This window comes from Tamandua tetradactyla, chromosome 16 (genome assembly GCF_023851605.1).
Source record: "Tamandua tetradactyla isolate mTamTet1 chromosome 16, mTamTet1.pri, whole genome shotgun sequence".
Classification (NCBI taxonomy): Eukaryota; Metazoa; Chordata; class Mammalia; order Pilosa; family Myrmecophagidae; genus Tamandua; species Tamandua tetradactyla.
Window position 1 is genome coordinate 51,842,858 of NC_135342.1, and position 144,179 is coordinate 51,987,036.

At 41.2% G+C, this 144,179-nt stretch overlaps 2 protein-coding genes and 1 long non-coding RNA gene across 6 annotated transcripts; 2 read left to right on the plus strand and 1 right to left on the minus strand.

Annotated features, from left to right (window-relative positions):
- The first annotated feature begins 17,878 nt into the window (after positions 1-17,878).
- Positions 17,879-62,625, plus strand: CFAP263 (cilia and flagella associated protein 263). Of its 2 annotated transcripts, XM_077132585.1 has the most exons (9): positions 17,879-18,072; positions 19,921-20,047; positions 21,218-21,370; positions 35,864-36,019; positions 38,413-38,493; positions 40,196-40,351; positions 45,535-45,642; positions 61,331-61,486; positions 62,493-62,625. In XM_077132585.1, the coding sequence occupies exons 1-9, from the start codon at positions 17,972-17,974 to the stop codon at positions 62,577-62,579; spliced, it is 1,125 nt and encodes a 374-aa protein (XP_076988700.1). In that variant the 5' UTR covers positions 17,879-17,971; the 3' UTR covers positions 62,580-62,625. The 2 variants fall into 2 exon arrangements, with proteins under 2 accessions (XP_076988700.1, XP_076988701.1); XM_077132586.1 differs by lacking the exon at positions 45,535-45,642.
- On the minus strand, positions 62,290-95,134 carry PRSS54 (serine protease 54). Of its 2 annotated transcripts, none has more exons than XM_077132584.1 (7): positions 94,922-95,134; positions 94,319-94,556; positions 94,081-94,172; positions 91,012-91,137; positions 67,558-67,816; positions 66,871-67,002; positions 62,290-63,568 (listed from the first exon to the last, which is right to left on the minus strand). In XM_077132584.1, the coding sequence occupies exons 3-7, from the start codon at positions 94,164-94,166 to the stop codon at positions 63,014-63,016; spliced, it is 1,158 nt and encodes a 385-aa protein (XP_076988699.1). In that variant the 5' UTR covers positions 94,167-94,172; positions 94,319-94,556; positions 94,922-95,134; the 3' UTR covers positions 62,290-63,013. The 2 variants fall into 2 exon arrangements, with proteins under 2 accessions (XP_076988699.1, XP_076988698.1); XM_077132583.1 differs by having other exon boundaries at positions 62,291-63,568; positions 90,969-91,137; positions 94,922-95,131.
- A 10-nt stretch (positions 95,135-95,144) lies between these two features.
- LOC143659524 (uncharacterized) lies at positions 95,145-97,187 on the plus strand. Of its 2 annotated transcripts, XR_013163594.1 has the most exons (3): positions 95,145-95,619; positions 95,882-96,406; positions 97,088-97,187. It is a non-coding gene; the product is annotated as an uncharacterized LOC143659524 (long non-coding RNA). The 2 variants fall into 2 exon arrangements; XR_013163593.1 differs by lacking the exon at positions 95,882-96,406.
- The last annotated feature ends 46,992 nt before the right edge of the window (positions 97,188-144,179 follow it).

Here is a 144,179-nt window from a genome sequence, read left to right on the forward strand (position 1 = left end):
TGGAGACCCGAGATGCTGGTTCTGGGTCCTCCAGATCTGGGGTCCGGCCAGCTCCGTTGTCCTCAAGAACACAGAGTATAACAGAAGGGCAGGCAGATGCTCTGCCAACCCCAGGAATCACAATCCAAGGCCAAGAAGAAAATAAAATCCTCTCATTCCAGATGCAGTGGCTAATCCCTCCATTGAGAAGGTGGAGGAGGAGATACGGACCACATTGGAGAGGGATGGGGAACGTGACTGCAGCCTTGTCAGATACCCGTGTGGTGTCATTGCTGGAACCATCATTAAGCCAAGCAGGTACTCACCCTCATTAGTGGAAGACTTGCATCATCCTGCCAGCACTTTAGCACCATCTAATTGTCAGACCCCATTCTAACAGCAGTGATGGCAAAGGCCCTGAGGCAGAAACACAAGATCCTCTGAGGAACAGCAGGAGTCCTATGGCCACAGCTGAGTGGGAAGACGATGTCAGCCAGATAAGAGAGGGGACAGTTCGGGCAGCACCTTGTAGACCACTGTAAGGACTTTAGCTCTTATGGTGAGCGAGGTGGAAAGTCAGGGGAGCATTTTGAGCACAGGAGAGACACTGTTTTATAAAGAGTGCCTCTGTCTGCCAATGGGGAAGCAGGAAGACTAGCCAAATTTCCCCAGAAAAGCCGGTGAGAGAGGAAGAGGGTGGGAAGTGGCCTGGCTCGGAAGTCAACTTTAGGGGAAGCCAACAGGAGTCGTGATGGGTTAGGTGTGGCCTGCAGACAGGTGTCTGGCACTTGGTGCTATATAAGGGTTTGTTAAAGAAACAAATACACAAATAAATAAAAATGATAGTATGCAAAACACTTAGCACAATGCATGCCACGTCATAAACATTATTACCACTGCTTGATTTGTTCGCTTGACAATTGATGAATGAAGGTGAGGCTTTCCCAGCACTTTCTCATCTACTCAGTTCTGGCCCCATCCTGGAATGTGTCCATGTTCTCACAGTACCCCTTCAGCAGAGCTACCCCCTTCCAACCAGAGCTCCCACATAGCCCTACCCCACCCTTCCCAATGAGTCAAAACTCCTACTTTCTCGGAGCTCTGTCCCCACAGGGTGTGGGCTGGCATCTGATAAGCTGATTCACAGCAAGGTATTGACGTATTGCAAGATACCTACCCCTCCCCTCCCAGGAGTATTGGCATTTGAAAAGAGGCGGCAGCGACTCATTCACCCTACCCCTGGGAAGGTGGCGGAAACTCCGGCAATGTGGGAGGGTGGTGAAGGAGGTCATTTTGTTCTGGGCCACCATCAAGTCACACCTTACAGAGTGCAGGGCCTGCCTTGGAGCGGAGGGGCCCAGCCCTGGGCCAGGCTGCTTTCCCCCTCTCCCCTGCCATACACAACAATCTGGGGCATTTCCCTCCAGTGTGTATCACAAGAATGTGAGCCTTATGTCACCCAAAAGTCATGCATTTTAGAGGCTTTCCTCAAGGTGGGTGAGACCTGGCATAGCTGCCCCATCTCTTTGGGACCCCTGCCCCCTCCCCCATTGGGACAGTGTTTCCTCATCAGTCACACTGGACCCATGGACAGAGGCTCCCAGGGGTAGAGGGCAAAAAAAAAAAGACTGAAAGGCTATAAGAATAAGCAATAAAATTATGTTTAGCAGTAGTCATCTGCAGGGGATTTTAAGGAAGAACTTTAAATTTTCTTCCCTGTGTTTTTTTCTATTTTCTGATCTTCAACAATTAATATGTATGATATCTGAAAAAAAGAACTTTAAAAATTCTTTAAAAGAAGGCCAGCAAATTAACTTGGCAGAAAAACAACTGGGAGTAAGTTAAGGGGAATTATGCCTCTTTGTGGGCATGCAGGGAATGAAGTGCTGGGAGTTAGGTCTTCTCCTAGAAAGACATAACTAGCTGTAACAGAAAAAGGAAAAAAAAAAGGAAGTGAAAAAGCTAAGTTGGCCACTATGAGGTCTTCCACAACTGAAGAGGACACTACTATGGGCATCTAATGGATAGAGGCCAGGGATGCTGCTAAACATCCTAGCATGCGCAGGACATTACCCTACAACAAGGCATCATCCCATCTAAAATGTCAATCATACTGAAGTTGAGAAATCCCGGCTCAGAGGAATAAGGGCAAGGACACAAAATGCAGAATCTGTATTGTCCACGCAGTGAATGTAATTATGTGAACGCAGAGTCAAGGGTATGGCGAAAGCTATGTGCACCCCACCTCCTTCCATCAAACCTTTCGCCCTCGAGGCACTCCCTTGCTGTCTCCACCTCCCCCTGGGGGATAAGAGACAAAGAACAGGCACTTTTTTCCCCCTCTCTATTTCTATTCCTCTGGATTAGAATTCCTGTCCCTATCACAGAACACCGTGCAGCTGTCATCAAGAATGAGGACGTCTATAGGCAGTGCTGTGCAAAAATGCCCAGAATATCTGAAGTGAAAAAAAGCAGTGCTCCAACCATTGCAGGGTCCCATTTTTGTAAAAGTGAACAATGCAAATGGGGCATTAACACTTACTTATGTGCAGAACAGGGCATGATTGTATTGGGGGAAAATTGGAAACGCTGCACTTTCAATTAAAATAATAGGTCGAGGATATACGTTTTCCTCTGCCTCCTCCCAAAACCCCGCCTAAGTCAGAGCAAAGAAACAACAAAGGTGTAAACCTACAATGGAACAAAAACACAACAGGGAAGGGACGATAGCAGATGAGAGATATTAAACATTTTAGGGAGACAGAAAGCAGATGAGTCAGTAGAGCTGAAAAGGCTTGCAGAAGGAAAGTGCCAGCAAGCAGTCAGCCACCTGCTAGCCAGCGCAGCGTCTTCGTACAAAGGGGAGATGCCTTCCCCTTAATCAAGATGGCAGAGTGAGATGCTTCAGCACTCCATCCTCCCCCAAATGCTGCTGGGACAAAGACCACCCAGTCAGTTGGTTTAAATAACAGGAATTTATTGGCTCATGGTTTCAGAGACTAGTAGGTTTGCTTCCTCCTGTGTCAGTAGCATTCTCACTGGGGCAATCCCTGGATTCCTTGGCTTCCTGTCACATGGTATGTCTTCTCCTCTCTCTCTCTTCTGGGTTGTGTTGACTTCCAGCTTCTGGCTCCTCTCCAGGGCTGTCTCTCTATTTCTGAATTTCTTCTGTTTCTAAAGGACTTCAGCAATCTGGTCAAGACCCACCCTCATTCAGCTGGACCACACCATAACTAAAATAACCCCTTCAAGACGTCCTGTTCACAATGGGCTCACACCCACAGGAATGCAGATGAAGACCAAGGACACGTCTAAGTTTGGGGTACATAACTCGAACCACCACATACCAGAAGGGACAGCTGAAAGATTTGCAAGTCATCTTCTCAAAGGAACAGGACTCAGGGGTGGGATATGTGTAGGTTGGGTCATTACTGATTCCTTGCTATAAGCCTTGTTATGTTATTTAACTTATTGATACCACAAGCAGGCATTCATTTGATCAAAACTGAAAAAATAATTTTTATAAAGGATGAAAGGAAAAAATGGAAACTATTTAAATATCCATCAATGAGGGAAGGCTAAATAAATTGTGATATATTCATTTGCTAGAACACAATGTTGAGCGTAGAACAAAGTAACTTTATGTATCCTAATATGGAGAGATTGTCGAGACTCTCTGTGACAGTAACTGGCAAATAACAGGTATGATATGTCCGCGTGTATATAAAACACACACACACACACATGACTCAGCTATATATTTCCCATGAAAATAGAGTATGTACAAATAAAACAGAAAGTTCGGGAAGAATACACAGGGAAGAAAGAACAGGCCTAACCCCAGGGTCAGATCAGGGGTAAAAGTTACAGAATGTTTTGTTCTGCTTCATTTTTTCCCAAAAAAGATAGATTCCTGTATTGCCTATACAACTGCATTTAAATTAAACGCATTGAATATGTACTAAACTTGAAAAGCTTTATGTGAAGTGAAAGAAGCCAGACACAAAAGGCCGCATATGTTTGATTCCATTTATAGGAAACATACAGAATAGGCAAATCCATAGAGACAGAAAGTGGAACAGTGGTTGCCAGGGGCTGAGAGCAGCAGGGAGTGGGGAGTGACCGTTTAATGGATATGTCGTTTCCCTTCGGGGTGATGAAAAGATTCTGGAACCCAATATGGGTGATACAGCATTGCAAATGTACTTAATGCTACTAATTTGTACTGTTTAAAATGACCACAATGGTAAATTTGTGATATGCATTTTACCATGTTACAAAAAGGTACACAAGCAAAACAATAATAATAGTAAAATAAAAATCCGGAAGATTATATGTCAAACTGTTAATAATGGTTTCCTTTGAGGCATGGACTTATGGAGGGCAAGGTGGGAAAATGTCCTCCTTTTACTCTATGTAACTCACTAGCATTTGTTTTTGTTTTACAGAGACTGTGATATTTGAAAGACTTTTGAGGAGAATGGGGTCTTGTCTGGCATATGTCTCCTGTTTTTGATTCAGGAGGAGGGGGATTCTGGGCTGTCAAGAGTGGCCCCCAGCTCCGGGGGGATCTGGCAGAACCAGCTGTGATGTCAGAGGAGCACTTGGGAGGGTAACGCTTCTCAGGAGGGGTGACATTGACTCCCTCGTCCAGCCTCAAGGCTGGACCCTACTGAGCCCCCCATTTCAGCAGTCCCAAAGGGAGACCCCTTTCCAAATCAACAGAAACAAGCCGGGATTTCCACCTGGGCCTGGGCACAAGGCTGTCTTGGAGTCAGCCACGGGAGTTGGGCACGGTTCATTGATTAGACAAAGGGTGAAGACAAGAGGGAAGGTTGGAGGGGAGCTGGGGAAGAGTCTTGAAAATGGGAATCTGGAGGCCCGGGCCTGTGGGGAGGATAAAAAAGTATTAATCATCCCTTGAGCTTCATTAGTGACCTTTGATTTTCCAAGAACTTCTAAGTAGAGCTGTTTTCTTATTGACACTCAGGACCACCTGCGAGGGAGATAGAACTGGTATAAATATTCCCGTTTTTTAGATGAGGAGACTGAGGCCCACAAGGCAAGTTATCCCAGTCCAGTGTCCTCCTAGTGCAGCTCACAGCCTCTCTTTGCCTTTTTTTATCTGTCACAGGGTCCCTCCTTGAGAGGGAAACAGAGACACCACAGCCGCTGAGACAATGGTCTCTCTCCTTGGAATCCAATGTTAACTCAGCCACTGGTACTCGACTGGCAAGAGCAGAGGACCTCAAGCCCATGACCCTGGCCTCTCCCAGCTGACACTGGCCTTCATCAGGGCATCACACTGAGCACTTTACCTACAAGCCTCTAATCTAGGTGAGTTATTATCCCTAGACTGGCCATCCAGTCAGATTTTGTAACCATGCTTTTATATTTCTTCATTTCGTTTTTAACAAATAAGAGTAAAACAAACAAATCAAAAGTGACCCAGGTCTTTCTTGCTTCCTCTATGGCTCTGTTCATTTAATACCATCTTACTGAGTACTTGCTCTGGGCTGGCCTCTCCTAGGCATGGGGATGTAACAGTGGACAGAATAGATGCATCCCTGCCTTCAAGGAGCTTACAGTCTGCCGGGGATGGATGGTGGCAGTGAGACCATAAACAAATGGAATCACTCTTGATCTTGATAACATGCTGGCAAGGGGCTCACAGCAGGATACCAGTGGTAACCTGAAGGTCATGCAGTAAGTGGCTGGCAGAGAACTTGGACCTTCTGAGGCCAAAGTAGAAACAAATGGAACCACAAGTGAGAAGGAAGATCCCATAATTCACAGCAGGTAGAGAATTCCAGACATCAGGCTGTGGGGAATCCACAGCCATCGTTTTATCTAATTTTGTTAGCAACCCTTTGGGATAGAGCAGACAATGTTGACTCATTTAAGGGAGGTTCAGAGAGGCTGAGTAACTAACCCAGGTCACACAGCTAGTGGGAGATATAAGGTGGAAGAGAGTTCATTGGCTCTGGATTCAAAATTCAGTTCCCTTTTTTACCCTGTCACTCAACAGAATCAGACAAAGATGGGTGACACCAACAGTTAGTGGGATTCCGACTTTCCAAACTAATACCCCCCAGCGTGTCAGTGCTTCGAGGTTTATGGAGCACTTTGAGGCTCACATCTTGGTAGCAACATTCTGTCTCTTCTTCTGTGGTTGATCGGGTTGGACCTCACCTCTGCTGCAGAGCATGCACAACAGCAGGACACAGGTGACTCAACTGGGTCACTGAGGACCCACTTAGGGTCTGTTTACAAAGGCACAGGCATGGTCTAGGGAGACCAACAAGTGCAGGTGCAGTTATGAGGGGCCTGCAATGACAGGCAGCCCCACCCCCCTGGTCTGAAGGAACATGGGAAGGAGTAATTACTGGATCCCAGAAGAACGGTGTTGCGTGCAGAAGGGCAGGAGCTAGGAGCTAGGGCCTTTATTGAAGGCACACAGCCAGCCCATGGTAACTTGGAAGGGAATTGGAAAATACACACCCTGACCTTATCCTCTTCCTGCCCTCCAGTCTCCTGCCTATGCCTCCCACTGGTTGGACCCAACCTGAACCTAGAAGTCAGGGAGCCCATTTTTATAGTCCATACAGGTCCACCTCTCAAGGCGCAGAGCAGGGTGAAAAGGGTGGAGAGTGGCCAGGTATGGGTAAATGGAAGAGGTCAGCACAGCCTGTGGCCTGGGAATTGTTCAGAGCTGGCATGTGACCCAAGCAGGCCAATGAGCGTCAGCCCTAGGACCTTGGCTGAAACTATTGGGAAAGACTCACTCTCTTCTTGCTGGGGCTGCACGGGAAGGGCAGGTGAGTCTGGGACCACTGGCCATTGCTGCTACATAAGAAGAGCCTGCCTCAGAGTGAAACCAATACAGAAGGCAACTGACTCCAGAAGTGATGGAGGGAGTTGGCACCCTGGAGACATAATTGTGTCCCTAGATCCAGCTATGCCTGAAGGTGAAGAAAGCACCTTTGGAGTCAACAGATCCCTGTTTTAATTAACCTGGTAGAAGTTGGGATTCTGTCACTTGCACCTGGAAGGGTCCTGCCTGATCCTTTGGTGCCTGCAGGTGCCCAGGGCTGAAGTCAGGTCAGAGCGGAGGCCTTTTGGTCCAGGGTCATGGGAGATGGTTCATGAGCACCGATCCTTGGGGGCAGGGGTGTTCTGAGGGCCCAGACTAAGCAATGAATCTAAGAACGGGGAGAATTTGCCTCCGTGCAAAGTCATGACAACCATCACCAAATACAAAATTCTCACCACATGCCAGCTCCTACTCCCAGTGGCTGGCAGGCATCAAATACTGTCACCCTCTCCAAAGTCCTCTGGGGCCAATACATCCCCATTCTACAGATGAAGACATCAAGGCACAGAGAACATAAGTGACTTGCCGGAGCCAGGATTTGAACTCAGGTAGTCTGGCTCTTCTTAACAACCTTTCCCCTCCCCCTGCCTCAAAAACCTTTCCAAATAAAGTTGGATAAAATCCCAATATATAAAACAAGTATTAACCAAGCTGCTCTGGGGGTGAGGGCCGAGGGCAGGGTTTAGAGAACCCATAGCTGAGCTCCCGGGGCCTCACCATTGCATTGTGAACTTCCTTTCTCTGCCCAGTTGAGCACTGCTAAAACAGGGTTTATATGGAGTATGGTAGGAGGTAGGGACCTTCTTGGACCCAAATTCAGAGTCTCAAATGCAGACTTTGTGTGCAATTATCTTATGGGTATAATGATTATATTTGCATCACATGTTTTTTTTTAAGTTAAGAAAACATTAATTTGTTAAATGTAAATGTTTAAAACATACTACAATACTGGGACCCTGTTATGGCAGTTTTTCTCCTTCTGCTCTTTGTTCTCTCCTTCTTCCTCTTTTCCTCCTCTTCCTCCTTTTTCCATTTCTAAAATTGAGGTATAAATTCTCCACTAAAAGTAACCCAAAGGGCTCTTTGGGAGAAATGGCTGGTCCAGACTGGGGCAAGGGAAATACAGATGAACTTCTAGTTTGCCAGAAAGAAAGCAAGTACTCAGAAAATGAGGAGGACATGTCCAAAAGACACAAGAGCCAGTTTGAAGGGGCTCCCACTTGCCAAATTTGAGATGATTTGAGCATCAAATGAAATAATAATAGTAAAGGATTACAGCTCACAGAATAGCAAAATAGTCCATGAATCTACAATGATATAAGTAAATTAAGTAGAATTCTGACTAATACAGAGGCATGATAGATTTCAAAAAAAAATCACCATTTGGCAGCTGTCAGTAACAATTTAGTCAAGCAAGATTCAACAGTACAGGCTAAAGCTGGTGGATGAAAGCATGTTGGGAAACGGGATATTTACATAGTTGCAAAGTATCTCCCCAGAAGATACTAATAAGTTACAAAGGGAAAAATAGTAACTTCACAGAGAAGAAACCTGGCAGACAGGCCTTAAGTGATGAAAGCTGAATTCACCAAATAGATGTCCTATGTCTCTTCACACACTTCCTGGGTGTTCCTGGCAAAGACGCAGGAGGAAACATCAGACGAGTCCAAATTCAGTAGCATTGCCTGGCCTTTGCTCCTCAAAAATGTCAAGGCCATAAAAGACAAAGATGAAGGGGCTGCTCCAGATCCAAGGAAACTAAAGAGACATTTATACTAAATGAAATTCTGGATATATATAATTTTACTATAAAAGACATTGGTAGGGCAATTGATAGAATTTGAGTGAGTTTTCTAGATTAGATGGCCATATTGTATCCGTGTTAATTCCCTGATTTTTATAATCTTACTGTGGTTATATAAGGAAATGCCTTGTTTTTAGGAAAATACAAACTGAAGTATTCAGGGATAAAGGGGAAAGGGGCATCAGGTCTGCAACTTACTCTCAGGTGTTTAAAAAACTGATGTCTCTCTCTGGGTTTATTTATATATGTGTGTATGCACACACATATATAGAGAGAGACTGGGGGTGGGAGGAGAGAATGATAAAGCAAATATAAATAAAACAGGGTAAAGGATATTTGGTGAGTCTTTATTCTATTTTGCAACTGAAATTATTTCCAAATGAGAAGTTTAAAATAATGCAGTGTTAAAGAAATATGCCTGCTATACTTGGATTGTCCATATAACCCCCAAAGGGGAAATGTCTGATCTGAGAAAGGGTTGAGAAATAACACAGGCAAATTCATCCTATATCTTATTTGACCAGATAAAGTAAGCTAGTTATTGATTTATGAGCCCTGAAGATTCTGACTTGTTTCAGGCTGTTATTAATAAAAAATAAATGAGTATATGATTTTTAAAAATTGAGTTGTAACAAACCTACAGACAGTAAAGAACAGTTCTCTGTTAAATACATCATATAGAATATAACAGATATTACATTATATATTCTGTAGAACACAAGTGTTATGTCATATACTACTTTTATCCTAGCCTATTCCTATATATATATGTAACAGAAGTAGCCCAGCCTCTCTCCCCCTCTCTAGCAGGCACTACTGCATTACTTACTCATTCTCTTATTTGATCCTCCTGGGAACCTGGTCAGGTGGGCATGATTATCTTCATTTTATGGAGATAGAAACTAAAGAAGGCCACCCACTAGTAAGGGACAGAATCCAGATTCAAGCCATTGTGTTTTGAATTCTCAAACTTATATTTTTAAGTACTCCATCATACTAACCATCATTGCTATTGTCAGCAGCGCTGAAGGAGGACCTTTTGCCTTGTTCCCTCATTGGTAAAATGGGGGTCATAATCACATATGCTAATCAGGGCTCAGAACAGCACCTGCAAGTAGTAGGTGCTCAGCACCTGTGTGCACAAGACCCCGGGAACACCGGGAACACCACGAGGTCGAAGATGCCACTCCCTCTCCAGGGACACAAGCAAAGGGAAGACAGAACTCTGTCCACGAGGGGAAACGGCGACTGCAGGCAGCTCAGGCTGAGGACGGTCTGTGACTCTGATTCGTAGAGATTGAATCTGAGAGGAAGAGAGATGACTGGGGGCAGCAACCTTGCCTGGCAGAACGCCCAGGCGGGCATGGATCATAAATAAATAAATAATGGGGGGGGGCGAAAGGGGTAAAATAAATTGGGTAGATTGAAATACTAGTGGTCAAGGAGAGGGAGGGGCAAGGGGTATGGAATATATGAGGTTTTTTTTAAATTTCTTTTTCTGGAGTGATGCAGATGTTCTAAAAATGATCATGGTGCTAAGTACACAGCTATGTGAAGATATGATGAGCCATCGATTATACACCATTTATGGACTGTATGTGTGTGAAGATTTGTCAATAAAAATATATTTTTTTAAAAAGGCTTTGTCCTGGCCTGGGAAATCAGGTTCAGCTGGGACCCCTGTAACTATGAGAAGGGAAGTGAGTTCAATGTAGACACCAAGGGAAAGCATCCAAACGATTCACATTAGAAAGGGGAGAGGGGTCAAAGGGAACCCCTAGAGTTGGGGAGGAAAATCTCCGGAAGGTACATGGTGGTAACGACCTTTTCTGCTTTGTTCTTCCACGAGTGAGGCACAGACAGACCTTTCTTCAATTTCCAGAAACCTGCTCTCTCTCTCCCCTCTCTGTGCACTGCACTCTCCCAATACCACTCTTCCCTGCGCCATCACTTGGGGGCTGCAGTTTGGTTGAGTTTGGGCTGAAGTGTCTGACTCACTAGATTTGAATCTACTCAGTTGCCACATCTCAGCATTAGACAGCACTTGCTCTGGGAAGCCCTGCCTGACTCCTTGAAATCTGGGGTACCTTGTACTTCCTGGTTATAGCACGTAGCAGACAGGATTGTAATTGTTTACATGAGACCGTAAGCTCCATGTGAGCAGGGAAACCGTCAGCCCTGCTCTTCACTCCTACATCCCCAGCGCAAAGCACATAGTAGGTGCTCATGAAATATTTGTAGAGGGAATGAACTGTGGTTCACCCACTTCACAGGGCACTTCCCTTTTCCATGGCTTGCAAATAGTTGCTTACCCATTAGCCTGAGTACCTCTATCTGACTTTTGAGCATCTTTTCTTTTGGAGAAAATGAAGCCAGGCATTTCTTACTTATTGTTCAAATTTAATACTTTGGGTGAGTGTGACCCCATCGTTCTTAAGTCAAAACATAAAGTGCTGGGTGGGCCACGGTGGCTCAGCAGGCAGAATTCTTGCTTACCATGCCAGAGACCCAGGTTCGTTTCCCAGTGCCTGTCCATGAAAACAAAACAAAATAAAACATAAAGTGTTGCATATGGGCCAGGCAAGGGGCTGCATTAGCATGGAGATACTGGAGGCTGAATCAGAAGAGGAGGTGTTCTCAGAAAAGTGGAAGGAATGTGTGGGTGGGAGAGGGTGGCCAATGGACAACAAGCTGCTCTGAGACCTTTTTCATTTGTAGTTTTCTGAATTAGCAGAGGCCCAGTCTCCCTGCTTCCCAGAGAAAAAATGCCTCCCTCTAAACCAGGGTTTCTCAACCTCAGGACCACTGATCTTTTGGGCCAGATAAGTCTTTGTTGTGGGGGCTTCCCCTGTGCACTGAGGAATGTTTAGCAGCATCCCTGGCCTCTATTCACTGTATGTTGCCCCCCACCCCCAGCTGTAATGAAAAGGTTTCTAGGCAATGTAAAATATCTTCTGGGGTAAAATTAGGTCCCTTCTGAGAACCACTGCTCTAACTTGCAATATGATGAGAGGACAGGGCAGAGTGAGGTGAACTTGGGTTTGAATTCCAGACCTACTCCAGATAGCTATGTGACCTTGGGCAGGTTGCTTAACTTTGGATCTTAGTCTTTTCCTGATTGAAACAGAGGATAATGAAGGGAACTGTATCTCACACAGTCATCAGGCTAATGAGATGAGATAAGGTGTAGAACGTGCTTAGCACAGTGTCGGGTACACAGCTGGTGCTCAATAAATAGTAACTGAAACAATAATTGTTATAAGTGTGTTTTATTAAGCAATAATAATTACTAGTAAGTATATTAGGAAATAACAACAGCAATTATCTTTATTATTTACAGCTTTGTAAGCTGACTCAGTTTTTTATGTAGTAATCTATTATGGACCACAGCAAACTAGGGCAGTAACCACTTCTTTCTCTTTCTCCATCCCCTCTGAGCCTAATAGTAACCCTGTAAGATGCACAGAGTAAGCACTTAAGATGTCTCGTCCTCATTTTAAAAAGGTGGAAACTGAGGGACAAAAACATTGAGTGAATGACTCAAGCTTAAGCAGCCAGTAACCGAGCCAGAGCTGAAACTCTTGGCCAAGCTCTTAACCACATGTGATCCTGCCTTCACACTCTTTGGTCACTCAACAAATAGCTGTTGAAAACTTCCGTATGTGGCAGACAGTGTTTTAGGTGCTAGGGATAAGGCTGCGTGGAAAACAAGCAAAATTCCCTGCCCTTGCGGATGGAGCTTATATTTGAGTCGGTTGGAGTGGTGTTGGGGAGCAAAGACAGATCATGAAACGAGTAATTAAAATCTATGGTGCTTCATGTTTGATAGGTATCATAGGAAAGACAATAAGGCAGAGGGAAAACCGTGCCAAGGGGGTTGAGTGGTGTGGGAAGAGGGATTCAATTTCACACAGGGTGGTTAAGGAAGGCCTCACTAGAGAAGTGCCCATTTAAGCAACACTGAGGGGAGTGACGGGGTAAGCCACGTGGACATCTGGGGGCAGCGTGCTCCAGGCAGAGGGAACTCCGGGGGTGAAAGGTCCAGAGGAAGCCTGGCTGGAGAGGCGGAAGTGAGACGGTCAGGGAGGGGGTGTGGAGACGAGGGCAGAGAGGAAACGCGGGGCGGTGGAGAGGGCAGGCCCAAGGAAGGGGCTTTGGCTCTTACTCAGGGTGCGATGGAAGTCAAGAGAGGGTGCTGTGCAGAGAAACCGTGACCCGACGCGTGTTTAACAGGATCTCTCTGGCTGCTGTGTAGAGAATACATTATCCACTACAGGGGGTGGGGGCGAGAAGAAAAGGGGGTAGGATTTTAGAATTGAGAGAGTTTTCTTTCCTTTCTGCATTTTATTGGGAGCATAACTGACATGCAACGAACCGCGCAGTGAGGAGACAACCGCAATCATTCACACGAAAGGTGATGGTGGTGAATCGAGGTGGTCGTGGTAATGAGAAACAAGTCAAGTTCTGGATTACTCTGAAGGTAGAACCAATGGGATCTGCTGACAGCTCGCGTGAGGAGGTGAGAGAAAGAGGGAGTCCAGGGTTTGACTTGAGTCCCTGGAAAGAAGAAGCTACCGGTTACTGAGGTGGGGAAGCGTGAGGAAGAGCCGGCCTGGAGAATGGGTACGGACCGGGCTTCGTTGGGGGTATGTGTTTGAAATGCGCATTATACATCCAAGGGCAGATGTTGGGTAGGCAGTTGGAGGTACAAGGCTGGAGGAGAGGAGACAGCATGTTTGTTTTACAGCTTATTAAGACATAATTGACAGCTGCACATATTTAAATATTGTACAGTATTCAATTGATAAGTTTTGACAAATATATACACCCATTAAATCATCACCCCCCCAAGTTTCCCACTCTTTCCCGAACCCTCAGATCCCAGACAACTACTGATCTGCTTTTCAACACTAGGGGTTAGTTTGCATTTTCTGGAATTTCATGCAAATGAAGCCATACAGCATGAAGTCTTTTTTTTTCCCTTTTGCTGGATCGTGTTCCATTACAAATGCCACAATTTGTTTATCGTTTCACTTATTGATGGACATTTGGATTGATTCCTGTGTAGGGTTATTAAAAATAAAGCTGCTATAGGGATTTTGTACAAGTCTTCATGTGGACATATGCTTTCATTTCTCTTGGATAAATACTTCAGAGTGGAATGGCTGGGTCGTATGGCAGATGTATCTCATTTCTAAAGAAACTGCTAACCTGTTTTCCAAAATGGTTGCGCCGTTTTACATTCCATCCAGCAGTGAGAACCTTCGCCTAACCCTTGGAGTGGTGTTGTTAATTTTATGTACTCTTAAGGTGCAGTTTTCATGTTCATTTCCATAACAACATTTATATAATGATGAGAATCCTTTCATGGACTTATTTGCCATCCAGAAATCTTCTTCGATGAAGTGTCTGTTCCAATCTTTTGTCCATGTTTAAAACTGGATTGCTTATTTTATAATTACTGAGTTTTGAGACTTCTTCATTCTGGATAAAAGTTATTTTTGTATGTGACACAACACAAATGTTCCAGTGGTCCAGGCCTACTCCCGCATCCTGACTGCGAACTGGGTCCCCTGGATGGATGCAAGGTTAGGTAGGACTCCGTGGCGGGATCAAACATGCTCTAATCTCCCGATTAGTGGTGCTGGCTGAGGCTCTGTAAGCAGGAAAGGCCAACCCATAATTGGAATACAAATCTATCTGCCGGCCCCTCCAGACACAGAGGCCCAAAGTAGCGAAGTCTCCTCCAAGAGGCTGGTTGGGCTCCTCAAGAAATATTGCTCTACTGGGACTCTGTATTGGAAGAGTTGGACGTTCAGAGGCAGCAGTAGCTAAATTGGCCTTGATAAGTGGTAGTCCATGCTCTCGGGCCTATATGAAGCCTCCCATTCCTGCCACCATTTATGTGTCCACCACGCCAGTTTCCAGATTATTAACGGCAAAGGCTGGTCATGCCATTTTCTCTTCTTGGTAGTTTAGCCCCTCTTCCATGATAGATGCCTTCTGAGGCACATTAATGAGTGATATAAAAATCTGAACACTTTGTGCTCACTCCCACCTACATCGCTCTACCCAAACCTCTTCTTCCTCCAATCTTTTTTCTTTCCATGTTTCTGGCCATTCACCACTTTCCAGAAGTCTATATATACTCTCACCTGGGGTCACTTCTCTTTCCACACAAAATAGATGAGCAGGGCACCGCTCGCAGATCCACCCACTGGGAGCTCTCCTTCTCCACCATCTTTCAGGGCCTCCCATGGGTGTGGCTGTGTGGTAGTTTAGAGGCTGTATGTACTCCCGAAAGGATCATATTCTTTTAATCCATTCCCGTGGGTGTAGACCTTTAATAGATGGGACCTTTTGATTAGGTTATTTCAATTGAGGTGTGACCCACGTCATTTTCAAGGTGGATTTTAATCTTCTTACTGGAGTCCTTTATAAGAGGAAAAAAGAGAAAAGCCCCAGAGAAGTTTAGAGAGAAACACCCAGAGAAGCTAAAAGAAGATGAAATTAAGAGAAACTCACAGAAAAAATCCTCAGAGAAACTGAGAGATGAGGACATGTAGAGGCTCAGAGAGGAGGCCACTGAAGCCAGAAGCTGGAAGCAATGAAACCTGGGAGAGAAGGGAGATCATCAGCTGTCACCGTGTGACTTCCCATGTGACGGAGGTGTCCTGGATTGCCAGCAGCCTTTCTTGGGGGAGAAAGGCTTGTCAGTGTCTTAACTTGGACATTTTCACAGCCTTAGAACTGTAAACGTGTAAGCTAATAAATCTCCACTGTTAAAAGCCAGTCCATTTCTGGTACATTGCATTTTGTCAGTTTTAGCAAACAAAGCAGGTTGTAATGCAGCCATCAATCTTTTCTGGATTGTACCCACATCTGAAGCTGACCCATGTATAAGCCAAGCTCAGACTTTTTCCTCCTCTTTCTGCTGGCTCTGCACCATCCCCTCCCCAAACATAGTCACATATACTGGTACAAGTATAGTGGGTGACCTATCAGTCTGGCCTACCTGCTCATGCAGCTCACTCATGGTCTCTGGTCCTGCTGGGGCTCCTTGTGGATAAACTATTTCCATTTTCCAATGGGCTGAAGCCAGGCCCATATGACTTAATGAGTTGGTGGGTCCAACAGATCCCAGTTCACAATGGACACATGCCAGAACTGTTTTTCAAACTGGGTTTTGTCTTAAGCACCTTGCTGCATCTTTTCCCACCCCCAACACACATAGCTCACTCTGCAGAGCAGTTTATACCATGGCCTGGACCTGCTTCAGAGCCCTTTCCTGCCTGGACCCTCTCAGGATGGGTAGCCATTTGTGTCACCTGGAATATGTGCTGGAGCAGAATTCCTAAGTATGATCTGCATTGCCCCTGGAGCCCGAAGAGGCTGGTGGTGGGGCTCAGCCTTCCTGCTATCATCTCCAGCAGTTCCACCGTGGTCCCAAACTTCTGCACCACACAGAGCAAAAGAAAAGCCCTCCTATGGAGCTTAGTGACTCCCTGCTGATGCTAAGTTGGGTGGAGGGTGGCAGGCGGTGAAGAAGGGAGGCAGCTGACAACCACGCCAAGCAGTTTATCATGGCTTGCTTTCTAATCACCACCAGACTCCTCACTGCCACCCAGGAGAAGTTTGCCAATGCTGCCCTCTGCCCTCTGCCCTCTTCCAACCCTATGTGGAGGAGACAGAAAGTAACTCTCATTGATCTTGGCCTCGATGCACATCAAGACAGATGTTAACTGCTCAAGCTCTGGGGTTGGGCAAAGTTTGATTCCATTCCTGGGTTGCCATGGGCAACCCTCTTAAGCTTCTCTATTCCTCAATTTCCTGATCTGTAAGATGAAGATACTAATACCAATTTCATAATATTGTTTTGAGGTTAAGATGATGTCTAAGAAGCATGGGACAACAATGTAATTACTATCTCACTCCAGATTGTAAAAGCTTAAGAGGCCATTTCTCTCATTAAATGAGCAGCTCCTTTACAGCCAGAATGGTCTTTTCCCTCTACCCCGCCTCACCTCCCACCACCAACCCACTACACAGGGGAGGTTCAGTGCCTGTCTAGATATGTTCTTCGAATTTTTATCTATTAATAATCAGGCAGGTTTTTTTCTTCCAGGAATGCAGGATACTTTTTTTATTTCTTTTTATTTATTAATTTAAAAAATTAACAACAAACAAAAACATTAACATATCATTCCATTCTACATATATAATCAGTAATTCTTAATATCATCACATAGTTGCATATTCATCATTTCTTAGAACATTTGCATCCATTTAGAAAAAGAAATAAAAAGGCAAGAGAAAAAGAAATAAAACGATAACAGAAAAAAAAAGATTATACATACTATACCCCTTACCCCTCGCTTTCATTTATCACTAGCATTTCAAACTAAATTTATTTTAACATTTGTTCCCCCTATTATTTATTTTTATTCCACATGTTCTACTCGTCTGTTGATATGGTAGATAAAAGGAGCATCAGACACAAGGTTTTCACAATCACAGAGTCACATTGTGAAAGCTATGTCATTGTTCAATCATCATCAAGAAACATGGCTACTGGAACACAGCTCTACATTTCCAGGCAGTTCCCTCCAGCCTCTCCACTACATCTTGAACAACAAGGTGATATCTACTTAATGCATAAGAATAATCTCCAGGATAACCTCTGGACTCTGGAATCTCTCAGCCATTGACACTTAGTCTCATTTCACTCTTTCCCCTTTTGGTTGAGAAGGTTCTCTCAATCCCTTGATGTTAAATTTCAGCTCATTCTAAGGTTTTTCTCAATCCCTTGACGCTGAGTCTCAGCTCGGAATTCAGGATATTGACATCTAAGAGAAACTGCAATTAGCATGTATAAAGCAACACGTGGCGAACAGAGCAGGTGCCCCACAGTGGGGTAGGGGAAACAAGACATTGGGCCCCAAGTTCCCATTTGGGGTATGAAGAGAATAGTAGATACTGTTACAGGGTTGTTGCAGGTCTTTACATTAAGTTATGCTTAACACTGTGCCAAGGACACAGTTAGTGCTCATCAAACAGTAGCTGCTTTATTATAATTTTAAAATTTACTGTTAAAGTGGTTGAAGTAGAAGACTGGTCAAAGCCAGCGCCTAGCTCTGGTCAGGGCGGGATTGGGCGTGGGACGAGCTGGGCGGGGCGCCGGAAGCCACGCCCCTCGCCGCACGCGTCCCGTCGCCCGGCAACGAGCCGCCAGGTCGCAGCTGGAATGACGCGCAGCCCCTAGCACCCCGCGCTCCCGCGCACTCGGCGCTGGCAAAGGTCGTCTCTGCAGCGTGATGACCGATGATGACTCCGACAGCGTCCTCACCGACTCCCAGGTCGGGGAAGAGAGTGAACTGCCGGTTATCCAGCTGTGTGGGCTGGTGGAGGAGCTCAGGTAGGGCCCGACGCCTCCAGGGCTCCCCCTCTTCCGGTGGGCTCGGATCTTGGGTTCAGCATAGAGACGATCTAAACTCACACTGACCATTCGAGAAACTGGGACGCCCCCAAAAGTAGGGAAGGCGCTTGGCTTTGCTTCTTTACCCCTGTGTCTTCACCGCTAGTGTATAGACCTTTGATGGAGCCAGACCGGCTGGACGTGGGAGGGGGTAGGGGACGTGGTGGGAAGCACAGAAGGTGGAATATGCAGCCAGAGCTTCAGTCTAGGAGGGGCTGTCCGGTGCCAGGTTGTGTGCTCAACCCTTCCCCTATTCTTCCTGAAGCGACGGGATGGACCAGGCGACCTCAAAGGCCCTTTCCAGTGCTAAGGTTGTATAATTAAATTAATATGGTAGCAGGTTAGAAAGGAGACTTTTGAGATGGTTTTAATATAAGGTCGTGTGTGCCTGAAACAGTCTCCAAGTACCGAGATGGACAGCAAAGAATGACTGGCTCAATAGTCTGTATTTTTAGCAGCATCCTTTATATCTACTATCACAAACTGGATAGCAAGCTTTCATGATGTAGTTGAAAGTGAATTGCACAATTTATTGGTCTCGCTCAGAACATCCTGACCCTGGAAGCTGAATAGATATTACTTCTATACATTAGAAATAATGAGGTATTATTACTAATTGCAACCATTTACTGGTGCTTATCATGTGCTGAATCTTTTGCATATATGACCTTGTTTAATGGCACAATAATCCTAGAAGGTGGGTGAGGGGACAAAAACACAGAGGTTAAGTCACTTTCCTAAGGTCACACAACTAGTCAATGGTTCTTCCAGGATTCACACTCGGGTGTGATTCCACAGGCTGTGCTGGGAACATGATATATGCTGAAAGAGAAAGGTCTGTCAATTGACTGAGATTTCCATTCTGCCTTTTTCACTAATCTTAAAATTCTACCAGCCAGGAATCTTGCCATTTTCAGGATAAACCAGACTGGTCATCTCTAGTTGTTTAAAAACCATCTGTTCACATGCGGGAGACCTGGGTTCGAAAATAAATAAATAAATAAATAAATAAATGAATGAATGAATGGATAGATAGATAGATAGATAGATAGATAGATAGATAGATTGATTGATTTCCGGTCTATGCACCCCCAAAATAAATAAATAAATAGATAGATAGATAGATAGATAGATTTCCGGTCTATGCACCCCCAAAATAAATAAATAAATAAATAAATAAATAAATAGATAGATAGATAGATAGATAGATAGATAGATTTCCGGTCTATGCACCCCCAAAATAAACAAACAAACAAACAAACAAGCCAACCATCTGTTCAAAGCTTTCCCACCACTTATAATAAAATTCCAGTGGATTATTTCATTTGTTGGGTTCTAGAAATAAAAGAGCTGAGAAATGAACTAAAGGAAACATCTGAAGATTGTATGTGTGTGTAACTTCAAAATTGTTATAATTCAGAAGGAATTTCACAGATGAATTAAATGATACATGAAGATGAAACCTGTAGCTTCATGTCAGCAATAATTTTCATTATCATCCCAGTGCTTTGTACTTTGTGGCTCATTAAATATACTAATAAAAATATCAAATCCTTAAATAGCACTTACTGTGTGCTGGGCACTGTACTAAAGGCTTTACAGTCTTTATTGCAACCCTGAAAGATAAATGCTATTACAACTCCCATCTTGCAGGTGAGGAAACTGAGGCACCAAAAGGTTAACTGTCTTGTGGAAGGTCATATACAGCTAGTAAGTGTCGGGTACTAGTTATTTGGCACTTAAACTGTTGCATCAATAGAACTTAATCAGGTACTCTCTGTCGTGCAGCTATGGAAACTCTGCTCTCAAAATTGAGACAGAGATGTTTGAGAAATATTACAATAAACTGGAGCCAAGGGATCAGCGCCATCCACGATTATCAGAAATAAAAGCATCGGCAGCAGAATTTTCACAGGTACACAGTGAAGCTTTAGGACTCTCTTTATTCTATTTGCTCCTTTAGATGCAATGGTATTTGTGTATCTGTCTTTAGTGTGCCTCTTTGGCCATGTGAATTTCTCCCTATTCTGCTTGTGTCTTCCTTCCCCTCCCACGTTATCTTTCAAGTGAGCGTGAAAGGAATCGAGTTTGATTAAGAGTGGGTTGACTCCCCTGGAATATCTTAGTTTGTTTCAAAGAATTCCCCTAAATGGGGAACTTGAACTTAAAATGTTTATAGAACATTTTATAAACCTAAATGAGTGAAATAGGGCCAATGTGGCCACTTGGAGCATGTTCCTGCCTAAAAGGATCAGCCAGGAGCCCTGGTGTTGTCAGAGCAACTGTTTTTTTTCAAGATAAATTGGAATATTTACCCCAGGACCTTAAGATGTGTCTTTGTTTCCTAGGGCTGCTGTAACAAATTAATACAAATTGGGTGTCTTAAAACAATAGAAATTAGGCGGGCCATGATGGCTCAGCAGGCAAGAATGCTTGCCTGCCATGCCCGAGGACCCGGGTTCGATTCCTGGTGTCTGCCCATGTAAAAAAAAAAAAAAAGAAAAACAACAGAAATCGATTGTATCACAATTCTAGAGGCTAAGTGCCTGAAATTGAGGTGTTGCAGGGCCATGCTCCTTCTGAAATCTGTCAGGAAGTATCTGTCTCAGGCCTGGCTCCTGGCTCCTGGCATCTCACAGTGACTTGCCAGCTATCCACAGCATTCTCTGCCTCAGTGTCACCAGGCATTCCCCTTTCTTTCTATTTCTCTCTATCCAAATTTCCTCTTCTTCTAAAGACACCAGTCATATTAGATTAAGAACCCCCAACTACAGAATGACCTCATTTTAACTTATCTAATTCCATCCATAATGACCCTGTTTCAGATAAGATCCCATTCTGAAATATTAGGGGTTAGAACATCAACATTTCTTTTGAGGAGACACAGTTCAATCCATCACAAGATGGCTGTGAAACAAGTGTTACCTCTGGCCTAATACCAGAATCCTTTTCCTGTGAGGTCATTCTTTCTGCTTGTTGGTCAGTATAATTTCCAGCAGGTCTTAGTGGTCATTTCGCGGCCCATCTTGGGCTGCTTTATTACCAATTCCTACTTGAAATGGCCTTGATTTTTCTTGAATTGCAGTTCCGAGGCCGGCGGAAATCCAAATCCCGCATAGGTGGGACAACACTCACTGTGGACCAAAAATGCGAGCTTGTACAGAAGGAGCTGGAAGACACAAAAGACGAGGTTAGACACATGCGAGCAAATGCTGAACGGGACCTGCAGCACCATGAGGTACATTTTCCTCTCACTTTCCTACCGGGGCTCCCCTCTTTGGCCTCACCAAGGAAATATCTGTAGTCTATTCATCTGAACATAGGTGCTTTGGATGAAACATGAATTGGATAAGGCAAATCGAGGGCCTACGTTTAAGGAATTTACCACTTGTCTAAAGAGAACACATTTTAAGCTTTCAGTTTATGAAAAATTTTAAAAAGAACACAAAAGTAAAGAGGCTAGCACCATGAACTCTATGTAGCCATCACCCAGAGGTAACAATCATCAAATGTCTAGCCATTTTTGTTCAGCAGTATCCCTACCAACTTTTCCCTTATCCCAGTGGGTTATTATGAGGCAAATCCTAGGCATGTTTCTTCTATAAACATTTTAGTATACATCGTTAAGTAAGAATTCTTTTAAAAAGTATAATCCCAATAACCATAAATGCCCTTACAAAATCATAATAATTCCTTAATAATACAAGGGGTTTCTAAGTCAGGGAGTTGGGTGAAAAACTCCTTAAATCACCCTTTGTTTACAGCCTATTCTACCATGTCCCCCAGCCTTGTTGGAGACTGACGTAGCATCTCTCAGTGAATTCAACACAGTTGGTTTTCTTTCAGAGAAGAAACATCACCATTACTTCAGTTGCTTATGGGATGAAGTTGTTGGCTTGCATTTGAGAATCATGTTGTATGAAAAATAGATATTTTCCAATAGTAGAATCACACTCATTGCCTTGAGGTGGACAGACCAGTATGGACTCAGGTCTCCCAGTGATGGAACCATCTGTACTAATCTAAACTGATCCCTCCTTCTCTCCTTCATGCTCCACTCCCTGCCCCCACCCCATCCCGACGCTGAACCCTCATTCCTTCTCTCTGTTCCTACACATGCATTGTTGAATCCTAGCAAGTTAAAGGAACTCAGGATGTGGTAGTACAGCTCTGACCTGGTATATTGTGTAATGTAAATGTCAAGTGCAGAGAGGAAGAGGTGTGGGATAGAGAAGGTGGGATTTCACTTGGAACCTGATGCAGCCTTGAAGACTGAAGGCATTTGTTTAAAGGAAACAGGTAAAGAAAGTTCATCCTAGGTAAGGTGAGTGACATGAGCAAAGCAGCAGAGGTAAGAATGAGCATGGCAAGTTCATGACATTGTGGAGGCTGGTGTGATTAGAGAAGCTGATACTTGGGGAGCCATACAGGGAAATCAAGTTGAGTAAGGCTGTGAGATCTTTTTTTTTTTACATGGGCAGGCAGCGGGAATCGAACCCAGGTCCTCTGGCATGGCAGGCGAGCATTCTTGCCTGCTGAGCCACCGTGACCCGCCCAGGCTGTGAGATCTTGAAAGACAGTCAGAGGAATGTATCTTTGACATCCTAGAAAGTGGGATCCCACTGAGGATAACTGACAAGGGAGTGATGTGTTGAAAGCAGCATTTAAGGCAGATTGATGTTTCAGCATGTGAAGAGGATGGGATGAAAAGAGCCTAGAGCCAGAGGCCAGGGAGCAAAGATACTTTTGCTTCTTAGTTCCCAGGGGAAAAGACCTGAACACAGAATAATTTGCTTTGTTCACCAGAAAAAAGGACAGGTTTAAGAGATTCCAAAGAAAGATTTGGCAGACCTTACTAACTGATTGGATGTTGGGGAAGGAGTAGGATGAACCATAAATCCATGTCAGGTGTTGAGAAAGATAGTAAAAGTGAAAGGAGAGGGGACATGGGATGGGGAGTTTTCTGAAAAAGAGTTCTTAGATGCCCTCCTTCCCTTTATTGTATGGATCCTACAGTAACCAGGAACAGCCCACCAGTAACTCCAGTGGCTTTAATTGAGCTGACTACCTGGAGGCAGATTTTGAGCTGTGAGTTTGCAGGGTTGATTAAAACCCCAAATTTGTACATACTGGTGCTGTAAGTGGGAAGACCTGAGTTTCAGTTGTAGGAGCAAGGTTCTGCCCTTTACTTTGTCCTTTATGAAATGGAGGGTTATTAGCTCTCTCACATCTTCAGAGCTGTTGTCAAAGTTTTTATGAAAGACCTACCTCAGAGGAAAAATATCTCATATTCATGTATCAAAAGACTTAATATTTTAAGATTAATTTAAGACTTAATATTTTAAGATATTTTAAGTACTGCCATTTTGGATATGATGTACATATCCAAAGCAATCTCAGTTGGGTTTTTCTTTTTTTAGAAATGGAAAAGCTGATCCTAAAATTCATATGGAAGTGCAAGGGATCCAGAGTAGTCAAAACAATCTTGAAAAAGAAACAAAGTTGGAAGTCTCACACTTCTCAAATTCAGAACTACAAAGCTACAACAATCAAGGCACTGTGGTATTGACATAAGAGAGACATATAGATCAATGAGATGAATTGAGAGTCCAGAAATAAACCCTTATATTTATGGCCAATTGATTTTATTTATTTATTTATTTATTTATTTATTTATTTATTGCCCAGTGATTTTAGACAAGCGTGCCAAGACCATTCAATGGAGAAAAAATAGTCTTTTCAACAAATGGTGGATATATGTAACTGTATATTCACAGGCAAAAGAATGACGTTGGACCCCTTCTTCACTCTATATAAATATTAACTCAAAATAGTTAGAAGATCTAAATGTAAGAGCTAGAATGATAAAACCGTTAGAAGAATAATACATAAGAATAAATCTTTAGCATCTGTTCTAGTTTGCTAGCTCCCGGAATGCAACACACCAGAGACGGATTGGCTTTTAATAAAAGGGGATTTATTTTGTTGGTTCTTCAGAGGAAAGGCAGCTAACTTTCCACTGAGGTTCTTTCTTACGTGGAAGGCACAGGATGGTCTCTGCTGGTCTTCTCTCCAGGCCCCTGGGTTCCAACAACTTTCCCCGGGGTGATTTCTTTCTCCATCTCCAAGGGCCCGGGCTGAGCTGCAAGTGCTGAGATGAGGAATGCCAAGCTGCTAGACTGTGCTACATTGCGTTCTCTCATTTAAGCACAAGCCAATTAAGTTAAACGTCACTCATTGCAGCAGACACACCTCCTAGCCGACTGCGGATGTAATTAGCAACAGATGAGATTCACCTACCATTGGCTCATGGCCACAGCAACAGAACTAGGTGCTTTCACCTGGCCAAGTTGACAACTGAATCTAACTACCACAGCATCACCTGGGAACCTTGGATTAGGCAAAAGCACAGTGACAAAAGAAAAAATAAATACATTGAACTTCATAAAAATTAAAAACTTTGATACTTCAACGGACACCATTAAGGAAAGTGAAAAGACAACCCACAAAATGGGAGAAAATATTTGCAAGTCATTTGTCTGATAAGGGAGTTGTATCCAGATATATAAAGAACTCTTAAAACTCAATAATAAAATGACAAGTAACCCAGAAAACTATGGGCAAAGAATGTGAATAGAAATTTCTCCAAAGAAGATATGCAAGTGGCCAATAAGTATATTAGATAAGATACGCAACATAATTAGCTTTTAGAGAAATATAAATCAAAGAGAGGTGGTTGGCTTAAAAAAACCAAACAAATGAAAAAAACCAGGCCATAACAAGGGTTGATGAAGATATGGAGAATTTAGAAACCTAATACATTGTGGTTGGGATTGTAAAATGGTACAGCTAGTTTGGAAAAGAGTTTGGTAGTTCTTCAAAATGTTAAACACAGGGTTACCACATGACCCAGCAATTCCACTTCTATGTATTTACATGTGAGAACTGAAAACATATAAATTTATGCAAAATCTTGTACAGGAATGTTCATAGTAGTATTATTCATAATAGTCAAAAAGTGGGAAGAACCCAAATGTCCATCAACTGATGAATGGATTAACATAGTGACATATTCATACAATAGAATTTTATTTGGCAATAAAAAGAAATGAAGTACTGATACAGACAACAACATGAGTGAACCTTGAAAACATTATGCTAAGTGAAAGTAGCCAAAGACAAAAGAACATATTACACAAATCCATTTGTATGAAATGTCTGGAATAGGCAAAACTACAGAGACAAATTAGAAATTAGATTATTGGTTGCCAGGGACTAGGAGGAAGGGGAAATCTGGAGTGACTGCTAATAGGTACAGGGTTCCTTTTGGAGGTCATGAAAATGGCCTAAAATTAGGTGGTGAATTTAATGGTATGTGCATTTTATCTCACTAAAGTTGTTTAAGAAAACCTCCCAGTGATTTTCACATGCAGAGAACACTGAGAACCACTGCTATAACAGTGGCCCTTGACATGTGATGGAAGGACCATCACTTTCACCTGGGAACTTGGTAGAAATGCAGATTCCCAGGCCTTCCCCTAGACGTGAGGCATCAGAAACCCTGGGGGGTGGGTCCAACAATAATTGTTTTAAGAAGTCCTCCAGGTAATCCCGATACAAGTTAAAATTGAGAACTATTCCTCTAACACAATACCTTTTCCTTCAAGGATACCATTATCACCTGAAATTGTTAGTTTTGATTTTTGTTTAAAAAATAGTTTATCAAAATGACACATGTATATACCTGTAAACAAGGTACAATTTGATAACTTTTGACACACATACACCCTGAATACAATCAAGATAATGATTTGTATCTATCCGCTTCCAAAGTGTCCTCATGTGCCTGTGTGATAGCCACTTCTGGCCCTCTCTCTATCACCTCCCTGCTCGACAGTCTCCAGGCAACTGCAGATCTGCTCACTATATAGAAGTGTTCTAGTTTGCTAGCTGCTGGAATGCAACATACCAGAGATGGATTGGCTTTCAATAAAAGGACATTTATTTAGTTAATGCATAGTTCTTCAGAGGAAAGGCTGCTAACTTTCCACTGAGGTTCTTTCTTACACGGGAAGGCACGGTGATCTCTCCTGGCCTTCTCTCCAGGCTTCTGGATTCCAACAACTTTCCCCGGGGTGATTCCTTTCTGCATCTCCAAAGGCCTGGGCTGAGCTGCAAGTGCTGAGATGAGGTATGCTGAGCTGCTTGGGTTTGCTATGAGACCTTCTGCAACAAGGTGGAAGACTCATCCTCTCCATAGATATGGGTGGGTCCACTCTCCTGGCCGAGGTTTCTTGGCTTCAGACCCAAACTTCCATGCTCCTCACTCTGTAAACTCCAGTTTGTCTCTTCTATATCTCCCTTTGTCCAGATTGGCAGTGGTTTCATTTCACCAACAGTCTCTTCAAGCACTCCAGGACTTCTCCATTATTCTCTTCAGAGTTCCTTCAAAATCTTCTCCTTATCCATCAAAAAAACTGGTCCAACATGTCTGGTGTTTGCAAACTGCAGCAGCACCCCACTCCTGGTACCAAATCTGTTCTAGTTTGCTGGCTGCTGGAATGCAACACACCAGAGATGGATTGGATTTCAATAAAAGGAGATTTATTTAGTTAATGTATAGTTCTTCAGAGGAAAGGCAACTAACTTTCAACTGAGGTTCTTTCTAACATGAGAAGGCACAAGGTGATCTCTGCTGGCTTTCTCTCCAGGCCTCTTGGTTCCAACAACTTTCCCTGGGGTGATTTCTTTCTGCATCTCCAAAGGCCTGGGCTGAGCTGCAAGTGCTGAGATGAGGTATGCTGAGCTGCTTGGGCTGTGTTACGTTGAGCATTCTTATTTAAGCACCAGCCAATTAAATCAAACATCATTCATTGCAGCAGGCACGCCTCCTAGCTGACTGCAGATGTAATTAGCAACAGATGAGGTTCACAGGCCATTGGCTCATGTCCACAGCAATAGAACTAGGCACCTTCACCTGGCCAAGTTGACACCTAGTATATATTGGTTTGCATTTTTTAAAATTTTGTTTAAATGAAACCATACATTATGTACTCTTTATGTCTATCATTTCATCAGCATGATTATTTTGAGGTTCATTCATGTTGTGTGTATCAGTAGTTCATCTGTTTTTATTGCTGAGTTAGGTACTACATTGCATGACTGTATCACAATTTTTGTTTATCCACTTATCTCTTGATGGACATTTGGGTTGTTTCCAGTTTTTAGCTATTACAAATATAGCTGTTATGAACATTCCTAAACAAGTTTTTCTATGAACACATGCTTTTAGGTCTCTTGGGTACTCTCAAGAGTGGAATGGCTGGATCATATGGTGGGTGTATGCTTAGCTTTTTAAAAAATATATGCCAAAAATTTTCCAAAGTGTTTTTACCATTTGACATTCTCACCAGCAGGGTATGAGAGTTCTAATTCTTCCACATACTTGTCAACATTTGGAATGGTCAGTCTTTAAAATTTTAGCCATTCTAATTGGTGTGTAGTGCTAACTCCTGGTTTGATTTTCATTGTCCTAGTGATTAATCATGTCAAGCATCTTTTCATGTGCTTATTTTCCATCCATTTTTATCCTTTGATGAAATATCTGTTCAAATATTTGGCCCGTTTTAAATTTTGATTATTTGCTTTTTTGTTATTGAATTTTGAGAGTTTTAAAAAAATGTTCTGGATAAAAGTTCTTTTTCAGATATGTAATTTGTACTTTTTTTTCAGTCTGTTATTTGTCTTTTCATTCTCTTAGCAGTGTCTTTTGAAGGGCAGAAGTTTAATAAAGTCCAATGTATCCATTTTTTCTTTTATGGATCATACATTTGTTGTTAATTTTTGTATATAGTACAAGGTGTGGATCAAAGTTTATTTATTTATTTTTGCATATGGACATCCAGTTGTTCCAGCATCATTTTTTGAAGTCTGTCCTTTCTACACTGACTTAATTGCCTTTGCACCTTTGTTGAAAAGCAGTTGACCATATGTGTGGGTCTATTTATGGACCCTGTTTTCTGTTTCTTTGATCTATTTGTTATCTAGCACTACTACTAGTGGTTTTTTTTTATGACTTTTTTTTTTTTTTTTTAACATGGGCAGGCACCGGGAATTGAACCCGGGTCCTCTGGCATGGCAGGCAAGCATCCTTGCCTGCTGAGCCACCGTGGCCCCACTACTAGTGTTTTGATTATTTTTTGTTTCTTTCTTTTGTTTAGCATAATGTTTTTTTATTGTTATTGTTTTAATTAGAGAAGTTGTAGGTTTATGAAAAGTCATGTAAAAAATAAATGTTCCATATACCTCTTTATTGTTGATACTTTGCATTAATGTGGTACTTTTGTTATAAGTAATGAAAGAATATTAAAATATTACAGTTAACAATAGTCCATAGTTTACATTAGGTATATTTTTCCCCATATGCCGTATTATTAACATCTTGTAATGGTGTCGAACACTTGTTATAATTCACAAAAGCACATTATTTAAAAAAAAATTTATTTATTAATTAAAAAATAAAGAAACAAAATAAAACAACATACATAATCAGTAATTCACAATATCATCACTTAGTTGCATATTGATCATTTCTTAGAACATTTGCATTAATTCAGAAAAAGAAATAAAAAGACAATAGAAAAAGAAATAAAACAAACACAGGAAAGAAAAAGAAAAAAAAAGATTATACCTACCATACCCCTTACCCCTCACTTTCATTGATCACTAGCATTTTAAACTAAATTTATTTTAGCATTTGTTCCCCCTATTATTTATTTTTATTCCATATGTTCTACTCCTTTGTTGACAAGGTAGATAAAAGGAGCATCAGACACAAGGTTTTCACAATCACACAGTCACATTGTGACAGCTGTATCATTATTCAATCATCCTCAAGAAACGTGGCTACTGGAACACAGCTCTACATTTTTAGGCCATTCCCTCCAGCATCTCTATTACATCTTGAATAACAAGATGATATCTACTTGATGCATAAGAATAACCTCCAGGATAACCTCTTGACTCTGTTTGGAATCTCTCAGCCATTGCACTTTGTCTCATTTCCCTCTTCCCCCTTTTGGTTGAGAAGGTTTTCTCAATCCCTTGATGCTAAGTCTCAGCTCATTCTAGGGTTTTTCTGAATCCCTTGATGCTGAGTCTCCACTCATTCCAAGATCTCTGTCCCACGTGGCCAGGAAGGTCCACACCCCTGGGAGTCATGTCCCACATAGAGAAGGGTAGGGTGGTGAGACTGCTCGTTTTGTTGGCTGGAGAGAGAGGCCACATCTGAGCAACAAAAGAGGCTCTCTTGGGGGTGACTCTTAGGCTTAAATTTTAAGTAGACTTGATCTATCCTTTGTGGGGTTAATTTTCATGTGAACAAACCCCAAGACTGGGGGCTCATCCTATAGCTTTGTTTGTCCACACTGCTTGTGAGAATATCAAGAATTCAACTTAGGGAAGTTGAATTTCTCCCCGTTCTCACCACTCCCCGAAGGGGAATTTGCAGATACTTTTCCACTCACTGATCGAATCACTCTGGGATTCATTGGGGCATCACTCTGGATAAATCAGCAAAATCTCATGTCCTACCTGAGATTCCAAGTACTTATGGTGTTCAATCAAACTATCTACATAAGTTTTATTAGGAAATGCACTAGTCAAAATATAAATTTTGTACCAAATAAACATTTTTGCTTTAGTCTCACACATAAGGTGACATTTTAAAATATTAATTACCATCTATTTTCAGTATCCTGCAATAATGACATTCCTTTGTTCTTCCTCATGCAAAAACATTTTTAAAATTGTACCTTGTACATTTCACTATTATTATACACTCTAGGCATTCCTAGATTATACCATCTCAATCTTTAACATCTATCTTTCTTTCTGATTTCATTTATGTCCCCAGCCCTCCTCCCTTTATCATTCTCACATGCAGCTTCATTCAGTGTTTTAACATAATTACATTACAGTTAGGTAGTATTGTGCTGTCCATTTCTGAGTTTTTGTATCCAGTCCTGTTGCACAGTCTGCATCCCTTCAGCTCCAATTACCCAATATCTTACCCTATTTCTATCTCCTGATGGTCTCTGTTACCAAGGAAATATTCCAAGTTTATTCACTAATGTCAGTTCATATCAATGAGACCGTACAGTATTTGTCCTTTAGTTTTTGGCTAGTCTCACTCAGCATAATGTTCTCAAGGTCCATCCTTGTTGTTATATACTTCATAAGTTTATTCTGTCTTAAAGCTGCATAATATTCCATCGTATGTATATACCACAATTTGTTTAGCCACTCGTCTGTTGATGGACATTTTGGCTGTTTCCATCTCCTTGCAATTGTAAATAATGCTGCTATAAACATTGGTGTGCAAATGTCCGTTTGTGTCTTTGCCCTTATGTCCTCTGAGTAGATACCTAGCAATGGTATTGCCGGGTCATATGGCAATTCTATATTCAGCTTTTTGAGGAAATGACAAACTGCCTTCCACAGTGGTTGCACCATTTGACATTCCCACCAACAGTGAATAAGTGTGCCTCTTTCTCCACATCCTCTCCAGCACTTGTCATTTTCTGTTTTAGTGATAATGGCCATTCTGGTGGGTGTGAGATGATATCTCATTGTAGTTTTGATTTGCATTTCTCTATTGGCCAGGGATGTTGAGCATCTCTTCATGTGCCTTTTGGCCATTTGTATTTCCTCTTCTGAGAGGTGTCTGTTCAAGTCTTTTTCCCATTTTGTAATTGGATTGGCTGTCTACAAAAACACATTATTATATTTGCACTGTTAACTACAGTCCATCATCCACAACAGGGTTCACTGTGTTATGCAGTCTCATGTTTTATCATCTAAACTTTTCCTTCTAGTGACATACACAACCCAAAGCTTCCCCTTTCAACCATATTCACAAACAATTCAGCACTGTTAATTACCTTCACAGTAATGTGCTACCATCACCACTGTCCATTTCCAAACAGCTACACTCAACCTAAATAGAAATTCTGCCCAAATTAAGCATCAGCTCCCTATCCTCTACTCCCGTTCTATCCCCTGGTAATTTATATTCTAGATTCTAACTCTATAAGTTTGCTTATTGTTATTAGTTCTATCAATGAAATCATTAAATATTTGTCTGTGTCTGGTTTATTTCACTCGATATAATGTTCTCAAGGTTCATCTATGTTGTTGCATGCATACGACTTCATTCCCTCTTAGAGCTGAATAATATTCCATTGATATATATACCACATTTTGTTTATCCATTCGTTGGTGGATAGATACTTGAGTTTCTTCCATCTTTTGGCAATTATGAATAATGCCACTATGAACATTGGTTTGCAAATGTCTATGCAATCCCTGCTTTCAGTTCTTCTGGGAATATACCTTTTTGCAGGATTGCCGGATCATATAGCAATTCTATACTTAGCTTCTTGAGGATCTGCTAAACTGTCTTCCACAGCAGCTGCACCATTTTACATTCCCCCCAGCAGTGAATGAGTGTTCCTATTTCTCCACATCTTCTCCAACACTTGTAGTTTTCTGTTTTTTTTAATAGTGGCCATTCTAGTAGGTGTGAAATTATAACTTATTGTGGTTTTGATTTGTGTTTCCCTGATAGCTAGTGATGCTACACATCTTTTCATATGCTTTTTAGCCATTTGTTTTTCCTTTTTGGAAAAATGTCTATTCAAGTCTTTTGCCCATTTTTTTAATTGGGTTGTTTGACTTTTTTTTTTTTTGGTACGCTGTATGGCGGAGTCAATTTCATTCTTTTTCCATGTGAGTATCCTGTTATTGCAGCACCACTTGTTGAACTTTTGTTCACTTGTTTTATTGTTTGTTTGCCTGTTTGTTTGTTTTTTGGGAAAGTGCATAGGCCAGGAATCGAACCCAGGTCTCCTGCATGGCAGGTGAGAATTCTACCACTGAACTACCTTCGCACCCTCTGGGTTGTTTGCTTTTTATTGTTGAGTTGTAGGATTTCTTTATATATTCTGGATATGAGATATGTGGTTTCCACATACTTTCTCCTATTGAGTAGGTTTGCTTTTTCTTGACAAAGTCTTTTAAAGCACAAAAGTTTTTAATTTTCAGGATGTCCCATTTATGTATTTCTTCTTTCATTGATTGTACTTTGGGTGTAAACTCTAAGAAATTATTGCCTGCCACAAGATCTTGGAGATGCTTCCCTTTTTATCTAGGTGTTTTATGGTCCTGGTTCTTATATTTAGATCTTTGATCCATTTTAAGTTAATTTTTGTATAAGGCGTGAGATAGGAGTCATCTTTCATTCTTTTGCATATGGAGTGCAGTTCTCCCAGCATCATTTGTTCAAGAGACTCTTCTGTCCCAATTGAATGGAGTTGGCAGCCTTCTCAAATATCATTTGGCCATAGATGTGATGGTCTATTTCTGAACCCTCAATTTGATTCCATTGGTCAATAGATCTATCTTTATGCCAGTACTATGCTGTGTTTTGACCGCTATAGCTTGGTAATATGATTTAAACTCAGGAAGTGTGAGCTCTCCAATTTTATTCTTCTTTTTCAAGATGGCTTTGGTTATTTGGGGCCCCTTACTCTTCCATATAAATTTGATAATTGGCTTTTCCATTTCTGCAAAGTAGACTGTTGGAATTTTGACTGTATTTGCGCTAATCTGTAAATTAATTTGGGTAGAATTGAAATCTCAGCGCTATTTAGTCTTCCAAGCAATGAACATACGATATCCTTTCAGTTATTTAGGTCTTCTTTGATCTCTTTTAGCGATGTTTTGTAGTTTTCTGTTTCCAAGTCTTTTACATCCTTGGTTAAATTTGTTTCTAAATATTTGATTCTTTTAGTTGCTATTGTAAATGGAATTTTTTTTCTTGATTTCCTCCTCAGATTGCTCATTATTAATGTATAGAAATACTACTGATTTTTACATGTTGATTTTGTATCCTGCCACCTTGATGAATTTGTTTATTAGCTCTAGTAGCCTTGTTGTAGTTTTTTTGGAATTTTTGGTATATAAGATCATGTCATCTGTAAATCAGTGAAATTCCTTTCCAATTTGGATGCTTTTTATTTCTTTTTCTTTTCCTTTTTCTTTTTTGCCTAATTACTCTGGCTAGACCTTCTAGCACAATGTTGAATTACAGTGGTGACAATGGGTATCCTTGTCTTGTTCCAGACCTTAGAGGAAAAGCTTTCAGTCTTTCATCATTGAGTATGATATTAGCTGTCTGTTTTTCATATATGCCTTTTACCATAGTTAAGGATGTTTCCTTCTATTCCTGTCTTTCAAAGTGTTTTTATCAAGAAGGGATGCTGGATTTTGTCAAATGCCTTTTCCATGCCAATCGAGATGATCATGTGGTTTTTCCCCTTTGATTTGTTAATGTGATGTAACACATTAATTGATTTTCTTGGGTTGAACCACCCTTGCATACCTCGGATAAAACCTACTTGATCATGGTGTGTAGTTCTTTTAATGTACTGCTGGATTCAATTTGCAAGTATTTTGTTGAGGATTTTTGCATCTATATTCATGAGAGAAATTGGTCTATAATTTTCTTTTTTTGTTGTATCTTTATCTGGCTTTGGTAGTTGGGTGTTGTTGGCTTCATAGCCTGAGTTAAGCAGTGTTCCCTCCTCTCTAATTTTTTGGAAGAGTTTGAGCAGAATTGGTATTAGTTTTTCTTGGGATAATTGGTAGAATTCACCTGTGAAGCTGTCTGGTCTTGGACTTGTTTTTGTTGGGACGTTTTTAATGACTGACTCAACCTCTTTACTTGTAATTGGTTTGTCTAGAGTCAGTGTAGGTTGTTCATGTGTTTCTAGGAATTTTTCCATTTGATCTAAGTTGTCTAATTTGTTGACTTACAGCTGTTCATAGTATCCTCTTAACGATCCTTGCTAATACTGTGGGATCAGCAGTCATGCCCCCTCTCTCATTTCTGATTTTGTTTGCATCTTTTTTCTTTGTCAGGCCAATGAAAGGTTTGTCAATTTTATTGATCTCAAAAACCAACTTCTGGTTTTTAAATTCTTCGTATTGTTTTTTTTTTTTAATTTTTGATTTCATTTATTTCTGCTCTAATCTTTGTTATTTCTTTCCTACTGCTTGCTTTGGAATTAGTTTGCTGTTCTTTTTCTAGTTCCTCCATGTACATGTGCAGTTAGGTCTTTGATCTTAGCTCTTTCTTTAATGTAGGCATTTAGGGCTATAAATTTCCTTCTCAGCACTGCCTTCTCTGCATCCTATAAGTTTTGATGTATTATATTCTCTTTTTCATAACCTCAAGATATTTACTGATTTCCCTTGCAAATTCTTCTTTGACCCACTGATTGTTTAAGAGTGAGTTTTTTAGCTGCCATATGTTTGTGAATTTTCCAGTTTTCTGCCTTTGTTGATTTCCAGCTTCATTCCATCATGGCCAGAGAAAGTGCTATGTATAATTTCAGTCTTTTTAAATTAATTGAGACTTTTTTTTTGCAACCCAACATTTAGTATATCCTAGGGAATGAAGCACAAACACTTGAGAAGAGTGTATATCCTGCTGTTTTAGGGTGTAATGTTCTGCATATATCATTAAGTCTCATTCATCTATCATTTTATTCAAGTTCTCTGTCTCCCTACTGATCCTCTGTCTGAATGTTCTACCTCTTGATGAGTGGTATCTTGACGTTTCCAACTATTATTGTTGGAATTTGTTTCTTAGTATGACATAAGTTTTTGCTGTTATCTGGGCATCTGATTTTCTTGACGGGTGTATTCTGAAGATCCATTTCTCTTTCTTGTCTGGGACTTGGTTGTTGATTGAGTTTTTGTTAAGTCTCTTCTTTGACAGTTTGTACTCAGGATTTCACAGCTAAAAGGCGGTGAGGTACCTGTGCAAAGGGCACAGACCAGATCCACAGGGTTCAGGAGAGGGTCAGAAAAGACTCCTCTTTTTAATTCAGCTTCCCAAGTTTTTGCTTTCCTGGCCTGCCCAGCAGATGGTGCTCTTTGCCAAAACACCTATTTGATGAGCCCCTGAAAGTGAACGCTCCTACCTGCTGAGCAGGTGGTATTCTTTGGCAATCTATCCCCCTCAGCCCTAGAAGGCAGGGTACTTTTAGCCTTTTGCCATCTCCACCTCTGACATGGTCAAAACAATGGCAGGGTAGCTCCTGACCAGGTTGGGCTAGAACAGCAGGCTCTAGTGGTTTATATTCACTGGCCGATAGCTGGATCAGTACTGGGCAGCATCCCCCTCTGTGCTTGGGAGGAGGACTCCCATGGCCATGACTCCCATAGCCATCCACCACAGCAGCCCGCCAGGTGGCAACTGGACTGCCTGAAGCTGCTGACCTCAAGTGTGGGGGATGAGCACCAAGGCCAAGGCCGGAGCTACTCACAGTCTCTCACCACACTTTCTTAGTCTCTCCATGCCTCAGCTCCTTGGGTGCTGCACAGATGGTTTCTGAAGCCGCAGTTTCTGCCTGTCCACTCACTGTTTCTGGGAGAGGAGTGAGCCCTGCAGCTCCCTCCCTATTCTACCATTTTCCCAGAATGATGTATGCTTTTTAATAATAATATTTATATAGTTAAGTTTGTGTGTTAAGGACATCTTTCTAAGACCTAGAAGAAATATTATGTATTGTGACACAAGGAGGCCTGAGAAATTATGTATCCTTAGAGAACATATCCATGAGAATTTTTGAAAATGGTTCTCTCTTTGTGCTGACTCCCCCAGGCTATCATTGAAGAAGCTGACATTCGATGGGCTGAAGTTCAGAGAGCAGTGCATGATTTTGAAAAAGACATTCTGAAAACCATATCCAAGAAGAAAGGAAGTATTTTGGCTACTCAGAAAGTGATGAAGTATATTGAGGACATGAATCGCCAGAGGGTGAGTTGGTAGGCAGATTAGAGTTTAGAAAGGGAGAGCAGACTCACCGAACAGTAGCACAGAAATGACCTCTGTTAGGTTACAGATTATCCATGTCCACCACAAATGTAGCCCGTATATGCAGATTTTGCCTCTCCCGGAGTCTGTTGCCTGTGTGTTTTTTCAAATGTAGTTTTATCAAGGCTAAAATCAATCAGGCAGAATGAATATTAATTGTGCCTCCAATGACACTGAATGAAGCTGAATGTGAGAATGATAGATGGAGGAGGGCTGGGAACACAAATGAAATCAGAAGGAAAGATAGATGATAAAGACTGAGATGGTATAATCTAGGAATGCCTAGAGTGTCTAATGATAGTGACTAAATGTACAAATTTAAAAATGTTTTTGCATGAGGAAGAACGAATGAATGTTAATACTGCAGGGTGTTGAAAATAGATGGTAATTAATATTTTAAAACTTTAACTTATGTGTGAGACTAAAGCAAAAAATGTTTATTTGGTACAAAATTTATATTTTGATTAGTGCATTTCCTAATATAACTCATGTGGACAGCTTAACTGAACACCAGGGTACATGGAACCTTGAGTAGGGCATGAGATTTTGTAGGTTTGTCCAGATTGATGCCCCAATAAATCCCAGAGTGATTTGAACAGTGAATAAAAAAGTATTTGCCAAGTCCCCTTGGGGGAATGGTAAGAAAGAGGGAAAATTCAACTCCCCCCAGTGAAGAATTCTTGATATTCTCCCAAGCAGTGGGGACAATCAAAGCAATAGGCTGAGCCCCCAATCTTGGGGTTTGTTCATATGAAACTTAACCCCACAAAGGATAGGCTAAGCCTACTTAAAATTAGGCCTAAGAGTCACCCCCAAGAGAACCTCTTTTGTTGCTCAGATGTAACCTCTCTCAGCCAACACAACAAGCAAACTCACTGCCCTCCCCCCTCTATGTGGGACATGACTCCCAAGGGTGTGGACCGTCCTGGCAACATGGGACAGAAATCCTAGAACGAGCTGGGACTCAGCACCAAGGGATTGAGAAAACCTTCTTGATCAAAAGGGGGAAGAGAGAAATGAGACAAAATAAAGTGTCAATGGCTGAGAGATTCCAAACAGTCAAGAGGTTATCCTGGAGGTTATTCTTAGGCATTAACTAGATATCACCTTGTTATTCAAGATGTAATGAAGAGGCTGGAGTGAACTGCCTGAAAATGTAGAGCTGTGTTCCAGTAGCCATGTTTCTTGAAGATGATTATATAATGATATAGCTTTTGCAATGTGACTGTGTGTATTAGTTAGGGTTCTCTAGAGAAACAGAATCAACAGGGAACACTTGCAAATATAAAATTTATAAAAATGTCTCATGTGACTGCAGGAACGCAGAGTCCAAATCCACAGGGCAGGTTGTGAAGCTGACGACTCCGATGGAGGGTCTGGATGAACTCCGCAGGAGAGGCTCACCAGCCTAAGCAGGAATCGGGCCTGTCTCCTCTGAGTTCTCCTTAAAAGGCTTCCCGTGATTAGATTTAGCATCACTAATTGCAGAAGACACTCCCCTTTGGCTGATTACAAATGGAATCAGCTGTGGATGCAGCTGATGTGATCATGACCTAATCCTATGAAATGTCCTCATTGCAACAGACAGGCCAGTACTTGCCCAATCAGATAAACAACTACCACAACTTGGCCGAGTTGACACATGTTCCTAACCATGACACTGTGTGATTGTGAAATAAATAGTGCCTCAGATGGACTTCCTCTTTTTTTGTTGTTATGTGTTTCAAGATCTGATATGTTTTCTTGAGGAGGGTGTGCGGCTGGGCTCGTTCAGTCTGTCTATTCAGGTGACAGGAGGAAGACAGGGTAATCTCAAACTCTTGGGGTGCCCTTATTGTGAGGAGATGGACGTTCAGCTGCACAGGAAAGGGAGGAGACTTTTTGGAGTTCACCATGTCGAGGGGTTTTGTAGCACTTCAAGCTTTGGACCCTGGAGGCAGTTTGGACAGGCTGATAATTCTTACATGTTATGAGTAGTAAAAAACATGCAAACTAAAAAAAAATAAAAATAAATAAATAAAACATGCAAACTGCTGAGAGGCTAGAAGACCAAAGACTCTTAAAAGATGGTTTTGTGGGGAAAGGTCTCAAGATGTTACCTGAGCTTACCTTTGTCCCTACAGTAGCACTACACCCATATCTTCTTAAATTTAAGAGCACTAAGATATTTGCATGTGGCCCACCCAGTGTCCTCTGCCTCTTGGTTCTGGATGCAACCCCAGAATAAATTACTGGATGTTAGGGCCCAAGGGTTAGTCTGAAGCCCCAGACCTGCCTGCTTTCAACTGACAGGGAAAAAGAACAGAACTGATTTAAAATATGCTTTTGCATTTTAGGATAATATGAAGGAGAAATTACGTTTGAAAAATGTTTCTCTCAAAGTCCAGAGGAAAAAGCTTCTTTTGCAATTGAGGCAGGTAGGTCAATTTTCTTTATTTTTTTAAAGGTTATTGTGATAGGCAGAATAATGAACCCACTAAAGAGATCCATGTTGTAATTCCTGGAACTTGTGAATATGTTACCTTACATGGCAAAAGGGACTTTGCAAATGTGATGAAGTTTAGGATCTTGAGATGGCGAGATTATCCTGGATTGTCCATGTGGGCCCAATTTAAGTATAGGGTCCTTATAAGGAGGCAGGAAAATCAGAGTCAGAGAGGCAGATGTGATAACTAAAGCAGAGGTGGGAGCGATGCAATTTAAGATGGAGAAGGGGGCCGTGGGCCAAGGAATACAGGAAGAAAGCCCTAGAAGCAGGAAATGATAAGGAAACAGATTCTCCAGGAATGCAGCTGTGTAGATAACTTGGCTTTAGTCCAATGACCCATTTTGAACTTCTGACCTCCAGAACTGTAAGATAACAAATTTGTGGTGTTTTATGCCACTAAACTGGTGGTAATTTTTACAGCAGCCATAGGAAACTAATAGAGTTATTGTACTGGCAGGTTAGAGTTCTTTTGTAGACAGAGTTGACTTGAATTTGAAAGAACCCCATGGCCTACTTGTTGACCTGTTGGGGGAATGTGGCTTGGTGGCTCGGTCCTGCTTATGGAACAGCTAGACCAGTGGCTCCTGATTAAAGCCAATAAGCCAACATGGAGCAGGGCCTCTGGAATTGTGATGTGTGGCTCTATCCTTTCCTAGCTCGTTACTTTTATTATTTGCTCAAGTGTGACCAGTGATGGCCTGCATAGTGAAGATGGCCACTGACAAATGACAGACTTAGGCAGGAGAGTTCATGTGTCAGGGGTCTATTGCTTGACTGGCTTGGGATTCAGACTTGACACTGCTGAGCTCCCAGACTAGTAGGGAGTAGTGATGGTGAGAAAAACGCGTGGATACCTAACTGTTATACAGAGGCTACAGTGGCAAGGACACAGAGATAAATAAAGTCTTTGGGAAGCTCCCCGGAGAGAGGGATTACCCTCAAGTGTGGGAAATAGGTGGGGAGCCCTTGGGTTGGAGATGAATCAAGGAATTATGTTGTTTTTGGGAAAGGGGAAGAAGATATGTCCTGTGACGTGAGTGGAGTGTGGGGGTGAGGAATAACAGCAATCATTGAGTTTGGTTATTGCACACCATGAATTTAGACGTCATAGAGCTGGTGGGAAGGTTAGGCGGGGCTGGGTCAGAGAGAGGTCAAAGGGAAACCTGATATACCTGCAGGGCAGAATTGTCAGATGACCAAAGGAGGGGAATTTGGGGGCTGATTTTCCTTGGACTTCTGGGGGTGAAAAGACAACTCTTAAGTGGCCTTATTGCTACTCTCCCCTCTCAGCCTGTTTAGACACCACTCCTTTCCTCCTTGAGGAAAGCCTTCCTTGACCCAGCCTTCCTCCCCCTGGCCTGGGTGAGGAGTCATGGTGTGCCCTCAGCCCTAGTCTGTGAATCACAATTGTGTATGCACTCCTTGAGGCCAGGTAGCATCTTATTCACTCACGTCTCTACCCCCACTGCCTAGCACCATGTCTGGCACCAAGCAAATGCCCAGTACAGGTGTGTAGAATGACTGAATGATGACTGACTTCCAAACACGCACTGAGAGTCGCAAGGTGTGAACCATGCACTCAGAAGTAACAACTGAAGGACCAGCATTTCTTTCTTCTCTCTGAGCTGTAGAAAGAAGAGGTGGGCGAGGCCCTCCATGAAGTTGATTTTCAGCAGCTGAAGATTGAGAATGCTCAGTTTTTAGACACAATTGAAGCAAGGAATCAAGAACTGATCCAGCTAAAGCTGGCGTCCGGAAACACCCTACAGATCCTCAATGCATACAAAGTAAGGCTCGCCCCCATGCCCGGGCTCCCCACCCCTGGCTTCTCCTGCCTGCCTTTCCAGCCACATTGAGGTTTCCATGCACCACTGCAGTTTCGCATGAGAACTGAGGTGTCCTTCCCTGCTTCACGGCTCCCTAGTATCTGTCAACTCAAAACAGTTTCTTAAAATTTCCTGAATGTTCCCACAACCTGCTGTGCATTAGGACCACCTGGGGAGCTTTTTCTTAAAAAACAGAACAAAACAAAACAGAAAACCCCACAATACCCTAATCCCACATTGACCAGCATTAGGGAATGAAGTCCATATGCATTTTTTTCTTTTCTTAACTTTCTAGGTGAGTTTTATCCACTTTTGTGCTTAAAACCCCACAAAGGGAAATGATCTTAGCTACAAATCACAAAACTCCTAAATAATTTATCATCCAAACAGAATCCTTTTGAGAGAGCAAAGAGGTGCTATTAATAATTAAACAGGGACTAGGGACTGTAAGCATGAGCGGAGCCTGTCCCCAGCACACCAGCCCATCTGCTCACCCTGCTCCAACCATCTCTTGCAGGGGGTGGCACACGGTGGGCCAGTATAGCCGACCCACTCATCTGTGAGCTAAGGATGGCTTTTTCAGAATGTTTGCAATTGATTTGATGATAGGGAGCACTAATTTTCAAACCCAGTGAAATGAAATAGTATCTTCTCCATAAAGTAATTCCATTCTTCTCATTAGTAGGCTTGTATCACAAAAGTTGTACTCAATTATATTTTGTTTCATCAATAGAACACTTGTGGAAACTTGTTTTCTCTCTTGTTAATATAAGTATCTACATAATGTCCTCAATTTTGCCTTTTGATCTATAAAGCCTAAATTATTTCATCTGGCCCTTTACAGAAAACTTTCTCTCCCTTTGTCTAATGCCCAGGTGGCACTTTTGGCTAAAGCCAGAGGACAGAGGTAGCACCCAGGTGGGCTTCATTTGGCTAACATGGTGTTTTTTTTAAATGTGAATTTGATTGTGTTGAAACCAGGCTTATGTTTGTCCAACATTTTCCTTTGACAAATGAAAAAAAAAATGAGGCCCAAAGGAGAGGAGTAATTGTCAGGTTCAAACAACAAGTTGGTGACAGAGCTGGGACACTTTGTCCACTGTTTTTCCCTGGCATAAAGTATGTAGACAATATGATGTTGGCATTTGGAGATTCGTGTACTGTAACATGCTCAGCAGAGCATCCATTTTAGCTTTGGTCGTCAGTGTTTCTCTTATCTGAGCACTGTTATTTCAAGATCAAGCCAATGCCCGTGGCTTCCAGGCCCTCCCTGACTGGAGCGCCGTGTAGACCTCAGTGGATCTTGATTTTATCCTGCGGAATAAATTAAGCAGCCCAGATCTGACCACAAGCAGGTGGTGGAGCTGTGGGGAGGAGATACCCTCCAGGAGCTTTAGGGTGGACCCAAGCGAGGCGTTGAGGGAGAAGCCAGCTCGCTTTTAACTTGTCTTCGCGCTCGGGGCTTGGAGTGGGGAGGTTGGGGTGGGTAGAGGCAGTATAGCTGTGAGTTGCAGTCAGACCTCACCTGGGCTTGAATTGGGGCTCTACTGGTGCCATTGCACAGAATACTGCACATAACTCCCTATATCTTCAAGCCAGCAATGGAAACCTGCCTGTCCACTGAAATCTCTTTGGGCTGTGAATCTCTGATTTCTGCTACCAGCCAGAAAAATCTCTGCTTTTAAAGGACTCAGGTGATTAGATCAGGCCCACCAGATAATCTCTCTATTTTTAGGTCCACTGTAGCATATAATATAACCTAAGCACAAGAGAGAAATGCCTCATCTTCATCCCAAAGGGTATGTACACCAGGGGTAGGGGATCTTGGGGGGACATCTCAGAATTCTACTTACTAAAATTCTAAGATGGGATCAGATCACTAGTTTCTAATCAGTGACAGATGACACTTCACAGCTGTAAACATATGCTTATATTCTACCAGACTCCACCAGGCAGGCTTGAGGGTAACATTTTAAAGCCAGAGAAAAAAGTGCCACCTTGACCCAGGCCCAGTCATAAAACCCACAGAGGAGAAGAGTCAGGTCTGTCTTTCTCATAGCTGTACCCTGAGCACTTAGTCTGGTACCTGACCTCCTGTAGGTATCCATCGTTTTTGGTATTACATGAAGGCTATTATGCATTTTTTAACAAGGTCTCATCCTTGGGTGTTTATTACATAAAAGTTTATTACGGTTTTAAGTTTATGTGGTAGTTTGTTATACAGACATAGAAAATGTGCCTTTTCAGGGCTACCCTCTTGGGACCAGCATCCTGAATCAGCATCACAGATTTAGCTCTCATCACATCTTGTGGAAGACCCTGCCAGTTATTCCTTGCAGTTCCATTATTTTCTGCCCTGTGCCTGTCAGTTGTTGGGGAGATGTCTTCCTTCATGTTTTCTTTTCTCCCACCTGAATTGCTGGCTTTGCAATGAAACCTACTCTACTCTCCTTCCCCATAGCTGAATCCTCATCATCTCTTATTCACTTTGGCTCTCTTGGGCAGAGCAATTTAGTGCAGGACATGACACAGGAAACGGGCCTTAAAGGAGCAAGGGCTGCAGAGAAGAAGAATGGGGAGGGGAGTGGTTTCAGACATCCTACGGTCCCCCCAACAGACTTTACTGCTAGGTCTAAGTTTTGATACCCAAGGACAAGGCCCCTGCACATAACCTCCTTCCACCTTCTCTTTTGATTATGGCCCTGTGGCTTCTTGCCCACCCTCCCAGCTCCTTTTAGACCATCCTCCCCCAAGGCGATGGCACAAGGCAGCTAAGCCTGGAAACTTCTTCCCTCTTTACCTGAATAGTACACACTTGTCCCAGCATTTCAGCTCCACTTCCAGCACCCCTTCATCAGGGAAACCTCTAACCACTGTCCTCAAATTCTTAGTGCTTGGCAGAATTGCCATTTTACATTTCTTTTTGCAATTATTTGACTGCCTGCCCCCCCCCCCGCCCCCCCCCACCACCTGGTTGTGCCTGGGTTGCTTTGCTGACTGTCATGTCTCCAGGGCATGGTGCAAGGCAGGCAGGTTCGCAGGGTTCCTTTTCTTTTTTTTTTTTCCCCTTTGTAATCATTATATTAAGGAGACATTCATAGATTTCAAGAATAGCTTAAATTCTGATATCCAGATTAAAGCATGTAGACATATGATGACTTTTAAACATATCAAAGCTATTCATAATTTGCTATACTACCAAAATTAAATTACAGTTACTTTGGAGCATAAGTTAAATGGTCTAGAGTTAGCCTAAAGAACACCTTCCTTAGGGTTTCTTCTCAGGGTTTTTTAAATTTTTATTTTTTTTATTTATTAAACATAACAACATACAAACACAAACATCCTTATCATATGATCATTCCATTCTTGATATATAATCAGTAACTCACAATATCATCATACAGCTGTATAGTCATCATCATGATCATTTCTTAGAACATTTGCATCAATTCAGAAAAAGAAATAAAAAGAAAACAAAAAAATTCATATATACCATACTCCTTACCCCGCCCTTTCATTGATCACTAGCATTTCAATCTACTAAATTTATTTTAACATTTGTTCCCCCTATTATTTATTTTAAATACCTATGTTTTACTCATCTGTCCATATCATAGATAAAAGGTGCATCAGACACAAGGTTTTCACAATCACATAGTCATATTGCAAAAGCTATGTCATTATACAGTCATCTTCAAGAAACATGGCTACTGGAACACAGCTCCACATTTTCAGGTATTTCCCTCCAGCCTCTCAAATATACCTTAACTAAAAAGGTGATATCTATATAATGCGTAAGAATAACCTCCAGGATAACCTCTTGACTCTGTTTGGAATCTCTCAGCCACTGAAACTTTATTTTGTCTCATTTCTCTCTTCCCCCTTTTGGTCGAGAAGATTTTCTCAATCCCTTGATGCTGAGTCCCAGCTCATTCTAGGATTTCTGTCCCACGTTGCCAGGAAAGTTTACACCCCTGGGAGTCATGTCCCACATAGAGAGCAGGAGGGCAGTGAGTTTGCTTGTCATGTTGGCTGAGAGAGCGGCCACATCTGAGCAACAAAAGAGGTTCTCTGGGGGTGACTCTTAGGCCTGATTTTAAGTAGGCTTAGCCTATCCTTTGTGGGGATAAGTTTCATATGAACAACCCCCAAGATTGAGGGCTTGGCCTATTGCTTTGATTGTCCTCGCTGCTTGTGAGAATATCAGGAATTCTCCGTATGGGGAAGTTGAATTTTCCTCCTTTCTCACCATTTCCCCAAGACTTTGCAAATACTTTTCAATTCACTGTTCAAATCACTCTTCTCAGGGTTTCCTGAGCAAGCTCCCTGAAGTCACTGGCTTCAGTCTCTCAGCCCACTCCTCATCCAAGCAGAGTAGAACTCACCTCCTCCAGGCTGACCCTTTGCTGCTGGTAGAGGGTGGACCCAGAGGGCAAATCTGAGAGGCAGAGGGCAGAGGCAAATGATGCAGTGAGAAGCCGTGGGGCAGCTACTGCAGGATTTCTCTGACATCCATAGGTTCCAGCCTCGTTAGGTAAAGGAGACAGTGGGGGAGATCATGGGCCATGGAATCAAACGGGCTGCATTCACATCCGGACTCCCCTTTTGTCTCTGTGACCTTGGCTAGGCTGCTTCACCTGCTGAAGGTTCAGGTCCCTTCCCTGTTAAAGTAGGGACCACAGTAGCTCCTACGTCAGGGGAAACACTCCTCCTGCTTCATCCTCAGGAATAATGGCAGCTGTTTGTTGAGTGTCTTCCATGCACCAGACACTGAGCTCAGCACTTTCTAAGGATGATCTTATTTAACCCTCCCCACAGCCCTGTGAGGTGACTAAACCAAGTTCAGTGAGGTTCTGATAGTTTCTGGTAGTAAGGGATGGTGTGGGACCAGGATTTGGGTCCCAGTGTGTCTGACCACTCTGCCTCTCCAAGGGAGGACAAGACTCCTGAGTCCTCTCCCACCCCTCTTCTCCTGCCACTTCTCAGACACCAGAATTCAGAAAATCTGGGCACCTGTGAGAAGGGCAGTGCACACTCCTGGACAGTCCTGCTTTCCTCCTGCTTAATAAAGAGCTGTCTGCCCTTCCCACAGTTCTAAGAGATCATCCTGGCTCAAGACTTGCTGTGTTGTTATATTTCAGAGCAAACTTCACAAAGCAACGGAAATGTCCATCAACCTGGACAGGGAGCTTTCGCTGAGAAAGGAGTTGCTTGAAAAAATTGAAAGAGAAACTGTACAAGTAGAGGAGGTAGGAGAGGATCAAAATGTGCCATTTCTGATGTCTTTCTCCTTCTGTCTACAAGGACTTGCGTCAGTGTCCACCAAGATCCAAGCCACTGTGCTATTTTTGTCTAGAAAAGCCTAGACTCTAAAAACAAAATAGGTCTTTGTCATCAAAGGAGAAAGTTGCCCCTAGAGATTTACAGTACAGTGGTGTTGCATTTACTGCAGGGTTAGGTTCTAGAGTCAGCTCTTAAGATAAAAATCACAGAGTCCAAATAATGCTTGACAATTCCTAAAGTGGTCCATGAAATAGAGCATTCAGACTTTTGTGTATACAACCCTATAATAAAGGTAAAATGCACATAGTAATGTAATAAATGAGAAAAGTACCTGCTAAAAAATTTTTATGTAAAGGAGAGAGAGCTCTTTCAGTGCAGTAGTGCTCTCAGTGTGAGCAGCCTGTGGACTGAGGACAGTTGAAGGCCAGTGGAGCTGTGACCCTGTCTAAGAGTCACTGTTTGAAGTAGGGGGAGGGGGGACGTCCCTATATCTACCTTCTCTCTTTATTTTGCTTAGTATAAATATAGTTTAGTTTCCACCAAGCATTGTGGTTTTGATTTGTTTTTCCTTAATGAATGACATTGAACACCTTTTCATGCTCTTGTTGGCCATTCATGTATCTTCTTTGGGGAAATGTATATTCAAGTCCTTTACCCATTTTAAAAATTGGGTTATCTTTTAATCATTAAGCAGTAATAATTCTTTACATATTCTGGATTGCAGTCTCTTATCAGATACATGATTCACAAATATTTTCTCCTATTCAGCTTTCATTACACTTTCTTGATATTGTTTGTAACACAAAAGTTTTTAATATTGATGAAGTCCAATTGAACTATCTTTTTTATTAATTAAAAAAAATTAACTAACACAACATTTAGAAATCATTCCATTCTACATATGCAATCAGTAATTCTTAATATCATCACATAGATGTATGATCATCATTTCTTAGTACAGTTGCATCGATTTAGAAAAAGAAATAGCAAGACAACAGAAAAAGAAATAAAATGATAATATAGCGAAAAAATAAAAATAAAAAATACAAAAAATATATTAAAAAAAAAACTATAGCTCAGATGCAGCTTCATTCAGTGTTTTAACATAATTACAATTAGGTAGTATTGTGCTGTCCATTTTTGAGTTTTTGTATCCAGTCCTGTTGCACAGTCTGTATCCCTTCAACTCCAATTGCCCATTATCTTACCCTGTTTCTAACTCCTGCTGGACTCTGTTACCAATGACATATTCCAAGTTTATTCTCGAATGTCGGTTCACATCAGTGGGACCATACAGTATTTGCCCTTTAGTTTTTGGCTGGATTCACTCAGCATAATGTTCTCTAGGTCCATCCATGTTATTACATGGTTCATAAGTTTATTCTGTCTTAAAGCTGCATAATATTCCATCGTATGTATATACCACAGTTTGTTTAGCCACTCGTCTGTTGATGGACATTTTGGCTGTTTCCATCTCTTTGCAATTGTAAATAACGCTGCTATAAACATTGGTGTGCAAATGTCCGTTTGTGTCTTTGCCCTTAAGTCCTTTGAGTAGATACCTAGCAATGGTATTGCTGGGTCGTATGGCAATTCTATATTCAGCTTTTTGAGGAACCGCCAAACTGCCTTCCACAGTGATTGCACCATTTGACATTCCCACCAACAGTGGATAAGTGTGCCTCTTTCTCCACATCCTCTCCAGCACTTGTCATTTTCTGTTTTGTTGATAATGGCCATTCTGGTGGGTGTGAGATGATATCTCATTGTGGTTTTGATTTGCATTTCTCTAATGGCCAGGGACATTGAGCATCTCTTCATGTGCCTTTTGGCCATTTGTATTTCCTCTTCTGATAGGTGTCTGTTCAAGTCTTTTTCCCATTTTGTAATTGGGTTGGCTGTCTTTTTGTTGTTGAGTTGAACAATCTCTTTATAAATTCTGGATATTAGACCTTTATCTGATATGTCGTTTCCAAATATTGTCTCCCATTGTGTAGGCTGTCTTTCTACTTTCTTGATGAAGTTCTTTGATGCACAAAAGTGTTTAATTTTGAGGAGCTCCCATTTATTTCTTTCTTCAGTGCTCTTGCTTTAGGTTTAAGGTCCATAAAACCGCCTCCAATTGTAAGATTCATAAGATATCTCCCTACATTTTCCTCTAACTGTTTTATGGTCTTAGACCTAATGTTTAGATCTTTGATTCATTTTGAGTTAACTTTTGTATAGGGTGTGAGATACGGGTCCTCTTTCATTCTTTTGCATATGGATATCCAGTTCTCTAGGCACCATTTATTGAAGAGACTGTTCTGTCCCAGGTGAGTTGGCTTGACTGCCTTATCAAAGATCAAATGTCCATGGATGAAAGGGTCTATATCTGAGCACTCTTCGATTCCATTGGTCGATATATCTATCTTTAGGCCAATACCATGCTGTTTTGACCACTGTGGCTTCATAATATGCCTTAAAGTCAGGCAGCGCGAGACCTCCAGCTTCGTTTTTTTCCCTCAAGATGTTTTTAGCAATTTGGGGCACCCTGCCCTTCCAGATAAATTTGCTTATTGTTTTTTCTATTTCTGAAAAATAAGTTGTTGGGATTTTGATTGGTATTGCATTGAATCTGTAAATCAATTTAGGTAGGATTGACATCTTAACTATATTTAGTCTTCCAATCCATGAACATGATATGCCCTTCCATCTATTTAGGTCTTCTGTGATTTCTTTAAACAGTTTTTTGTAGTTTTCGTTGTATAGGTTTTTTGTCTCTTTAGTTAAATTTATTCCTAGGTATTTTATTCTTTTAGTTGCAATTGTAAATGAGATTCGTTTCTTGATTTCCCCCTCAGCTTGTTCATTACTAGTGTATAGAAAAGCTACAGATTTTTGAATGTTGATCTTGTAACCTGCTACTTTGCTGTACTCATTTATTAGCTCTAGTAGTTTTGTTGTGGATTTTTCCGGGTTTTCGACGTATAGTATCATATCGTCTGCAAACAGTGATAGTTTTACTTCTTCCTTTCCAATTTTGATGCCTTGTATTTCTTTTTCTTGTCTAATTGCTCTGGCTAGAACCTCCAACACAATGTTGAATAATAGTGGTGATAATGGTCATCCTTGTCTTGTTCCTGATCTTAGGGGGAAAGTTTTCAATTTTTCCCCATTGAGGATGATATTAGCTGTGGGTTTTTCATATATTCCCTCTATCATTTTAAGGAAGTTCCCTTGTATTCCTATCTTTTGAAGTGTTTTCAACAGGAAAGGATGTTGAATCTTGTCAAATGCCTTCTCTGCATCAATTGAGATGATCATGTGATTTTTCTGCTTTGATTTGTTGATATGGTGTATTACATTAATTGATTTTCTTATGTTGAACCATCCTTGCATACCTGGGATGAATCCTACTTGGTCATGATGTATAATTCTTTTAATGTGTTGTTGGATACGATTTATTGAGGATTTTTGCATCTATATTCATTGGAGAGATTGGTCTGTAGTTTTCTTTTTTTGTAATATCTTTGCCTGGTTTTGGTATGAGGGTGATGTTGGCTTCATAGAATGAATTAGGTAGTTTTCCCTCCACTTCGATTATTTTGAAGAGTTTGAGGAGAGCTGGTACTAATTCTTTCTGGAATGTTTGATAGAATTCAGATGTGAAGCCGTCTGGTCCTGGACTTTTCTTTTTAGGAAGCTTTTGAATGACTGATTCAATTTCTTTACTTGTTATTGGTTTGTTGAGGTCATCTATTTCTTCTTGAGTCAAAGTTGGTTGTTCATGTCTTTCCAGGAACCCGTCCATTTCATCTAAATTGTTGTATTTATTAGCGTAAAGTTGTTCATAGTATCCTGTTATTACCTCCTTTATTTCTGTGAGGTCAGTAGTTATGTCTCCTCTTCCATTTCTGATCTTATTTATTTGCATCCTCTCTCTTCTTTTTGTCAGTCTTGCTAAGGGCCCATCAATCTTATTGATTTTCTCATAGAACGAACTTCTGGTCTTATTGATTTTCTCTATTGTTTTCATGTTTTCAATTTCATTTATTTCTGCTCTAATCTTTGTTATTTCTTTCCTTTTGCTTGCTTTGGGATTAGTTTGCTATTCTTTCTCCAGTTCTTCCAAGTGGACAATTAATTCCTGCATTTTTGCCTTTTCTTCTTTTCTGATATAGGCATTTAGGACAATAAATTTCCCTCTTAGCACTGCCTTTGCTGTGTCCCATAAGTTTTGATATGTTGTGTTTTTGTTTTCATTCGCCTCGAGGTATTTACTAATTTCCCTTGCAATTTCTTCTTTGACCCACTCGTTGTTTAAGAGTGTGTTGTTGAGCCTCCACGTATTTGTGAATTTTCTGGCACTCCGCCATTATTGATTTCCAACTTCATTCCTTTATGATCCGAGAAAGTGTTGTGTATGATTTCAATCTTTTTAAATTTGTTGAGACTTGCTTTGTGACCCAGCATATGGTCTATCTTTGAGAATGATCCATGAGCACTTGAGAAAAAGGTGTATCCTACTGTTGTGGGATGTAATGTCCTATAAATGTCTGTTAAGTCTAGCTCATTTATGGTAATATTCAGATTCTCTATTTCTTTATTGATCCTCTGTCTAGATGTTCTGTCCATTGATGAGAGTGGTGAATTGAAGTCTCCAACTATTATGGTATATGTGTCTATTTCCCTTTTCAGTGTTTGCAGTGTATTCCTCATGTATTTAGGGGCATTCCAGTTCGGTGCATAAATATTTATGATTGTTATGTCTTCTTGTTTAATTGTTCCTTTTATTAGTAGGTAGCGTCCTTCGTTGTCTCTTTTAACTGTTTTACATTTGAAGTCTAATTTGTTGGATATTAGTATAGGTACTCCTGCTCTTTTCTGGTTGTTATTTGCATGAAATATCTTTTCCCAACCTTTCACTTTCAACCTATGTTTATCTTTGGGTCTAAGATGTGTTTCCTGTAGACAGCATATAGACGGATCCTGTTTTTTAATCCATTCTGCCAGTCTATGTTTTTTGATTGGGGAATTCAGTCCATTAACATTTAGTGTTATTACTGTTTGGATAATATTTTCCTCTACCATTTTGCCTTTTGTATTATGTACATCATATCTGATTTTCCTTCTTTCTACACTCTTCTCCATACCTCTCTCTTCTGTCTTTTCATATCTGACTCTAGTGCTCCCTTTAGTATTTCTTGCAGTGCTGGTTTCTTGGTCACAAATTCTCTCAGTGACTTTTTGTCTGAGAATGTTTTAATTTCTCCCTCATTTTTGAAGGACAATTTTGCTGGATATAGAAGTCTTGGTTGGCAGTTTTTCTCTTTTAGTAATTTAAATATATCATCCCACTGTCTTCTAGCTTCTATGGTTTCTGCTGAGAAATCTACACATAGTCTTATTGGGTTTCCCTTGTATGTGATGGATTGTTTTTCTCTTGCTGCTTTCAAGATCCTGTCTTTCTCTTTGACCTCTGACATTCTAACTAGTAAGTGTCTTGGAGAACGCCTATTTGGGTCTATTCTCTTTGGGGTGCGCTGCACTTCTTGGATCTGTAATTTTAGGTCTTTCATAAGAGTTGGGAAATTTTCAGTGATAATTTCTTCCATTAGTTTTTCTCCTCCTTTTCCCTTCTCTTCTCCTTCTGGGACACCCACAACACATATATTTGTGCGCTTCATATTGTCCTTGAGTTCCCTGATCCCCTGTTCAATTTTCCATTCTTTTCCCTATAGTTTCTGTTTCTTTTTGGAATTCAGACGTTCCATCCTCCAAATCACTAATTCTATCTTCTGTCTCTTTAAATCTATCATTGTAGGTATCCATTGTTTTTTCCATCTTTTCTACTTTGTCCTTCACTTCCATAAGTTCTGTGATTTGTTTTTTCAGTTTTTCTATTTCTTCTTTTTGTTCAGTCCATGTCTTCTTCATGTCCTCCCTCAATTTATCGATTTCATTTTTGAAGAGGTTTTCCATTTCTGTTCGTATATTCAGCATTAGTTGTCTCAGCTCCTGTATCTCATTTGAACTATTGGTTTGTTCCTTTGACTGGGCCATGTTTTCAATTTTCTGAGCGTAATCCGTTATCTTCTGCTGGCATCTGGGCATTTAATCAGATTTCCCTGGGTGTTGGACCCAACAGGTTGAAAGATTTTTCTATGAAATCTCTGGGTTCTGTTTTTCTTATCCTGCCCAGTAGGTGGCGCTCGTGGCACTGGTTTGTCTGCGGGTCCCACCAGTAAAAGGTGCTGTGGGTCCTTTAACTTTGGAAAACTCTCTCCGTGGGGGAAGTTCGCCAGCCAAAGCGGCTTGGAGGAGTGCCGATCCAAATCTCCCAGCCGGCCCGGGGATCCGAACGCGGGGAGGGTCGCTGGCCGCCGCAGCCTGGGAGAGCGCCCGTCCGAATCTCCCAGCAGGCCCGGGGCGCCAAGCATGGCGGGAGGGCGCCAGCTGCCGCGGCCCGGGGTAGTGCACCGTCGTTCCCAGCCGGACCGGGAAGCCACATGTTTAGAAGGGACCCCGGTCACCGTTCTCCATGGCTTGGGGATCTCCGATCCAATTCTCCCAGCTGGTCTGGGGGGCCGCGTGGGGGGCGGGGGGCGCCAGCCGCCACGGCTTGAGGGACCGCCTGTCCAATTCTCCCAGCCGGCCCCGGAAGGAGGGAGGGAGGGACTCTGCCGCCTGCCGCCCCTGCCCGGGGAAGCCTGCGCCCCTCGGCGATCTCACCGGAGCGGGTTCTCCCAGCCAGTCAGCCGTTCCAGAATGGGGTACGCTGTTTTTTTGTTCTCTGTCGTGGCTCCGGGAGCTGTTCTGTATCGTTTCTACTCCCCTAGTAGCTGTTCCGGAGAAGGAACTAAGACCCGTGCGTCTTACTAAACCGCCATCTTCTCCGGAAGATCAGGATCCTGTTTTTTAATCCATTCTGCCAGTCTATGTCTTTTGCTTGGGGAATTCAGTCCATTAACATTTATTGTTATTACTGTTTGGGTAATGGTTTCCTCTACCATTTTGCCTTTTGTATTATATATATCATATCTGATTTTCCTTCTTTCTACACTCTTCTCCATACCTCTCTCTTCTGTCTTTTCATATCTGACTCTAGTGCTCCCTTTATTATTTCTTGCAGAGCTGGTCTCTTGGTCACAAATTCTCTCAGTGACTTTTTGTCTGAGAATGTTTTAATTTCTCCCTCATTTTTGAAGGACAATTTTGCTGGATATAGAAGTCTTGGTTGGCAGTTTTTCTCTTTTAGTAATTTAAATGTATCATCCCACTGTCTTCTTGCTTCCATGGTTTCTGCTGAGAAATCAATACATAGTCTTATTGGGTTTCCCTTGTATATGATGGATTGTTTTTCTCTTGCTGCTTTCAAGATCCTCTCTTTCTCTTTGACCTCTGACATTCTAACTAGTAAGTGTCTTGGAGAACGTCTGTTTGGATCTATTCTCTTTGGGGTGTGCTGCACTTCTTATATCTGTAATTTTAGGTCTTTCATAAGAGTTGGGAAATTTTCAGTGATAATTTCTTCCATTAGTTTCTCTCCTCCTTTTCCCTTCTCTTCTCCTTCTGGGACACCCACAGCACGTATATTTGTGTGCTTCATATTATCATTCAATTCCCTGAGCCCCTGCTCAAATTTTTCCATTCTTTTCCCTATAGTTTCTGTTTCTTTTTGGATTTCAGATGTTCCATCCTCCAGTTCACTAATTCTAACCTCTGTCTCTTGAAATCTACCATTGTAGGTTTCCATTGTTTTTTTCATCTCTTCTACTGTATCTTTCATTCCCATAAGTTCTGTGATTTGTTTTTTCAGACTTTCTATTTCTTCTTTTTGTTCATCCCATGCCTTCTTCATGTCCTCCCTCAATTTATTGATTTGGTTTTTGAAGAGGTTTTCCATTTCTGTTCGTATATTCAGAATTAGTTGTCTCAGCCCCTGTATCTCATTTGAGCTATTGGTTTCTTCCTTTGACTGGGCGATATCTTCAATTTTTCTGGTGTGATTTGTTATTTTTTGCTGGCGTCTGGGCATTTAATCAGAGTTCCCTGAGTGTGGGACCCAGCAGGTTGAAAGACTTTCCTGTGAAGTCTCTGGGCTCTGTTTTTCTTATCCTGCCCAGTATGTGGTGCTTGTCTGTCTGCAGGTCCCACCAGGAAAAGATGTTGTGGCTCCTTTAACTTTGGAAGACTCTCGCTGCTGGGTGTATGGTGGAGACGGAGGAAAGATTGTAGGTTGGTGTTAATGGCTTCAAATTGTGAAGTCCTGGGATCTGAATTCCTTGAGAGAGGGATTCTACCTGAGTTGCATTTCACCCCTCCTGCGGGGAAGGTTCAGGTGGTAGAGAGCCCTGAAGGCAGCCTGTGTCTGCGTTTCGGGCAGTTGCATCCTGTGTAATCCCAGCGCTGAGGCCAGAGGCAACCAAGTCTCCGTAGAAACAGCCACAGAAGGCTCTGTTTCACCCCCTTTCCTCTTTTTCAGATAGCCCAATAGGCGACTTCCGCCTTGATCAGTTTCACCTGAGCTGAGAGCCTATTTTTAGTAGTCAGAAGTTGTTCATTAATGCCACTATTGGTGTTAGGTTGGGCTCAGTCTCTACTACTGTTGGAGACTCTTTCCTTTCCCTCCGGGAAGTCGCCTGTGGGGGAGGGGCGCCGGCCGCTGCGGCTTGGGGAACTGCTGATCCGAGGCTCCTAGCCGGCCCGGGAAGCCGCGTGTGTGGGAGGGGCGCCAGTCGCCGGCCACCGTGGCTTGGGGAACCGCTGATCTGAAGTTCCCAGCCGGCCCGGGAAGGAGGGAGGGAGGGGCTCCGGCCACCAGCCACCGCGGTCCGGGGAAGCACGCGCCGCTCGGGGACCTCACCGCAATGGAGTCTCCTAACCGGTCCAGCCGTCCCAGACTGGGGTACACTGTGTGTCTGGTCTCTGTCGCGGCTCCAGGAGCTGTTCTGTACTGTTTCTAGTTATCTAGTAGTTGTTCTGGAGGAGGAACTAAGACGCGCGCACCTTACTAAGCCGCCATCTTCTCCGGAAGTCTATTTTTTCTTTTGTTGTTTGTGCTTTCCATTAATCTAAATGTCCCTCCTTATGACAGAACCACAATATTTTGATAACTGTCGCTGTTTAGTAAGTTTTATTATTATTTTGTTTTGTTTTGTTTTGTTTCCCAGGCAGGCACCGGGAATCGGACCCGGGTCCTCTGGCATGGCAGTCAAGCATTCTTGCCTGCTGAGCCACCATGGCCTGCCCTGTTTAGTAAGTTTTAAACCAGAAGTGCAAGTCCTCCAACTTTCTTCTTTTTCAAGATGGTTTTAGCTATTCTGGTCCCTTGCATTTGCCTATAAATTTTAAGATTAGTTTGTCTATTTCAGCCTAAAAAAATTCTAATGTGAATTTTGATAGGGATTGCCTTGAATGTATAGATCAATTTGGGGAGTAATGGCATGCCATTGGTAGTAAGTCTCATGATCCATGAACATGAATGTGTTCCATTTATTTAGCTCTTCACTTTCAGTGATGTTCTCTACTTTTCAGTTCACAAGTCTCACTTTTCTTTCGTTAAATTTATTCATCGCACTTATCCTGTCTGATGCTACTATAAATGGAACTGTTTCCTGAATTTCATTTTTTGGATTCCTTCTTGCTAGTGTATAGAAATACAGTTAATTTTTTGTGTATTGATCTTATATCCTGCAACATTGCTGAATTAATATATTCTAATAGTTTCTTAATACAGTCTTTAGGATTTTTTTATTGTTTTTTATTTTGAGATCATTTAAAATTTAATAAATAAGTAATTTATTAAATATGGGCAAGGGTCTAGAAGCTCAGGGGAGAAAAGAGATGATGTACATATTTATAGAGTTTGCTATATTAACTCTTCTTATTTACCATTTGTGGTTCTCTTCATTTCTTTCTGTGGATTCAAGTTATCATCTGGTGTCATTTCCTTACTCTAATACAGTTCTGTTCCCATCTGCCTTCTTTGTGCCGTTATTGTCAAATATTTTACATTCTTGTATGTTGTAGGTCCAAGAACACAAATATATATGTGTTCCTTTATACAGTTACTTTCTAAATCAATTAAGAAAAGAGAAGAAATATCCAATTATCCTGTCTTTTATAATTACCTACATAATTACATTTACTTATGTTCTTTATGTATATATTTGATTTGAGTTACAGTCTTGTGTCACTTGTTTTCAGTCTGAACAACTTCCTTCAGTATTTCTTGTAAGGTGGTTCTTCTAGCAATGAATTTTCTTGGCTTTGTTTATCTGGGAATGTTTTTAATTTTCCACTTCTAGAAATGAAGTTTTAAATTTTAGAACAGGTTTAGATTTACAGGAACATTGCAAAGATAGTACAGAGAGTTCCCAAATACCCCATCCCTGTTCCTCCTATTATCAATATCTTCATTAGTATGATACATTTATTACAATGAATAAACCAATAGCGACACATTTCTGTTAACTAAGGTCCATACTTTATTCGTATTCCTTAATTTTTCCTAATGTCCTTTTACTGTTCCAGGATCCCATCCAGGATATCATATTATATTTAGTTGTCATGTTTCCTTAGGCTTCTCTTGGCTGTGATAGTTTCTCAGACTTTCCTTGTTGATGACCTTGACAGTTTGAGGAGTACTGGTTGGGTATTTTATAACCTTTCCTCAAATGAGATTTTTCTGAGGTTTTTCTCCTGAGTGCAGTGGGGTCATGTGTTTGGAGGAGGAAGACCACAGAGGTAAAGTGCCATATTCATCACAGCATATGAAGGGAACATGCTATCCACATGACTTGTCATTGTTGATGACCCAGATCACCTGGTGAAATTATGTTTTACAGGTTTCTCCTATAAAAGTTATTTTCCCCCTTTTCATACTTCTATCTTTGGAAGGAAGTCACTGTGCACAGCCCACACTTAAAGAGTAGAAAATTCTGCTCCACATAAATTATTTGGAATTCTTCTCTATGAGAATTTTGTCTAATCTCCCCACTTATTTATGAAATCATTTATTATATTGGTATCAACTCAATGGATATTTGTTTTATATTTTGTGTAATAATCCAACACCACTGTATTTATTTTGTTCCTCAAGTTATTCCTCCTAAGGGCTTTGAGAGCTCTTTCACTTGGCTTCTATGGTCCTTTTAACTAATCCCCATCTTTGTAGGGGTATGCTTTTGTCCTTAGCACTTCCCTTGCTTTCTGGCACTACAAGTACTCCAGGCTCATCTTGTATATTTTCTCGCCAGTCCTAGAATCAACCACTTCTCCCTAGGCACTGCTTCCATTTATTGGATAATGGTATGAGAAACCAAGATATGAGTGTGTTCACAGCTCACCTTCATTTTTAAAAGACAATTTCACTAGATATAATATTCTTTGTTATTCAGACTTTTCCTTCAACACGTTGAAAATGTTAGCCCACTGCCTTTTGGCCTCCATTGTTTCTGATGAGAAGTTAGCGTTAATCTTATTGGGCTTCCCTTATATGCAGTGAAATGTTTTTCTTTTGCTGATTTCAATATTTCTCTTTACTTTGTTTTTCAACATTTTGAATATGAGGTGTCCCCGTGTGGATTTCTTTGCATTTATGCTACTTAGAGTTCATTGAGCTTCTTGAATGTGTAGGTAAATGTTTTTCATCAAATTTGGGAAGTCTATAACCATTATTTTTTTGAATATTTTCTTCTCCTTTTCTCTTCTCTGTTACTTCCAATACACGTCTGTGTATTTTGTGGTGTTCTGCATTTCTCGGGTGCTTTTTTCTTTGTTGTTTTTTTCTCTCTGTTCTTCAAATTTACTGTTCTTCTGACTTAAATCTACTATTGAACCACTCTAGTGACTTTCTCAATTTGATTATTGTTTTGAAAAGTACTCCAGAATTTCTCTTTGGTTCTTTTTATAATTTCTTCATTTTTCTTGATAGTCTTTATTTGATGAGATAGTCACTATGCTTTCCTTTTATTTTTAAAACACAGTTTCTTTTGTTGCATTGAACATATTTATAATAGCTTCCTCAAAAGGCTTTGCCTGCTAGGTCCAACATCTGGACCTCGTCAAAGGCAATTTATGTTGACTGCCTCTTTTCCCTGTGTATGGGTTACACTTTCCTGAATTGTTGTGTATCTCATCATTTATTTTGTTGAAAACTGAAACAATCACCCCTCTCTTTTTTGTGCTTGTCATTGTTTTTGCTTGTTGCTTGTTTGGTGGTGTGGCTGGGCTAGTTTAGTAAAGTCTGTCTCCCTTGCTGTGTTTAGCTGCCAATATTGCCCCTCAGAGAGTGCAGCCTTGGACATGCATATAGTTTCCCTGACCACCAGGGATGAGTATGGTTTTAAACGAATTCTCTTTGACTTTTTCCTTCTTCTTCCCATTAAGATTATGGCTGGTCTGCCTCGATCAGAATCATACCCAGCTGTTAGCCTCCACTAATTGCTAGCTGATTGCTCTAATTTTTCAATAACATCTTAAGGCATAAATTGTCCCACACTTGGATCCAATTAAACTCGGGCCCCTTTGCCAGGGCAAAGTATTACCAGCCTTTGAGACTTGTTCCAACCCCAGGAGGGCTCTTCTTAGCTGTCTTTCTCTGGTTTTGTTAAAATTCTAGCTTCTCTATTGTTTTCCTTTATTTCTACTAATATCATGGAATCACCAGCCTCTTCTTAATTGTTCACCCCCTGAGATCTCCATTGTTTTCCACAAAGCCCTTATACATGAACTTCCCCACACTCTGTTCCAAATAAAATCCATTCCTTTAGGCAGAGCTGCAGAGCTCTCTGTTCTTAGAGCCGCTCCACCTGGGAAAGACTCTGCATCACTGCCCTGGAGCTGGGGGTGGGCGCAGTGGCCCATTTCTCTCATAGTGACACCCCTGCTCTATAAGTGGGGTCCTGGGTGAGGCTCACAGCCCCAGGTCTTCTCACCATGCCTCTCGTGGCTGTAGTACTTATTTTTTAATGCATCAGTTCTTATTGCTTTGTTATGTTTTATCTTAGATTTTCTCTAATTGTGACAGAATTATGCCCAAATGGTTCTGAGTACACCTTTAGTTCTTCCCCAGTAATATCTCAGGGCTAGACAGATAGAGCTTATCACTGAACACTTCTAACAAGTTTTTATTGCATTCGGAAGACAAGTTAATTATGAATAATGTTATTAATTTGTTTTGTAGTAAATTAAACAGTGTTTCTCAAACTGGAAGTTGTGAACCTATCACCTGTGTATATTGCTAAATTGCAGATTCTGATTGAGTATGTTTTTGGGGTGGCTCAAGAGCCTGCATTTCTTACCAGCTCCCAGATAATGCTGATTCCATAGAGTGTACTTTGGGAAACAAAGAATTAAGACAATGCTAGGATAGGAAAATTCAACATCATTAAAATGTCAGTTCTGTGTCATATAATGATGCCCAAATTAAAGTAGCAAGGGGATTTTTTTATAAGGATCTGAATAAATTGACTCAAAAATCCCTTTGGAAAAGTAAAGAAGAATATGTCTCAAATTCTTAATGAGAAAAATAAATGGGAGGACTGGCACAACTAGATACTGAAACATGTTGTACAGTTATAATATTTTAAATAAGCTCATGAATAGATTGGATGATCAAAGAAAAAACTATAAGGTCCTATAATGAGCCCTGATACAGATCATATATGCCATATTTACAATCAAGTATATGATATGATAAAGTTTTGATTTGGATACCTTAAGTTTATGATAAATGGCATGGCACTATATGTGATATAGCCACATCATTTAATAAATGATTTGGCAACAATTTATTTTTAATCATTTTGGGGCCAATCAAGTGATTGGAGACTGGGTAGCCATTTGGGAAAAAAATAAGTTGGAACTATATCTTACATGAAAATTAATTCAGGTGTACAGAGATTTAAATGTATCTGATAAAACCATGAAAGCCCTAAAAGAAATAATGAGAAAATTTTAATTTTCATCTTGGAATGGGCATGCCTTTAAAAATAAAACACAAAATCCAGAAACCATGAAACCAATAAAGTCATAAAAATGAAAAGGTTAGGCATAAACAAAAAACATCATAAGAAAACTCAAAGACAAATAACTTGAAAAAAGCTACCTCATATCACAAAGAGCTAATTTTCTTCAAACATAAATAACATACAAATTAATAAGAAAATAACTAATAGAAAAAGTAAGCCAAAGATTTAAACAGTTTACAGAAAATGAAAAAATCTTAAACATATTACAAATGTCATACCTCATTCAGTATGAGAAATACACAGTAAGGCTGTAGCAAGATATTTTCATCTGTCATATTGACAGTGGAAAAGTTGGTAAGATGATGTAGTGAGAGAATGGGGAATGGCAGTCTCAAACATTGCTGCCAGATGTATAATTGGCTTGATCATTATAGTGGGCAATTTAGCACCATTTACCCAATATTCACATGTCCTTATAGCAGAGGGCTTCAACCTTGATACTGACATTTTGGGCTAGACAGTTCTTCCTTTGGGGGGCTGTCCCGTGCATTGCAGGGTGTTGCGTAGCATTCCTGGTCTCTACCCACTAGATACCAATTGCACCCTCGCACAGGTTGTGATAACCAAAACTATTTGCAGACATTGCCAAACATTACCCAGAGGATGAAAATGCTTATGGTTGAGAACTGCTGCATTAGAGCAACCAATTTCACTTTCAGTAGTGTTCCTGCTGATATACTTGCATATTTACAAGATGAGTAGTTATACCCAGAAGATTTATAATTGCAGCATTGTTGGATATAACAACAAGAGATTGAAAAAATTAAATCATGATGTATCCATACAATGAAATATTCTGCTGTTGTCAAAAAGAATGAGGAAATTCTAATGTGCTAGTACAGAAGGATCTTCAAGATTTCTTGAGTGAACAAAAAAAGCTATAAATAGAAGCAGACAGAATGTGCTATTGTTTGGGTCAAGAAAGGGAAAAATATATATTGTGTAGGCATAGTCTCTAGAGGGATGCACGAGTCTTAAAATAGTGGATGCTGCTGGAGACCGGGACACAGGTGGGCGGGGGACAGGGGTGGGAGGTGCGACTTGCCACTGCACATTTATACCATTTTTATACTACATGCCATACTTAAAATAATTGGTAGACTAAAAATTAAAAGGGCCATGCTAAGTTTAAAAAGATCCACTTAATTAAAAGGATTGATTTTACAGCAGGATACGTTGAAAAATACATTTTAAAAAGACATAAAAAAATACATTTAAAAAAAGAGGGGTGCAGGGGTGATTCAGGGTTCAATTCCCCAGCCCATGCAACCTCCCCCCACCCGCCACCCCCCCAAAAAACCAACAAAAACAGGAAGGTGAATTGAGCCTGATCAAATCAAAGTTATAAATAGAGCATTCTTCCAGGAAGGAAAAAAGAAAAGCTCTAATAAAACCTTTTTCTTAATGTAAAAAGAAAGAAAAGAACTGTTTATAGACTGCACACGGTGTTTCTGAATTGGATTAAAACCTCATGATCCACAAAGAATCAGAATCTTGTGTTTCTCCCCTACCCTGGGAAAATTTAAAAAATATGTTTAGAATTATATTGAAACTGGGGAGAGAGGCCAGGGCCAGCAAGTCCTGAGTGCAAGGGGCCGCAGGGTGCCCTGCAGGTAACGGGCCCTTCCTGACCCAGGACCGGGCCAAAGCTGAAGCCTTGAACCGGAAGGCCCGGAAGCAGCTGGCGGAGTTCCGGGCGCCGCAGGTGATGGTGTACGTCCAGGAGAAGATCCTGAACGGGGAGCTGGAGAAGAACATTCAGACATGGGAAAGGAAAGTCGAGATTGCAGAGGTAGGTCATGAGAGCATGCCAAGCTGGGAAGGGCCTTTGATTCCCTTAACATTTTTGCTGAGGATTTTTCTTTGAGGGGTAAGAATATTGGTGTCTGAACATGTAATGTCTGTGAGAAATCTTTAACTCGTATTCGAAAAAAGCTCAAGCTTTTCTGAAGCTCTTTTCTTATTATTAAGCACAGAGTCTTCGAGTACCCGGATGAGTCTCTATAGTCATAGTGTGTTTTGATTTGCTGTTTTCTTAATGAATTCACGAAGCTCATGAATGCCCCTCCTCCACACTGGTGATTCAGTCATTGCTACCTTATACATGGAGAAGCCAGTTTTTTAGAAAATGAGAGATAACAATGAATTTTTAATAACACGCAGCACCCAATTCCATGCATTTACATAGTTGCCATGGGCCCTTTTTGTTGCTAACTAATCCTGCAGCCTATATTTAATCTGCCACAGTGTGTGCAGTGCCCCTCGCTCCCTGTGGCCTGCAGAGGAGAAGTGGGAAACCAGCAAACAATATGCTGGCGTCAGAAAGAAGGAAAGCTCCAAGACTGCCACAGGCTGGGTTGCATACTGAAGTCACTAAAGACATCATTAGAGTGGCTTAACTTGGGAAATGAGAAGGAGCTTGGCATTTCCACATCCAGACCCTGGCTCCTTGTTCCCTGGTACTTTCTCCTGCCTTTCCTGTGACCATTTGGTGGCAGGGAGTGAATAAGGATCCAAACTCGGGCCAGTCAGATCTAGAGCTGAGAAGTAGCCGAGAACTGCGGCAGGAACCTGCAACTTCCCACATCTTTGAACAGAAACATGGTCATTAGAAGAATCTCCTGGTTGGTGCTGTCCCTTAGTGGCCCCTGTCCAGCATATGCGCGGCAGGGCACTGCCCCAAACAGGGTCAGCCACCCCATCAGCAGGGCTGGAAGCGGGTTGCATTGTGCATGGTCCCAATCTGTTCTTCCTAAATGACCTTCTCTCCTCACCCCACCCCCTTTTCCATTTTGCAGATGTCCTTAAAAGGCTACCGCAAGGCTTGGAACAAAATGAAAACAACCAATGAGCAGTTGCAGGCGATTTGCCCCTCTGGGAAGTAGCCAGAGGGAGGCCACTGCTGCAGACCTATTAAAGCAATCACCTTCATTCTAGCATTCAGTCCCTTCACTGTCCCCTGTGCTGGCTGTTGTCCCAACTCTTGAACCAGGCTGACTGTCCCCTCCCGGGCCCCATCCGCCCGTGGGGAGTGTTTTCACAGCCTGGCCCCTGGAACCATTAACACTGAAAGAATCACAGGGCACTCTAATGGTTTGACACTTGTTAGCCCACATTTAGTTCACAAGCACAAATTAAAGTGACCTTCCCGCATGTGAGAGTGAGACAGAGGAGGGAGAGCCAGACCAGGGGTGCCGGGCGCCTATCTGGGGCAGCCCAGGCATGTGGCTATCAAAAATAGATACCAAAACAATGTGGTGAGTGCACCTGGCACCCGCAGCCCCAGCTCACTCTTCCGTTGGGGGGGTCAGCGCCCAGACTAGACACCAGCGCAAGAGAAAACAAGCAAGAAGAAAACCAAGAGCATTTCTCGGAGCTGATGCAACCTGCTCTGACCTGAAACACGACGGTCCTCCCCGCCGCCGCCGCCGTAGTAGTCGTAGTACATGGGCTGGGAGGCCGCCTCTGCAGACGTGCCTGCCTCACTCACACCCTGGCTCTCGCGGGGGCCATTTCTAGAGGCGGTAGCTGGCCGGACATGCAGGAGGCCCAGGCCGTGTCCTCTGAAGCGTATTCTGGGCCTCCCAACATGGTGTAGCCCCGAATGTATTTTCTGTGTCACATTTCTGCTGCCCCTCAGATCTGTGGCATGGGACAGGTCACCAGAGAGAGGGCTTATCTTCTCCCAGGACTGGGAGTAATAGAGGGTGGGGCCCACCCACTCAGTCTTGGCCATGACCCAGTCGCTGTAGTCTTCCACCTTGGTGTACAGAAAGGGGCTGGCGCATCGCTCATCGCCTTGGGTCAGGAGTCCCCTCAGGACCCACACGTGTGAGTGTTGTACCTGGCACATCACTGGGTTTCCTGGGTCTGCCTGTGGCAAAGAACAGAAGGCTTCAGGTCTTAGAAAGACTTTCTTCTTTTAGTATATCCTTATGCAATTCACTGTTCGTCCTAGAAAAGTTTTATATTGATTCTCATGGGGGATAGGACAAAATTATAGACTACTTTCCCATCTAGGCAGACACCACCACAAATCCCAACACACTGTTTCCCTTTTTATGCAGGTTGTTGATGGACACCTGCAGTTTGCCTGAAGCTTCCTAGCTCACTCTACGTTTTCTTGCCCTTTCCAGGTTTTTACTCACTCCCCCCTCTCTTTTGAATTCTCATTCCTTAAATGTTGATATTTCTCTCCTTTCTGGCCTGGAATGCCCACATTTCCCCTCGTCCCTCTGTCTACTTCCCACCCTTGGTCTAAAGTGCTCCCCCTCACCCCCGCCCTGGAGTCAGCACGCTTCCTGGGGAACACACACCGGGCTAGGCGCAGCGCTTCCACCCAGGCAGCTCAGTCACTCTCACCCACCCAGCAGTCCCTGCCCGAGCTCCTGGCTTTCCCAGTTCCCATGGGACTCCATCAGTCTCCCAAACAGCCCTTAATCTCATGAAGGTGAGGGGCAGAAGCTTGGCACATTTAGCTAGAGCTGTGACCGTGGGCAAGTCCCCTAACTGCTCCGAGCTACAGTGAGGACACTATCAGTGCCTGTGACACAGGCAGGCACTCAGCACAGCGCCTGGCACACAGTATGCTCTCAAGAAAGTACAAGCTACTTATATTCTGGTGTCTATAAAATGCCATCATTTTATGCAAAAAGGAGAGAAATCTGGGAAAAGCAACAAGACAGCTACTAGATATAATTTACTTTACCTGCACGCCCACCTCCCCGACTCTGGCACCCTCTTAAAGGAATATGCCCTCCTCTACCATGGTCATCTTGGCCCCAAAGGGGCCGCCATACAAAGGCTGGTCGGTCACCTGTAACCCACGTGGCCTGGCTGGGTAAAAGACTGGGGCCGTCCTGTGTTGTTCTTGGCCATTTGGTCTGAGACACGGAGGCGTTACAGTCAGTGGGAAACTATCCAAAGACTCTCGTGGTTACACGAGAAGTAGAAAAGCAAGAGAGGTCTGCCCATCCTGAGATCAGGGTGTTCCATCTCTCTTGTGTTTCTATATTCGTCTATCCTCTTTCATTAAACTTCCTTTTTAACCGAGGAAGCCATAGAAAAAAAACAAGGAGAGCAAACAGAGGAAGAAAGGGACAACCCTGCGGAGCAGGCTGCAGGTTGGCACTTCTGCAAAGCCACCAAAATGCCCTGGCGGTCCGTCAGAAGGCCAAGTCTGGGCGCACGGGGCTGGCATGCCAGACTGCACTTCGGGCCTCTCGTTAGACGGAAGGCAGGGCTGTGCTGGAGAGTTCTTGATTGTTCAGCTGCTCACAATCTACCGTCTGTGCCCCACCACTGTGACAGCAGGAGGAGGGATTTCACCGGTTCCAGCCAGCCGCCCTAGGACTGCCCCACAGGCCCTTCACCTGCCCCTGTTACGTCTGCCTGGTGTAGCGAGTGTCACAGTCTGGAATGGCCTGGCTTCCCCGCCTTTATCAGTCCCACTCCCAGTTTGTATTAACTGTGGTTTTAGGGATTGAAGAGTAGAAAGCATGCAGTTTAGACCAAATTGTTTGATGAATGCGTGTGAGGTAGACGTCCCTGGCCACTGCCCAGTTGGGCAGCGTGCTGTCCCATCCAGCTGAGTGCAGAACACCCCGCTTTTTCTTTTCTCAAAATGCAGGGGGACTGACTGTGCCTTCCTGAAACAGCTAAGGCACAAAGTACCAGGTGGCCCTGTGGAGCAGCCCATCTCACTTCTCAAGGGAGGGGCTCTTTCACTGAACAATCCTCTCCTTTGAGACTCAGCCAAAGCCCAACAGTTGTTTAAAAAAAAAAGTGAGTTCAAGGTGTCTTCACTTTTGTTGGGTTTCTGGGGAGACCTGTTAGGCTGATACTGAACCTGTGCGGTTGACACCAAACATGAGGTGAAGTGTTGCTTCGAGGACCTCCAGACACTAGGACACATTTCTAAGGGCGGGATCCCATGTGGGGAGGTTGTAATTTGTTTGAGTCATTTGCAGGCACAGTTTTGTTTGAAAAAACAAAACAAAGAGATATCTACAGGAGTGCTGTGGTTAAAACCAATATGAGCTCTGAAGATAGATTTACAAGGGGGATATTTAGAGTATAAATGATTCACCCAATTTCATTGAGTTTAAGATACACTTTAAAAAAATTAACATCTTTGAAATTGGGATGTATGTGTCTTTTAATCAGTGGATATCAGAGTTTACCTGGCAGCATTTTTCTTTCTTGGTATTATCCTACAATTGACAGCATTTTAGATTTGATAAAGTAAGGTACTGGATTGCAGCAATGGCTGATGACAGGATTTCATTAAATGGCTACATCTGCTACTGTATTTTAACACATTGTCTAATTTATGATAAGGTTCTATACCTGACAGAGTACAAAGTACTTAAAAAGTGTTACGCAAACTTTGAAAGGGCAAACTTATTGCCTATTGAGAGGCAGTCTTCGTGCTTTAGGAATAAAAATAAATAATTTTTAAAAAGAATTGTCTACATATATTTATTTTTTTTCCTTTCCCTAAAAAGTTAGAACTTCTGGATCCTCTGGGGGGGGGGGGGAATCCCCCATCAGAAAGTATCAAACGTTGTTTAGAGGAGAGCACATGATCAACATTTTAAACAACTTTAACACAGAGGAATGAAACTCTACCTGGAAATCTTTGGTCTTATATTTATTACTCATGAGAGCTTGGTAAGCCACCACTTTCTTGGACATAAGGGTCCTGGAACAGGTGTTCATAAGTTCTACACATTTTCCTGGGACAGCAAGACAACCACACGTATCCTGCCCTCATTTGGGTGGAGGACAGGGCTTCTTCCAGAAACAACTCCTATAGCTGATAAGCCTCAGAAGGGAGCCCAAGTTCCAGAGTGACCCCACACTGTAGATTGTTCTTTTCTACATGTCTGTTTTGGATTCATACTTTCAAATTTTTAGCTAGTTAAAAAAACCATTTACCTTTAGCTGTTTTAATCATGTTACACTGGAAATGGTGACCAGTTAGTCCAGTCAGCAGATTTTTGTGGAGCACTTGCTATCTCCATGTGCTAGTCACCTGGGGGACAACTCTGAATCCCAAGCCCCGCCCCTGCCCTCACGGTGTCACCATCCAGTGAGGGGAAGAGGGACTGGGCTCCCTGGGAGGTGACCAGTGCTTCCTCGCAGTGTTTAGTTCCTACTTCCATCAGTTCTTACCAAGCAGATGGGCTCTGTTTCCTGCTGTGTGTAACTGCAGCATGCTGTTTTCTTGTCCTTGAGTAAGGGACACCGGTCAACATCTTTCACGGAGATTTTCCTCAGGATACTCATCGTCATGTGATTTCCTGTCTGGACCAAGCAACAGAGAGCCCAGGAATTGCTAAGAAGAAAACGCCCTGGTCAACCCCTTGCCTTAGAGAAATCAGAACCTGTGTCTGAGTTTCTCCTGCAAACTACTTTTGCTTTGAACTTGAACGTGAAAACAGAGAGAGAACATATTCACTCTTTCCCTGCATTTACAGTGTATCCATTCCTCCCCCCCACCCTTTCCCAGTGATAAAAGAAAACAATGATGGCTTAGATAAAAGGACAATCAATTCCTGTTCAGGAAATAATGTCCCCATTCCCCTCCATAACCTCACAGTCATTGCAGCTGTCCACTGCCTATACACTTCCAGTTTCAGTAGAGAACTAGAGAAGAAAGGATCAAGGGTCAGAGTGGCCACCCAAAGAACAAGCACTGGGAATCTTGAAAGAAAAGCTGATTAGATGAAGATTCCAGCCCAATTCTAGACTCTTAAGCATCCTAGATTATTAAATTAAATCCTAGAACTGTGCATCCAAGCCCCCCCCCCCCACTGCTACCCACACAACGGCCTCCTTTAGGAAAAGAAAGGCATTAACTGCAGACGTGGGATTCCATCCTGACACCCAGCAGTTCTGCAAGACGGGTGGCCTATGTCCCTTCCCGCTGAGGAAGCAGATGGGCTGGACCAGGTCGTTGAATCGTATGGCCGTGTCTGTCTTCAGCAGGGCTATGTTATCCCTCATCGAGATGTCATCAAAGTCCTCGTGGAGGATGATGGTATTGACTGGATACTCTTCGTGGGCTATTTTTTTGCTGTCCATGTTAGCGATCCCAACGATAACGACGGCGTTCTTCCTGGAGAGAGAACAAGGGAAGCTTCACACTTCCCTGTTTTCACATCTACAATTCCTTCAGCCTGGAACATCCACCCAACTCGTCTTCCCTGGGCTAGTTTTCACTCACCCCTTTAGACCCAGTCTCTAGGATATCTTTTCTGAACTCCCAGGCTTGTGCCCTACTTTGGGAGCCCATAGAATCTCTGAGATCCTTCTACCTTAACACCATTTGTTCCACCACCCAGTGAGTACAACATGTTATTGATGACTTGTTTTCTATGCATAATCTTTTTTTACATAGTTATGCTTACTACAAAGATGTAATCTTGGCTCTTGCTCCTAGCACCTACCATTTAATATAGTAATAGAATCTTTCCATATTATACACTCTGAAATGTAAGAATACTTCAGAGAAGTTCTGGTTTTAATAATAATGGAATAAAGTTGGGTGTTTCCCCTTCTCCTCTTGGGAATCACCCAGAATTACAAGAATGGGAAACAAATGCAAGCACCATAAAGTGACACTAGAGAGTTCAAACTTCAAAATCACAGAAATGGCTGACAAAAGCAGTGGAGGATGGCAGGAATGCAGAGAGTCAACATTATACCTGCTACCTAGAACTCAGGTAAAGCTGGCCGTGCATCCTTCTCAGCAAAAAAAGTGTAAGGAAAAGAAATAAAACCATTGCAGAAATGAAGAGCAAAGTGGAATCAGTATAAAGGAGAATAGAGACCTAGAAAACACAATAAAAAACACTAAAGATAGGATAGAGAAAATGGCCAAAAATGAAATGGAGATTAAAAATGTTTAAAGGCTAGAGAGGAACTTGACAGATATGAGAGTCCCAGAAGAGCCAACATATCACCACAAAGCAGGTACCCAAAATAATGAAACAGAAAAAAAATTTCAAAATATAATTTAAGAAAGCTTTGCAGAAATAATACTTGAATCTACAGTTTGAAAGGGCACGCTATATTGTAGCAGAAAAAAAAAAAAAGATACACAATGACCAGCACTGAGACATATACTAATCAGTTCTCAGCAGGAAACAAATGGCATACTCAAGGTAAATTGAGGATAGTTTAATAAAAGGACTCTTTACAAAGGTTTTAACTTTGTGGCCGACAGAGTTCAAATAGAGTCGAGAGGCTACTCTGGAGGCTACTCTGGAGGCTACTCTAATGCAGGCTTCAGCTAGATAATGCTATTTATCATGGTTCACCAAACCCTGACCAAAACCATTCCTGCCAACCCTAAAGAACACCTAGGACTTTATCTGAGACTGTACAAAGGCTCCATGTAGTATGGTTACTTTGCAGGAAACTACAACCTCCAGATGGGTTCCTAGGCCAGATAAGTCCTGAAACCCAAAAGGGCCAGCCTCCCCAGAACATCAGATAGTTCCATCCCCCATCCCATATTAATGACAGCCCTTTCCAACATGAAAAAGTTAGAATGGGCATAGCCCAAATACCCCTAAAGATTGGGAGAAAGAACAAAGGAGAGAGTGGAGTTGTAACAGTGAAGATAGGATTTAACAAATGAGTATATTGCTGAATCATTATACTGATATCTCTTTAAGTCTCCAGTGTCTTGGAACAGCTAGAAGGAAAAAGCTAAAATTGTGGAACTGTAACCCATACCAAATTCTGAAATCTGTCCTATAATTAATTGTTGCTGTGTGCTTTGAAATGTATTGCTTTTTTGTATATATGTTATTTTTCACAATAAAAATTAATATTAAATAAAAAATGAACAAAAACAACAACAAAGGTTTTGGCGGAATGTAACAAAGCCACAAGGAATAGTGCAGTACTAGTAACAGTACTAGTAATAGCAAGGTGCTGATACTAACTTCAGGGTCTCTAAGTGAGGGGGGGATGTGATCAGGCAGAGGCAGAGCTGTAGGGAGTGGGGCCACTTGGCTGGAGGATGCAGCCAGTCCACAGAACCCTTCAGGCCAATAAGGACTCTGACCTCATTCTTCTCCCTCCCTTTAATCTCCTGCCAGTGCGCCCGTTGGCCAAACCCAGTTGGAACCTAGTAGGCAAAGAACCCATGGAGGGCCAAGGACTTGAATAGACATGTCTCCAAAGAAGATATTCAAATGGCCAGTGAGTGTATGAAAAGATGCTCAACATCATTAACCGTAAGGAAATGCAAACCAAAATCGCAGTGAGAGTGATGTCATCAACGTGGGAGCATAAATAGCATCTCTGCAGAGATTCAGTGAATAAAAGGACAATTCTCACTTGGTCAGAACTCTGGAAGAATGTAGAGACTGGAGAAAGAGCCCAAAAACACTGAATTGAAGAAAGAGAAAAATACCAGGTAGGAAACTTCTGTTCAGGACTGGCCAGTCCCTCCCCCTCACTTGGTCTCACACCCTCAGGACGTGCACACAGGCAGCAGCTGGGACCCCTTCCACCTCCCCCTGGGACACAGACCATGAAATCTCTGCAAGCAGTAAGACAGATCCCCACCTGTATCTAGACACAGAGACCCACGCACACAGGGACTCACAGCAAGACATCAGCCGCAGGGGAGGACAGAATACAAGGGGCAGCAAGTAGCTGCCAGGCAGATACTACCCACATCAACTGTTTGGGGGCCCCGGGGGACAAAGGAGGACATTTCAAGGCCCGGGCCAGTGAGGGACAAAGAGTCTGAGCAAACATGGACAGAGACTGTGTTTCCAGTCCTGGATCCTGGTCTCCCATCCTCCACCCTTGAGGCAAACAACAGCTGGAGGTCCAACCCTTGCCTGGGTGAGGCTGCAGAAGAGGGCAGCAGGGGAGTTCTCCACCACAAGGACAGTGGGAGCCACAACCCCACATTAAGTCAGATTTTGGCTGGTGACGTAAGGGCATAGGCATCCTGCAATTTCAGCCTTGCTCAGTCACCTGCTGCCAGGAGGTAAACAGAGTCTGAGGATGAGTAAGCCACCAAACAGTGCCATCTGCCGGCCAATCTGGAAAGTGCAGGGGAACTGCAGGGCTTTTTAGAGCCTCTCCAGACCCTATCCTAGGCCCAGTGGATCTGGTCTACACCCCCTCCATGGGAACCCAGCCCTGTTTTGACTGAGAAATATGGACAACTAAGCTGTCAAAGAAGTGCCCTGATACAAACCCAGGCAACAACTAAATCCTATACAATAGAGAGAAATCAACCTTTAGAATAGACTCTTCAAGATAATCAGATGACCAGATATCAGCAAAAAAAATCACAAGACATACTAAAACCGAAGAAGAAACTTTTTTATCTTTTCCAGAGGCACATAGTAATCAGCTGTCAAATACTTAAGAGAAGAAGAAGATTCCCAAAACTGCAAGAGAAAAGCAATTCACCACATACAAGGCAAGCTGAATGAGACTTAATGCTGATTTTTTATTTTTTCCAGATAAAAAAGTCAGAGGAGATACAGAATCTGGAACAACTAGTCAAAGACATGCAAACAAATCTGAATCAATGCAAATAAATGAAGGAAAATGCATAAAGAGATAAAGGATATTAAGAAGGCACTAGAAGAGCATAAAGAAGAATTTGAAAGAATAGAAAAATAACAGATTATGGAAGGAAAAAACACTGTAGATGAAATTAGTATACTGGAGACACAGCAGATTTGAGGAGGCAGAAGAATCAGTGAACTAGAAGACAGATCAACCAAATTTGAACAGACAAAAGAACAAATGGAGAAAAAAAGTGGAAAAATTCAAGCAGGGTCTCAGGGAAATGACTGACAACACAAAGCACACAAATATAAGCGTCATGCGTGTCCCAGAAGGAGAACAGAAGGAAAAAGGGCCAGGAAGAGTATTTGAGGAAATAATGGTTGAAAATTTCCCAACCTTTATAAAAGACATAAATATGCAAATCCAAGAAGCCCAATGTATTAGTTAGGGTTCTCTAGAGAAACAGAACCAACAGGGAACACTTGCAAATATAAAATTTATGAAAGTGTCTCACGTGACCGTAGGAACGCAGAGTCCAAAATCCACAGGGCAGGCTGCAAAGCCGATGACTCCAATGGATGGCCTGGACGAACTCCACAGGAGAGGCTCACCAGCCAAGGCAGGAATGGAACCTGTCTCCTCTGAGTCCTCCTTAAAAGGCTTCCCATGATTGGATTTAGCATCACTAATTGCAGAAGACACTCCCCTTTGGCTGATTACAAATGGAATCAGCTGTGGATGTAGCTGACGTGATCATGACCTAATCCTATGAAATGTCCTCATTGCAACAGACAGGCCAGCGCTTGCCCAATCAGATAAACAGGTACCACAACTTGGCCAAGTTGACACCTGTCCCTAACTATGACACCCAACATACTCCAAATAGAATAAATCGAAATAGACCCACTCGAAGGCAGATAGTAATCAGACTGTCAAATACTGAAGAGAAGAAGAAAATTCCCAAAGCAGCAAGAGAAAAGCAATTCACCACACACAAGGCAAGCTAAATGAGACTAAGTGCCGAGTTCTCATCAGACACCATGGAGGTGAGAAGGCAGTGGTAATATATATTTAAGATACTAAAAGAGAAAAATTGCCAGCCAAGAATTCTCTATCCATCAAAAATGCAGGGAGAGTTAAAATATTCGTAGATAAACAGAAGTTGAGTGAGTGCATTAATAAGCGACTGGCCCTACAGAACTATGTTGGAAGAAAAGAAAAGACAGGAAAGACAGGTCCGGAGGCAGGTACACAATTGAAGAATATTAGTAAGAGTAGCATAAAGGATAAAAAGAGAGAGAGAGATGCGGGAGACCTGGGTTCGATTTCTGGACCATGCACCCAAAATAAATAAATATAGAGCAATAAATCTGACAAATAAAAACCAAAGGATAAGGTGGTTGAATCAATAACTGTCTTGACAGTAATAATTTTTTATATTAATGGATTAAACTCTCCAACCAAAATACACAGATTGGCAGAATGGATTAGAAAATATGATCCCTCTATATGCTGTTTACAAGAGACTCATTTTAGACTCAAAGATGCAAATAAGTTGAAAGTGAAAGAATGGAAAAAGATATCCCACACAAGTAGTAAACAAAAGAAAGCTGAGGTAGCTATACTAAAAACAGACAAAATAGATTTTAAATGCAAAAATGTTATAAGTGATAAAAAAGGACACTATATAGTTATAAAAGGGGCAATTCAATGAGAAGAAATAACAATCATAACTATCTATACTCTTAATTAAGGTGCCCCAAAGTCCTTTAGGCAAACAGTGGCAAAGCTGAAAGGAAAAGTAATAGATGACTCTACCATAGTAGTGGGAGACTTCAGCACACCACTCTCTCCACTAGACAGAACAACTAAACAGAGGATCAATAAAGAAAGAGAACTTAAATAATATGATGAATTAAGTAGACCTAAAAGACATATATAGAACACTGCATCCCCAAACAGCAGGACACACATTCTTCTCAAGTGCTGTTGGAACATTCTCAATGATAGAGCATATACTGGGTCACAAAACAGGCTTAAATACATTTGAAAAGACTGAAATTATTCAAAGTGCTTTCTCTGATCATAATGGAATGAAGCTGGAAATCAATAACAAATGGAGAACTGGAAAATACACAAATACATGGAGGTTCAACACATGCTCTTAAACAATCAGTGGGTCAAAGAAGAAATTGCAAGAGAAATCGTTAAATATCTTGAGATGAATGGTAATGAGAACACAACACATCAAAACTTATGGGATGCAGTGAAGACTGAGAGGGAAATTTATAGCCATAAATGCCTACAATAAAAAGGAGGAAAGAGCTACAATCAACGACCTAACTGAACAACTGGAGAAACTGAAGAAAGAACAGCAAACCAATCCTAAAATAAGCAGAAGGAAAGAACAAAGATTAGAGCAGAAAATATAACGAAATGGAGAATGAAAAAAACAATAGAGAGAATCAGTAAAACCAAAAACTGGTTCTTTGAGATCAATAAAATCGAAAAACCCTTATCTAGACTGACAAAGACAAAAAGAGAGAAGCCACAACTAAATAAAATCAGGAATGAGAGGGGGACGTTACTACAAACCCCAAACAAATAAAAAAGGTCATAAGTGGTTATCATGAACAATTATATGCCAACAAGCTAGATAACAGATAAAATGGACAAGTTCCTACAAACACATCAGCAACCTACACTGACTTGAGGAGAAATGGAAGATTAATATCACTCCTGCTCAAACTCTTCCAAAAAAAAATTGAAGAAGAGGAGACAATACTCAACTCATTCTATGAAACCAATAATACCCTAATACCAAAGCCGGTATTAGGTATTTAAGAAAAGAAAACCTCAGACCAATCTCTCTAATGAATATAGGTGCAAAAATCCTGAAGAAAATACTTGCAAATAGAATCCAACAGCATATTAAAAGAATTACACACCATGACCAAGTGAGTTTTATTCTAGGTCTGCAAGGGTGATTCAACACAAGAAAATCAATTAATGTAAAACACCACATTAACAAAAGGGAAACCCCCCCACATGATTATCTTGATTGATGCAGAAAATGCATTTGACAAAATTCAGCATCCTTTCATGATAAAAATACTTCATAAAGTAGGAATTGAAGGAAAATTCCTCAACATGATAAGGGGCATATATTAAAAACACACAGCTAACATTGTACTCAGTGGTGAGAGACTGAAAACTTTCCCCCTTAGATCAGGAACAAGACAAGGATGCCCACTGTCGCTACTGCTATTCAGCATTGTGCTAGAAATTTAGCTAGAGCAATTCGGCAAGAAAGGGAAATAAAAGATATTCAGATTGGAAAGGAAGAAGTAAAACTGTTGCTATTTGCAGATAACATGATCCTATACTCAGAAAAAACAAGAGCAAAGCTATTGGAGCTAAATGAGTTCAACAAAATGGCAGGATACAAGATCAACACGCAAAAATCAATGGTGTTTCTATATACTAGGAATGAGCCATCTGAGGATGTAATCGAGAAAAAAATTCCATTTACAATATCACCTAAAACAATCAAATATCTAGGAATAAACCTAACCAAGGATGTAAAGGACTTGTACACAGAAAACTACAAAGCATTGCTAAAAGAAATCAAAGGCCTGAATAAATGGAAGGACATTCCATATTAATGGATTGGAAGGTTAAATGTCATTAAGATGTTAATTCTACCCAAATTAGATCTACAGATTCAACGCAATACCAATCAAAATTCTGAAAGTCTACTTTTCAGAAAAGGAGAAGCTGCTTATCAATTTTATTTAGAAGGGTAAGAGGACTTGAATTGCCAAAAACCTGTTGAAAAAGAAGAATGAAGTAGGAGGAATCACACTTCCTGATTTTAAAGCATATTATAAAGCCACAGTGGTCAAAACAGCATGGTAGGTCGTGCGCTCCAGCGCGGGGTAAGGCTGGATTCGCGCCGCGACCTGAAAGAAGAGCGTCCCGACCGGTCCAGGGCTTCCGCTGGCCGGAACCAATGACATTCAAGGATATGGGTATAGAATTCACCAAGGAGGAATGGACTCAACTATATTCTGAGCAGAAGGACTTACACTGGGTATGATGATGGAAAATTCAGAAATCTCATCTCATTGGAGACTCAACACTTGAAGACTGTTTCTATGTCAACTGAGCCCCAGGACCCACAGATTCCAGCTTCTCTGGGAACAACCACCAGGAATGTGAGAGTACATTCAACTACAACTACACACAAGGCAGTTCCCTCACCGCCGTTCAGCGACCTGAATCAGCTGGAAACAGCCTGAGCAGTCATCATCCTGATACCCTCGAGACTGAAGAATGTTCAAAATTCAAAGGGAAACAAGCAAGAGGCCATTATCATAACTTCCTCCTTTCCCTGACCTTTTCACAAACCATCTGATACAGGCATAAACCTATTAAGATGCCTGTACAATTCCCCAGCCAGACACATGTGCATTTGCTGCCAGTTATAACCTTAAGTAACCTTTCCTCAGCAAACACCCCTGCAGAGCACACCTAAGGCGCCATTTAATAACATGCCACTCATGATCTAGCATGAGCAACCTCTGCTTATGCTCCTGTTACTGTGCCTGTGCCCTAAGCCCTTTTGCATCCACCCAAAACAAAAACCGACCTGACCCCACAATCGGGGAGACAGAGCTGAGCCTTGCCTCCAGTCTCCTTGTCAGTCAACCTCACAATAAAACTATTTTCTCAAAATCTTTATGTCACAATATCAGTTCCTATGCACATTGGGCAGTGAGCTCATTACTTGGCAACACCTGCTTTCAATTCTTTTGGTTATATACCTAGAAGTGGGATTGCTGGGTCATAGGGTGATTCCATATTTGACTTTCAAGCTGTTAGTAGTGGTATCATTTTATACTCCCACCAATAATGTATGAGTGTTCCTATTTTCCCACATCCTGTCCAATGCTTGTAATTATGTAGGTTTTTTTTTTCAGTAGTGGCCGTGCTAGCAGGTGTGAACTGGTGTATCATCGTGGTTTTGACTTGCACTTCCCTAATGGTTAATGTCCTTAAACATCTTTTCGTGTGCTTTGTGACCATTTTTATATATTCTGTAGAAAAAAGTTTATGCAAGTCTTTTGACCATTTTTAAATTGGATTGTCTTTGTTTTTGAGGTTGAAGATTTCTTTACATATTATGGCTATTAAACCTTTATTGGATATGTGGTTTCCAAATATTTTCCGTTGTCTAGGTTGTTTTACTTTTATGATAAAGTCCTCTGATGCACAAATGTTTTTAATTTTGATGAGGTCCCATTTATCTATTGATTCTTTTGTTGCTTGTGCTTTGTGTATAAAGTCTAAGAAATCATTGCCTAACACAAGTCCTGAGGATGCTTCCCTATGTTTTCTTTGGGTCTTATGTTTAGGTCTTTGATCCATTTTGAGTTGATTTTTATACACCGTGTGAGTAGGAGTCCACCTACATTCTTTTGCATATGGATATCAAGAAAATTTGAGTTTAATGATGCTTTACAAATTTGAAAGATAGAGTAAACAATATGAAAATGCTGTAATTATCAAAATGTGTGAGAAAAAGAGAAAAGGTGAAAATATGTTTGAGATATATTCTTAACTTTCATGTCAATTTGGTTATTCATTAAATGGAAGAATAAACATGGCAGTAACCAGCAAGTGAAGCAATTTAAAAAATTAATACTGGTTGCCTCTGTAGAACAAGATGTGGGTGTGGATTTTATACATTAAAATATATGTATTTTATTATAACAGATTATCATATATTATAATTACTATATTTTATATATGATTACTATATAGTTAGGATTATTATAGACTTAATTACAATTAAAACAAAAAATTGAGAGAAATAGCAGAAAACCACTACAACATGGTTGAAATAGCTTGATTAGGAAACAAGAATTTGTAATTAATATTATACCTGCTTTTATTAAGATTGCCTTTATATTTTACTAACAATTTTCACATGTAAACTTGATAATTTCATTACCCATGTATTTAGAAAATGATGTTCTATAGATCTCTAGTATGTAAATCCATGATTAATTAACATATTATATAGAAATATTTACTTGTGGCAGGGAAACATAATCCAAGCATTCTGCCCAACCCAGAAACCATTAAAGACTGACAGATTTGAAAAAAAACCCAAAAAAACAGCATGGTACTGGCCTAAAAAATTGAGACTCAGAAATAGACTCTCAGATCTATGGACAATTGATTTTTTTTTGGTTTGTTTGTTTGTTTGTTTAAATTTTTATTAATTAAAAAAAATTACAAGAAACACAAACATTACCAACACATACACTCAGCAATTCACAATATCATCACATAGTTGCATATTCATCATCATCATGATCATTTCCCAGAACATTAGCATCAATTCAGAAAAAGAAATAAAAAGACAACAGAAAAATATAACAAACAGAAAAAAAAACTTTACAGGTCATACCCCTACTGATCCCTTTCATTGATCACTAGCATTTCAAACTAAATCTATTTTAACATTTGTTCCCCCTATTATCTATTTTTATTCCATATGTTCCTCTCATCTGTTGACAAGGTAGATAAAAGGAGCATCAGACACAAGGTTTTCACAATCACACAGTCACATTGTGAAAGCTATATCATTATACAATCATCATCAAGAAACATGGCTACTGGAACACAGCTCTACATTTTCAGGCAGTTCCCTCCAGTCTCTCCATTACATCTTGGATAACAAGGTGATATCTACTTAATGCATAAGAATAACCTCCAGGATAACCTCTCCACTCTGTTTGGAATCTCTAGCCATTGACGCTTTGTCTCATTTCACTCTTCCCTCTTTTGGTCGAGGTTTTCTTAATCCCTTGATGCTGAGTCTCCGCTCATTCTAGAGTTTTTCTCAATCCCTTGATGTTGAATCTCAGCTTATTCTGGGATTTCTGTCCCACATTGTTAGGAAGGTCTACAACCCTGGGAGTCATGTCCCACGTAGACAGGGGGAGGGTGGTGAGTCTGCTTGCTGTGTTGGCTGGAGAGAGAGGCCACATCTGAGCAACAAAAGAGGTTCTCTTGGGGGTGACTCTTAGGCTTAATTTTAAGTAGGCCTGACCTATTCCCTGTGGGGTTAAGTTTCATATGAGCAAACTCCAAGACTGGGGGCTCAGCCTATAGCTTTGGTTGCCCACACTGCTTGTGAGAATATCAAGAATTCTACTTGGGGAAGTTGAGTTTTCCCCTGTTCTCACCATTCCCCGAAGAGGACTTTGCAAATACTTTTCCACTCACTGATCAAATCACTCTGGGATTCATCAGGGCATCACCTGGACAAACCAACAAAATCTCATGTCCTATACAGAGTTCCATGTACTTAAGGTGTTCAATCAACTATCTACATAAGTTATATTAGGAGATGCACTAGTCAAAGTATAGATTTGTACCAAAAAAATAAACATTTTTGCTTTAGTCTCACACATTAGTTGAAATTTTAAACTATTAAGTACCATCTATTTTCAGCACCCTGCAGTAATGACATTCTTTTGTTCTTCCTAATGCAAAAACATTTTTAAATTTGTACATTTAGTCACTATCATTATACACTCTAGGCATTCCTAGATTACACCATCTCAATCTTTATCGTCTATCTTTCTTTGTGATTTCATTCATGCCCCAGCCCTCCTCCCTCTATCCTTCTCATATGCAGCTTCATTCAGTGTTTTAACATAATTGTATCATACTTAGGTAATATTGTGCTGTCCATTTCTGAGTTTTTATATTCAGTCCTGTTGCACAATCTGTATCCCTTCAGCTCCAATTACCCAATATCTTACCCTATTTCTATCTCCTGATGGTCTCTGTTACCAAGGAAATATTCCAAGTTTATTCACTAATGTCAGTTCATATCAGTGAGACCATACAGTATTTGTCCTTTTGTTTCTGGCTAATCACACTCAGCATAATGTCCTTAAGGTCCATTCATGTTGTTACCTACTTCATAACTTTATTCTGTCTTACAGCTGCATAATATTCCATCTTATATAAATGTCACAGTTTGTTTAGCCAACTGTCTGTTGATGGACATTTTGGCTATTTCCATCTCTTGGTAATTGTAAATAATGCTGCTATAAACATTTGTGTGTAAATGTCCATTTGTGTCCTTGGCCTCGTGTCCTTTGAGTAGAGACAACATATAGATGGGTCCTGTTTTCTAATCCATTCTGCCAGACTATGTCTTTTGATTGGAGAGTTTAATCCATTAACATTCAGTGTTATTACTGCATGGGTAGTATACTTTCTTGTACTATTTTGCCTTCTGGATTTTATATGTCCTATCTAATTTTCCTTCTTTTTACCTTTGCTCATAGTCTTCCTTTCTACAGTCTTCTCCACACCTCTCTCTTCTGTCTTCCTATCTGTCTCTAGTGTTCCCTTTAGTATTTCTTGCAGAGCTGGTCTCTTGGTCACAAATTCTCTCGGTGATTTTTTTGTATGAAAATGTTTTAATTTCTCCCTCATTTTTGAAGGACAGTTTTGCTGGATATAGAGTTCTTGGTTGGCAGTTTTTCTCTTTTAGTAATTTAAATATATCATCCCACTGTCTTCTCACCTCCATGGTTTCTGCTGAGAGATCTGCGCATAGTCTTATTGGGCTTCCCTTGTATGTGATGGATTGCTTTTCTCTTGCTGCTTTCAAGATTCTCTCTTTCTCTTTGACCTCTGACATTCTGATTAGTAAATGTCTTGGAGTATGTCTATTTGGATCAATTCTCTTTGGGGTACGCTGCACTTCTTGGATCTGTAATTTTAGGTCTTTCATAAGAGTTGGGAAATTTTCAGTGATAATTTCCTCCATTAGTTTTTCTCCTCCTTTTCCCTTCTCTTCTCCTTCCGGGACACACACAACATGTATATTCGTGCACTTCATATTGTCTTTCAATTCCCTGAGTCCCTGCTCATATTTTTCCAATTTTTTTCCTATAGTTTTTGTTTCTTGTCGGATTTCAGATGTTCCATCCTCCAGTTCAGAAAGTCTATGTTCTGTCTCTCGAAATCTACCATTGTAGGTTTCCATTGGTTTTTTCATCTCTTCTACTGTGTCTTTCATTCCCATAAGTTCTGTGATTTATTTTTTCAGACTTTCAGTTTCTTCTTTCTGTTCTTTCCTTGCCTTCTTTATATCCTCCCTCAGTTCATTGATTTGGTTTTTGATGAGGTTTTCCATGTCCGTGTGTACATTCTGAATTAATTGTTTCAGCTCCTGTATGTCATTTGAATTGTTGGTTTTTTCCTTTGACTGGGCTATATCTTCAATTTTCCTAGTGTGATTTGTTATTTTTTGCTGGCGTCTAGGCATTTAATTACCTTAATTAGTTTATTCTGGAGATTGTTTTCACTTCTTTTATCTAGGGTTTTCTTGCTGGATGAATTTGTTGTCTATCTGTTCTTTGACATTCTGTTCAGCTTTATCTGGACCTCTAGCTTAGGTTTTGTTTAACAGAGGAGAATTTTTCAGTTCTTGTTTTCTTGTTTCTTGCCCTGCTTGTGTGGTGCCTTTCCCCCCCACATACTTAGGAGGGCCTACTTAGATATTATAGACTACAGCCAGATTTTCCCAGACCAACTGGCCTCCTATCAGGAGGAAAAAGTCACCTGTGTCGGTTTTCCCTGAGGGTGAGACCCAGCAGGTTGAAAGACTTTCCTGTAAAGTCTCTGGACTCTGTTTTTCTTATCCTACCCTGTGTGTGCGGTTTGTCTGACTGCAGGTCCCACCAGCATAAGATGATGCAGTACCTTTAACTTTGGCAGACTCTCCCTGCTGGAGGCGTGGTGGAGACAGAGGAGAGGTTGTAGGCTGATTTTAATGGCTTCAAATTACCAAGTCCTGGTGTCTGAATTGCTTGATGGAGGGATTCCACCTGGGTGAGGCTTCACCCCTCCCCTGGGGAAGGCACAGGCTCCAGATAAGCCCCCAAAAGAGCTCACTTCTGCCTATGCCTGGGGCAGTTGCAGCCTGAAAAGTCCTGCCGCTGTATCCAGAGGCAGTCAAGCTTTTGTAGATACACAGCCACAAAAACCTCTGTTTCCTTCTTTTCTTCCCCCCTTTTTCTGTCAGTCCTGCCCCCTTGGCACCAGGGCAAAAATGAGCAACCTCTGCTTTGATCAGGTTCACCTAAGTTGGGGGCCTATTTTTAGTAGTCAGAATTTGTTAATTAGTTCCAGAATTGGCCTTTGATTGTTCCCAGTCCCTGCTGCTGGTAAAGTCCTTTCCTTTCCCCTCTGGGAAGTGGCTTGTGGGGGAGGGTGCTGGCCGCCGCAGCTTTGGGAACTCACGGTTCTGGGGGGTGCTTGCAGCCAGTCCAGCTGGTCCAGACTGGGATACGCTGTGTGTCTGGTCACTGACATGGCCCCAGGAGCTGTTCTGTTCTGTTTCTGGTTATTTAGTAGTTGTTCTGGAGGACGAACTAAAATGCTCATGCTGTTAAGCTGCCATCTTGACCCGGAAGTCTCTATGGACAATTGATTTTTGATAAGGCTCCCAAGCTCACTCAACTGGGATGGAACAATCTCTTCAATTAATGGTATTCAGAGAACAAGGTATCCATAACCAAAAGAATGAAATAGGACCCCCATCTCGCACCTATTCAAAAATTAACTCAAAATAAATCAAAGACCTAACTATAAGAACCAGTACCAGATAACTAGAACTAGAACTCAAACTCCTTAAAATTGAATACTTCAGTGCTTCAAAGGACTTTGTCAAAAGGGTGAAAAGGTAACCGACTCAACGGGAGAAAATATTTGGAAACCACATATCTGATAAGGGTTTGATATCCAGCATATATAAAGAAATTCTACAACTCAACAATAAAAAGACAAACAACCCAATTTTAAAAAATGGGCAAAGGATATGAACAGATACTTCTCCAAAGAGAATATACAGATGGCTCAGAGGCACATGAAAAAATCTCAGCTTCACTAGTCATTAGGAAAATGCAAATCAATACCACAATGAGATTATCACCTCACACCTACTAGAATGGCTGCTATTAAACAACAGGCAACTAGAAGTGTTGGCAAGTTTCTGTTTCTCTAGAGAAACAGAATCAACAGGGAACACTCACAAATATAAACTTTATAAAAGTGTCTTACGTGACCGCGGGAACGCAGGGTCCAAAATTTGCAGGGCAGGCTGTGCAGCCAACAATTCCAATGGAGGGTCTGGACCAACTCCACAGGAGAGGCTCGCCAGCTGAGGCAGGAAGAGAGCCTGTCTATTCTGAATCCTCTTTAAAAGGTTTCCCATGATTAGATTAAGCATCACTCATTGCAGAAGACACTCCCCTTTGGCTGATTACAAATGGAATCAGCTGTGGATGCAGCTGACATGATCATGATTTAATTCTATGAAATGTCCTCATCACAACAGACAGGCCAGCACTTGCCCAACCAGACAAACAGGTACCACCACTTGGCCAAGTTGACACATGAACCTGACCATGACAGCAAGGATGTGAAGAAATTGGAACACTTACTCATTGCTGGTGGGAATGTACAATGGTTTCAACCACCGTGGAGGGTGGTCTGGCAGTTCCTCAGGAAGCTAAGTATGTATTTGCCTTACAACTCAGTAATCCTGCTATTGTGATATACCCGGAAGGTCTGGAAGCACGGATGCGAACAGACATTTGCACACTGATGTACCTAGGCATTATTCACAATTGCCCCAAAAAAGGAAACAATCCAAGTGCCCATCAACAGATGAAATGATAAACAATAAGTGATATGTACATATGATTGAATATTATTCAGCAATAAGAAGGAATGAAGTCCTGAAGCATGTGACAGCATGGATGAACCTTGAGGACATTATGTTAAGCAAAATAAGTCAGACACAAAAGGACAAATATTTTATAATTTCATTGATATGAATTAATTGCATTATGTAAACTCATAGACATAAAATACAGAACATATGTTACCAGGATATAGAATGAGGCTAAAGAACGGGAAGCAGTTGCATAATATGTGCAGAATATTTAACTAGGGTGAACTTAAACGTTTGGAAATGGACAGAGGTGATAGTAACACATTATTGTGAGAGTAATTCACAGTGCTGAATGTGTGTGAGTTGGTGGACAAAGGGAAGTTTAGAGTCAAATATGTCACCAGATGAAAAGCTGGAAGCTAAAACATGGGAATGTACAGCACAGTGAATCTTGTGGTGAGTAAGGTTCATGATTAACTGTACAAATATAAAGAAGTTCTTTCATGAACTAGAGCAGATGTACAACACTATTATAAATAAATAATAAAGGGGTACAGCACTATTATAAGTAGTTAATATGGGAAAATGTACAAATTACAAACTATGGACTATAGTTAACTGTAATATTTTAATACTCTTTCATCAACAGTAACAAATGTACCACACCAACACTAAGGGTCAATAATATGGGGAATAAGGAGTATGGAAGGATTAGGATTTTCTTGTTTATTCTTCTGTTTTTTCTGGAGTAATGAGAATGTTGTAAATTTGATCATGAGGCTGTATGCACAACCAGGCGATAATACTGCAAATCAGTGATTGTATACTTTGGATGGCTTCTATGCTGTGTGAATACATCTCAATAAAATTGCATTAAAAAAAAAACAAACAATGAGATACCATCTCATACCCACTAGATAGCTGTTAGTTTTCAAATGGAAAGTAACCAGTGTTGGCGAAGATGCAGAGAAATAGGAACACTCATGCATTGTTGGTCAGACTGTAAAAAGGTGCAACCACTGTGGAAAACAATTTTGTAGTTCCTTAGAAAGTTAAGTATAGAATTACCCTAGGACCTAGCAATCCTACTTCTAGGTATGTACCCAAAAGAAGTGAAAGCAGGGATTCAGACAGATATTTGTACATCAGTGTCCTTCACAGCATTATTTTTCACAATAGCCAAAAGCTTAAAGTAATCCAGGGGTTCATAAACTGATGAATGGATAAACAAAATGTGGGTATGTACTTATAATGGAATATTATTCAGCCATAAAAAAGGAGCCAAGTTTTGATACACACTACAACATAGATGAGCATTCAAGAGATGTTGAGTGAAATAAGCCAAACACAAAAGGATAAATATTGTGTAATCTCACTTATATGAAATAACTAGAACATGCAAATTCATAGAGACAGAAAGTAGATTACAGGGTACTCAGGTGAGGGTGGGAAATGCTTAATGGGTGCAGTTTTGTTTGCAGTAATGGAAAAGTTTGGTAATTCATGGTAGTGGTGGCGGCAAAACATTTTGACTGTTATTAACAACCCTGAATTGTCTTCTTGAAGGTGGTTAAAATGGGAAATGTTATGTTGTATACATAAACTATAACTAAATAAATTAAGCATAATAAAAACTAAAAATGAAAGAATGTGCTCTTTTAAGAAATTCCCGCTTTCTCCAAAATGTTTCCTCTTTTATAGGATTCCAGTAAACTAACCAAGACCCACCTGAATGGGTGGAGTCACATCTGTATCTAATATAGTTTAATACCCACTCTTGATTGAGTCGCATCTCCATGGAGATGAGCTAATTAAAGTTTCCAACATACAGTACTGAATAGGGATTAGAAGAAACCATTGCTCTCACAAGATTGTTTAGGATTAAAGCATTGTTTTAGGGTACATAAATCCTTTCAAACCAGCACAACTTCTTAGATCATCAGAAAATTGAGGTCACAGGGCAAACCACTAATGCAAAACTGTAGATATAGACAGATACAGAGAATCACAACTTTCCAAGAGCAGAAACCACCACTGGAATCAATATCAGGCAGGAATTCTCAAAGGGCAATTGACTAATTGCTGGAGACTGACTCTGAACTAAGTCGAGGCCCAGGACTACCAGTGGTGAACACGAGAGCCAAATGCAATAGAAGCCATGCTTCTGACAGGGGGAGGGGAAAAGTAACCATTTTGGAATATGCCCAGACTGTTCTGTCCTCCTTAACAAAGTTCTACCCTCAAGGGAAACTATCTTACCAGAGAAGGCAAATACCCAATTCCAGCCCCTCTCGCCTTCCTGTCCCACCTAAGGAATTAAAAATAACAAAGCTGAGAACCGCTTATGAAGGTCTAAAAGACTGAGATCTCCTCATAAGAATAAAGAACATCTCCTCTCTCTCCACATCTTGCTACCACATCAATAAGACTCCTGTGTAATAATAAGGACATGACAGATAAAAGGACTGCAAGGCTCAGACCCACTTTAAGGAGAAATCTCTAGGGAAACTCAAAGGCAGCAGGGAAGGCAGTAACAAGGACACCAGAGGACATTTTAGCATCTGACATCTACAGCTACAGCAACAGTAAGCACAACCTAATGTCACACCAGATAAACTTAAACCTCACATAAAGGCCTATTTACCTCAGTTCCTTTTACCCAATACATTATACCGGGCTTTCCACAAAAAAATTACAAGGCATGCTGAAAGGGAAAAAGCACAATGTGAAGAGACAGGACAAGCATCAGAACTAGACCCAGATATGACAGAGATTTTCGTATTGTCAGATCAGGAATTTTAAATAACTATGATTAATATGCTAAGGGTTCTAATGGGAAAAAAAGAAGCTATAAGAACAGATGGGTAATATAAGCAGAGAGAAGGAAGCTCTAAGAAAGACTCAAAAGGAAAAAATAGAAATAAAAAATGCTATAACAGAAATAAAGAATGCCTTCAATGGACTCCGTAGATTGGACACAGCGAAGGGAAGGAGTCAGTAAGTTTGAAGATATTTCAATAGAAATTTCCCAAACTGAAAAGCAAAGAGAAAAAAAGAAAACAGAACAGAAAAAAAAAAAACCAGAATAAAATATCTAAGAACTGGGGGACAATTACAAAAGTATAACATACATGTGATGGGAATACGAGAAGAAAGAAAGGAACAAATGAAATATTTGAGGGAATAATGTCTGAGAATTTTCCAGAATTAGTGACAACACCAAACCACAGACTGAGGAAGCTCAGAGAACACCCAGAAAGACAAATACTCAGAAATCTATACTTAGGCATATTATTTTCAGACTGCAGAAAATCAAAGACAAAGAGAGAATCTTGAAAGCCAAAGGAAAGGGAGAAGTGTGGATCTGGAGGAGCAAATGGGAGAGAGCCGGCATAGCTAATGAAGATGGTGGACTTCGTGACAAAAAAGGAATCCTTGGATCCTTAGGTATTCAAACAGAAAATGTTGTTGTCATCTCTAGGTTGCCCATATAATTTATTGTCCAGTCCAGGGAACTTGTGAGAGTGAATGGATGATGGGATAATTGTAAACCAGAAGTCTCCAAGGCTTATCAGGAAGTGTGGTCAACCTACCTATGGGGGAAAGTCAGAATGGCCTCAAACTTCTCCAAAGCAAGATATACCAGAAATCCAGGGTGATGGTACCAATAACGTCCCCAAGAAAAGAAAGTATGAGCCATACATTCTTAACTGAAGTGGTCATTCAGATTTAAGGGTAGTGCAAAACATTTTTTTTTAAATCTTTACCAGAGATCTTTATTTCTTCACATGGCTTCAGTCAATTGTCTATTGTCCTTTCCTTTCAATCTGCAGAACTCTCTTTAGCTTTTCTTTCTTTTTTTAAAATTTATTTTATTTATTAAACATACCAAGATACAAACACAAGCATTCCTACCATATGATCATTCCGTTCTACATATATAATCAATAATTCACAATATCATCACGTAGTTGTATATTCATCATCATGATCATTTCTTAAAACATTTGCATCAATTCAGAAAAAGAAATAAAAAGAAAACAGAAAAAAATTCACACATACCATACCCCTTACCCCTCCCTTTCGTTGATCACTAGCATTTCAATCTACTAAATTTATTTTAACACTTGTTCCCCCTATTATTTATTTATTTTTAATCTCTATGTTTTACTCATCTGTCCACAAGGTAGATAAAAGAAGCATCAGATACAAGATTTTCACAATCACGCAGTCACACTGCAAAAGCTGTATCATTATACAATCATCTTCAGGAAACATGGCTACTGGAACACAGCTCCACATCAGGCAGTTCCCTCCAGCCTCTCCATTCCACCTTAACTAAAATGGTGATATCTGTTTAATGCGTAAGAATAACCCCCAGGATAACCTCTCGACTCTGTTTGGAATCTCTCAGCCATTGACACTTTATTTTGTCTCATTTTTCTCTTCCCTCTTTCAGTCAAGAAGGTTTTCTCAGTCCCTTTGTGATGAGTCCCAGCTCTAGGATTTCTGTCCCACATTGCCAGGAAGGTCCACCTGGGAGGCATGTCCCAGGTAGAGAGGGGGAGGGCAATGAGTTTGCTTGTCATGTTGGCTGAGAGAGAGAAAGGCCACATCTGAGCAACAAAAGAGGTTCTTGGGGGTGACTCTGAGGCCTAATTTTAAGTAGGCTTAGCCTATCCTTAGCGCAAAACACTTTTGAATATGCAAGAAGCAATGAGCATGGTTCTTGGGAGTCCTCCTTTAAGAAACTACTTGAAAATTAACTTCAGCCAAACAAGGTTCTCCAATTTCTCAAATGGAGAAAATCCAGCAAAAGATCTGTAAGTAAAGTTGGAGTCCATTATAATATTGGACTAAAATTAAAGTAAAAGAAAAACTTTTTAAAGTTATAGATCAGAGTTAAAAATGTTATAAATCCTGGCAGTAATCAAATGCTATAACTAAAGTTGGAAACAAAGTTGGAGGGAGTATGATTTCCTCATCTTTATATTCAGGAGTCAAAACATATTGTTTACAGCTAATAAATGAATAAAAAGCGTGTGCATAGTATAAATGGATAGAAGTAAATGCCGAAACACATGTATAACCTTTTGAAATTGGGTGGTTTCAGAGGAGAAAGAAGAAAGAAAGAAGGAAAAAGGTACAAATTCTGGCACTGACCACAGTAGAGAGTCAAGAGATGACTGTACAGAAAGAAACAGAGGATTTATGTATCTTACATGAAATTGTAACTCTAAGATGAAGACCAGAATGAAAATACAAATTTTCCAAATTTGTCAGAAGAGACATACAAAGCAAAACAAAGGACAGCAAAGTTAGCAAAACAAGACGCAATGAAAACAGAAAACATAACCTAAGACAAAGGAGTAGGAGTCACATTTTTAACATCAAACAAGCTTGATGCATTCAGAGCAAAAAAAGCACCAAGACAAAAATAATGATAAAGAAATATCTGCAGCAAGTGACATAGTATTCACAAAGTTATAACTCCAGGAGATGCAAGTAGAAAAAAGCAGAAGCTCATTTGTGGTAGGAGATTTTCATTCACTTCTCTTAGCCCAGAACTGATCAATTTTATAGGTAAAATAGTACATCAAGGAGAGAAAATACACATTTCAATTTACCAGTGGAAAATATTCACACGAACCACATATTAGGCCCAAGGAAATCAACAAAGTCATAAATATATCACTATGCAGTATAACTCAAAATCAATAACAGGGGAAAAATAAAAATTAAAAAACCCTACTACCTGGATATTTTAACTCTTTTTAAAATAAAACCCTTGAATCAAAGAGAAAATCGACACCATAACAGCAAGCTAGATAGAAAACAGCAATAATGAGAATTCTACATAGAAACAGAACCTGTATGGAGGGCTAGTTGGCAATAGCTATCAAAATTATGACTGCATATCTTCTTTAATTTAGGATTTCCACTCCTAGGTTATTTTTGCATGATTGTGAAATAATACATGTACAAGGATATCTACTGTAGCATTTTCTTTTTTTTTGTAATAGTAAAAGACTGGAAGCAACCCACATTTCCATTATCAGAGGACTGTACTTATGAAACATTCACATGATGGAATAGCATACAGATGACAAAAAGAATATGGTAGCTCTGTATGTATTGATAAGAAAAGATCTCCAGCATGCATGCGAGAGTGAGGAAAGCTAAGAGGAGAACAGGATGCTTACACTGCTACCAGCTGTGCCAAGGGAAAAGCAATTGCCCTGTCAGCAGATTTATAGAGCAGCACAGAGGGGTCTACATGTTGCAGCCCTAATCCCCGAACCTCAGCATGCGGACCTATTTGGAAATAGGGTCATTACAGGTGGAATCAGGCAAGTTAAAATGAGGCCCTACTGAAAGTAGGGTGGGACTTTAATCCAATGACTGGTGTCCTTAGAAGAAGGGGAGAGGAGACAGACAGACATCCAGAGAGAGGACAGCCATACGATGACGGAGGCAGAGTCTGAGTTATGCCACAAGCCAAGGAGCACCAAGGATGACCCATCACCGTCCAAAGCCAGGAGAGAGGCGTGGGACAGATTCTTCCCTACGGGCTTCAGAAGTTTGATCTCAGACTTCTAGCCTCCGTGACACCAGGGATTGGTTGTTTTCAGCCAGCCGGTGTGTGACCCTTTGTTACAGCAGGTGGGACGCTAGGTCACAGGGGAGGGAGGGCCTGAAGGCATGTGGGGGAAGGGGTTGCTTTTCATCCTATACTCTTTGGTTCTTTGTGAACCAGGTACATGCACAAGGTACACATAGTTTCAATTTAAATATTTAATGTTAAAAATTCAGCAGCTGCACAATTTCCCACTGAGGGTTTATACTATTATTTATTTTGCCAGTGATCAGTAATTGGACATTCTTTCTTCCCAGTGTTTTGTGGGAAGGTAAATATTCTAGGTTGAATGTGTCCCCCCAAAAGATAGGTTGAACCCTCAGTCCTTAGAACATGCCATTATTTCGAAATAGGGTCCTTGCAGGTGCGGTTAAGTTGAGGCCATACCACGGTAGGGTGTTATAAGAGGAGAAGAGACACAGACAGAGACACCTGGGGGAGAAGGCCATGTGGGGACGGAGCCAGGGCTGGAGGTGTGCAGCTGGGAGCCACGGGGTGCCAAGGATGGTCAGCCGCCAGAGGAGAGGGAGACTCAGGTGGGATCTATAGGAGAGAACGGCCCCGCTGACAGCTGGCCTCCGGAACTGAGAGACAATGATTTTTCTTCTTTTAAACCACCCAGTTTCTGATACTTTGCTAAGGAAGACTATTAAAATTCCCACGAACAACTTTTTCTTAAAATTTTTTCACTGATGGAAATTATTCCCTTAATGTTGATTCCCAAAAGTGAAATCACTGGTAATTGAGATGGTATACCAAAAAAAAAAAAAAGAATTATATTCCTTTAATAACATTAAAATAATTCTTATACAGAATTTGGAGACTACAGAGAAGTTCAAAGAAGGAAACAGTGATTGTGAATCCTAAACAGCCAGAGATAAGCACTCTTCAAGCATCTACGAATTTCCTTCCAGTCTTTTTTTAATGTACATACTTATGGCAGGAATATTTTTAAGGCCCAGGGAAACTGTTTTAAAAGAAACCAAGGCTTCTATTGAGTGATTGAACACGCTGAGCCAGGATGGACCTCCAGTATTGAGAGTCAGCCCCTTCCTTTCCTTCCTATATAGAATGGGGAGCAAACATCTTACTTGTCAGTCGCACAGCCCACGGCCCCATAGCAGAGAAGACAGCGGACTGTGGCCCTGCTCGGTGACCAGTGACTAGGTCCCGAGACTCAGGGCCCCGTGACCCCGTCCCCAGAGGGCCCTGGTGGGCCTCCCCCGGGCTCAGGAGGAAATAGAGCCCCCCGCCTCTGCCTGCGCCCCCGGGAGCTGTGGGGGCCCCAAAGGCAGGGGTACTGGCCTGTTCTGAAAGGTGGACGCGGTGCTGAGGATCCAGAACTCACTGAGGATGCAGCCGAAAGCCAGGTGAGTATAGCGGGAATCCTGCAGGGACACCACCCACGGGAACTCCTTGCTGATGACCATGTTCTGGGAAATGACCGCAGTGAAGGCTTTCTGGATGCCACATCCTGCAGCGGGGAAGGAGGGGGCAGGGGCTCACCGCCGGGGCCGCGAGTCCACCTCCGCCCCGCACTAGACCTCTGGACCCCCTCTCCTGCTGGCTCCCCACTTCCCCTAGGGCTTCTTCTGGGTTGTTGCTCACCCCACTGGTGGCATCTGTGAGCCTGGAAATAGCGTTAGACGACGGGCCACGTCCACCTGTGGGACTGGGCGTGCCAGGCAGTATGCAAAATCTTTTCTATACATCAGTGTTTCTCAAAGTGTAGTCTGGAGATCTCTGGAAGCCCCAAAGACCCTTTCCAGGGTCTGTGAGGTTACATCTATTTTCCTAAGAATGCTTAGGCGTTATCTGCCTTTTCTCATGCCCATTTTCTCACAAGTGTACAGTGGAATTTTCCAGAAGTTACATGATGTCAATGGTTTTGATGGCTAACAGCATGGCGAGTGTGTACTCTTGTGTTTTAATTTTTACTCAGATTTAATTTCTAATATGGGAACTATCCAAAGATTCAACTCCAATACATGAAACGTCTTTGGGTTTCTCAACATCTTTTAAGAGTGTAAAGGAGTCCACTGAGGCCAAAAAGTTTGAGAATGCCGACAGACACGACTTCATCCAGTCCGCCCGAGAGCCCTGGCAGGTGAACAGTGCCCCCCTCCTTTTGCAGATGAGGGAACTGAATTTGTGAGCAGGTAAGTTCTGGTCCAAGTTATACAGCTGTAGGGTGGAGGGCCGGTCCAATGAATGCAGACTCCACACCCCTCAGTCTCTGCCGCAGCCACACTTCATCCTCTCAGTTATGCCCTTGTCCCTCCTCGCCAACGCTATTTGCATGCAGGGTTCCCTTTCCTGTACCTGTTTTGCTTGCCAGTATATCCTCGACCTCAGCACAGTGCCTGGCACATAGTAGGTGCTCAGTAAATCATCCAATGACTGAACAAAAGCATTCTGCCCACTAAGCATGCCCTGCCTTCCTGTTGTCAGGGGGCTAAAGGCCCTGGCAGACAAGGCTGTCTCGGGCCCCACAGGCTGCCCAGCCCTTGCCTTCCTGTGCCCTAGAATTGGATCACCTCCACTGGCCGGAAGCCTGGACTTCCTTTCAAATGAAAGTGAAAACATCAATTAAAGTTTTAAGCGATGTTCTCCCCCTGCCAGTTCTGGGTTGGTCTGAGATAACTGTATTGCCCCATGTTATTTTGTTGTGGTGGTGAATTCCATACCGGTAGAGTCACGGAGGAGGTTAGAATGTCACAGTAGAAAGATCCCTTGAAGGTCATCTGGTCAGAAACAGGACTGACTCCTTCAAAGTCTCAGCTCCTTTCACTTGTCCACTTCACTTCAGAGGCCCCATGACTGCGTGGCATTCACACTGCTGTTTTGTTCTCACTGGCAGCTGACCCCCTCCACTGCCCCATGTCCTCCCTCACTGCTCAGTATGGCGTGTCCACGCCAGGGGACAGGTTTCCCACATCCTTCGTGGACCCATGGGTGCCCATCTCACCCGTTCCCACGCAGAATGTAGTGCTGTGAGTCTCTCTCTGACTACATATTACAGCCATCAAGGAAGCTTCTAGAATCACTGATGGGGGAGACAGACATGTGAAAGAGTGATGACCATGTGAGGAGACAAAGGAGTGTGCCCATTGTATGCAGAGGAGGGGGCAGAATTCTGCATAGGGAAGTCCAGGAGGGCTTCCCGCAGTTGGTGACCTTTGAGGTGAGCACCAATGGCAGAGGGTTGCATGTTATGATCTAGAGTTGGAACATACAGTGTTATCATTAAAGGACCATGACAGGCCTCTCCATGCAGAGGCACCATGTGAGCCAAATATCTCCATCCATTGTCAGTTGGAGACTTTCCTGGAACAATGACAGAGCTGGTTGTTAGCAAGATGATGTTTGCAAGGACACTAAGTGCCCTGGAACTACCAAAGAAAGGATTCCTTATCTTCAGTCTGATTTTTTCGTAGGACATGGGCGACTTGTGACAAGCAAGACATTAACCTGTTCTTCCAACCCGAACAGAACTACAAGTGTGATGACTTTTGCTTTTTCAAAGCTTTAGTCTGCTAGCTCATTTGAACATATGAAACCCTTGGGAAGCCCAGGTGTCATGAGGAAATCTGACTCAGAGACGTCACTTGGCTGTGGCCCTTTGGGGCTACAAGGAGGCAGAGGAGGTGGAGAAGGCTGAGGAAGGTGGAGGGTACCCCTCTTTGCATGTGTGTTGGGAAGGAGGGTTCTCTCATATCTCCAGTATGACTCCGGGAAAGGACAGAGCCAGCAGGGGCAGCCTGCTGCACTCAGGGCCCATCTCCCTACCACTTCTTCCCAAATTCTTTAGTCCAAGAAAATCTGCAAATGCCCCTTCATCTGCCACCAAGGCTCTGGTAGCCTCTGTGGCACGGGCAGCAGTAGCAGCCCCCTTCCCTCACCCCCTTCCCTACCGCTAGTCCATCCCATTCCTGGGACCAGCCTGGTAACTGAGGGTTGTAGTTTGCAAAAGAATAGTAAAGCCCTTTTAGTTTCATTGCAAAAGGTTTCTTTGGAACAGCAATGCCGGCGTTAAAAGCACAGGGTGAGCCTGGTTCTAAGAAGCGCAGAACCGTTCACAGGCCCCTGCACTCTGCCAGACCCAGGGCACTTCCCTATCTGACCGTGCCTGGGGAAGGTGCCCCTGGAGGGCTGAGATGGAGAGGCAGGCTGCACCCCTACGGGTCGGAGGGCTGCAGCCCAAGGCTTATCTCCTGACCCCGCTGCCGCTCTGAGCGTTAAGACCTGGGTTCCCACATCCACGCCCCGCAGTTCACTTCCCCGTCCGGTTCCTGCCACCAGCGCGGCCAGCGCGCCCTCTCCCCTCCCGCCCCCGCCCCGCCCCTCTCTAGGCCCATTTAATTTCCCCGGATGGGCCCCCTGCCGTGTTCTTCCCTACAGAAGAAGCCGCACTCACTGGCAGAAGAGTGGGAAACACAGAGCAGCAGCAAGAGCAGCGCTCTCATCTCCGCCATCCCGAGAGGGACCCGCAGCGGACACCATGGGCAGCTGTGGAGACAAAAGGCAGCCATCCCGTCACCGTGCAGACCCGCGCCCCTTCTTCCTCTCCTCCCCACGGCGTGACTCTGCCCCAGCGTCGGGCCCTGCCGCTTTCCTTTCCACCGACGAGAGGTTCCAAAGCTGGGGACACCCACCTGTCACCCCCTGTAGCGTGGTTCCGCGCGGTAGCGAGGCGGGGACCGGCCGCCCGACGCCCAGGCTCTGCGCGCGATCTGTCGGGGGTCCGGGGAGAGAAGGCGGCGCGCTCGCTCCGCCGCGTGCTCCTCAGTCCAGCCGGAACCCCCGGCCTTCCCCGAGAGGTGGGTCTCTGAAATGGGTGGGGTTTTGACCCTTGGAATTCAACCCTTGCCTTAACTCGGTGGCCATGCAACGCTGCCGAAAGAAAAGGCCGGGGTTAGTACAAGCCCGAGTCCTGCTAAAGCTCTGCTGGCTCGAATCCTGCTGCGATTCCCCTTAACAGGTAACAGCCCGGCATCTGGCTCGGTTACTCGGCACGGCAATCCCATGAGGCAGACACTAGCATTATTCCCATTTTACAGACTAGGAAACTGACGCTCGGAAACATTGAGTAGCCTGCCCAAGATCCCACAGCTAGCAAGCGTTGGAATTCCAACACAGACTGTGTCTGACTCCAAAGTCCAAGCATGCTTCTCCAGGGGTGGTGCCACCAGGCCCAAACCCTTGCCTCAAACAATGCACAGTAGCCTAAAGGACCCATGAGGGCAGTTGTAAGTCACCATTTTCTGCTCATGACACCCGATGTCTGTTATCCTCAGGATGGTTCTCAAGATTTCTTCTGTCAACTGCTCCTCCTAAAGGAGAAATGAACTCACTCTGGCCTTACACAGGGCTCAACAGAAGGATTTTTTCCAGCAGCTGGGGAAGAATGTTCCATTGTGGCATCACAGTAACCATGGTGTCATAACCAAACATCAGGAGTGGGGACTCAGGAGGACCCAGCCTCAGCAGGGCTGTCACTGAGACTGGGTTCTCCCCAGGTCCTGCTGTGCTGAGAAGACATCCCTTTTGCTGGATCACAAAGTCCTGTCCAGTGGTGGCCGGGGCCTGTCTTCTAACCCCCTCAGCGCCTGCCCTGCAAATGCTCAGCATCCACAAGAGTTGGTCAGGCTGGACTGAGGGAGCCCACAACTAAGGTGGGCCTGGCAAATCCAGCCCCCACAAGCCTTCTTCCGCTCCTCAGGTGCTCTGTTTGTGACTCAGCCCAGCCTCCTTTAGTTCCTTGGCTTGAGGGTACAAGTCATCCACCAGCCTGGCTCTGCCAAACCGCAGGGCCCAATGGGGACTGAGCTTTGGCCACTGGGAGCAGCTTTGGTTTCAGCACAAGTGCCTGGACTCGAGAAAAGTCTTGACAACTTTGTGGTTAGATGTAACTCGAGGAGCTTCAGAGGGATCCCAGGCTCCTGGGGCATAATTGGTATTTGAAAGACATTTATTGGATGGACAGATGAATGGCTGATGGGAGGCAGGGTGGATGGATGAAAAACGAAGTCGGGATCTGAAAGGAGCTACTATATACTTCCCCTCCTCGTTCCCCTGACGTCCTGCGTACCCCAGCCCTCACCACCCTGCGTCTTTAATGCCAGGCAGGGTTGGCTTCTGCTGGGAGAATAGAATGGGAACGATTTTTGGCAGTGGGAGAAGTGGGAGTTGATTCTTTAATCTGTTCTGCATTGCAGGTCCCAAAGAGCTTTCACACACATTTTCTTATTGGGAATTCACAGTCATCCTACCAGGATGAAGGAATTACCTGAGCTTCTCAGATGAAAACGTGGTGGCTCAGAGTAGGAAAGTCACTCCCCTGAAGTCACACACCTAGAATGTGACAAAGGCAGGGCTCCAACCCAGACGCTTTCAATTGCCTGGGCAGTGAGCGAACTCCAAGTGGGCACTTCTCAGCCGAGGCCAGAGGCTGCCTTTAGAAGGGATGGAAGCAGAAATGGTGATGGCGCCAAGCCAGGAGGCCCTCTGTAAGAGTGCGGACGCTGAAGTTAGCACACAAGACCCTAGTTTTTCTACAGTCCCCTTTTAATTCCTCCATGAAATGAAGCCACCACCACAGTTTTTTTTAATCTCCTATCAGTAACGATCTGACATAATCCACCAGTAAGGCTCAGAATCTCTCAAGGGCCCAGCAGACCTGGGAGCTGTGGCCGCAAATCTTCAGCCTCTCTGGGCTACTGAATGCAGATCATCAACTTTGGGTAAATTAAAAAGAAAAGATTAATCATGACTTAACAAACACGTGTTTAATTATTTAAGGTGAATAATAATAACAGTAACAGTGATGATAGGTTTATATCTTTGAGAAGAAATTCATTTGCAGTCTTTCACTGAGGACTCCATCTATAGGATGAAACAAATCTGGCTCTTCGACCCATGACTTTCTATTTTTATTCATTATTTTCATTAAGTTAGAAAATCCTGACTCTTAATTAAAGGACATCTGGAATGACAGCAAGTTCTGGAAGCTCTGTCAGATATTCTGGAGATGCAGATTGAATGTGGAGTCCAGAGTCATGTAGAGATTTTTCACTGATGAGTGCTCTCCATGTGCTCATGAGTCTACCCCTTTCCAAAACAGGAGGTTGAAGGTGTCATCCTGGAAATAGTGATGGCCGAATTTCTGGTCTAATTAGTTGCTTCCCCTTCAGGAAAATATTTCTTCATCTTCTAATATAGTTTTGGAAAATGGTTTTAAAACATAGCAACAACAGCTTACCTACATTAAAAAAATCTCTTATGAAACAACAAAAAATGATCAAATAATTTTTCCTCATTTATGGGCCCCATATTTTCTGTTTATGAAAGTGGGCATTGTGTTTGTGTTTGAAAAGGCCTTAATGCTTTCATGACATAATTTGTCGGTTTTATTTTACTTTCAGATATCTGTGTTGTATTTGCAAGACTTTAGTGAAATGGAGCGTTCACAGAATATTTTAATCTTCCTGGAGTTTATAACAGATATCATGTTTGTCAAAGAAAGGCTTGAGTGCAACACTTTTTCAATTTTAACAAAATGAAATGCATTCCGTGAGCCACTGCCTTCTGAAAGTCAAATTACTGAATCAGTGTTCCTTGAGATTGACTGATAATATTTGTACCACGTGTACTTTATGTCTATTAATGTGAATATGTCTAATGGCAACTTTGGATTTTAAATTATTCAGTTTAAAAGGAGCGTCTTTTAGATTTACTTCCCCATACCACCAAACTCACCACTCAATCCATTAGAAAAGGAACACTATCATTATCATGCACACACCTAGGGGTCCCCCTCCCCCAACTCATTCTCCCATTTCCAGAGAAGCAATGTGGCCACCATTCCTTTGCTCATTAATAACTTTTTTTTTTTGGCATGGGCGGGTACCGGGAATCGAACCTGGGTCTCCGGCATGGCAGGCAGGAACTCTGCCTGCTGAGCCACCATGGCCTGCCCAGCTCTTTAATAACTTTATCCATATGTATGTATTTCTAAACAGTATGTTGGGTCCATGTGCAAGAGTTTCTCTAGGGTACACATGGCTCGGAGTAAGATGGCTAGGTCAGAGGATATGTGAATACCTAACTACGAGATAATAAGTGGTTGTTTTCCAAAGTGGTTGTACCAATTTACACTCATACCAACAATGTACATAAAATGCTATTGATCTCTGGCCTCTCCACCACTTGTTACTCTCAGCCTTAACTTTTTGCCATCCAACACTTGTTACTCTCAGCCTTAACTTTTTGCCAATCAAATGAGTATAAAATAGTATCTCATTCCCCGATTACTACTAAGGCTGAGAAATTTTTCCATATGCTTATCGGTCGTAAGAGTTCATGTTTATATGCTTTGCCCTTTTTATTCTGTCAAGTTGCTCACCTTTTCTTATTGATATGCAGGAATTCTTAACACATTCTGGATATTAAACCCTTGTTCACTGTATGTATTGTGACAGTCATCTATCAATTTGTACTCTGTGTTTTCAGTTTCATAGTTATTTTTTAACTAACCAGAGGTCTTCATTTTAATGAAGTTAAATGTAATAATCTTACATAGTTAGGGCTCTTTGTGTCTTTTTCAAGAAACCCTTCCCTAACCCAATATCAAAGAATTATTCTACCATATTTTCTTCTCAACTCTTCACACTGGAATCATTTTCTGAGCACATTGTGAATCCACTCTCTCCCACAGGATACCCACATGGGTACACAGTTGTGCCAGTTTTATTTCCCCACAGATCTGCGATGTGGTCTTGGATATTTATCAAAGCTCCATGTACCTGGGACTGTTTCCAAGGTGTCTGTTTTTCTGCCCTGGTCAATTTGTCTATCCTTGTACCAATTCCACAAAATCTTAAATATTATAGCTTTATAACAAGTCTTTGTTTTTTAGAAGCTGTATGGTGGGGGTCACATTTCATTCTTTTTCCATGTGAGTATCCCATTATTGCAATATCATTTGTTGAACTTGTTTTTCGTGAAGAGTTTGGGCCAGGAATCAAACCTGGGTCTCCTGCATGGCAGGCGAGAATTCTGCCACTGAACTACCCCCCTGCAACTCCCATAACAAGTTTTGATATCTAGTAGGGCAAGTGCCCCCAGCTAATTCCTTTTCTTCAAGAGTGTCTTGCCTATTCTTGGCTCTTTAACTTTTTTATACTTTAGAAACAAATTGGCAAGTTCCACATAAACACACAAACTGCTAAGATTTGGATTGGAATTTCCTTGTATTTATGGATAAATTAACACCTTTACAATATTGAGTCTTCTTAACCATGAACACTGTGTATCTCTCAGTTTAATTAGGCCTTCTTTAAGATTTTTCAATGGAATGTTATGATTTTCTGCACAGATGTCTTTTACAACTTAGGGTAGAATCTATTCCTGGGTATCTTGTACTTTTGGGCTGCAATTAAATGGTGCCTTCTTTTATTAGTATGCCTTTTAACCATTTCTTACTAAACTACCTTATTATTTCTAATAATCTTTCTTTAGATTCTTTTAGTTTTCCATATCACCTGCACATAATGACAATTTTCTTTCCTTCTTTTCAGCTGTTATGCCTGTCATTTCTTTTATGTGTCTTACTGCTCTGGCTAAGACCTTCATACAAAGCTGAATAGAACCAGAAATAGTGGGCATCCTTGTCATGGCCTTGATTAAAGGGAGGGCTTCTGACATGTCCCCATTTAGAATAATGTAGACTATAGATTGATATTAGACTTAATCAGGTTAAGGAACTCCCCATTTTATTTCATATTCATCAAAATCTGGGATTGAATTTTGTCAGATAATTTTTGATGTCTATTGAGATAGTCATGGTTTTCTCCTTTAATTTTTAATGTGATGAGTGAAACTTAAAGATTTTCTCAAATTAAACCACTCGAATTTCAGAGATTAATGTTGTATCTTTTTCTTTATCATAATTTGCCAATGTTTTGTATAGACTTTTTTGCATCTATGTTTGTGAATTAGAATGGCCTGTAATTTTCCTTTCTTGAACCATCCCTGTCAAATATACTGGTCTGATAGATTTAATTATGGAGAAGGAATAGTCCATTGTCTGAAGGTTTGCAGAACTCCTTGAAAACTGTCTGAGCCTGGTGTTTGTGCTGTAGAGAGATTTCTAACCACTGCTTCACTTTTTTAGTACTTCTGAGACTGTACAGGCTATTCATCTTGAGGCAGCTTTAGTAAGTTTTACTATTCTAGGAACATTTCCATTTCCTTTGTTTTTAAATGTATTGGCATAAGGCCTGTAGTATGTACTATCTTTTCAATCTCTATTGTAAAAGTTAACATTCTTTTCTTCTCATTCCTAGTATTGTTTATTCATGCCTTTTGTCTTTACTTTTTATCAGTTTCCCCAGAGTTCCATTTATTGGTATTTTCAAGGTAAATATTTGTCTTTGTTGATCTTTTGTTGTATCTGTATTTTCTAGTTTATTGCTTTCTGTCTTTATCTTTACTACTTGTTTTCTTCTATCTTCTTTGGGTTTATTTTGTATTGTTTTTCTAAAATGTTAATCTGGACATTTAGACCATTAATTTTTAGTATTCGTATGTAAGCATTTAAAGCTCTGCATTTCTCTTTAACACTCCTTTCTTGGCATCTCTTAAGTTTTGATAGGTCGTGCTTTCCTTAGCACTCATTTCTAAGTATTTTAAAATTTCCATTGCAATTTTTTGGTGACTCTTGAACTACTTAGTGTGTTTTAAAATTTCTACATGTAGAAATCTAATCTCCTTTTTTAAAAATTTTATTTCAGCAGCATATATATAGCCTCTCATTTCTCCCAATTAGCCACATTCAAATATATAATTCAGTGCTGTTAATTGCACTCACAGTGTTGTGCTATCATCACCACTATAGATTGCCAACACTTTTCCATCATCCCTAATGTAAACTCTGTACTTTGAAGTCTTAACTCTCTATTCCCTAGGCCTCTCCATCCCCTAGTAACTTATATTCTAGACTCTGACTCTATGAGTTTTCTTATTCTAATTATTTCACATCAGTGAGATCATTAAATATTTGTCCTTTTGTGTCTGGCTTATTTCTCTCAACATATTGTTACATGTTTCAGAACTTCACTCCTTTTTACTGCTCAATAATATTCCATTGTGTATATATACCATATTTTGTCTGTCCATTCATTGATTGAGGAACACTTGGGCAGCCTCCATAATTCGACATTTGTGAATAATGCTGCTATGAACATCAGTGTGCAAATATCTATTCAAATCCTTGCTTTCAGTTATTTTGGGTATATACCGAGACATGGGTATGCTGGTTTGAAATTGTTATATACCGCAGAAAAGCCATGCTCTCTTAATCCAATCTTGTGGTGCAGGACTTTTGTGGGTGGGATCTTTTTTTTTTTTTTTCTACATGGGTAGGCACCCGGAATCGAACCCGGGTCCTTGGGCATGGCAGGCAAGCATTCTTACCTGCTGAGCCACCGTGGCCTGCGATCTTTTGATTAGGCTGTATCCATGGAGATGTGACCACCCAATTGTGGGTAGGACCTTTTGATTCGATTATTTTCATGGAGATATAACTCTGCCCATTCAAAGTGGAACTTAGTTTACTAGAGTCCTTTAAAGAGTAGACACAGAGAGCTCAGTGCTTGAGGTGCTTGGAGAGCAGACACAGAGAGCAGAGAGAAGAAACCAGACACAAATGTTTGGAGATGCTGAGCAGAGAAATGAAATCCCGAATTTGCCCCGGAGATGTTAAGGAAGGCTCTACAGACACATAGAGAGAAAAAGACCCCTGGAATAAAAAACTGAAAGCAATGAACCAGAGGAAGGACCAGATGATGCCAGCTACGTGCTCCCACCTGACAGGTGTCCTGGCTGCCTGCTGCCTGTCTTCCAAGAAGGTGTCCTCTTCTTGGTGCCTTAATTTGGATATTTTCAGGGCCTTATAACTGTACCTTGTAACTTAATAAAAATTCCCCTTATAAAAACCAATCAATCTCTGATATATTGCATTCTGGCAGCTATAGCAAACCAAAACAGTGGGATTACCTGGTCATATGGTAATTCTATGCTTAACATTCTAAGGAGCTGCCAATCTGTCTTCCACAGTGGCTGCAGCATTTTACATAACTACCAGCAATGAATGAGTGTTCCTCTTTCTCCACATCCCCTCCAACACTTGCAATTTTTTTCATTTTTTTAATAGTAGAGCCATTCGAGTGGGTGTGAAATGGCATCTTGTGATTTTGATTTGCATTTCCTTAATGACTAATGGTGATCCCCTTTCCATGTGCTTTTAGGTCATTTGTATATCTTCTCTGGAGAAATGTTTATTGAAGTCTTTTGCCCATTTTTAAATTGTTAGCTTGTTGATTGTGCTATTTAAATCTTCTGTATCTTTCCTGGGTTTTTGTCTGCTTGACCTATCAATAATAAAGAAAGGTGCCAATTGTCACCCTCTCCCTATTGGTGTAATAATTTTTGCTTTACATCTTTTTTTTGGGGGGGGGGGTACATGGTCCAGGAATCGAACCCAGGTCTCCTGCATGAAAGGCAGGCACTCTAGCTTTATATCTTTTGAGGCTATTTTTACTAGATATGCAAGTTTAAAATTCTTATATCTTCCGGGTGGATTGTTTTGAATGCCCCTCCCTATTCCTAATAATATCTTTTGTCTTAAAGTTTTATCTGATATCAGTATAACTATGCATGCTTTTATTGATTAATGTTTCTTTTTCCATGTTTCTACTTTTTTACTTTCAGGCTTCCTATAATTTTTGCTTTAGATATTTCCCTTATAAACAGTAACAGAGCTGGATTTAAAAAAGTCCAATCTGACAATCTCTGTCTTTTTAATTGGCATGTATGCTCTTTTTATATTTATTACTAATATTTGGAATTGTTTCTCCATAGTCTTCTTTTTTTTTTTTTTTTTTTTTTTTTTAAGGAAAGACAGAGAGAAGGAAGGAAGGAAGAAAGGGAAACATCTTTAAACATTTTCTTGTATTCTGTTTCTCCGTTTTTGTTACATGGGCTGGGGCCAGGAATCGAACCGAGGTCCTCCGGCATAGCAGGCAAGCACTTTGCCCGCTGAGCCACCGCGGCCCGCCCCATAGTCTTCTTTTTTAAAAGCACTCTTCTTTTTCTGTGCTTTTTCCCTCCTTTTTCTTGCTATTTTTGTTTTGTTTTGTTTTGCTTATTTCATATTTCCCTACTACTGGTTTGGAAATTGTACACTCTATTTCTATTCTTTTTAAAGGGTACCACTGAAATTTTACCATGAGTACTTAACTTAATTATTTGTAATTGGCTTTACAGTTAATTGTCTTAACCCCTCCATAATAATAATACCACTTCCTTAGAATGTTTTAATTCTAATGTCCCCGTCATGATTTTCATGTTCTTTACTAATATTTTAGTTCTATTCTTTTAAAATATATTATACTTTATCACTATTATTTTATCCAGACATTTGTTGGATTTAAATAGTATTCACTGTGTCATTTGCTCACTATTTTTTCATGTCAGACCTTGTATCTGTATCTGGTATGTTTTCCCCAAAGAACATCCTTTAGAACTTCCATTAGTCTAGGTCTTTTAGTGGAAAATGCTCTCAGTCTGCCAATCTAGTCTTTTGTATCCTTCTTTTGGAAAAATGGTTTTAATGGGTTAAGAGATATTTTCCCTCAATTCTTTGAAGAAATCAATTCTTTCATATTTTCTCTCTCAATTCTTTGAAGATATACTTCCTCTTTCTCCTGGATTCCACTGTTTTTGAGAAATCTGCCCTAAATATAATTGTTGTTCCTTTATTTCTCCTTTATCTCTGGCCACTTTTTTTTTTTTTTTGCTTTTTAAAAAGGGGAATTTAATAAGTTGCAAGTTCACAGTCCTAAGCCTTTAAAAATGTCCAAAGTAAGCATCCAGAGAAAGATACTGTTCTAGTTTGCTAGCTGCCAGAATGCAAAATACCAGAAACAGAATGGCTTTTAAAAAGGGAATTTAATAAGTTGCTAGTTTACAGTTCTAAGGCCGAGAAAATGTCCCAATTAAAGCAAGTCTATAGAAATGTCCAATTTAAGGCATTCAGAGAAAGATACCTTGGTTCAAGATGGCCGATGAAGTTCAATGTTTCTCTCTCAGCTGGAAGGGCACATGGCGAATATGGCGGCGTCTGCTGGCTTTCTCGTGGCTCTACAAAAGGGACTGTCTCCAAAATGTTTCCTCTTTTAAAGGATTCCAGTAAGCAACTCCACCTTCCATGGGTGGAGACACACCTCCACAAAAATCATCTAATCAAAAGTTACCACCCATAACTGGGTTGGTCACATCTCCATGGAAACAATGAAAATACTCCCGCCCAACAATATTGAATGAAGATTACAGGACATGGCTTCTCTGGGGTCCACCAAATATTCAAACTGGCACAGATACCTTAATTCAAGGAAGACCAATGGATCTGTAACAGCTCTGTGAGCTGGAAAGTCATGTGACTGGCGTCTGCTTGTCCCTTGCTCCTGGGCTCCATGCTTTCAGCCACTGTTTCTGTGGGGTTTCTCACTTTGCTTCCCCAGGGCTGACTTTCATCTCTTGGCTTCCTTTGGCTTTCCCCAGTTTTTTCAGGCCATGTTTTATTTTTTTGTTTTTTGTTTTTTTTTGGCATAGGCAGGCTCTGGGAATTGAACCCGGGTCTCCGGCATGGCAGGGAAGAATTCTGCCACTGAGCCACCATTGCACCACCCCAACCACCTTTTTTTTTAATTTTTTTATTAATCAAAAAAAAGAAAAGAAATTAACACAACATTTAGAAATCATTCCATTCTACAAATGCACTCAGTAATTCTTAGTATCATCACATAGATGTATGATCATCATTTCTTAGTACATTTGCATCGATTTAGGAAAAGAACTAGCAAAACAGCAGAAAAAGATACAGAATGTTAATATAGAGAAGAGAATTAAAATAATAATACTAATAATATATATATATAAAAAGGAAAAAGAAAAAAAACAAAAACAAAAGATACAAACACACAAACAAACAAACAAAAAAACATATTTCAGGTGCAGCTTCATTCAGTGTTCCAACCTAGTTACATTACACTTAGGTATTATTGTGCTGTCCATTTTTGAGTTTTTGTATCTAGTCCTGTTGCACAGTCTGTATCCCTTCAACTCCAATTACCCATTATCTTACCCTGTTTCTAACTCCTGCTGGTCTCTGTTACCAATGATATATTCCAAGCTGATTCTCGAATGTCGGTTCACATCAGTGGGACCTTACAGTATTTGTCCTTTAGTTTTGGGCTAGACTCACTCAGCATAATGTTCTCTAGGTCCATCCATGTTATTACATGCTTCATAAGTTTAGTCTGTCTTAAAGCTGCATAATATTCCATCGTAGGTATACGCCACAGTTTGTTTAGCCACTCGTCTGTTGATGAACATTTTGGCTGTTTCCATCTCTTTGCAATTGTAGATAATGCTGCTATAAACACTGGTGTGCAAATGTCCGTCTGTGTCTTTGCCCTTAAGTCCCTTGAGTAGATACCTAGCAGTGGTATTGCTGGGTCGTAATCCATTCTGCCATTCTATGTCTTTTGATTGGGAAATTCAGTCCATTAACTTTTAGTATTATTACTGTTTGGATAATATTTTCCTCTACCATTTTGGCTTTTGTATTATATATATCATATCTGATTTTCTTTCTTTCTACACTTTACTCCATACCTCTCTCTTCTGTCTTTTCGTATCTGACTCTAGTGCTCCCTTTAGTATTTCTTGCAGAGCTGGTCTCTTGGTCACAAATTCTCTCAGTGACTTTTTGTCTGAAAATGTTTTAATTTCTCCTTCATTTTTGAGGGACAATTTTGCTGGATATAGGAGTCTTGGTTGGCAGTTTTTCTCTTTTAGTAATTTAAATATATCATCCCACTGTCTTCTAGCTTCCATGGTTTCTGCTGAGAAATCTACACATAGTCTTATTGGGTTTCCCTTGTATGTGACAGATTGTTTTTCTCTTGCTGCTTTCAAGATCCTCTCTTTCTCTTTGACCTCTGACATTCTAACTAGTAAGTGTCTTGGAGAACGCCTATTTGGGTCTATTCTCTTTGGGGTGCGCTGCACTTCTTGGATCTGCAAATTTAGGTCTTTCATAACAGTTGGGAAATTTTCAGTGATAATTTCTTCCATTAGTTTTTCTCCTCCTTTTCCCTTCTCTTCTCCTTCTGGGACACCCACAACACGTATATTTGTGCGCTTCATATTGTCCTTCAGTTCCCTGATCCCCTGCTCAAGTTTTTCCATTCTTTTCCCTATAGTTTCTGTTTCTTTTTGGAATTCAGATGTTCCATCCTCCAGTTCACTAATTGTAGCTTCTGTCTCTTTAGATCTACCATTGTAGGTATCCATTGTTTTTTCCATTTTTTCTTCTTTGTCCTTCACTCCCATAAGTTCTGTGATTTGTTTTTTCAGATTTTCTATTTCTTCTTTTTGTTCAGCCCATGTCTTCTTCATGTCCTCCCTCAATTTATTGATTTCGTTTTTGAAGAGTTTTTCCATTTCTGTTCGTATATTCAGCATTAGTTGTCTCAGCTACTGTATCTCATTTGAACTATTGGTTTGTTCCTTTGACTGGGCCATATCTTTAATTTTCCGAGCGTCTTCCATTATTTTCTGCTGGTGTCTGGGCATTTGATCAGATTTCCCTGGGTGTGGGACCCAGCTGGTTGAAAGCTTTTTCTGTGAAATCTCTGGGCTCTGTTTTTCTTTTCCTGCCCAGTAGGTGGCGCTCGTGGCGCTCGTCTGTCTGCACGGCAGTCGGCCCGGGAAACCGCGCGTGGAGGCGGGGTTCGCTGGCCGCCGCGGCTTGGGAAAGTGCCGGTCCTAATTGCCCAGCTGGCCTGAAACGCCAAGCGTGACGTGAGGGCCCCGCTATCCAACGTTCCCAGTCAGACCGGGGAGCCACGTGCGTGGAGGGGACCCCAGTCGCCAGCCGCCCCGACCCGGAAAACGCGCGCCCCTCGGGTATCTCACCGCAGCAGATTCTCCCTGCCCGTTCAGCTGTTCCAGAATGGGGTACGCTGTCTTTTTGGTCTCTGTCGTGACTCCGGGAGCTGTTTCGTATTGTTTCTGTTTCTTTAGTTGCTTTTCTGGGGAGGAACTAAGACCCGTGCGTCTTACTAAGCCGCCATCTTCCCCAACCACCTTTTTAAAAAAATATTTTTATTGAGAAATCTTCACACACATACAGTCCATACATAGTTAACAATCATCATATAGTTAACAATATCATCACATAGTTCTGTATTCATCACCTTGATCATTTTTAGAACATTTGTATTACTCCAGAAAAAGAAATAAAAAGAAAATAGAAAAACTTATACATCCCATACTTTTACCCCTCCCTCTCATTGACCACTAATATTGCAATCTACCCAATTTTTTACTCTTTACCCACCCCCCATTATTTATTTATTTATTTTTATCTATCTGCCCATACCCTGGATAAAAGGAGCATAGACGCAAGGTTTTCACAATTATATGGTCACATTTTAAAAGCTGTATAGTTATACAATCATCTTCAAGGATCAAGGCTTTTGGAGTACAGTTCACCTTCTGAGTTGGCTTTGAGAGAAAGGCCACATCTGAGCAACAAAAGAGGCTCTCTGGGGGTGACTCTTAGGCATAATTATAAGTAGGCTTAGCTTCTCCTTTGCAGGAATAAGTTTCAAAGGGGTAGACACCAAGATCAAGGCTTCAGCCTATTGAATATGTTGTCCCCACTACTTGCAAGAATATCAGGAATTCCCCAGATGGGGAAGTTGAATATTTCCTCCTTTCTCTCCAGTCCCCAAGGGGACTTTGCGAATGCTTTTTTATTCTCTGCCCAAATTACTCTGAGATATATTGGGACATCACACTAACCTGTCCAAACTGACAAGATCCCCTATTCAAGATTCCATGTAATTATTATGTTCAAATAAACTGATCTGGCCCCTTAAAGAACTTCTTTTGTGTTTGGCATACTATGACTACACTACAATGAGTTGAAACATGCATTTTTTTTTATTTATCTGATTTGGGATATGGAGAGCTATGTTTTTAAATAGATTCTGGAACTATCTCAGCCATTATCTTTTCACATAATATCTTTTCTTCAGCCTCTCCATTCCTTACTTTGGGGCCTTTGAATATATATATATATATATATATTAGACCTTCTCATTCTATCCTGCTTATCTTTTATCATTCTTGTATTTTTTATCATCTTATAATTCATGTTGTATTTCAGGCAATGATTGAGAATATATCTTCCAGTTGACTAATTCTTTCTTCAACTATGTCCAATTTGCTGTTCAGTCGAATTGAACAGCAAATTGTCTTTTTCCCCCAACAAATATATATTTTTATTTCCATAAGATCCATTTTTTAAAGTCTCCCTGTTTATTCCTGATTGTATCTTATCAGTGGCTCATCTTTGTTATTGTATCCTTTTTATCTTTAATCAGTTCATATATAGTTGTTCTATATTTAGTATATGACAGTTCCAAGATCTGTTATTTGGGGGTTTTAGGGGTCTCAAATTTGTCTTGTTATTTTTGTTTTGTCTGCTAATTCTTACACATAGTGGCTCCTACTTTTCTATGCATTCACAATGATTGTAAATTAGTTTCCTGTTCTTAATATATGGATATCCTATGGTATAAATTGGATACCCTTTCTTCCAGAGTTTGTTTCTGCTTCTGCTAGTCACAAGAGGACACCACAAACAAGAAACTGTGGCTTAGGTGCCCATCTTCTCTACTGACCCAAAGCCAAGTATTTCAACAGCTATGCTGCTGACAGCACCTGCGCTGAGGCAACCTTTCTTCTCCCAGCTGTTACCTCTCAACTCTTACCTCCACTTATGTTGTTGTTGTTGAGAAGGCCTTCTTGGAAACTTCCCCTAAGTCTGTGAGAGCAATAAACCACACATTAGAAACAGGACAAGTGGATTGCCAGTAGAACAAAAAGCAGCCTTCACATAGTCACTGCTGTACTTCCTATTTGCACTTTGGATTTTTTGTTGGTGTTGTTTAGTTTTGCCCAGTTAGGTTTTTATCTGCTCATTTGAACTGCTTACTTATCTCAGTACAAGTGAATCACACTTGAGTCCTTGCCACTATTTTTCTTAGTTAATGGTATTCACATACTATTTTCATCATTTTTTTTTTTTACTTCATTGAACACCTTTTAGTTTTCATTTTTGTGAATTGGGGCTATAATGCCACACAGGCCTCATATCCCCACAGGCGCAGGCCCAGGGTGGACCTGTAGCACTAGCCAGGCCTTTTAGATCCCTTCCTCCATGGAATTTGAATCTTGAGCCAAGGTCCAGAAAGACCAAAACAGCCAGAGCTGAGTCAGACCAACAGCAGACTCCTAGAAGGCTTCCCCCTCCCCAACTCCGTCCTCCCCAAGGACTATTGTGTCTGAACTACCTTGTATCGTACCAGCACATTTCTTTTCTTCAGAGGCAGTTTCTGTTCCTTCTGACCAATGAAAACCTGGCTGATCAATAGACTAGTGCTTTGAGCATCTTTTATGCCCAAGAATTTATGTCTGATAAATGACTAGTGCCGAATAGGGTTTCTTTAACAATAATAGCAGTTGCTGAAAAGCAGTGGCCTAGTAGAATGGACCATACAGTTGGTGTCCATAGTTGTTTTTATAAAAATAGTGAAATATTTTGCACATGCAAATATACATTTAATGTATATATAGTAACAGCAGAAACACAAACAGAGACCTTCTTTCTTACACACCACCCAGCATATGAACTAGACTAAAGTATTGCCCACAAGTACTTCTGAAGCCCCTCGTTTGCCCTTCCCAAATTATATTCCTCTTCCTTCCCAGCAAAGAGAACCCATAGTTTTTTTCTCCACCAGCCAAATATACCAAGCTACTTTATTACAATTTAACTTGAACAAAATTAAATTATTTTAATAAAAACTAAATTCTCTGGCATAAGCAATCCTGAACAAGTGTTCTCTTCCTTAATAAAACTAATTAATTCTAATTAATTCAGGTTGACAAAATGAGGATGGAGTCCAGCCCCACCTATTCTCAAACCCCTGGTGCAGGCCACAGCTTGGGAGGAGAGAACAGCACACGGATAGCGTCCCAGAGTGACAGGGCACCTTTAGAGCAGTTGGTCAAGCGAGCACAGCGTTGTTTGTAATTGTGACAAATTGGAAACCACCCAAATGTTCATCAGTAAAGCAGTGATTAAAAAAGGAATGGTATCACAAAATACCATACAGCTGCTAAGAAATGGTATAACTGTCTATATATAGATAATGAAAGATGATGGGGGCAAAACAGTACATATACGATTCCATATTTAAAAACCACAATATGTAACTAAAGAAAATTGGACAAATATGCATCAAACAATCAACAGTGGTTTTCTAGCAGAATGAAGGGGTGAGATTATGGGAAACTTTCATTTTCTGCATCATGTATTTCAGTACTGGTAGAATGACATCCATTTTACGATCAGGAAAAAAATTAGTTTTAAAGTAATGAGATATTTCAAAAGTATGTGTTATCTTTATTACTGCTCCTTTAAAGAGAGTGAAAAGGAAATCCTAAATAAGATATACTTTTGTATAAATAATAGGGGGAACAAATGTTAAATTTGGTCTGAAATGCTAGTGATCAATGGCGGGGAGGGGTAAGGGGTATGGTATGTATAATTTTTTTTTTCTGTTTTTCTGTTTTCGTTTTATTTCTTTTTCTGTTGTCTTTTTATTTCTTTTTCTGAATTGATGCAAATGTTCTAAGAAATTATCATGATGATGAATATGCAACTATGTGATGATATTGCGAATTACTGATTATATATATGTAGAACGGAATGATAATTAAAAATTAATTGATTAATTAAAAAACAAAACAAAAAAAGATATACTTTTGTACTCAACACCTGCTTGGAAGACCAGAAAATAATCCCAAAATAAAGATGGAGAGCAAAAAGAAAAATATACTTTAGAATCATAACATTTCTACAGGTTCTTCAATATTCCCCAGATAACAGTTAGTTCTAAGTTCCTTCTTAAAGATTCCTGTCCCATATCCAAGGCCCCTAATTGTTATTTATCCTCTATAGATCAACATCTGTAAAACTTCAACTGATTTTATTAACAAAATGCAAAATAATAATGAAAACTGAATATGATTTTTTGAGATACAGATCTAATAAGAAGAGGGGAATTCTTTCTCTTTTTATGGGGGGGTGCAGATAACATTTCAGCTGCATAATATTTCTGGATGCCCTGGACCCACGTAGCTGCCTCATCTTTCTTGGGAAGCAGGACCATCAATCACTCAGCACCACAGAGGAAGGAGTCTCCAAAACAGAAAAAGAAAAGGCCTGTGGAAAGCATGAGGCTCACCGGGGGGACCCTCTGGATCAGGGTTCTGGGGCTCTGCTTTGGCCAGAGATGGTGAAAGAAACCGTGTTGGACAACCTGCACCTATCTCCTTCTCCTTGTAAAAATCATTCTTGGTTCTTGACCTTTCAAAAACAGGCAGCAGGCTAGACCATAATTTTCCACCCCCTGGCTTAAGGGTTTTAGAGTTTGTTGGAAGAGAAAAGCATTCCCCAGTGTTCAGAGTCCATCCATGTTGTAGTATGTATCAGTACTTCCTTTTTTGTGTGACAGCAGTTTATTTGTCACATTGAATAAAATTCTATTGCAATTTTGTTTTATCCACTCATCAGTTGATGGACATTTGGGTTGTTTCCATTTTGGGGCTGCAATGAAACATGCTGCTATGTATATTCCTGTACTTGTTTTTCTATGAATTTAGGTCTTCAATTGTCTTGGGTATACACCTAAAAGTAGAATTTCTGGGTGACATATGGTAGCTCTATATTTAACATTTTGAGGAACTGCCAAATTGTTTTGCAAAGTGGCTGCACCATTTTACATTCCCTCCAACAATTATGTGCTCTTGATGCCATATTTAAGAAATCATTGTCTAATCCAAGATTATAATGACTTACACCTAGGTTTCCTTATAAGTGTTTATTTTTACATTAAGGTCTCTGCTGTGTGAGGTAGAGGTCTAAGTTCATTCTTTTGCATACGGCTACCCAGTTGCTGCGTCATTTGTTGAAAAGACCATTCCTTCCCCACTGAATGGTCTTGGCACTTGTCAAAAATCAATTAACCATAGATGTGTGGATTTATGTCTGGACTCTCAATTCTAGTCCATTGGTCTATATGTCCATTTTATGCCAGTATCACACTGTTTGATTCTGTAGCTTTGGGTAGTATGTTTTGAAATCAGGAACTGAATCCTTCAACTTTGTTATTCTTTTTCAACATTGTTTTAGCTATTCTGTTTCCCTGTAATTCCATATGAACTTCAGGGTTAACTTGTGTATTTCTTAAAAAAAAGCCATTGAAATTTTGATAGAGATTGCATTGAATCTGTAAATCAATTTGGGAAATATCACCATTCTTAAAAATATCAAGTCTTTGGATCCATGAGTGTAAGATGTCTTTATATACATTTACTTCAATTTCTTTAAACAATATTTTGAAATTTTCAATGGACAAATATTGTGCTCCCTTCATTAAATTTATTCCTAACTATTTTATTCTTTTCAATGCTATTGCAAATGGGATTGTTCTCTTAATTTCATTTTTGGATTGTTCATTGCAAGTATATAGAAATACAATTGATTCTTGTATATTGAGCTTATATCCTGCAACTTTGTTGAACTCATTAGCTTAATGATTGTGTCTTTGTTTTTTGTGCTTTTTTTTTAATGTGGGTTCTTTAAGCTTTTCTATATATAAGAGTATGTCATCTGCACATGAGGATAGCTTTATTTCTTCCTTTCCAATCTGGACTCCTTTTTATTTCTCTCTTGCCTAATTTCTCTACCTAGAGTTTCCAATATAATGTTGAATAGAAGTGGTGAGAGATCTTAGGGAGAAAGATTTCATATTTTCACCATTATTACGATGTTAGCTGTAGGTTTTTCATAGATACCCTTTATCATGTTAAGGAAGTTTTTTTATATTTCTAGGTTATTGAGTGTTTTCATCATGAAAGGGTGTTGGATTTTGTCAGGTGGCTTCTCTGCATCAATAGAGATAATCATGTGATTTTTAAAAGCTTTGTTCCATTATTATAGTGTATTCCATTGATTGCTTTTCCTATGTTGAAACACCCTTTTCCTCAACAATGTCGGGAGTCTCCTCATCCAACCTGTTGGAGGTCTCAAAAGTCAGAACTGAGGGTTTCAGATGTCAGGAGAAGAATTCAGACTCAACTTCAGCATTGGATCTTGCCAGATTTCCAGCCAGACAGCTTCCCCTGGAGAATTTGGACTAAAGGACTCCAGCTCCATCTTTTCTGGAGTTTTCAGCTTGTGACCTGCTCCATAGAGTATGTACTTGCCAGCTCCCACATTCATGTGAGCCAATTACTTACAATAAATCTCTTTATCTTTCTCCTCTGTTGATTCTCTTTCTCTGGAGAACCCTAATACAATGCCCACAAACATGGATTTAAAATTGTTGTCCGCAGTTGTCTTTTAAATAAGAAAAAAATAATTGATTTTTTAATTAAAACTTAAAAGACATTAATTCTGACTTCAATATTTACCTATGTGGTTATTTTTAGTGGTGCTCTTTATTTCTTTATGTGAATTTGAGTTACTGGTCAGTGTCCAATCATTTTAGCCTAAAGGACTCCCTTGAGCATTTCTTATTGAGCAGCTCTTCTAGTGATGAACTCTTTCAGTTTTTTGTTTATCTGAGTATGTCTTAATTTATTCTTCATTTTAAGAAGATAGTTTTGCCAGATATAGAATTCCTGATTGACCAGATGTTGTTTTTGAAATATGTCATTCCACTGCCTCTGGCCTCCATGGTTTCTGCTGAGAAATAGGTGATTAATCTTGAGGATTCCTTATACATAAGTAATCACTTCTTTCTTGCCACTTTCAAGATTCTTTATTTTTGTCTCCTGACAGTTTGATTATAATACATTTCCATGTGATTCTCTTTGAATTTATCCTACTTGACATTTGTTGGATGTCTTGGACTTACAGATCAATTGCTTCATCAAATTTGAGAAGTTTTCAGCCATTATATTTTCGAGTAATCTCTTCTGACCCTTTCATTCTCTCCTCTCTTTGTGGGACTCCCATTTTGTGTATGTTAGCATGTTTGATGGTGTCCCACAGGTTACTTACGTTCTGTCCATTTTTCTTCATTCTTTTTTTCTTTCAGATCCTCATATGGATAAGTTCAATTGTCCTATCTTCAGATTCACTGATTCTTTCTTCTGCCTGCTCAAATCTGTTGTCAAGTGCCTCTATTGAATTTTTTATATCAGTTATTGTTTTTTTCAACTGTGTATTTCCTGTTTGGTTCCTTTTTATTATTTAGCTTTATTGTCATTCTCATGATTTCCTTTAGTACTTTGGATATGATTTACTTTAGCTCTTTAAACATATTTAAAATAATTCATTTGAAGTCTTTGTCTCATAAGTTCAGAATCTGGGTTTCCTCAGGGAAATATTCTATTAATTAGCTTTTTACTTTTGTATAGGGTATACTTTCTTGTTTTTTTTGTATACCTCATAAATTTCTGTTGAAAACTGTATATTTTGAATACTATAATGTGGCATCTATGTAAATAAGACTCTCCGCTCACCTCCAGGATTTGTTTTTCTGCTTGTTGTAGTTTTTGTTTTGTTTTGCTTTGTGGCATGGGCAGGCTCTGGGAATTGAACCTGGGTCTCCAGCATGTCAGGTCAGAATTCTGCCACTGAAGCACCATTGCACCACCATCTGCTTGTTGTAGTTTTTTGTTGTTTGCTTTTCTTTATGTGACTCTTCTGAATTTAATTTTGTAAAGTGTATATTCTTTGTCATGTGTGACAATTGAAATCTTTGATCCATTAGCTTAGAGGTCAGCTAGTTATTAGACTTAAGCACCTGGAACCAAAAAAAAAATCTCTTAGCCTTTGCAAATGGCCTCTGTGTGTGTTGGGGCACATCTTCAACACTCAGCCAGGCAGTTTACAGCTCTGCCTTAGCTTTCACTTCCTGCTTGACAAAGGCTGAAGGTTAGTCAGAAGTCATAGCTTTAGGCCTTCTCAAGTCTTTCCTGAGCATGAACCCTCCCCTGGTCATGCATGTGGGCCGTTTAGATTCCCAGAAATATCTTGGGGATTTTCAAGGCCCTTAGCCTCCAGAGCATCTTATTCCCCAGCCTCTCCTTCCAAGCTATTATTTGCCCCAAGTTTTATCCATGGCCCCAGGCAGCCCAACTGACACATATACTTGCAAATATTTTCAACAAATGCCTTGTGTGTAGCTGCCTCAATACTAGAAGAGTTTCAAGTTAGGTGAGATAAAAGCCACCTAACTTCTTTAATTTGATCCTCAAAGAAGGCACCTGACATGTCAGTTATAGGGTTGATTATAGGGCTCTTCTTTGGGTTAGTTATAAGGTTCTGAAAAAGTTGATTCTGATGGGTTTTGCCAGCTTTTTTCATGCTTTTATGGAGAGAAGGACTTTGGAGTTCCTTACCCCACTATTTTCATGGATGCCATTCTGCACAGTTTATTTACTTATTTTTGAACTGTATCAAAGAGTTTATTTAACTCATTTAATAATGGGGAAACCAGAAAAATGTTACGATCATTTCGGAGGAGAATTCAGAGTACCTCGCATTGATAGTCAGATAAGGAGTGTGAAATGAATTTACAAAAACTTGCAAAACTGGCCATGCTGGTCGGTATCCACAGGTGCTAACCAGAGGGGTAAGATGGGATTTCACAATCTACCTTTCTGTGCAAGAATTATTTGCATGACTATCAGTTGTCTACAACTTGCAGGACTGTAAAATGTCTTAAAGACAATGGGAGATGGAGAAGGGTTCTGCACAGTTTATTTTTAAGTGTTTTCAAACCCGGATGAAGTTGGAAACTTGTACTGCAGGGCCAATGTTAGCAGAAGCTCAGGGACACCCACCCACTGTCTTTAAATGCCCGTCAGCATACCTCCCATCTCACTGCTACCCTAACACAGGACCTTTCCATCTCCCTAATCGTATTGTTTTGCATGTTTACCCACTTTTCCATCCCCAGGCCTGTGCCCACTTCAGCAGGAGAGCCCTTTCCTGCATTCTTTACACAATCAAACTCTTCTTGTTCTTCAAGTCCATGTCCAATGCCATCTTCTGGGAAAACCTTCCCCCCAGCCCCATCAGCTGGAAGGAATTGTCCCTTCGGAGTTCCCTGTGCATTGCCTGTACCTTGAGTCTGCCTTTACCACTCCTTTGAGTTACAACAGTTTGTAAAGTTTATGTTTCCAAACAGACCCTGAGAGGCAGCCATTGTATCTTACTCATTCTGGGTTCACACACATTAGGTCTCCAGCCCCAGACTGGTTTCATGCTCTCTGCCTTTTTTTTTTTTTTGGTCCTTTTTCCCACTTATCATAAGCAGAAGTTGTCCCCAAACAATTCGTTATAGCTGTAACAGTCTGAAGAGTGCTAATGGCCTTTCTTGCCTGCCCTGGGTGTCTTTGTTTCTGCTCCTACTACCAGCTTATAAATTTCCCATCACCTAGTTCAAATCCCCAAGAGAAGATCTCTTTGCACCAACTAATGACTTTTATCCCTGTTGCTCCATGTCACCTGTACTTAAGGAAGGACATCGGCAGGGAGTTTGGGGCTGGACAGTCCTTGGAGCTGAGCCTAGGAGTGTGGCAGCCACCTCAAGCCCATTTGCTGAAATGTGACATCGGCTATCAAGACATGGGCCCTATGTATAGAGAGAAGAGGGCTGAACTTAGCAGAGACTCAAATCCAAATCCCTACAGAGTGCAGTATAATATTTAATATAACTGCAGGAAACAACAGCATCACTTACACCTAGTCAAATGCAAATCCTTTTGAATTTTTACGCTGCTTTTCTTTTTCATTAGTTCTTCATCACTCACCTTTTACGTCTTCTGGCCACGGGTCTTACTGTGGTTTATTTTGAAATGCAATCTTCAGCTGTATTCTTCTGAGCCAGACACACTTTATTTACATATTAAACAGAAAGGAATATTCTTTACTTCCACAAAGAAATATGCTTTCCTGTGTTTCATGAAACATGCAGCCTTGTCCATTGACCTTCCATGTCCTAATTTTTGATAGAGATATGGGTACAAAAAAGATTTCATGTTCCTTTAAACACTACCATGAAAAATCAGCAAAACAGGCATCGTGATAAAAAGTCATCAATCCTTTCAGCTTTGTAGTGGAGGTAAGTAGGGAGCAGTGGAAACTGGGGAGACTGGAAAAGGATATACCCTGTTTAAAGGGGGCAGTCACGGCCAGATGCCATCATCAGTGACCACCAACTTGCGATCGGTGTGAGAGAGAAAATAGAAAGCCAAAGGCAGGCATGAGTTCACGTGCACACGGGCTTTAAAGGTTTTTTAGCAAAGGAGGACGTTAGGAGATTTGGACTTCATCTTCCATTGTTGGATCTGGAGCCCTCCCAGACCAGGTCAGAGCTTCCGATGCAGCTTCAGGTCTCCAAGAGTAGAGGCAGCGACCCCACGTGACCGACGTTTGGTGGCCCAGAAACCACGTCACAGCCAATGCCTCAGTAGCTATTTAGAATTGGAAGGAGGAAAAACACAATATTCCAGCAGTGTTCTCTCCTCAGTTAGGGCTGGAGGCGAGAGTAAAACAAGCATGCACACGCACGTACAAAGACATGTGTACACACACAGACCTAGAAGAGCTCCCCATTCCCAGCCTGTTACATACACAGACGTACATGGCAGGGGCAGCCAACTGGTAATCTACAGATTAAACCTGATCCACTTGAGAATTCCATTTGGCTCCCACAATAATGAATAAAATTGGAATTATTTCCAATGCTAAAAAACTCAAAAAATAAGTATTTCTGACTTGTCTTAAAAAACAAAACAAAACAAAACCCAAACCCGGAATATCTGGTAGCATTGGGTCCACATTCTAGCATGGCAGCTGGAGCTCAGGGCGGCTGCCCCCTCCATGCAGGTTTGTTCTCAGACCACCCAGACTCCACCACTCCCTACTGTCTTACAGCAGCTGCCTCATTAATTTACGTTAGGCCTGAGGGTAAAGCTCTGGAGTAAAGGGGAACAGGAAGCAGATAGAAGCAGAGGATAGCAGGGGAGGAAAAAGAGGGAAGAGGAAAAGTAGAAAGTTAAAGTGCAGGGAACACCTCAATCTTCTAGAAAGGTTGGAAGTGACTTAAGAAAACTTCTTCTGTCTCAAGCACTGATAAAACCGTAATCACCACTTAGTGAGCCCAGCCGTGGCCAGACAGTCTGCTGGGGTTAACAGATGTTATTTTCATTCTCATGATGCTCCTGCCAGGCAGATTTTATTATCTCCATTTTAGAGATGAGAAAACTGAGACTCGGGAGATGAAGGAACTTGAACCATGGCTTTACCACAGACCTGTCTGACTCCCAAGGCTTTTTCTCCTTTTTATTTTAATTTTTAAAATATTTTACATGAAAGTGCAAAGAATGATATAATGAGCACCCATGTACCTGCTGTCCATGGATAAATGTTAATATTTTTTCATAATTGTTTCCTTTTAAAAAAGAAATTAACGTCACATGTGGCCCAGCCCGGCCGACTCGTTCCAACTCTCCCTGAGGACATCACTGTCATGACTCTGGTGTTTTTATACTTTTACTGAAAATTACATGTATCCAAAAGCAACATGTAGCATTTTGTATGTTTTTAAAACAGGCTTGTGTCATCCCTAACATTCTCCAGCATGCGCTTTTCACTCGGCATTATTTTAAGACCTGGTCCATTCATTTTAATTGCTGTCAAGTAGTCTGTCCTATGAATACACCTCAGTTCCTTTACTTGTTACCCTGCTGCTGGACATTTGAACCGTGTCCTATTTTTGTATCATTCACAAGAAGTCCCGCAGCAAATAGTAAATTTATAAATTTTTGTGCATGTCTCCATATGCAAGTGTATGGGATTGCCTCTGTGTTCTGAAAATCTGAAACATCACAGCTAGACAGTGATGAGTAATATTATAATTAGTTTTTCTTGGAGGAACTTCTTCTTGACTTGAATAAATCAACTCGTTATATTTCTCAATGTCAATGATCAAAGCCCTGGAGAAAATGGAAAATGTCACCTACACACATTTTCTAGGCGCTCTGGGGATCCCCTAAGAAGGAATCTGACCCAGCAGCCCACATCTCGCCTCCATCCTCTCCTGCTCCTGGTGCTGCCCAGTGTCTGGTTCCACCTGGGACCCTCTCGTGTCCAGGGAGGTACAGTGGGCTCAACCAGTACCCAGCTGGCTCTTTACAGAGGACGAGTCCAGCTCTTTGTCCAAGGAGCCCCTTGCAATGATGTTGGCAGCTCTGAGGTCTGCTTTTTCTAGTGCAGGTGGCAATGCTCAAGGCCACCGATCCCTTTAGGAACAATTCTGCATGGAGATTCTTCAGCCAACACACAGAATGGGGTGGAACTCAGGGCCTGGACCTTGGAAAGGCCTCGGCCATCTATTGTTTAAGGAGAAAAGCACGCTACAAAACAGGATGTAGAGTGTGAGCTCACTTCTGTTTTGTCTTGCTTTTTTTAAAGCACATTGCAAAAATTCCTGACAAGCTACATTCAGACCTCTGAGGTGTGGGGTGAGAACGTAGGGTGCTGGGGATGAAATAGGGATCTTTTACTTTTCGTTTTATTCTGTTTTTTACTTTTTCTTTAATAAGCACATGATACTTTGATGGAATAAGGATCATTTAGAGACGTTAGGTGGTAGTCAGTCCTTCCAGACTTTATGTGGAACTCAAAGGAGCAGAGTTAATCTTAAGAACATTCTATCATAGTTATTAATAAAGATCATTGTGCTTTAAAACACAGAGATGATATCTAACTTTAACATTTATTGGTCAACAAGCATTTTGAAGAAGAGTTAAAATGAGGAGAGAGCTACGTTGAAACCTTTCTGAAACCAAGTGTTATGTGCCTTTAACTAACTAGCTAGCTAACTAACTTACTAATTAAGGATGGGTTCCAAGTGCCATTCACAATAAAGTAAACAAGGTTAAAAGACTGGTGAGCCACCTGGCAGACAGTGTGTTAAAATATTCTGCCTTATTGCAGAAGTAGACGTCCTGGATCCATCCATGTCTCCTTATTGAGACCGACAGGAGGGGCAGGAAATTTGGGGAGCTGTACGCCTCCACTGGCAGTTGTACGATATGGGGAAAATGTCTAGAAGGGTGTTTAGTTGTAGTTCAAGTTCTCACATGGCAGTGGAGGGTCTTCCCAATCCACGTTTCTTTCCCCAGCCTCCTCATTTGCCACCCTGCCTCTCCCCGCCCCGATCCCACTACTGCCTATGACCCCGCCCTCACTGACCTCTCTTCCTCCTCTAATTCACCCTCCACCCTTCTGCCAATCATCTCACCATGTGCAGCTATGTGTGCGTCCCTTCTCCCAACTCACCCCCCCCCCCAGTCTAGGCTAGAAGCCCCCCAGTGCCTTGGCATGTTCACAAACTCTCTGCGATCCAGCCCCTGCCAACCTCTCTAGTCTTATCCGACTCTCTCCCCCTATCCCCCAGGGCGCACCCACCTCATCAAACTATTGGCAGTGCCCTGACATGGTCTTATGCACCCTCGTCTCAGGCCCCCCCATCCCTGCCCCACCCCCACCCCTGACATTCTGTTGTTGTCTGTATTTGTTCTTAAAATCTACTTCTCGGGTGGTGCCCTGGCTCAGTGGCAGAATTCTCGCCTGCCAAGCTGGAGACCCGGGTTTGATTTCCGGTGCCTATCTTTGCAAAAAAAAAAAAAAAAAAACTACTTCTCAAGACTCAAATTCTACCTCCATCACTTACAACAGCCTCCATTACAAATCAATATGCAAAACACAATGTTATATTAGCTCATTTAATTCTCACTGCAAACCTGAGTGGTAGGAACCATTTTATTATTGCCAGTCTGTAGATGAGGAAACTGAGGCTGCAAGTAGTTGAGACTCAGACTTTGGATCCAAGTCCTGTGCTCTTACCCGCTGAATCACATGAGAACCGTTTGTTGGCACTTCTGCCCCCTGCACTGAGACGTGAGACTCCTGGAGGTAGGGGCTGCCTGACTCATCTTTATGTTCTCAAAGTCTACCACCGGGCTTGGCATAAAAGCACGAGGAAGGGAGGGAGGGAAGGAGGAGGAGAGTCTCACCTGGATTCAGTTAGGAGGCCTGAGAGTGGAGCACCGGCATCCCTGAGCACTCACCTTCTCCATCCATCAGTATGCGCCAGAGGCGGGTCTAGACACAGGTGCCATGCAAGGCCCCTGCTCAGGAACTCACCTTCTAGTGGGGGAGATCATAAAAGAAATAAAACACACACACATGCAGATGCAATGTAATGTCATGAGTAATAGGAAGAAAAATAAAGCCAGTCAAGCCACGGGAGAGGGAGAAGGGAGGGGTTTCCATTTTGGACCAGGTGGGCAAGGAAGGAGGCTGCTGTTTGGAGAATAAACGGGGCAGCAGGAGCGGGAGCTGGGAATCCAATTAGGACGCTGGGGCGCCAATCCAGGGGACGCAGCGGCAGCCCTGACCAGGCAAGTACAACTGGGATTTAGTGAGCCGTGGCCAGATTTGAGATGTCTTTTGAAAGTAAAACAGACACAGGATGGGACCTATAGAGGAACTAACTTAGCCTGACTCTTTACTGCCACACACTCATAGGGGAAGAAAATCACAACGGTTTCACTTAAGAATGTCTTTGTGACGCCATTAAAATTATTATTTTTATTAACTCGACTCTGAGTAAATGCTTTTCTCATAGGCTGTGTGATGAAACAGGAAGCGCATGTAAAGTATGTCTTCTGCACTCCCAGGGATAATGGTTATCACAAGGAAAAGCACTTGGTGATTGAGTTCCTAGCCGAATTAGCCCCCTTTTTCATGGCACATCATTTTTACTTGAAAGAATGACTGATTAATTGTAGTTATTCAGACATGGGTATTTGGCAGTCATTTTCTTGGAAATAAGTGAAATAAGCCTGTCACCTCATGGAAAAAATGGAATATCATTGTTGGCAATGATAAAATTTGTGCTTTCAAGTGAAAATCAGAATTTTGGGAAACTTGTATCCACCACCATGTGTGAGCTTGACAGCTTCCCATACCTAAGTAATTTTCTGATGAGATCAGTAACGATATTAACTAACATGATTTTTACATTTTTGGATAATGAAGTGTGTCAACATTTGGAAAATCTGCATAACTCAGTGAACCAATATTTTCCAAAGGACCAAAACATGATATTACAAAATCACATGCATAAAAGATCTATTCAAAGAATAAGGCAGACTGATGGATATTAATTTGACAGAGTGCAAGAAATTCATAAATATGGCTTCAGATTCCATTCTACAACGAAAGTTTTTTTTCTCTTCTGAGAAGTGTCTGCTCATGTCTTTAGGCCATTTAAAAAATATTTTTTGATTTATGATACATAACCACATACAAACATTCTTAACATATGATCATTCTGTTCTTGTTATATAATCAATAACTCACAATATCATCACATAGTTGTATATGCATTATCATGTTCATTTCTTAGAACATTTGCATCAATTAAGAAAAAGAAATAAAAAGAAAACAGAAAACAGTTCATACGTACCATACCCCTTACCCCTCCATTTCATTGACCGCTAGCATTTCAATCTACTAAATTTATTTTAACATTTGTTCTGCTATTATTTATTTATTTTTAATCCATGTTTTACTCGTCTGTTGATAAAGTAGATAAAAGGAGCATCAGGCACAAGGTTTTCGCAATCACACAGTCACATTGCGAAAGCTGTATCATTATACAATCATCTTGAAGAAACGTGCTTATTGGAGCACAGTTCTACATTTTCAGGCAGTTCCCTCCAACCTTCTATTACACCTTAACTAAAAAGGTGATATCTCTTTAATGCGTAAGAATAACCTCCAGGATAATCTCTTGACTCTGTTTGGAAACTCTCAGCTACTGACACTTTATTTTGTCTCATTTCACTCTTTCCCCTTTTGGTTGAGAAGGTTTTCTCAATCCCTTGATGCTGAGTCCCAGTTCATTCTAGGATTTCTGTCCCATGTTGCCAGAAAGGTCCACACCCCTGGGAGTCATGTCCCATGTAGAGAGGGGGAGAGCAGTGAGTTTGCTTGTCATGTTGGCTGAGAGAGAGAGGCCACATCTGAGCAATGGAAGAGGTTCTTTTGGGGGTGACTCTTAGGCCTAATTTTAAGTAGGCTTAGCCTATCCTTTGTGGGATTAAGTTTCATATGAACAAACTCCAAGACTGGGGGCTCAGCCTATAGCTTTGGTTGTCCACACTGCTTGTGAGAATATCAAGAATTCAACTTGGGCAAGTTGAGTTTTCCCCCGTTCTCACCATTCCCCGAAGGGGACTTTGCAAATACTTTTCCACTCACTGATCAAATCGCTCTGGGATTCATCCTGGCATCACCTGGACAAACCAACAAAATCTCAGGTCCTAGACAAAGTTCCATGTACTTAAGGTGTTCAATCAACTATCTACATAAGTTATATTAGGAGATGCACTAGTCAAAGTATAGATTTGTACCAAATAAACATTTTTTGCTTTAGTCTCACACATTAGTCGAAATTTTAAACTATTAAGTACCATCTATTTTCAGCACCCTGCAGTAATGACATTCTTTTGTTCTTCCTCATGCAAAAACATTTTTAAATTTGTACATTTAGTCACTATCATTATACACTCTAGGCATTCCTAGATTACACCATCTCAATCTTTATCGTCTATCTTTCTTTGTCATTTCATTTATGCCCCAACCCTCCTCCCTTTATCATTCTCATATGCAGCTTCATTCAGTGTTTTAACATAATTGTATTACACTTAGGTAATATTGTGCTGTCCATTTCTGAGTTTTCATATTCAGTCCTGTTGCACAATCTGTATCCCTTCAGCTCCAATTACCCAATATCTTACCCTATTTCTATCTCCTGATGGTCTCTGTTACCAAGGAAATATTCCAAGTTTATTCACTAATGTCAGTTCATATCAGTGAGACCATACAGTATTTGTCCTTTTGTTTCTATTGCTAATCACACTCAGCATAATGTCCTTAAGGTCCATTCATGTTGTTACCTACTTCATAACTTTATTCTGTCTTACAGCTGCATAATATTCCATCTTATGTAAATGTCACAGTTTGTTTAGCCAACTGTCTGTTGATGGACATTTTGGCTATTTCCATCTCTTGGTAATTGTTAATAATGCTGCTATAAACATTGGTGTGTAAATGTCCATTTGTGTCCTTGGCCTTGTGTCCTTTGAGTAGAGACAGCATATAGATGGGTCCTGTTTTTTAATCCATTCTGCCAGACTATGTCTTTTGATTGGAGAGTTTAATCCATTAACATTCAGTGTTATTACTGCATGGGTAGTACTTTCTTCTACTATTTTGCCTTCTGGATTTTATATGTCCTATCTAATTTTCCTTCTTTTTACCTTTCCTCATAGTCTTCCTTTCTGCACTCTTCCCCACACCTCTCTCTTCTGTCTTTGTATCTGTCTCCAGTGTTCCCTTTAGTATTTCTTGCAGAGCTGGTCTCTTGGCCACAAATTCTTTCAGTAATTTTTCATCTGAAAATGTTTTAATTTCTCCCTCATTTTTGAAGGACAGTTTTGATGGATATAGAATTCTTGGTTGGCAGTTTTTCTCTTTTAATAATTTAAATATATTATTCCACTGTCTTCTCATCTCCATGGTTTCTGCTGAGAGATCTGTGCATAGTCTTATTGGGTTTCCCTTGTATGTGATGGATCGTTTTTCTCTTGCTGCTTTCAAGATCCTCTCTTTCTCTTTGATCTCTGACATTCTGATTATTAAATGTCTTGGAGTATGTCTATTTGGATCTATTCTCTTTGGGGTATGCTGCACTTCTTGGATCTGTAATTTTAAGTCTTTCATAAGAGTTGGGAAATTTTCAGTGATAATTTCCTCCATTAGTTTTTCTCCTCCTTTTCCCTTCTCTTCTCCTTCTGGGACACCCACAACACATATATTCATGTGCTTCAGATTGTCTTTCAATTCCCTGAGTCCCTGCTCGTATTTTTCCATTTCTTTCCCTATGGTTTCTGTTTCTTGTCGGATTTCAGATGTTCTGTCCTCCAGTTTTGAAATCCTATGTTCTGTCTCTCGAAATCTACCATTGTAGGTTTCCATTGTTTTTTTCATCTCTTCTACTGTGTCTTTCATTCCCATAAGTTCTGTGATTTGTTTTTTCAGACTTTCAGTTTCTTCTTTCTGTTCTTTCCTTGCCTTCTTTATATCCTCCCTCAATTCATTGATTTGGTTTTTGATGAGGTTTTCCATGTCTGTTAGTATATTCTGAATTAATTGTTTCAGCTCCTGTATGTCATTTCAATTGTTGGTTTGTTCCTTTGACTGGGCCATATCTTCAATTTTCTTAGTGTGATTTGTTATTTTTTGCTGGTGTCTAGGCATTTAATTACTTTAATTAGTTTATTCTGGAGATTGCTTTCACTTCTTTTATCTAGGGTTTTCTTGCTGGATGAATCTGTTGTCCATCTGTTCTTTGACATTCCGTTCAGCTTTATCTGGACCCCCAGCTTAAGTTTTAACAGAGGAGAATTTTTCAGTTCTTGTTTTCTTGTTTCTTGCCCTGCTTGTGTGGTGCCTTCCCCCCACACACACTTAGGAGGGTCTACTTAGATATTATAGACCCCAGCCAGATTTTCCCAGACCAAACTGGCCTCCTATCAAGAGGAAAGAGTCACCTGAGTCGGTTTTCCCTGAAGGTGAGACCCAGCAGGTTGAAAGACTTTCCTGTGAAGTCTCTGGACTCTGTTTTTCTTATCCTGCCAAGTATGTGGTGCTTGTCTGACTGCAGGTCCCACCAGTATAAGATGATGTGGTACCTTTAACTTTGGCAGACTCTCCCTGTTTGGGGCATGGTGGAGACAGAGGAGAGGTTGTAGGCTGGTTTTAATGGGTTCACATTACCAAGTCCTGGTGTCTGAATTCCTTGATGGAGGGATTCCACCTGGGTGGGGCTTCACCCCCGCCTGGGGAATGCACAGGCTCCAGATAAGCCTCCAAAAGAGCTCACTTCTGCCTATGCCTGGGGCAGTTGCAGCCTGAAAAGTCCTGCCGCTGTATCCAGAGGCAGTCAAGCCTTTGTAGACACACATCCACAAACACCTCTGTTTCCTTCTTTTTTCCCCCCCTTTTTCTGTCAGTCCTGCCCCCCTGGGTCCGGGGCAAAAATGAGCAACCTCTGCTTTGATCAGGTTCACCTAAGCTGGGGGCCTATTTTTAGTAGTCAGAATTTGTTAATTAGTTCCAGAATTGGCGTTTGATTGTGCCCAGTTCCTGCTGCTGGTAAAGTCCTTTCCTTTCCCCTCTGGGAAGCGGCCTGTTGGGGAGGGGTGCTGGCCGCTGCAGCTTTGGGAACTCATGATTCTGGGGGGTGCTCACAGCCGGTCCAGCTGGTCCAGACTGGGGTACGCTGTGTGTCCGGTCACTGACGTGGCCCCAGGAGCTGTTCTGTACTGTTTCTGGTTATTTAGTAGTTGTTCTGGAGGACAAACTAAAATGCACACATTGTTAAGCTGACATCTTGACCTGGAACTCCATGAGGCTTACTCTTGTGAAGCTTATGTATGTAGTGGAGAAGTTTAGCCTACACATAGGTACGCCTAAGAGTTACCTCTGGAGGACCTCTTTTGTTGCTCAGATGTAGCTTCTCTCAGTAAGCCCAACTCTGCAAGTGAAATCTTTACTCTCCCCGCTACATGGCACATGACATCCAGAGATGAAAGGCTAACTGGCAGCATGGAAGATGACTCCCAGGGATGAGCCTGGCCCTGGCACCGTGGGATCAACAATGCCATCTGACCAAAAGGGGGAAAAGAAGTGTAACAAATAGGGTACCAGTGGCTGAGAGAGTTCAAATAGCATCAGAGACTTCTCTGGAGGTCACTCTTATGCATGCTTCACTTAGACATTGCTGCTTACCATGGCTTGCCAAACCCCAATCAAAATCAATCCAGCCAATCCTAAGAAACACCTAGGGGGTTATATAAGATTCTGCAAAGGTTCCATGCACTAGGGTAACATTTCAGAGACCTACAACCTTCAGATGGGTCCCTTAAGATGGGTCCCTCTAAGTCCTGAAACCTAGAGGGCCCAGCCTCTTGACAACATCAAATAATTCCATCCCCCTATCCCATGTTATTGACAGCCCTTCCAACATGAAAAAGTTAGAATGGGCATAGCCCAACTATCCCTAAAGAGTGGGAGAAAGATCAAAGGTGATGGCAGAGTTATACACAGAAGGTAGGGTTTAACAAACAAGTATGATTGCTGAATCATTATACTGATAACTCTTTTAATCTCCAGTGTCTTAGAGCACCTAGAAGTAAAAACCTGAAATGAAGGAATTGTAATCCACACCAAACTCTGAAATCTGTTCCATAACTAATTGATGCAATGTGCTTTGAAATTTATTACTTTGTTGATTATATGCTATTTTTCACACACAAAAAAAGAAGAAAAAAAACTATTTCTTCTTGCCTCCAATGTTTGGGAGTAGCTAGAAGGAAAAATATGAAATAGTGGAATGGGAACCCATAACAAACTCTGAAATCTGTTCTGTATCTACTTGTTGAAGTGTACTTTGAAAATTACTGTGTTTTCTTTCTCTTCTTTGTATATATGTTATATTTAACAATAAAAAATGTTAAAAAAAAGAAAAAAGAAAAAAGAACAAAGGAAGGGAAGTTTGCACATCCTTTTGGAATTTTCTGGTTACTGCTGGGAAGACAAATGATAGAACCTGTTTTAAAACTGCCTGTTCCAGAGGCAGGTCGTGGCCCCCTCTCTCCCTTTTCTTTTTCTTTCTTTTTTCTTAAAGTCGTCACAAGAATTTATTTCAAAAGTACGTTTAGTGGGCCACGGTGGCTCAGCAGGCACAGTTCTCGCCTGCCATGCCGGAGACCTGGGTTCAGCTCCCGATGCCTGCCCATGCAAAACAAAAAAAAAAAGTGCATTTAAAAAAATAAGAAGCTAGGTTCATTTCCTGGAACTTGCACCTCCCCCCACCCCCCCAAAAAACACACATATGGAAATTTCCAAAACAAATATGAACATTTTTATTTTTAGCATCACAGTCGACTTTTTTTCCTTTTTGTAAAATATCATTTATACAAAAAAGTAATAAATTTCAAACACATTGCAATAATTAGTTGTAGAACAGATTTCAGAGTTTGGTATGGGTTATAATTCCACCATTTTTACTTCTAGCTGATCTAAGACACTGGAGACTAAAAGAGATATCATATAATGATTCAGCAGTCATACTCATTTGTTAAACTCTACCTTCTCTGTATAACTCCGCCATTGCTTTTGATCTTTCTATCCCACTCTTTAGAGGTATTTGGGCTCTGCCCATTCTAACTTTTTCATGTTAGAAGGGGCTGTCAATAATATGGGATGGGATTGGAACTAGTTGATGTTCTGGAAGAGCTGGTCCCTCTGCATTTCAGGACTTATCTGGTCCAGGGACCCATCTGGAGGTTGTAGGTTTCTGGAAAGTTACCCTAGTGCATGAAACCTTTGCAGAATCTTATATACCCCCTAGGTGTTCTTTAGGATTGGCTGGAATGATTTTGGTTGGGATTTGGCAAGCCATGGTAGGTAACAATGTCTAAGTGAGGCTTGCATAAGAGTGACCTCCAGAGTAGCCTCTCAACTTTATTTGAACTCTGTTAGCCACTGATACCTTATTTGTTACACTTCTTTTCCCCCTTTTGGGCAGGATGGCATTGTTGATCCCCTGGGGCCTTTTCTAAGGGGAGGACTGACCCCCAAATCAATTGTTTCTCATTCACAGTAGTCGTAAGTTGGAGAGCAAAGTTGGTAGCAGAAGAAGGGGATTATTTGGACATTTAATTTACTTTGAAATAAACTTTTTTTAATTATAAAAATAATGATTAAAAATACGCATTGATTAGAGAAAATTTTCTAAAATTCAGAAAAGAGATAGAAAAGAAAAACTATCTGAAATCTCAGTTGGGGTATTCCTCATTTTTTGTATCTTTTTATTTGTATTTTATTTGATAAAAGTAGAATTAAACATATATATTAAGAATTTTTTGTTGTTTTTTAATATATATGTGTGTAGATTTGTGACCTACATGTTTCCCTTAATATGTTCTGATCTTTTTTCCAGATTATTATTTTTCAAAAGTATAACTTTTTTTTGTACATGAATGCTTATAGCAGCATTATTTATAATAGCCAAAAAGAGGGAAGTGTCTCAGTTTATTTAGATCCCACTGAAATTATCCCACTAAAATTTTATTACTTTGTCCCTAGAGGTCTTACAAATCTTTTATTAGATTTCTTCCTAAATAATTCATATTCTGTTAAATTTGTCCTGTGATAATCAATTCATTTTATTTCGTTCTCTTTTCATAAATGCCTGTTACTTGTATATAGGAGCACAATGGGTTTTTAAAAAACATTTTTTATTGTGAAATAGAACATATATACAGAAAAGTGAAAAATTTCGAAGTTCAGTTTAACAAGTATTTATAGAGCAAATTTCAAAGTATAATGCGGTCTACAGTTGCACAATTTCAGACATTTCCCTCTGGCCATTCCAACTCATTAGAAACCAAAAAGAAACATCTACACAATGATTTAGCAGTGGCTATCACTTACTAAATCCTAACTTCTCTGCCACAACTCCTCCCTCTCATTTGATCGTTCTTTCAATATTAGAAGTACAACTTTTAACAATGGCATGAAATTCTATCATATGAAGCTACTATAACTTCTTATGCTTTATCGCATTTAATCCTAATTGTGGGACTGAAGTGTATTTTTTTTTCATTTCAATGTTTTTAAATTTGTAAAGACCTATTTCGTGCCCCAGCATATGATCTATCCTGGAGAACGTTCCATGAGCACTAGGGAAGAATGTATATCTTTGTGTTTTGGGGAGCAATGACCTTTATATGTCTGTTCAGTCTAATTCATTTATCAAGTTATTTAACTTTTCTATTCCCTTGTTTATCTTCTGTCTGGTCGTTCTATCTATAGAAGAGAGTGGTGTACTGAAGTCTCCTACTATTATTGTTGAAACATTCATCGCTCCCATAAGTTTTGCCAATGTCTGTCTCATGTACTTAGGAGCTCCTTGATTGGAAGCATAAATGTTTACGGTTGTTGTATGTTCTTGGTGAATTGACCCTTTAATTAGTATATAGTGTCCTTCTGTTTCTTCTGATGTCTTTACATTTAAAGTCTATTTTGTCTGATATTAGCATAGCTACTCCTGTTTTCTTTTGGTTACAACTTGCATGGAAAATCTTTTTCCATCCCTTCACTTTCAATCTATTTGTATCCTTGTGTCTAAGATGAATCTCTTATAAACAGCATATAGTTGGATTATATTTCTTAATCCATTCTGCCAATCTGTATCTTTTTTTAAACTTTATTTTATTATATAGTATAACATATATACAAAGCAAAGAAATAAAAAGGCAATAGTTTTCAAAGCACTCTTCAACAAGTAGTTACAGGACAGACCCCAGAGTTTGTCATGGGCTACCATACGATCCTCTCAGATTTTTCCTTCTAGCTGCTCCAGAATATAGGAGGCTACAGGCTTAAATATTTTTTTAATCGTCACAATTGACTTTTCTTCTCTTTTTCTGTGAAAAATAATATATATACAAAAAAGCTATAAATTTCAAAGCACAGCACCACAATTAATTGTAGAACATATTTCAGGGTTTGACATGGGTTACAATGTCACAATTTTAGGTTTTTACTTCTAGCTGCTCTAAAATATTGGAGACAAAAAAAGATATCAATTTAATGATTCAAAATTCATATTCATTTGTTAAGTCCTATCTTTTCTGTATAACTCCACCATCACCTTTAATCTTTCCATCTCTCTCATTAGGGGTGTTTGGGCTATAGCAATTCTAAATTTTTCATATTGGAAGGGTCTGTCACTAATATGGGGTAGAGAGATGGAACCATCTGATGTTCTGGAGAGAATGGCCTGGGTTTCAGGACTTATCTGGACCAGGGACCCATCTGGAAGTTGCAGATCTCTGGAAAGTTACTCGAGTGCCTGGAACCCTTGTGGAATTTTATATCTTCCCCTAGGTGTTCTTTATAACTGGCTGGAATGGTCCTGGTTGGGGGTTGGGAGGTTATGATAGGTAGCAAGGTCTAACTGAAGCTTGTGTAAGCACAACCTCCGGAGTAGCCTCTTGGCTCTATTTGAACTCTTTCTGCCACTGAGACTATTAATTACACTTCTTTCCCCCTTTTTGGTCAGGATGGAATTGCTGATCCCACCATGCCAGGTCTGGATTTATCCCTGGGAGTCATTTGCCATGTCTCCAGGGAGACTTTCACTCCTGGCTGTCATGTCCCATGTAGTGGGGAGGGCAGTGATTTCACTTTTAGAGTTGGACTTAGACTGAGGCCACATCTCAGCAGCAACAGAGGTCCTCCAGAAGTAACTCTTAGGCATGCCTATAGGCAGTCTAAACTTCTCCACTACCTACATAAACTTCACAAGAGTAAGCCTCATGATCGAGGGCATGGCCTATTGATTTGGGTGTCCCTAATGTTTGCTTAGTATCAGGGGATTCCCTGATGATAAGGTTTAATAGTCCATATTTTTCTTCCATCCCTCAGGGGACTTTGCCAATACTTTTTGATTATCTGCTTAATATACTCTAGAATGTTTCCAGGCATTACAATAATCTATACAGGATTAAAGGACCTCTTTCTTATTCTGTGCTCCCTGTATTTCAATTGTTCAAATAAGCTATGCAGATAGGTTGAATTAGATTATGCACTACAGAAAATTTCAGTTCCGGACCAAATAAACTTTTCTTCCGTTGGTCTCAAAGAGTATGTGTGGTTCTAAGATATAGATACTGTCCTCTTTACCCCTTTGTTCTGAATTACTTTAACCCCAACCTGTTCGGCTTCATTCTTATCTCTAAATATCAGGTTAAAAATATATATAACAGCCTCTCAAAATCCAGAAATATAATCACCATTTCAGTCTTAATGCATCTGCCCTAAAAGCTTACAATCTAGACCCCTGTTTTCTTATAAGCATTTTCTAAAGGTGACCATACCATCCTTGTCCTTTTGTTTCTGGCTATTTTGTCTCACCAAATGTCCAACATGTTCATTCATATTGTTGCATTCCTCACAACATTGCTTCTTTTTGTAGCAGCACAATCTTCATTCATAAACCATCGCTCATCAATCTACTTCTCCGTCAGTGCATCCTGCAGCCACCTGCATTCATCAGGCATTGTGTCGAGGGCCAATCTGTATCTTTTAATTGGTAAATTTAGTCCATTAACATTCAGAGTTATTACTGAAAAGGTGCTTCTTGAATCCACCATCTTATCTTTTTTATTTTACTTGTCAGATCTATATATTCTTTTCCCTCTTTCTCTTTTTATCCTTTAAATTACCCTTACTGGTACTCTTCAATTCTGTGCCCTCCTCCAGACCTCCCTCTCCTATCTTTTTTTATTTCTTCAGCCAGTAGAAGTCCTTTTAGTATTTCTCGTAGGGCTGGTCTCTTATTGACAAAATTTGTCTGTGAAAATTTTAATCTCTCACTCAGTGTTCTAGTTTGCTAGCTGCCAGAATGCAATATACCAAGAAACAGAATGGCTTTTAAAAAGGGGAATTTAATAAGTTGCTAGTTTACAGTTCTAAGGCCGAAAAAAACTGTCCCAATTAAACAAGTCTATAGAAATGTCCAATCAAAGGCATCCAGGGAAAGATACGTTGGTTCAAGAAGGCCAATGAAGTTCAGGGTTTCTCTCTCAAGTGAGAAGGCACATGGCTAACACAGTCAGGGCTTCTCTCTTGGCTGGAAGGGCCCATGGCGAATACAGCGTCATCTGCTATCTTCCTGTTTCATGAAGCTCCCTGAGAGGCACGTTCCTTCTTCATCTCCAAAGGTCACTGGCTGGTGGTGTCTGTTTCTTGTGGCTATGTCATTCTGTTCTGCTCTCTTTGAATCTCTTTCATTTTCCAAAGTGTTTCCTCTTTTATAGGACTCCAGAAACTAATCAAGACCCACCCAAGTGGGTGAAGACGTGCCTCCATCTAATCCAGCTTAACAACCACTCTTGATTGAATCACACCTCCTGGAGATGATCTAATTACAGTTTCAAACATGCAATGCTGAATAAGGATTAGAAGAAATGGCTGCCTTTACAAAATGGGATTAGGATTAAAACATGGCTTTTCTAGGGTACATATATCATTTCAAACTAGCACACTCAGTTTTGAAGGACAATTTGGCTGGATACAGAATTCTCTTTCAGGATCTTAAATGTATCATACCACTGCCTTCTCACCTCCGTGGTGCTAATTGAGTAGCCTGAACTCAGTCTTTTGTGGTTTCCCTTATATGTGGTAGATTGTTTTTCTCTTGCCGCTTTCATAATTTTCTCCTTCTCCTCAACCTTTGGCAAACTGATTAATATGTGTCTTGGGGAAGGCCTATTTGGACTTATTGTTTGGAATTTGTTGGGCTTCTTTGACTTGTATATTTATGTCCTTTGTAAGAGTTGGGACGTTTTCCTCATTATATCCTCAACTACTCTTTCTAGCCCTTTACTCCTCTCTTCTCCTTCTGGGACACCAGTGATTCTTATATTTGTGTACTTTGTTTTGTCTATCATTTCCCTGAGATCCAATTCAAATTTTTCCATCTTTTTTGCCATTCGGTGTTTTGAGTCTTCAAAGTCAGTTATCCTGTCCTCTACACCACTTATTCTTTCCTCTGTCTCTTCAAATCTGGTGTTGGGTGTCTCTCATAGGTTTTTATTTGGTCAACAGTCTTTAATCTCTGTGATATCTGCTATTTTTCTATTTATTCTTTCAAATTCTGCTTTATGCTCTTCTACTGTCTTGTTAATCTCCTTTATATCATTTGTCATCCCATTTATTTTATTTAGTAGAGTTGTATGAACGTGTTTGATTAGTTGTTCCAACGTCTCTGTCTCCTCTGGCATTTTAATTTGGTCATTAGGCAGGGCTATATCTGCCTGCATTGTGATATGCTTAGTGATTTTCTGCTGTCTTCATCGCATGTAAATATCTTGATTGATTTACTTTGGGAGTTGATTTCTTTCAATAGCCCAAGGCCTTGTGTTTGCGGGATGGTTGTACAGCAAGGTACGGGGTGGGGGGCACAACAGTGTGGTGATTCGTTTCAGGGCAGGATAGGCACAGGTTGGAGATATAATGCTGGTGCTTGTGAACCTGGGTGCCCCGCGGCCAGGGAGGACGCAGCTGTGCGGGTGCAGTGGTCTGGGGGGCGTGACCCCGGTGCGCGCTGGTCTAGGGCGCAGGCCCTTTGTGTACATGCACACAGCTGTGGCGGCAGGTCGGTGTTATGCCTTTGTTGGGGGCAGATATGACCTGTCTGCTAAAGTGTATTTTTTACACTGGACACTTCTGCAGCCTCTCGGTGTGTCTTGCACAGACCCTCCAGTCATTCCCTTTAGGGGTTGGGGTGTCCTGGCATCTGTGGCATTGATCTCACCCCACTTGGGGGCCTTAGCTGAAGCTGAAATGAGAGTGCCCCATTTCAGCATCCTGTTACATACGTAAGGAACATTTGCAGGACATAATTAAGAAAAGTCAACAGATTTGCAAAAGTGGATGTACAAATTTTCCACTTATTTTGGTCCTTGTCAGACCAAATAGAAAAAAGAAAAGTAAGACTATAAAAGATAAGAATATTGTAATTCCTAAATATTTAAAACTCCATTTTCTGAAAAGAGTAGCTTCTTTTTAAGCATGAAAAGAGAAAGCTGTACAAATTTTCCACAAGGAAAACCCATTATACACAACAGATTAGAAATAGTACTGTTCTTGTTTGCTAGCTGCTTGTCATGGTTGGGGACATGTGTCAACTTGGCCGAGTTGTGGTACCTGTTTATCTGATTGGGCATTTACTGGCCTGTCTGTTGCAATGAGGACATTTCATAGAATTAGATCATGATCACGTCAGCTGCATCCACAGCTGATTCCATTTGTAATCAGCCAAAGGGAAATGTCTTCTACAATTAGTGATGCTAAATCTAATCACGGGGAGCCTTTTAAGGAGGACTCAGAGGAGACAGATCCCATTCCTGCTTTGGCTGGTGAGCCTCTCCTGCGGAGTTCATCCAGACCCTCCATCGGAGTCGTTGGCTTCACAGCCTGCCCTGTGGATTTGGACTCTGCATTCCTGCGGTCACGTGAGACACTTTAATAAATTTTATCTTTGCAAATGTTCCCTGTTGATTCTGTTTCTCTAGAGAACCCTGACTAATACACTGCTGGAATGCAATATACCAGAAACGGAATGGCTTTTAACAAGGGGAATTTAATAAGCTGCTTGTTTACAGTTCTAAGGCCAAGAATATGTCCCAATTAAAACAAGTCTATAGAAATGTCCAATCTAAGGCATCCATCCATGGAAAGATACCTTGGTTCAAGAAGGCCGACGACATTCAACATTTCTCTCTCAGCTGGAAGGGCAGATGGAGAACATGGCAGCAGCTGCTGGCTTTCTCTCCTGGCTTCTGGTTTCATGAAGCTCCCCAGGAGGCGTTTTCCTTCTTCATCTCCAAAGGTCTCTGGTTGGTGGACTCTCTGCTTCATGGTGTGGCAGCATTCTCTGCTCTCTCTGAATCTCTCATTCTCCAAAATATTTCCTCTTTTATAGGACTCCAATAAACCAATCAAGACCCACCCAAATGGGTGGAGACATGTCATCCCCTAATCCAGTTTAACAACCATTCTTGACTAAATCACATCATCCAGGGAGATGATCTCATTACAGTTTCAAACATATAGTATTGAATAGAGATTATTCTACCTTTATGAAATGGGATTTATATTAAAACATGGCTTTTCTTAGGGGGTACACTACCTTTCAAACCAGCACAAGTACAAATCACATTCTCTGATCATTATGCAATAAACCTAGACAATTCAAAAATAGAAGCAAAAAGTCCACCATTTGATACTGTTTCATTAATTGTAACAAAGCACCACACTAATGCAAAGTGTTACTAATAGGCAAAACAGTGTGTGTGAGGAGGGATATGAAAACTATGTACCTTCTGCATGATTTTTATATTAACCTACAATCTCTATAATAGTAATAATAACGTCAACCATTTCAGAATGTCATGACTTTCAACCAAATTACTCTTGGACAAAAAAGAATATTTGATAAGTAATGCTTATTAAAACACTTTGAATCAAAACCCATGGCTAGAATTAAAGCTGTACTTGAGGGGAAGTGTCTAGCCTTAAAATGCTCCTCGTGGAATAAGAAAAAAAAAATGCAGCAGTCAACCAAGTTAGCCCAAGAAGCAAGGATGAGCTATTATCGTTTCTTCTTTGGGATCTCCCTGCAGTGAGAGATACTCATTTCATTAAATCCCCCAGAGTCAAATATCTAACTATGTAAAAAAGTAAAGATGCAAAACAATAAATATCACACTCTGAGGCTTATTCAGGGCTCAAATTAGCGTTAAGTGTTTTTGTTGCTTTTTGAAAAACAGCTTCATTGCAGCAGGCATGCCTCCTAGCCGACTGTAGATGTAATCAGCAACAGATGAAGTTCATGTACCACTGGCTCATGTCCACAGCAACAGAACTAGGTGCCTTCACGTGGCCAAGTTGACAACTGAATCTAACTACCACAAGAATACAATTCACATACCATAAAATTCACCCATTTAAGGTATAAAATTCAGTGGTTTTTAGTATATATGCAGACTTGTGCAACTATCACCTATTCAATTTTAGAAAATTTTTATCACCCCATAAAGAAATCCAATACCCATTAACAGTCACCCCCCACTTCCCACTCCACCCCCGCAAACCCTCCTGCCTCAGGCAACCACTGATCTACTTTTCTATCGATTTGCCTATTCTGGACACCATATGTAAATGGTACTCATACGATATGTGGTCTTTTTAATGACCGGATATTTTCACTTAGCATAATGTTTTCAAGGTTCACCCATGTTGTAGCATGTACCAGTACTTGCTTCTTTTTCATGGCCAAATAATATTCCATTTTATGGATATACCACATTTTGTTTATTCATTCATCATTTGATGGACATTTAGGTTTTGGGAATACGAATAATTTTGCTAAACAGTTGTGTACAAGTTTAAATGCACACTTCTTCACTCTTGTTACATACCTGTGAGTGGAATTGAAGGGTCACGTTGTAACTCTATGTTTAACATTCTGAAAAAATGCTCAGCTGTTTTCTAGAGTGGTGGCACCATTTTATAATCCTATCAGCGAGTTTATGAGGGTTCCAATTTCTTCACATCCTCGCCAACGCAATATAATCTTTTATAATAGCCTTCCTGGTGGCTGTGAAGTGGTATCATTATTTAGACAATACATTGAATTATCCCAACTGAATAGGAAAACAGGCATAGGTGAAGAATAGGAAGGAAGGAAAAATTGTGAAACGTTGCTCTTTCACACAACTTTAGTAGATTTTTTTCTACAATTCTGAGATAACTCCTCATTTAGGAAAGCTATATGCTATCACACTATACATTTAAAAACACTTGTAGCCACAAATAAAAGCCAAATAGAGGTCTACAATTAAAATCCAAGCTAAATGAAGCCGATATCTGTAAATTCAGTTGGCAGGAACCATACCTAGTTGAAGAATTGGCCGTGAATATTTAAGGGATTTTTTTAAAGTCACATCGTGTTAAGAGAAACAACAAATACTACCAGCAAAATATCACCAAAACAGCAAATATTTAAACCTTTTTAACTAAAACAAGGAGAAGAGACATTTTTGTGAGTTCACCAGAAAGGTATAACAATTTTAACAAAACAAACATATGGAGTTAGAACGTTTTAGCTTTAAAAACGAAATGTGTTGTGTGTATTTTTTTTAGAATAGACAGTGTTGTCTAAGTGAATATAGAGACTTGGGGAGGCTGTTTATGAGGTTGACCTCACGTTGCTCTTTCTGCTGATTTACAGATGAAGAAAGCAAGGCAATGCTCCAGCTTTTTCACATCCCCAAACATTTCTCACTTCGGCAGCTTTAAGCTACACCAACAGAACAAGCTATTGCGTCAGCGGCTGCTGCTGAATCTCTTCCCTCTGCCCTGAAACAACTTCCTTTAGCCAGGGGACAGGGACAGCGTCTCCCCCAGGGGATGTCTGGCCCTGAAAGGTTTAACGCTCAATGGAATGGCATCCAGTTGACAGCAGATTCAAGGCATCTGCCGTGGTTGTGCTAAACATCTTTCTGCTTCCATGCGAGGAACCATAGGCTCAGCTCCTAAATGGAACTTTCAGAAATAAACATCTTCACGAAAACTCCAATCAAGCATTTTATGCACAGTGCTGCATGATCCTGGCTGCACCTTAGAATCAGCTGGGGCTATTAACACCTCCATCCCTGGTCACACCCCAGAATAATTAAATCAGACTCTGGGCATGGGACCCAGACATCGGCTTTATTTTAAAGCTCCCCAGGTGATTCAAACATGCAGGGAGGCTGGATGGAATGGCACGAGATGCTTGACAAGAAGTTTGAAACATCTTCCATCTGTCGGAACAGAGCCCACTTAATTTTGCAGGAATAGACCGGTAGAACAAATGAGGGGCCCTCCTTCTCAAAGAATCTTTCAAAAGTTCTGTTATGAAAGTTCTCGACAAGCTTAGTGGACGGGAAGAAACGCTGCAAGGAATGGGTGAACCATGTTTCTATCACTCACTCATGCACTCACTCATGCACTCACTCATGCACTCACTCACTCACTCAGCATTTCTTTGGCTCCCCTCTGTGCCAGGATGTGTGCTGGGTTCTGGAAGGCAGGGCTCTGGGTTCTGGGACAGGCTTGGTGCCTGCTCCAGAAGGCTTATGGTCTGGGAGGGAGGGACAACCGAGGACAGAAGCGCCCTGGAAGCAGTGTGTCTGAATACCAAGGAGCGGGGACACGCCGCTCAGCTGGGCACAGGGGTTCTTGAAGAAGACTTTCTAAAGAAGGGGACACTTGAGTGAGGTGTGGAGCAGGACCTGGAGCAGAAGAAGGTGTGAGCTGAGTGCTTCCCTGCTGAAAATCATCTGTGAGCTCCCCGCGAATGGTCCAGGAGCTGCACTTGGAATCACCCGTGGGGTCTAACCACACCCACAGCTGACCCCACCTCCAGAGACTGTTTTAATCCATCTGCAGTGGGGCCTGGTATCTACTTTTTAAAAAAATTTTATTAATAAAACCAGTCAACATATGATATGAACATTCTTTTTTTCATCAATAGTTGTATATTCATCATCATGTCATTTCTTAGAACATTTGCATCAATTCAGAAAAAGAAATAAAAAGAAAACAAAAAAAATCATACATACCATTCCCCTTACCCCTCCCTTTTATTGATCATTAGCATTTCAATCTACTAAATTTTTAAAAATTTTTATTAATAAAACCAATCAACATACAATATAAACATTCTTTTTTGTCTTTTTTATCACATGGTTGTATATTCATCATCATGATCACTTCTTAGAACATTTGCATCAATTCAGAAAAAGAAATAAAAAGAAAACAGAAAATAATTCGCACATCCATACCCCTTACCCCTCCCTTTCATTGATCCTAGCATTTCAATCTACTAAATTTATTTTAACATTTGTTCCCCCTATTATTTATTTCTTTTTAATCCTTATGTTTTACTCATCTGTCCATAAGGTAGATAAAAGAAGCATCAGACACAAGGTTTTCACAATCACACAGTCACATTGTGAAAGCTATATCATTATATAATCATCTTCAAGAAACATGGCTACTGGAACACAGCTCCACAGTTCCCTCCAGCCTCTCCATTACACCTTAACTAAAAAGGTGATATCTATATTATGCATAAGAATAACCTCCAAGATAACCTCTCAACTCTGGAATCTCTCAGCCATTGACACTTTATTTTGTCTCATTTCACTCTTCCCCCTTTCAGTCAAAAAGGTTTTCTCAATCCCATGATGCTGAGTCCCAGCTCATTCTAGGATTTCTGTCCCACGTTGCCAGGAAGGTCCACACCCCTGGGAGTCATGTCCCATGTAGAGAGGGAGAGGGTGGTGAGTTTGCTTGTTGCGTTGGCTGAGAGAGAGAGGCCATATCTGAGCAACAAAAGAGGTTCTCTTGGGGGTGACTCTTAGGCCTAATTTTAAGTAGGCTTAGCCTATCCTTTATGGAGTTAAATTCATATGAACAAACCCCAAGACTGGGGACTCAGCCTATTGCTTTGGTTGTCCCCAAATATATTGTGAGAATATTTGGTTGTCCCCAAATATATCGTGAGAATATCAAGAATTCTCCTCTTGGGGAAGTTGAATTTTCCCCCTTTCTCACCATGCCCCCATGGGACTTTTGGCATCTATTTTTTGTATCAATCTTTTATTGTGGTAAAATTCACATAACATAAAATTAACCATTTTAAAGTGTACAATTCAGTGGCATTTAGCACATTCACCATGTTGGGCACCCACCACCCCTATCTAATTCCAAGACATCTAAATCACCCCAAAAGGAACCTCCATAATCCATTAAGCCGTCACTCCCCATCCCCCCACCCCTACCCCCTGGAAACCACCAGTTTGCTCTCTATAGATTTATAAATCCATAGATTTACCAATTTGGGATATTTCATAAAAATGGGATCATACAAAATGTTACCGTCAGTGTCTGGCTTCCTTCACTGAACATAATATTTTCAATGTTCATCCATGCTTTAATATATATCAAAACTTCATTCCTGGGCGGGCCACGGTGGCTCAGCAGGCAAGAATGCTTGCCTGCCATGCCAGAGGACCTGGGTTCGATTCCCGGTGCCTGCCCATGCTAAAAAAAAACTTTATTCCTTATAACAACTATTTTTACTACAGGCCAGACTTTGCTAAATGCTTCAATGCATAACATCTCATTTAACCCTCAGAACAACTATATGCGGCAAAATGTATTGTCCACCTTTTAGCGATGAGGAGACCGAGGCCCAGAGAGGTGAAACCACTTGTCTGAGGTCACATGATTCATAAATAGTGGAGCTCGGATCCTAACCCATATTTGTCTGATACTCATGAAAAAGTTATGTCAGAAAAGGAATGACCTACTCAACCTATACATAGCTAATGCACCCACTCAGGGTGGCAAGTGAGACCTAGAAAGGACAGTCAACTGGCCATGCTTTAAAAAAATAGAAGATGTAAGCCAATGGCCAGACTGTGCAGTCTTTGAGGAGAAACTCTTGTCTTTCAGCCTTGGGTTCGCACCCACAGCCCAGTACTGGGCAGAAGAGGTGCTGGGTAAAACCTGGCCACTCCTGAAGTCCCCCTTCCTATAACAGGAGGTGTAGGTATTGTGATGACATCCCTTAAGCTGGGTTCTTTGCAAAAGTGATAGGTTGCATTGCTCTTGAAAAGTTAACTCAGGGTGGTGTGACAGTGGCTCAGTGGCAGAATTCTCGCCTGCCATGCCGGAGTCCCCGGGTTGGTTCCTGGTGTCTGCCCATGTGAAAAAAAAATTAACAACTCATGAATCAATTAAATGAAATCTTTTTTATACTCTGATTTCACAAGAAGGTGAGTTTGCAAAGCATCAGTCATTCTGGGCAATATGCTTTGCCAGAGCTACAAAGCATCCCAGGACAGTTTCAACAGAAGCGGGAACATTGTTTCCTCGATGGGGTAAGTTTTGAGCTCTCGGTGATTGCTTTGATGACCACATAAACATTGTGACCCATACATTGCCCAAGAAAGTCCAATTGGGTGTATTGGTAACAAACATTTCCATTCCCCAGCAGCCTCACCATCAAACGCCACACTGGTGCCTCCAAGCAATGATCACTTCGGCCGGTAGAGGGCGATTTTGCTTACGACATTCAAGGTTTCTCAAAAGGGCAGCCAAAGCACTAAGAAAATTGATGTGAAAAGATCTCTACACTAGATGGAAATACTAGCAATCATTGAGAGGGGTAAGTGGTATGGCATGTACGAGAGCTTTTTAAATTTCTTTTTCTGAATTGATGCAAATGTTCTAAGAAATGGCCATGATGATGAATATGCAATTATGTGATATTATGAGTTATTGATTATATACCAAGAATGGAACGATCGTATTGTAAGAATGTTCACGTTTGTATGTTATGTGTAAATAAATAAATAAAAAGAAAAGATCTCTACACTGATGACTCCTTGCTGGACAGGCTGCCATTTATAAACAGCAAAAAAATAAAAAATAAAAAAGTGCTCAAAAGCAAACTAGCTTTCTTGGTTGTCAATCACTTTTTAGGGGGAACTGCTTTTTAAAAGAAAGAAAATTGCTTTTGTCAACTTGTTGAAAATGTTAAAACTTTATTGAAATGTTGATGTTTTGTTTTGTGTTTCCCCCCTTACTTCACTGGGGAGTCAGTGGGTGGAAAAGGCTGGGCACCTCCTAAGGTTGGGTGCTTGCTTCCAAAACAGTTTTCAAGACGTCCCCTTCCTTTTCCCTTTAGGACTCAAGGTCAAGGGCCCTGGACGCTGAGGAAGGGTGGGAGAGGGAAGGAAAAGCTGGATACAGAGCCGAGCAGGTGAGGGAGCTGCTTCTCTGAACCAGGGTAAAAGTGGTCATTTTAGGCTTAGTCGCAGCACAAACACTAGCGTTAAGCTACCCTCCCTCACCCACACAACCACGCCCTCATCTGCGCTCCTCGAGGAATTACCCACTTCCAGTTTCCTATTTTAATTAAAAATTTGAAAATCTTTCATTGATCTCGCAGGAATAAACAGAGCTCTCCCCTTTCTTGCAATCCCCTCTGGGGCTGGAGGAGCCACCCTACATTTGGCCAGTTCTCTCCTGCCTGCCCTTTTTATAGACAGACAAACCAGCTCCTTGTAGGTGGGCCAGCCTAACCACAGGGCTGAGAAAATCTGAAAATCCAAAAAAAGTGGGGCAGGCTGCAGAAGGTAGATTAGAGGTTACCAGGGGATGTGGGGAAGGGGGAGAGGGCATTATTGCTTAACAAATTTTCTGTTTGGGTGATGGAGAAGTTTGGGGAATGTGTGATGTTATTGGTAGCACAGCATTTTAGCTATGAATGCCGCTGAATTGTAACTTAAAAAGCAATTAAAATGACAAATTTTGTTATATATGTTACTCCAATATAAGAAAAAAAAAAGAGTCGGGCAGCACCATTTGGACACACAGATCAGTGGTTCTCACAGTGTGAGAACCTGTGCCTGAAAAACAGCATCAACATGGAAACTTGATAAAAGTGCAAATTTCCAGCCCACCCCTAGCAGCTGAGGCAGAAACGCAGGGAGGTGGGACCCAGCAATCCAGGCTTTCACAGGTGATTCTGGTGCAGCACAATTCTGAGAACCGCTTCTTACCAGACAAAGGCTGTGGATTCTTTTGCCTGATGTGCTCAAATGACCAATTCTGGAGTCACCATGTTCTAGTTTGCTAGCTGCCGGAATGCAACACAGCAGAGACGGATTGGCTTTTAATAAAAGGGGATTTATTTTGTTGGTTCTTCAGAGGAAAGGCAGCTAACTTTCCACTGAGGTTCTTCCTTACATGGAAGGCACAGAATGGTCTCTGCTGGTCTTCTCTCCAGGCCCCTGGGTTCCAACAACTTTCTCCGGGGTAACTTCTTTCTGCATCTCCAAAGGCCTGGGCTGAGCTGCAAGTGCTGAGATGAGGAATGCGGAGCTGCTTAGCAGTGCTACATTGCGATCTCTCATTTAAGCACCAGCCAATTAAGTCAAATGTCACTCATTGCAGCAGACACGCCTCTTAGCCGACTGCAGATGTAATTAGCAACAGATGAGATTCACGTACCATTGGCTTATGGCCGCAGCAACAAGACTAGGTATGCTCACCTGGCCAAGTTGACAACTGAATCTAACTAACACACACCGGGATTTTAAAGAAGGAAAGAGGTTATTACTAGGTGCATAGTGGGAGAGCAGATGGCCCAGTGGTCCAAAATCTGGCTCCCCGAACTGCGGCAATTCCGATGGTTTTATAGTATTAAAAGTTGGGCAGGTTTAGGATAAGGAGCCCAGTGGCCCCAGCCGATGTCATTAGAGCTGATCTAATTATTAGGCATGCACAGGTTGATTACATGTTTAGTCACAGAACATACGTAAGAAAATGGTGGCCTTAATATGATTATTATATTATAATGAGGTATAGATGACTTGTAGGCTAAAGTCGAAGCTACTGCGCATGTGTCAGGCAGCCTCATTTTGGTTAGATCCGGTCTCGTTTATCAAGATAAC

Coding starts and splice junctions, on each gene's coding strand:
- CFAP263 (XM_077132585.1), top strand. CDS start 17,972: ATGACCGATGATGACTCCGACAGCGTCCTCACCGACTCCCAGGTCGGG. Junction 20,048..21,217: donor CGGCAGCAGAATTTTCACAG/GTACACAGTGAA, acceptor CTTGAATTGCAG/TTCCGAGGCCGGCGGAAATC. Junction 45,643..61,330: donor AAACTGTACAAGTAGAGGAG/GTAGGAGAGGAT, acceptor TTCCTGACCCAG/GACCGGGCCAAAGCTGAAGC.
- PRSS54 (XM_077132583.1), bottom strand. CDS start 94,138: ATGGCGGAGATGAGAGCGCTGCTCTTGCTGCTGCTCTGTGTTTCCCAC. Junction 91,138..94,080: donor TGTTTCCCACTCTTCTGCCA/GTGAGTGCGGCT, acceptor TCCCCGCTGCAG/GATGTGGCATCCAGAAAGCC. Junction 67,817..90,968: donor GCGTCCACCTTTCAGAACAG/GCCAGTACCCCT, acceptor TTCTCTCTCCAG/GAAGAACGCCGTCGTTATCG.